This window comes from Apus apus, chromosome 12 (assembly GCF_020740795.1).
Source record: "Apus apus isolate bApuApu2 chromosome 12, bApuApu2.pri.cur, whole genome shotgun sequence".
Classification (NCBI taxonomy): Eukaryota; Metazoa; Chordata; class Aves; order Apodiformes; family Apodidae; genus Apus; species Apus apus.
In genome coordinates this window covers 18,462,190-18,602,276 of record NC_067293.1, presented here as the reverse complement: position 1 = coordinate 18,602,276, position 140,087 = coordinate 18,462,190, and the positions used below count along the sequence as shown (strand labels likewise).

General features: G+C 48.4%; 5 protein-coding genes and 1 long non-coding RNA gene across 6 annotated transcripts in view; 4 read left to right on the top strand and 2 right to left on the bottom strand.

Annotated features, from left to right (window-relative positions):
- Nucleotides 1-33,145, bottom strand: part of BRWD3 (bromodomain and WD repeat domain containing 3) — a 59,451-nt gene extending 26,306 nt beyond the window's left edge. Inside the window, exons 1-15 of the mRNA XM_051630666.1 lie at nucleotides 32,922-33,145; nucleotides 32,730-32,788; nucleotides 32,583-32,612; nucleotides 32,143-32,202; nucleotides 22,873-23,023; nucleotides 20,367-20,465; nucleotides 13,938-14,098; nucleotides 11,454-11,675; nucleotides 9,385-9,485; nucleotides 8,581-8,651; nucleotides 7,324-7,424; nucleotides 5,561-5,601; nucleotides 2,764-2,868; nucleotides 1,178-1,331; nucleotides 516-650 (exon numbers count right to left, since the gene is read on the bottom strand). Coding sequence (XP_051486626.1) covers nucleotides 516-650; nucleotides 1,178-1,331; nucleotides 2,764-2,868; nucleotides 5,561-5,601; nucleotides 7,324-7,424; nucleotides 8,581-8,651; nucleotides 9,385-9,485; nucleotides 11,454-11,675; nucleotides 13,938-14,098; nucleotides 20,367-20,465; nucleotides 22,873-23,023; nucleotides 32,143-32,202; nucleotides 32,583-32,612; nucleotides 32,730-32,788; nucleotides 32,922-32,961 — 1,530 coding nt within the window. The 5' untranslated portion in view covers nucleotides 32,962-33,145. The remainder of the gene's footprint in view (nucleotides 1-515; nucleotides 651-1,177; nucleotides 1,332-2,763; nucleotides 2,869-5,560; nucleotides 5,602-7,323; nucleotides 7,425-8,580; nucleotides 8,652-9,384; nucleotides 9,486-11,453; nucleotides 11,676-13,937; nucleotides 14,099-20,366; nucleotides 20,466-22,872; nucleotides 23,024-32,142; nucleotides 32,203-32,582; nucleotides 32,613-32,729; nucleotides 32,789-32,921) is intronic.
- LOC127389828 (uncharacterized) lies at nucleotides 32,387-40,017 on the top strand. Its single transcript, XR_007890710.1, has 2 exons — nucleotides 32,387-32,777; nucleotides 37,783-40,017. It is a non-coding gene; the product is annotated as an uncharacterized LOC127389828 (long non-coding RNA).
- Nucleotides 40,018-60,084: 20,067 nt separating this feature from the next.
- HMGN5 (high mobility group nucleosome binding domain 5) lies at nucleotides 60,085-69,372 on the bottom strand. Its single transcript, XM_051630701.1, has 6 exons — nucleotides 69,191-69,372; nucleotides 67,881-67,910; nucleotides 67,377-67,406; nucleotides 66,499-66,549; nucleotides 62,090-62,233; nucleotides 60,085-60,813 (listed from the first exon to the last, which is right to left on the bottom strand). The coding sequence occupies exons 1-6, from the start codon at nucleotides 69,203-69,205 to the stop codon at nucleotides 60,766-60,768; spliced, it is 318 nt and encodes a 105-aa protein (XP_051486661.1). The 5' UTR covers nucleotides 69,206-69,372; the 3' UTR covers nucleotides 60,085-60,765.
- Nucleotides 69,373-69,959: 587 nt separating this feature from the next.
- Nucleotides 69,960-79,918, top strand: LOC127389786 (proline-rich protein HaeIII subfamily 1-like). The gene is made up of 3 exons (XM_051630630.1): nucleotides 69,960-70,060; nucleotides 77,606-78,096; nucleotides 79,857-79,918. Exons 1-3 carry the CDS (start codon nucleotides 69,960-69,962, stop codon nucleotides 79,916-79,918), a joined length of 654 nt encoding a protein of 217 aa, XP_051486590.1.
- A 3,804-nt stretch (nucleotides 79,919-83,722) lies between these two features.
- On the top strand, nucleotides 83,723-121,828 carry SH3BGRL (SH3 domain binding glutamate rich protein like). Its single transcript, XM_051630700.1, has 4 exons — nucleotides 83,723-83,830; nucleotides 108,961-109,146; nucleotides 113,094-113,174; nucleotides 118,783-121,828. The coding sequence occupies exons 1-4, from the start codon at nucleotides 83,786-83,788 to the stop codon at nucleotides 118,813-118,815; spliced, it is 345 nt and encodes a 114-aa protein (XP_051486660.1). The 5' UTR covers nucleotides 83,723-83,785; the 3' UTR covers nucleotides 118,816-121,828.
- A 2,376-nt stretch (nucleotides 121,829-124,204) lies between these two features.
- Nucleotides 124,205-130,636, top strand: LOC127389822 (TLR adapter interacting with SLC15A4 on the lysosome-like). The gene is made up of 3 exons (XM_051630699.1): nucleotides 124,205-124,249; nucleotides 127,072-127,178; nucleotides 128,864-130,636. Exon 3 carries the CDS (start codon nucleotides 128,911-128,913, stop codon nucleotides 129,817-129,819), a length of 909 nt encoding a protein of 302 aa, XP_051486659.1. The 5' UTR covers nucleotides 124,205-124,249; nucleotides 127,072-127,178; nucleotides 128,864-128,910; the 3' UTR covers nucleotides 129,820-130,636.
- The last annotated feature ends 9,451 nt before the right edge of the window (nucleotides 130,637-140,087 follow it).

The following is a 140,087-nucleotide window of genomic DNA, read 5'->3' as shown; positions in this document are numbered from 1 at the left end:
GTGGTCAGGGGGGGGTTGGGCTCTTCTCACAGGTAACTAGTGACAGGACAAGAGGGCCTGGCCTGAAGCTGCCCCAGGGGAGGTTTAGGTTGGATATCAGGAAGCACTTCCTCATAGAAGGGGTGACCAGACATTGGAATGGACTGCCCAGGGAAGTGGTGGAGGCAGCATCCCTGGAGGTGTCCAAGGAAAGGCTGGATGTGGCACTTAGTGCCATTGTCTGGGGATGTGGTGGTGTTGGTCATAGGCTGGACTTGATGATCTCAGAGGTCTTTTCCAGCCTCAATAATCCTGTGATTCTGTGACTGGTTGCTGCCCTCACAAGACACAGAAACATACTGTGACGTTGCTTACTGAAGAGCACAGGAGCTCGTTTTTAACATGTAGAAGTTCTCCCCTAAACCTGCTGTAACACTGATCATAACAGGCACACAATGAAATCTGCTTTTGCTTCAAGACCAGTTATATACAAACGTGGAAAAAAACCCAACCCACCCTTCCCTGCTCATTCTTACCATGTTAAAGTAATTGCGAATCTTTGTTCCTTTGTCTATATCCCAAACAAAAATATTCCCATCGTGGCCTGCTGAAAGTACAATCCTTTGGTCAAATGGATGGGCCTCCAGAACAAAAACTTCATCATCGTGGCCCTGCAAAGAAAGCAGGGCAAAAAAGAATGTCATGTTTCTCCACCTGTGACCTCCAAACATCTGAGCGTTTGGTGTGAGGACATTTCAGCTCAGCTAGACACCCAGGGCAGCTCAACTGACTGCATCTGAGACTAGAACTAGGTCTGGGCTTGGCCAACACTTCTGACAGAGGCTTGGCATTGCCCACCTGGTCAGTGTCCCAGGCTGAGGCTCAGCACAGCTTAGCTGGAGAGGGATGGGGAGAAAGGGGACATCAGCAGCAAGGGCAGCTGCAGCCCTCTCATCTGGGCACAAGAGGTGGCCTGCAAAGGGCTCCCTTCTCAGCCAGCAAGCACCAGGCTCTAGCAGCACTCTGGTCATCAGCTCCTGTCCCCATGACATGTCCCCCTGCCAGGAAGGGTAAGATGGGTTCCCTGCTTCAGGGCAAAACCCTCCTCGTCAGGGGCAACGATGATGCAGTTTAGCCTCAGATCCATTTCAGAGCTGAACTACAACCACCTGGGATTACCCACTCGAGTACTACTCACAGACAAGCTATGAAGAAGCTGCCCTGTGGAGGAGTTCCACACTTTGAGAAGGAAATTGTTGACTGCAGTGATGACAGTGGCATCGTATCTGTCCCAAGCCACCATGGTCACCTTCAGCTTAGTCACCTTGTCCTCCCCGGATGCTACATTGTTTCTAAGGAAATTAATAATTGGCAGAAGAAACAAATCAGGAAGTACATACAGAAACATTTAACAGCAATAATTCAGTATGAAATTCAGCTGTCCCCTCTGTGACTACTTGCTAATGCAGGAGAACAAAGGCTGGCTTCTGCAGTGGTAAAAAACAGGCACAGAAAATACTCAGTAACATGAAGATTTACAGTTTTATTTCCTTAAAAAGGACAAATTTCCCTCCTGGTCTTCTTAAATGTTCATCCTCATGAAAAATCTTTCTTTCAAACTGTTCAGTTCTATCAAGTCTTTTCCTACAGGGCATTTTTCTTATCAGTCATCAACATGAGTAAACTCTGCAAAAGAGCAAAAACCTGCTAAATAAATCCAAATCATACTTGGACAGCTAACTTATTAAAAGTGTAACCATATGAAATACAAAGAATTCTGCAGAGCAAAATGCCTAATGGATTTCTCCATCCCTGCTTTTTCTTATGGTGCATATTCAATTACAAGGCCACTTAGAGAAGTCACTTGAGGATCTCAGAAAGAAAAACTCAAAACCCTAATGGAACCTGAGAACCAAATCAAAGTGTCTCATCTCTTACTTGAAAACCTTAAGGCAAAATACAATGTTAAGAATAATAAGAAACATTCTGGATATATATTACAAGAATCCTTCCAGGCAATATAGGCCTTGGAATGAAATGAGAAATCAAAACATGAATTTACAAACAAGTGTTGTCAGGACAAAGAACCCATGTCACAGGTGGGGAAAAATCAGCTGTAATGGGCAACACTTATTTTTTTTTAAAAACTAAGATTATTTACTACATTTCTTTAGTGGAGTAGCAGCAAACAACAGCAGGAGCTGTCAGTTACCTGACACAGTGGCTGTGTGATGCCAGGCACTGTTGAACATGCCCATATTTGCATTCATATCACACATTTTCCTCTATTTTGCCTATATTCATTAGAATTTTAACTGTACTCCATAGCACAAAAACCAAACTAGCAGAGCACATAACAACAAATCAAGACTACTGACCAGAGGAGGCTGGTTATGGCAGTTGCCACTATCACTTTGCTCCAAGATGACAGAACCAGCAGTTGTTTTGGACATTTTAAAAACAACCATAGGTCAGCATATGATCAAGGAGGTTCTACTAAAATCCCTGGGAGATGAAGTCTATTTGACATTCTTGCTTGATATGTAAAATACTAAATACAACCATTAGAGTAGGGAACCATCAATGTATTAATATATTTTTGGGGAGAGGCTATTAACTGTGTAACTCAGCAGACAGAGCCATGGCAGGTTTCATCCCCAAAAACCATGCACTGAAACTGACTCAGAATGAAAGTAAATAAATAAACAGCTTTCAACATGATGGAAGATTTAGTTTTGCAAGCAGTTGTTTCTAGGAAGTGTGTTGTGGTTTGGTTTGTTTTACCCTGTCATTTTAGTAGCCATATCCAGGACTACACTCTTCCAGTCTTGCTGCTGATAGTGCCATATTCTTGCTGTTCCATCTCTGCTTCCACTGACAAATCTTAAGCTATGGGGAGGGAAAAAAAAAAGAGGAAAAGCATAGCATGAAATTCTGAGTAAGGATAAGTTACTGCTGCTTTTGGTCTAATACCCACATGCCCATCACAGGACCTAATTATACCTCCACTTGGAGGTGTGTACTTTTGTGTATGGACTTATCTTACTCTATATGTGCCCACACAGAGGATATAACAGCTGGTAGAACTTCCATGAACTCCTGCCACAGGAAATAGGCAGCTCCAAAACCCTGGCAAGCCAGGAGCACACCCATCCACACCAGCACAGAAGCCAGAATGCATTTCATCTTCAACACTTATTCTTTATATATTGTTTGCTCATCTCTGATCAGGAGAAGGTGGTGAGAAGGCAGCAAGGGCCCTAATTTCATATCAGACATTTCAGGGTACAAAGGGGTCTCTATCCCACATAATTCCACTTGGTTACAGCTAGCAGATGGCCTTGGAATGACTTCAACCTCACACAAGCTGCACTTTCCCTTTGGAATGACATCAGCAAATCTCTTGAGCAGTTCCTAGTGGCAGCAAAGAAGAGGAAACTGCATGGCCAGGAGCCCAGCATAAATTATAATATATTAACTTAGGAAGGGGGTGAAGACAGAGAAGGGAAGCACTCAAGTCAATCACAAGCAGGGAAGTTGAACCCAAGTATTTTCATTCTTCTACTCCTTGTTTAAAAGACTCAAGCCTCCAGCAAATGCATTTATCTGATTGAAATGCATTTAAATGCTTTGGCCATCACCACAGGAATCATTTTGGTTGAGAATTTTTTTTAAAACTCCTCAAGTAAACACATGTTCACAGGCCAGCCAGCACCTTTATCTTCCATTTATACAGAGTGAGATGTAAGAAGGCAAGCTTATGCAGTTTTATTTTAATAAGTGATTGTTTTACCTTTTCAATTTCCCTGAGCTGATTTTTTTCATCACAATGCTTGTGACATTTTACTTTAATATAAAGAAATAAAAATAAAACAAAAGGAAGCCATCCCTTTCCCACTAAAGCACCCCTGTAGCATACAGTTTTCAGTGTCTGTGTGACCCTCAGCAAGACCTGTGCTCTCACAGTGCTTGGAAGGAACTGTTAGTACAGTTACACCAGTTCATTCCCACACCATTTTCCATGACAAACATCTCTAAGCACAGGTGCAGTTCCACTTGGCAAAGCTACAGTTTTGCTTGGAAGGCTCCTGCTTGCTCACATCCCTGAAACCTCCTGCCAAGCAAAATAAGGGATCTGAGCAAAAGCTGGCAAAAAAACATTTACATTAAGATGTTGATCACCAGTCAAAGCTTATCCCACCATGCTCCAGCCAGCTGTGCTCCAGAGCCTGGCACACAGACGTGCCTGCAGGCACCTTCATGCATTTGATCAGGAGCATTTTAAATGCTACATAAGAGACAGGATCCTGGCTGAGCACAGGCACTTCCATCTGGAGAATGTGTCCAGTTCTGGAGCCCTCAACATAAGAAGGACAAAGAAGCTGTTGGAGCCAGTCCAGAGGAGCCCACAAAGATGATCCAAGGGCTGGAGCAGCTCTGCTCTGGAGACAGGCTGGGAGAGTTGGGGTGTTCAGCCTGGAGAGGAGAAGGCTCCAGGGAGACCTGAGAGCACCTTCCAGTGCCTGAAGGGGCTCCAGGAAAGCTGGGGAGGGACTTGGGACAAGGGCAGGGAGGGAGAGGACAAGGGGGATGGATTAGAACTGGAAGAGGGAGATTGAGGTGAGACATGAGGAGGAAATTCTTTGCTGTGAGGGTGGTGAGAGCCTGGCCCAGGTTGCCCAGGGAAGCTGTGGCTGCCCCATCCCTGGCAGTGTTGAAGGGCAGGTTGGATGGGGCTTGGAGCAGCCTGGGCTGGTGGGAGGTGTCCCTGCCCATGCAGGGGGTTGGAACCTGATGTCCCTTAAGGTCCCTTCCAACCCAAATCATTCTATGATTCTATGATTAGAAGTTTTAAAATCTGAAAGCTCATGTTTATTATTCCAGAACCCCATGGAAATCGAGCTCTTATGAATTGTGAGTGTGCTTATGAAAACAAGCACTACCCATATTTTTCAGAACTCCCAGCACCAGAAGAGACAACTTGCTTATTCAATATGCCCTGAGAGGGTCTGGCAGACAAAATCATTCACCAAGGACTGAAATCAGACAGACAGTAAAGGGTGGATGGCCTTATGTTTCAGCAACATATCAGCAATGTCATATTCTTTGGCAATTGTTTTCAGATGATGCTCATCATTGCCTGCTTTCTGCTCTCCAGCTGGTATAAATGATTCAGAAAACATATGTAAGAGAAGTCAATTTTAGAACAAAAAACCCAACATATACATAATCTATCAACAATACTCAGCTTCAACATGATTCTCATATGGATCATAAATAAGGAGCACAGTGAAATAATGAAAAAAAATAAAGCCTCCAAGACACAAGGTAGTTCTACAGTTACTTGTCTTGCTTATGCATGATACTGGTAATTTAGGTGCCATTATTTCCTTTTCATTGCTATAGCAGGAGACAGCAAGTCCAAGCTCTTGGACAGGACACACCTGTTGCAATATATTTTCAATAATTTGTCTAAGATTAATCAGAGCCCATCTGGTCTTCGACCAAATTTTCTCTGCAGAGTAATTTGGAAAATTAAATATCATATTTCTCATGTCCAAACCCCAGGACAGCCACTCACCTGTCACCATTGTTACAGAACTGGACTGCAACCACTTTGTCCTAAGTAGAAAAAAAACACACAGTAATAAGTGCTCTGGAAGCTGAAACACTCATCCCCAAAGATCTTAATGATGACCTGCTATTTAGCAAATTGCATCATCCCACACATCTCCTTCAACATGCTGTCTTATACATTCAGGAACAGAAAAGTCACACCTGAAGGTAGAACTTCCCCAGACATATTGTTTTCTGACATAGAAACTTGAGGGAGATGATGATTTTGTGAGGATTTTGTGTTGCTCCTGAAGCAGCTCAGAGACAGACACAAGTTCTGACTCAGTCTCCCTGACACTGAGACCCTCAAGGAGGAAGCTCTGCCCTTGCCTGAGCACAGTCTCTCTGCCATGGGACTGTCCCCACTCTGGGGTAAACCCTGCCTGAGAAATCCTGCACCTTTCACACTCACAGAGTTTGCAGGAAGGAGCAACCCTGGGAGCTCAGAAGGCCTGGCTGGTGCAGCACCCATGGGATGGAGAAAGAACAATTGCACAAAAGATCACAGCTGGTTTGCAACTTTTAGACCAAACATTCATGAGCATCAAAATTATTTCACCAAAAAAAAAGCAAACCTCAGCTTTATTTCCAATTCTAAATCATTGAAAACCACATGGCATGTTTTAGACATGGTTTTGCCTTTTCCAGTTTTGCTAAATACTTGTGCTGGCTACAGGCACTTGCTGTCTTCACTTCCCCCTGGTGTCTCTGATAACCAAGTGTCCCAATTTTTTCCCCAGGAGTGAGCTGACAGCAGCCTGTTTAGTAGAAGAGTATCAAAAATTAAAGGAATTACAGCTTATTCCAAAGCTGAACTGCTAAATATCAACCTTTTTTTTTCCTTCTGTCACCAAAATACTTGCTAGTTTTGTTGGTTTGGAGCTCTGAGTGAGAGCCATGAGAAGCAATTGAGAAGCAATTGAGACCTTAACCCATCAAATATTGTTAGGTGGGCAGCTGGGCTCTCAAGGTTCAAAGATAAATGCTCCAAGCTCCTCACAAGTGGCAGCAGTGTTGCTATAAACTTCCCTTCCTGCTATGTTGTTTACCATGCACTAAATAAATAATACAACCATCACCTGCTCTCAGTAACTAAAACATTCAGAAACATTTGATACCATTTTAGTGACACTTCTTTATGGGGTTTCATTTCAACTGTGACATTTAATGGTTTTAATAAAAGCTCTCACAACTCAAACTTGGAAATTAACACTGAAACCATCGTGCAGATATTTGAAATGGTTTGAATTTTTTACAAGAACCCTCCTGCATTGCCTGAAAAATGATGCTTTAAGCTGGATTCATTTTCTAAACGAGCCCAAGTTTGACTGAAAAACACCTGAATTAACTTTTTCTTGTGATGTGGATTTGTGGTCACAACTGAAGTGAAATACTCAATGGTTAATTTAATAGGAAAAATGACACTGTGCATGAAAACTGTTTTCATTCCTCTTTCTGACACAGATTTTCTTCAAGAATATGGGAAAACCACCTCATTCCTCAGCTTCCTGGGGGAATTCAACACATCAGCCCTAGTTTGCACACATCTCCTGCCTCGGAGGAATTATAAACACAGGACAAGTTTCCAGGCATTTAACCACCACACCATTGAGAGCTCACTAAACTCTCAAGAAAGAAAACAATTTGAACAGGACATACAAAACCTAAGTTCCTGAAAGAAGGTAAAAACAGGGAACAAGAAGATGTGTTTTCTGAGTCATCTCTTACCGTATGAGATTCCAACTCAGCCATTTTCTCTGGTGCTTCTGAGCCCAGATAATAAATTCTGATCACATGGTCAGTGCTCCCTGTTGCAATGAACATGCCACCTAGGAAAGACAGTGATTGCTGTGAGAAGAGAAGCCAGCCCAGGAACAACTCATTTTAATTACTTCTTTATTTGTCAAAGCAGCAAACTACACTTCTAAACAGAACATTTCCATGAAACCACAACATAGATCCTTGCACCAAGAAGTTGACTCTGGCAACTTCTCCTTGGATCTGGGTTTTGCTCTGATCACATCAGCTTCAGCACAAGGAGCTCTACAGTATTTTCCACCTGCAAACCTTTTTGACCCAAGGAAGAGAATATTGGAAGCTACAACATTCCTCCAACAAGCTCTTCTGCTTTCCCTTAGAAATTAGCACAGCAATCTCCATCAGCCTACACAGGAAAATGAGGCAGGGAATAGTTTCATATCCTCACTGGTAAATATCAAATAAAATCTTGAAGAGCATCTTCAATATCTATTTGAAGCACAGGAGAGAAATTATTGCTGAACTGGGAGTCAGTGATTAAGCTACTGGCTTCTAATCTTTGTTCTATTTGCAACGTGGCACAAAAAAAGGGCACTATTGTGTAATTTACAGCATTGAAGTGGTTTTAGTAATTTCTGGATTTCTGGCTTTGAAAAAGGAATGAGGGGGCAAGGCTCACATGGCTCTAACAGCTCTCAATTTCTGACAGCAAAAGTTAATGAGAAATTACCTAATTTTGCTGGTAACGATCACTATTTTTTGAGAATTCAAAGCTGCACCAAAGGATGCCAGTTAAGCTGGTATTTTCAAACACATTGACTCAATCCTCCTAGAACTTGGCCAAATTTGGGAGGTCAGCACAAGTGTAACCTCCAAACAGTGGCCACCTGGCTGCCAGATTTCAAGAAATTTGCACTCAGAAACTGAACAACATGAAAGCTTAAAAGGATGTGGCAAAGGAAAAGCTCTGCTGTGCAAAACAACAGCCTGAAAGTGTAGTCTTCCTTGGAAGTGGTCAAGACATTTGAGCTTAAATTCTAGGAGAAAAGAGAAAAAGCAGCTTGAGGGAGGCAGCTGCTCAGCACAGAAAATCTCCAACAATCCCAATTTGACAGTGCCATAATTAAATGAAAAAGGGGTTTGTATTGAAAAAGAAGTAAAAGTCCTGTCACCAAAGGGATTACAGCTCAGAAAATGCTTTCAAGTTACCTTACAGTGCATACATACCAGAACTGAAAGATGAACAAGATATCTGGACACCAGGCCTGGACCTCTCTGCAAACTTGACAGGACGGTCCCTGTGTGCAGCAACACAACAGTTTCACTTTTCATTCATTCATTTATCCAACAAGCAAAGTGCACTGCAGCCCAGCAGATAAAAGTCAACATGCTCACCCTAAATCTCTTTATTTCACAATTCTCACCTGTCTTTGCTAGAATGTATTTTTCATTGTAGGAATTTTCTTCCTACAGTAAGAATTTTCTCCCTTTCAGGAAGAAACCCATCCATTTCTAAACTGAAAAGACTATTTAATTTATTGATCATGATATCCACCAATTCTGATCTATTCAAAACAGAACCTGGCAAACCACTCATCTAGTAGCATTTACTCCCTGTTCAGCACAGGTTTGATGCCATCTATATCTGTGTGTTCTTCTGATTAAAAGGAAGAAATTCCTCTGCCTGTACATCTCGGACAAGGATTTAGTCCTAAAGATAAAAGCTGCAAGTTTTTCCACAGTGCTGGCTTGCAAAGCACAAAACCCAGAACTAACAGCCCTGACCTGTGTCTCCCTGCTGAGCTGCAATGCCAGAGACCCCCCCAGCACACATAAGGAACTCCCCCTGCCCCACAAACTGGTACAGCACCCATGCACAGCGTGGCCAAGGGAGAACACACCCCAAGAAACTTGCTCCTTGAGAAAAGAACATGCCCTTATTTCATTATCTCAGCATTTCCTCTCCAGGCTGAACCTCAAAATCAATTTCTCCTTTATTAAAGATCACTGTAATTATCTAAACAGGCTTACTTAAATTTCATGGTGTTAGCATGCCACTGCCAGAAACAGATTGTTCCATCAGCACCAGTAGAAGTGAGGTATCGTGTTGTTCCTTTCCTTGCTGGAGAGAACTACAAAGGAAGTTGCAACAGTTAAACCAGCTAATTTTTTTTCTCCCTGGACATGCAGGAAACTTGCAAATGGACGTTGACAAGAATCTTCTTCATGAGTACATCAGCTTTCAGTAGAGACCAGTACCAGGGATGAGCACAAATCTCAACTTCCAGAAAAATAAAGGAGAGGAATGGAAAATAGCTGCATTTTGACTGGCAAGTCTTTGTTTCTCCCACACAAGAGACAACAACTGGAGAAATGAAACAAGCCTAGACCCTCTTAATGGGGCAACAATGTGAGGAAATGCTTATTTCTAGGACAGAACTGGATCAAACATGGTAACAAAGACAAGAAATGATTCCTGTACCCAAAGAACACAGTGTGGTAGGACACCCCCCTCCCTCCCCTCCTCTTCCTGAACCTCTCCTCTGCCTCTCTAAAGAGCAGGGAAGCTTTTCACCCAGAAATCTCTCACTGTGATTTCATAACTGCAGCAATACCTTTAATCCCCTGGCTACATGGTATCTGATAAAGGGATCAAGGCCTGTTTAATCAAAAAGCCATGATGGATTGTGATTATTTTCTAGCTTACCAGAGTTTTGCATAAAGCTTGTGAGGGATGCATATAAATATAAACAAATATTACACAAAAGACTAAATCAGGTTGTAACTAGGTCTCCAAAACAATAACCTTCAAGTAACTTGTGGCATAGTTAAAATCAGATGAAACTGGAAGTGTAAGCAGAAGGAAGAGAGATGAGACTTGCAGGGTCTGTGGGCATGTTGGGGAAGAGTGTGATGAATCAAAGGCAGGAAGGCTCCAGAAGAGAGGGATTCTGAGCCAAACATCCCCACTCATTCTCCCCTTTATGTGCATAACCTGTCAAATGGCAGGGATTGCCTTTTTTATCCTGGACTTTTGTTCTATTGGTTTCTGCCTGGCTGTTGTGTGGTGGGTATTTTTTAAAGTGAATAAACTGCAAATTACTACCCATTATTGGCTGTGCCACCACTAGAGAACTGAGTGCTGGCAGTTGAGTCAATCTTTTTCCTGCTCTGCTACTGCTCACTGGGCACCTGCCACACAACTGAAACTGCCTGGGCACAGGTTCTTTGTGAACCCTGAGCCAAGCTGATCCACAGCTGCTGCAGCATCCAGGTCTGCCAAAATATCCAGACAAGCCCCTTGTGGCACAGGTGAGATAAGGAGGAAAACAAGGAATGTGGAGTAAGGATTTTGAGCTGACAATATTCTGGTGAAAAATAAACATTCTCTATGAACAAATGACTGTCAGGTCAGTCAGGACCCCAGGGCTGGAGCAGCTCTGCTCTGGAGACAGGCTGGGAGAATTGGGGTGTTCAGCCTGGAGAAGAGAAGGCTCCAGGGAGACTTTAGAGCACCTTCCAGTGCCTGAAGGGGCTCCAGGAAAGCTGGGGAGGGACTTGGGACAAGGGCAGGGAGGGAGAGGACAAGGGGGGATGGATTAGAACTGGAAGAGGGGAGATTTAGGTGAGACTTGGAAGCGTTGAAGGGCAGGTTGGATGGGGCCTGGAGCAACCTGGTCTAGTGGGAGGTGTCCCTGTCCATGCAGGGGGCTCAGAACTAGATGATCTTTAAGGTCTCTTCCAGCACAAACCACTCCATGACTCTATGATGACTACCACCAAAGACACCAGTCATTTCTCCCTGGTTCAGGTAGTTGACTTGGAGCTCTTGGTGACTGCACATTTGCTAGATCTGAGGAAGAAGCAATGGGACCACAGAGCCAAAGGCAGCTGGAATAAGCAGGCTTATCCTCTCGGGCAGTATTGGCTATTGTGCAGGAGTGAGATTGCCAGGAAACAGCACCCTTGAGTTGGGGCAAATCTACACAGCCAAGCAGAGCCCAAAAGACAAGTTTTATCCCCAAATGCCAACCCACACCTCTTCTGACTGTTCCCATTCGGGGGGGGGGCTGGATTAGGAAAGAGAGGTGATGCCTTACCTGTATGGAAGTAATGGAAGCTGAGTGGCCCTGCAGCACTGCGACTGGGGCACAGGTCCTCAGACACCACACTCTGACCACCTTATCACAGCTGCCTGCTGCCAGCAGGGTGTTCTCATAGTTAACTGCCATGTCTGAGATCTCAGCCGAGTGGCCACGCAGCGTGGAGAGCAGGCGCCCATCGTCTGTCGCCCAGATTTTGACCAGGCAATCATCCGACCCCTAAAGCCACACAAGAGATGTCCAAAGGTTACCTGACAGAATGGGTCGAGTGTCCAGCACACACAGGTTTGCTGCAGATGAAGAAGTAGCTAAACCACCAGGGTGCCATCAACCTGCCAGAAGAGTGGCTTCAGCGGGATGCTGGAGGCACAGCTCTTCAAGGTTGGGATCATCTTGTGGGGACAGGGATTTAGATCTTTGTAAAACAGAAGCCACTGTCATAGGTTTCCTCTAAAATATGATGATTGCTGCTAATGCAACTCCTCTCAGTACAGCTCAGTAATAATCCAGGTAAATTTAAGAAGACGTTTCATTACACGCAACCCAAAGACATTTATCTGTGCGAGCTGGACCAAGCCAACAGTAAAATCCAAGTGAGCACAAGGCTTAGGGTCTCAGGAAAAAGAGAATGAGCACCTGAGGGATCTGAGAGCTTCTGCCATGCTGCTGGAGCTGTGGGCAGCTGCACCACGAGGCTCCATTGCTGGGAACAGAAGGCAGGTGGACAGCCAGGAAAGCCCTGCAGCACCCAGTGCAGCTGCAGTGCTGTGCCAGGGAGCTCTCAGCCCAGGGCAGCACACAGCTCAAAAGCACATCCAGCACAGACCACTGCAAAGGACTTCTACCTACTGCTGCAGCTACATCACTTCATAGTTTTAGGCAATTCCCAGACCTTTCCACTGCTCAGACACAACAAAAAGCACCAATGCCAGTGGCTGGGATTGCCAGGTCAGAGCCAGGAATGAAACACAATAAAGTTCACTGCAATATCAACATCTTTTGACTTCAAATTCCAATTTATTGACTGCAGCTCATTTCAAACACAAACCACTTTCAGTTCTTCATGTTAAAGCAGATGAGAAAGATCTCTTTAAGGTGTAAACAAAAATGGAGAGACCCTCACTATGACCCAGAGTAGTTATCACTCACATCATCGCTATTTGACCACTTTACAATGAGTGGAGAAGCTAAGACAACAATTACAACAAAGACAACAATTAATCTGCCAGGTAATCTGTTTCTAAACACCTATTGATAAGAGACAAGGGCAAAGAGAAAACAGGAATTATAACATGAACAAAGATGCACTATTAACTTGAAAAATCTGTTTATTTTTAAATTTGCAGTATGAAAAGCAGGGGCAGCATCATAAAAATGTATGTTAATATATTCTGGAAAAAAACTTACAAATAATATTCATAAATTCACTGACATACTACAAATTCTAGACAGAAAATGTAGTAGAGAAGTAAATGGCAGGTGAATTAATGTGGTCTTCTATTTATCATCAGGTTTTTAATGAAATGTAAGGAAAGGATTGCCAGCATTTCCAAGGTTATCAAAAGGTAAAATGTAGTTTTAAAGAAGAGTGTTAAGATTTAACCCAGCAAGGAGCATGCAAATCAACCCTAAATGCCAGAATGCTGCAGGTCCATTCAGCAAGAAAGATTATAAATAGAGAAAAATGAGCATGTTTCAAGTGAGAGTTGTAAGCTCTGGCCTGGAACAACTCTGCTGTAAGGTTCTACATGGGGAAGCAAAGAGCTGATGCAGTCTACCAGAGCTGGGAGGGATTTTAACACACCAGTTACAGCTCTGGAGCCCTCAGCACAGGAAAGACATGGAGAGGATTCAGAGAAGGGACACAAAGATGATCCCAGGGCTGGAGCAGCTCTGCTCTGGAGACAGGCTGGGAGAGTTGGGTGTTAAGCCTGGAGAAGAGAAGGCTCCAGGGAGACCTGAGAGCACCTTCCAGTGCCTGAAGGGGCTCCAGGAAAGCTGGGGAGGGACTTGGGACAAGGGCAGGGAGGGAGAGCACAAGGGGGAATGGATTAAAACTGGAAGAAGGGAGACTGAGGTGAGACATGAGGAGGAAATTCTTCCCTGTGAGGGTGGTGAGAGCCTGGCCCAGGTTGCCCAGGGAAGCTGTGGCTGCCCCATCCCTGGCAGTGTTGAAGGGCAGGTTGGATGGGGCTTGGAGCAACCTGGGCTGGTGGGAGGTGTCCCTGCCCATGCAGGGAGGTTGGAACCTGATGATCTTTAAGGTCCCTTCCAACCTTCACCATTCTACGATTCTATGAATTAAGTGAAAAGTGAAAACTAGCACAGAAAGAGATGGGTTTCCATACATTTCAAGATATTTTCTTCCTTGCTTTTTCTGCATCTCAATCAGTAGCTAAGAAGCTGTTGAGGGACCTGAGAAAGCAAGAAACCAAACCAAGCAAAGCAATCTTCCAAGAAAAGTACCATTTTTAAACTTACTGTAAAAATTCTTCTCCCGCTGCGATCAAAGGCTATACAATAAACAGATGAGAGATGCCCCAAAATCCTCTTGTGCATCTTCATGTGTTGGTAGGTGGATGTTGGGAACAAGTGGCTGAAACGCCCACATCCAGTTAATTGCCTGGCAGAAATTATATTTACTGGGAGAGAAAAAGAAAACAAAAAAGAAAATTAAGACGTGAATTTTGTCCAGAACTCAAAGGAAATAAAAACTAAATCAAACATCATGGTTGAAGAAGATATATGTGGAACTGCTGGAAAAAAACCCAGTCAAAAGAATGGAAGTCATGAGATAAAACTGCAATTACTTCATGTTGATACCTTGCAGACTTTAGAGGAACAGCTGGAAATTTGAATGTGCCAACACATCATGTAAAACAAGGACAAGAAAAGGACCAAACAGGCAGGTATGGGCCTTGGCTGGGACACCCACCAAACAAAGCTCATGATGGCTGCAGAACACAGACAGATCCTAATTCTAATCTTTGATATTACACATCATGGGAGATCCTTTGGGGTGTTAATTTTCCCTACCCTAACTTACACTACTGGAACTTGAGATTTTCAACTTTGGAGATGTTTTTTCAATGGCACTTAAAGACGTAACATTGCTGCTCTTCAACGTTCCTCAAGGAACCCCTCATCTTGTCTTGACATAGGCAGGGCTTCACAGGTGGGGGAGAAGCTCTTCAGTACCTTTCAAGCCTTTACTTTAGAAGTCTAGTGAACAACTTGACCCATTTTCTTAAATGGATCATCACATAATTGCCTATCGACACCGAAAAAGATTATGGAACGTGTTTTTAAAACTCTGCCAAGCCAAGAAGCATCATCCCAGAGGGTCACACACCCACCACACACTCCTGTGTGTTGATAAGATTGAAGTATTCATACCCAAGCAGGGAGATAAATAAGGAAAAGAAATTGTTTCCAGATTTACAGAAAGTGGTTTTGTTTCTCAGCTTTGTGCTCTGAAATCCAGACCATTTTTAACATGGTTTTCATTGAAACACTGCACACCAGCAACCAACAAGTTGTAGAAAAGGTGGAGATGCTTGCAAAAGGCATCAAGGCTCCCAGGCTGACCTCACCTTCAGCCAATATTTGTTTTTCATGTAGAAACACATCTTCAGCATTCTGGTGCTGAAGCAAAAACAAACACTAAAAAAAGCAAAACACACTAAACCAAACTCATTTCCTACCTACCTGCTATTCAGTCGATACCTGCTGTTATCCAGGAACTGTCAAATGAAACTGTCTCCTCTACCAAAGTAGAAATGAAATCTTTAACCCTTTTTTCCCCACCTCTTGCAGGAGGGAACAGAGATCCTGCAGTGGTAGATGTTGTACAGGGTACAGTCAGATTTGCCTACACATTGTTTTCTTTAAGTATGGCAGCTTAAAAGCTACATTATTCAAACTATTACACTTCCCTTCCCCCCCACCCTGTGGACATTTATGCCAAGCCAGAGATGCAGTCATGTAGCAAGAAGGTAATTCTGCTGTGCCTTTCCATGCTTAAACCATTTAAATACCTAACAACAGTGTATCTGCCTTGAAACAATTTCCAATATGTGATTTCAAAAAGAAATAAATGTTCAAAGCCAAAGAGCTGTGTGAATCCAAAAGGTACATTTCAAAATATTCCAAATAATCAGCATGCCTTCTGTGCACTACAGCATTCCCATGCAATCCTTCTGGAAATGTGCTTCTCCTGATTGTTGTAAATCACACAAAGGAAACACTTCAAGGTGTAAAGAGCAGTCAGGCACCTCCCTCACACTGCCTTATTTGACACTCTGCACCTCACCTTTCTGGTCAATTCCCAGCCTTGCAATCAGTTCAGCTTCAGAGGATGTGAAAGTAATTCCATGTATTATTTTTTCTCTCTGTTTATTTCCCTGTTTACACAGTGGGGACAAGACTCCTCAATCTCCTGCGGATAATTATAAAATATAAAGCACTGCTTGTGAAATGCTTCAATCCTGAGTTTCAGGCAACTACAGAACTGTTGTTGTGCCAGGAGGAGCACCCTCTTATCAATAAAAAGCAGCAAGTATTCAAAGTATCTGACCCTCACCACAAAAATGCTTAGGGTATATCAGAAATGTGTGCCACGCACAGGAAGCTGTGATGGAGATTTTTGCCTTCCCACCCTTCAGAAACTATCACTGCCTTCCAAGGAACTGCAAAGAAAATCAAACACTAAACAAAACAAACATCCCCAACGCCACTTTTCTATATTGGGGTAGAAGATGAATCCACAATATCTAAAGAGGGAATTGCCCACACGTGACAAAAAGCCCTGTGAAGTTGGCTTCCTTCAGCACAATGAAATGATTGTGCTCATAAAGCCTAAAAGCATTTTAAAAGCCTGACTCCCACACAGAGAATTAGCAACATAGTAACCCTCAAAACTTCTAGCAAGCTGTCTCATTAGCTGCTGTGCTTCATGCCATCCTGGGCTGCCAAGTCTACCCCCTCACCATTTCCTGCCAGGAAAAACCTTAAGTGAAACAGCTTCAGTGCAGTTGTGAACAAGTGGGCATATCCAGTCTTCTTGCTAAGGAAAAGTGAGTTAGTTTTGCCCACAAAGGGCAAGGCCACCTTCTCAGATGAAGTTCTTCACTTCCAGCTGCTGTAATAAGTGCTCCCTTGGGGCAGAGGGGAAACCTTCAGGAAAATTTCAGACCTTAGAGCAAGTTGCAGGGGGCAAAGTGGACTCACATACACTGTACAACAGCAATTCTTAAATTCACAATCCATCCCACTAGAGATAACAGCACAAACAGAAAGCCCTTGTAAGAAAGCTCACCTGGGAAGGATAAAACCAAAAACCCTGCAAGAATAACTCATCTCTCAGTGAAAAAAAACCACAACCAAAACCAACCAAAAACCAAACCCAACCAAAAACCCAAATGCAAGCATCAAACATCACAAATCTCCAAGTTCAGTCACCACTTCAGAAGGAATGAAAATATTTCAGCATGGACAAAGTCACCTAGCAGCAACAGTTTTTCAAACCTCTTGAATTCCTCCTCTCCCTAGAAACCCCTGCCTCATTCCATTCTTTGCAAGCAAAAATAGAAAAACAGAATACTGGTACAAATGTTTGTTTTAAAAATAGTTTTTCCTGTATTAAGGGTGATGACTTGACTTCACTTATTTTACCTGTTGAAATAAGCACTGTAACTTTGTCATGAGGACGTAGCAACAAGTGAGTAAGCTGTGACCTCATCCTAAGGCCTCCTCAGGCATGGAGATTAGTACCACTCACGGGGTGCAGGAGGAGTCTGGATTTCATAAGAATACCAGGAAATAAACACAGTTGGCTCACACATGCAAAATATCACCTCAGAGAGTGGATGTGTGGCCACAAAGTCAGCCTGATGCAGTACAAGCACCAACAGGACAAAGTGTTCCAGTTTTCATAGCTGCTGACCTCATGGAGCTCCTCTGCAGCAGAGGAACAGGTTTGATTTTTTGCCCTCATTGAAGCCCTGCTGTTTGGCAGGCCTCAGGTAGCTGGATCACCTGGACATTTCCATAGGGCTGAATTGTCTATTCTCTGAGACGATGCTGTGAACCTTCTGATTCCCAATTTTGTGTTACTTTCTAACTAACAGCAGTCACCCCAAGTTAAAAGAGCCCAAGTGATCAACTAGAGAGGGAAAACAATTTTCTTTCTAATCTGCTTCGTGTTGTCTGCAAAGAAACAGAAAAGTCTCTGACTAAACCCAAAGAGTGTTCAAAACCAGGTTTATTATATGAGAACAACTCCCATTGCTGAGGTTCTGGATGGCCCATCTTCCCATTTTCTAACTGGAAGAGCACAAAGGGAGTCCTAAACACAGCACTACTGTGAAGAAACTGCCTAAAAGACCATCCTCACCATGTTCTCCTGTCAGCAGCAGAAAGCTATGACAGCATTTCCCCTTCCTCTCCTCCCCCAGCACATCACCACAGACCTCCAAGACTCAACACACAAACAACTTGTTCCTGAGAACTTCCACAGGTCAGCACTTTCTTGGAGACTCCCCCCACCAGAAGATTCCCAGCTCCACACAAACTCGCTGGGAAAAGGCAACACTGATTTCTTGCTCCACTTCCACTGTGCATGACCTTTTATTTTGGAGTACAGATCAGAAGGTCCCATCCCAACCCCATCCAGACAGAAAGGCAAACCCCTGCAGCTCAGGACTCCTCCAGCTGGGAGGACAACCACAAGCAATCCCATTCTTGCAGCAGAAAACCACACTTACAGTGGCAAGCTTAACTATCACTGGAAGGGAAACCATAAAAGAGAACTTGTAGCTGCTCCTTCCATACCTTATTGACCTGTCTACACAGGCAATTGCACAATCACTTCATCTCACCCATGAACACACATTGTTATGGGTGCCTATGACTTCAGCCCAACTACTTCAGCAAGTCATTCCAGAAAACTCCATCTGACTAAGCCAGCACAGTTTGGGAAGTCACAATTACACTGAAATATTAAAGAGGTTGGGCATTCTGCTTCATCTTGCATTTTAATGCAACACACACACTCTGGTATCTGTGCTGCCACTGCTCACCAGAAAAAACCCCACCCATTTTGCACAAATGTCCAGAGCAGAACTTTGTGACTTCCACTTCAGGATTAACAATGGGGAAACCCCAAACTAAACTCCTGCCTCCTGTACAGCTTCCCTATAGTCAACTTCTTGTTTTAATCTTTAGACACATTTTCCTTTCTTACCAGTAGTTTATGTACCCACATCAAGGAGCACTGTACTCTTTCAGGAACCAATACTTATACCAATTAATTTCAGGCTATAAAAGACCTTTTTCCATACAATACCTTTGCATTTCTTGAATAAAAATTCATAGGAAAACACCAAAATCAACAAATCTTTTTGTTCCCAAAGTGATTAACTAGTCACCAAGCAAGCAGCACAGACTTTTGTTATGATGACATGACAAATGCTGGAGTCCAATCTGCTAGTATGGTTCATTAATAGCACCACAAATTCCAAAACCACATGGTCTGATTCCTCTTTTATGAAAGAATTGATCCAGGAGCCCTTATAGAAATATAACTACAGAAGCTGAGTGTGTGCAATAAACCTACAACCTATTAGCAATCCAGCAGCCCACTGCAAACAAAAAAGTAACTGCAGAACCAACCTAAAATAATAAATACACAGTTATGTCCAGAACTAACCATATTAATATATGGAAATCATTCTTTTTTTTAATGTCCACAGTATGGCTTCTAAATTATTTGATAAAACACAGGAAAATACTAATGCAATAGATCTCTGTGCACTGATTCCAGGCAAGTATCCATTTCTTTTTCCTATGGAGGCCCCACAATTAACTTTGCTAGTCCATCACACTGCTGTCACAACAGCCCAACCCTTGTGCAAAGGGCACTATGGAGTTCAACCACAAACAGCTCAGGTTTTGGCACCTTCGTGTCTTGACAAGGAGTAATGTTTGGTCATGAGAAAGAAAGTGCAGAAGCACAAAGAGAGGAGCAGACATGGTAAAAACAGAAGACTGCCATCATCATCCCTGCACCTCCAAAGCAATGGGAGAAACATATAGGAATGCATTCCCTAACACCCCAGGAAAAGTCTAAACTTTTGCACTAATGCACATCAATACAGAACAAAACATTCTAAGAAGAAAACAAATCGTGACCCACACAACTTATATTTACACCTGCAAGAATCAAATTTGTTTGCTATAAAAACAGATAATGAAAGTTCAGACCATACAAGAAAAATGCTATTCAGTTTAGGCAAAAGAGAGAAGCTCTTTGCTGGTATGTGAGCTGAATGCCTGCACATGGCAGAGCTTGCTACAAGTTCTTTCTCTGACTCTGTGGACAACTGAAACTGAAGTAACACAAACACTGGTTTCATGATGATTTCCCTTTTGGAGAGGCATATTGCAGGCAGTCTGTTTTCTGTCATAGTGAACTAAAATGAATTCTTGATTGCAAAAAGTTCTCTGGGAGCCTGGTGCTTTGCTCTGCCTCAGATTCCTGAATAGAAAGATTGCCTACATGCTGCTGTGCCTATTCCATCTTATAAGCATGCATACGTATTACGTATGGGTATCATAAAAAAATCACAACTCAAGCACCTTGGAAGGTAAGGTGCAAAGCTTTCCAGTGTGGCCACAATGTTTTTAACATGTACACACACATCATGGAAGAGCCAAGACTAAATAACACAAAGAGTTACTCTGTTGTCACCGAGAAATATTCGTTTAGACTAACTCATGGCGAAATGTCAAAAACAAAAGCCATTAAAGCAAACCCCTAGTCGTGTTTCAGCCAGTGACCTGTAGCTGGAACCACAGCTAACAACACAGAGAAGAAAAACACAAGCATTTTATGTATGCTTCAGAACTCACCCACGTTTGGTGGCTTCCCATAGTTGACGGGCAGTTCGGGGGGGCGGCCTCGATGCAGGGCTGCGAACGCGGAGCCTTTCCATAGCGTGTGCCTGAAGTCTGGGCAGGACCAACAGCAGGTTAGTGACACCAAACTGGGACCAACTGGCCATTTCTGCTTGGAATCCACGCCCTCAAGCAAGCCCACCCCGCACCCCAAAGGAAGATTTGCCTTTTTAAATAGTTTGTCAGAGACTTAAAGAAGGTTGCTACTCTGATTTCTAGTCCCTAAGCAGTACGACTGGTTTCAGCTCCTCTTTGTTTCATTGTGGTGAGCAGGGTGTCTAACCTGATGGAAAGAAACAGAGAAGGGAAATCTTGGGTGCACTTTGCATTGAGGCAGGACTGAATTTTGCCATGTTTTTAGTCCTGCTGCAATCCCAACACACACACAGGATCTCATGAACTGTACGTTTGAGAATGCACAGACACACACGTGCTCCCTGAGAGTGGGAGAAATGAGGTTTGTGTTTTTTTCTCCCAATAAATCTGGTTTCCTGCAATTTGTGGCAACATGCCCTCCTTTCAGATCCCCCCCCTGCACCCCACCCCCCAAAAAAACATTGTCTCTAAAATGAAGACTGTTTTCTCTAAAGACTCTCCAGCTCTCTGCTGCCAACTGGCCTCAGAGAGCCTTCTCTCTAGAACAATAGTGATTTTTCTGAGACTGTTCAGACAGCCTCAGAAATTAGACCTGGACTTCTTCCATTTCTGGCCATCTGGAAAGAGAGAAATGAGCTTCCATGGTGAATAAGGACTGAAGCAGAAGGATAGTGCCCCAGATTGGTGGATCTGTGTATCACCATTTAGATCCCTGAACATGAAGTGCACAAGCTGACATGACTCAAGCAGCCTCCTGAGAACACCCTCTGATTAAAAACCTGAGCTGCACCACAAAGTAATACAGTGGGACCCATGAAAACAGCACTCATACTTGCAAAACCAGATCAAAACAGCTACAAATACTAAAGGTAAACGGAAACTTCACACTGATACACACTGGCAGGGTGGAAATCCATGTATGTCAACTTTGAGCAAGGTATGCTGTGACTCTGGTTTGCACACCAAACAGGACAACATCAAAGCTCCTTTTTCTGAGGGGGAAAAACCCTCACCATACATCTAGCAGAATTCTCTTTTCAATGACTTTATGATGTGGTTTAGGATGCACTACATCTCTCAGTGATTCATCCAGCCTCTGTCCCCTAATTCACCTAAGAAACTTCTGTTTCCTTGCACCAAAAAAATGTTCATTTTCTTTTTACATCTTGTTGCTGTTCTCCTCTAAGATGGAAACCGAATGTGAAATGAAGAAATGCTGCTCTGCAGGCCTCCCTAATGAGAGCACAGCACCGGCAAAACAAGACTCAGCCCCAAGACTCTGCATAAAGAAACATGTTTGCAAACAGCACAACCCCCCCCCCCCAGGTAACAGCAGTGGATGGGCAGAATGCCACAGGCCTTGTTAGCACCAGAGTGTGACTTCACAGGATGCAGTAAATTAAGTGCTCAACTGCCACTGAAACAGGAAGGTCCTGCTCTCCCATCCCTCCTCCTCTCCCAGAACCATGCTCCTGCTGCCTGTGTCACTTCCAGCACTCCCATCCTTCCACCAGCTAATTTAATGCACTGAGGCAGCAGTAACAAAGTTTGCAACATTTTAGCTCTCTGAATCGGCTCATGACTGGATCAAATAAGTTCTGGTTCCTACAGAGAGGAAGTGGCAGGGGCATGGAGCGAGGAGGGAAGGGAGGAACCACTCTTCAATAGCAGATGGCTCTCAGATCTGTTTAGTTGTAACACAAAACTCTGCTCTCAGGATCATTATCTCAAGCAGAGCAGTTTTCAAAAGGCCTAGGACTGGTACCCTAGTCATGAAAAGAATGGGGGCTTTCGTTCAAATGAACTTGCAGCCAGGATGAGCAGGAATTATCCATGGAAAATCAGTCTCTCCTCCTTCCGCCCTCTAAATGCTGCCCCAAATGCCACCCTGCCCTTCAAGCTGACACATCTGCCTGCATGGCCAGGGAATCAAACAATGGAACAAACGGAACAAAACAGCCTGAAAAATAGCCCAGCAAAATATACAGACTGCTGGGTTATGTTAGACACAGGCATGTGTGAAGGAAAGAAAGGGCTGTAATTCAGATGGATCAAATCTCTATCTGCTTCATCACCTCGCTGACACAAACACCAGTCCAACCTGGAAAGAAGGGGAAGCAAGTAACAAGAGCAGGCAACTGTGGGCAAGAGCTGCTTCAGGTGGCATTTTCCACCAAAGATGTATGTCACACAGCCAGCAACAACTGTATTTTAGCAAGACTGCAACAAGAAAGCAGGAGCTGACAAGCATAGGGAAGAAACCAGGGTTGATACAAACACACACAGATACCACAACATGAACCGAGACAAAAGAGGTTTTGATCATGACAATCAAATTCAGTCACACATATATTGAGAATCTTACCTTTTGCTGCCCTTAACAGAGACTGGCGCCCAACACCCAGCAAAGTCTGCACACCTAGGACACTCTGTGGGATTTCCTTGTCTAAAAGGGGTCCAAGTCTCTCACAGATCCTAAGAAGATAATCTGGAGGGATGTGTGCATTGACAGCCACCTAAACATAAAAACAAAGCAGAGGTTTGAAAATAGTTTCATTCTTGCTTCTATGGGTGTTTGTTTCTTTCATAATTGAGTATTAAAGTTACATGAAGTTCTTGAAAGCAAGTCTAAAAGCCCTGAAAACCCCTCAAAATTAATTATTCCAAAGATGTCTTTCAAGTGACAGTGTTGAAAGCGTCAGACCAGAAATTCCAGGTGGCAGTAGCTACACTTGTAATTTAGCATATCCCTTAACAAACAAAAATACCTGAAACTCAAGAATTCCCAAGGCAGTGTTCTGATGAAATAAAGCATCGTCTGGGGACTTTTTTTAAGTCTTTTTTTACCATTCAGTTCATTCTTTTCACACTTCTTGTGAAGCACTCTTGCCAGACACTCACATCACTGTAAGAAGCACCTGTGCTAAAGCCTAAAAACCCTAACCATTATCCTAAGCAATACCCAGTCTCCAGTTTTTAGCTACTGGGAGTAGGTTATCTTTAAGACCCACGTGTGTAGGCTCCTGATTTGTCACGTCCAGAAAACATTCTTCTTTTTTTCCCTTCAGACAGAGACTGTTTTCTATGGAGAGACAATCGTTTTTCCAGCAGTCTGTTCAAACAGCAAATCAATTGTGCCTCACTATCCAGAACGTCCTGCACTTCCCTGACTTCTACTGTGTTTATTAGCTGGCAGCTAAAACTCAACACCAGAGCTTATTTAGCTCCTTCAACACAGGACATAAGGCCACATCCTCCTCCTTTTTAAAAATCAACAGCTAAGCAACAGTTCACCCAGCTCATAAGTACCTGTGATGGAGAGGGGAAAAGGCAGCTGTGTTACAACTGTGTACAACTTTTGTCTCTCTTGCAATATTATGAAGAAAGACATTGTCATAAAACAGTTTTTGTTTTATGAAGCCACAAACGAATGCCAAATAATACTAAAGCTGAGCTGAAAGGCCAGGACAGTGCTCACTGTAAAGTAGTAATAGCAGGCATGTGCCTGTGCACAGCCCTCTCTCCTATGTGACCACTTCAAAGGGGTCTAGTCCCAGGCCAGCGCTGGTGACAGGGCCCTGAGTGCTCACCACTGTGCAGTGTCCTCCTGGTGGGGCAGGACACTTTTTTGTGCAGGTGCAGTGAGGCAGAATGATTCCCCAGCCTGGCTAAAAACAGCTCCAAGCCCCCCTCTGCACCAGCTCTGGTGCTCACCTACTGCAGAGGGAGCTGCTGCAGCTCCCCTGGCTGGGAACAGTCACCTGAGAGGAGGAGGAGAAGGTCTTGTGCCAGGATTAGCAAAGCTGGCTGTGATTCAGCAAGGGAGCTGGTGGAAAGCAAGGACCAGGACCACTTCTTTAAGCAGCAGAGCCTCATCAGACTGGCCCTGATCCCCTGCTTACCCAAGTCCCCAGGGGTATGTCCAGCTCAGGCCCAGCACACCAGAGGGAGCAGCACACACAGGGAAGGAGGAAAAGGTAAGTGGTTGGCTCCAAACTGCTGCCAAAACATTGTTCACTGAACGATGTCATCAAACAGATGATTGCTTCAAGTCCATTGAGAAATCACTCCTTCCAATTGGGCAACAGCAGTGGTGCTACCAGGCTCAAGGCAGTGAGTCATGTGTGGTAGAATGTAACCACCTGCATCACAAGCAGGATCAACACCATCCCACCAACAAGATTTTCACCAAAAAAAAAAAACCCAAGGCTTCTCTAGGATCGTGTACAAATTCTCATTGAACTAAACCCAACCAGAACTCTCCCAATCTGAATGGAAACTCTCACAGAAGAGAGACAGGTTTCTCCACACATCCTTCCAGTGGCTGCATGATAAAGATATAGCTCTGGCCTTTTGATGGAAACAGAAGAATTGTGCCTCTGCAGGAATGACAAACCTGATGACACCATTAACATGGGCCCACTCTGTGACTTTTTATACCTTGAACATCAAGGAATGACCCCATGAATGCTCTCTTGCACTGACTGGTTACTCTAGCCATTCTTTTCTTTTCCCCCAGAATCACAGTTCCAAAACTCTGTTGGTACCACCCCAACTGTACAGCCAGTGAAATTCCATGTATAAGCATGACTTGTCTTTCATCATAAATTACATGATGTAACAGAAGTCAACAGGAGATAAAAGGATTATGTGAATTTTTGTATCTACCTATTGTTCTTAATCATTCCCGAGATACTATAAAAGTGTCAATGATACAAAATATTTTATTATCCTGTGCCTCCCTTCAGCATCTGAGGGACCTGAAAGGATCTGAAACAAAGGCAATTTGAAAGACAGAACCTGCAAGTTATTAAAATCTGAGTATGAAATTCTTTTTTACATCTCTAATAATGAGTAATACGCCTCTCAGCCAACAGCTGCCAATTCTAGCAATTTATCAAGCTTAAGATTAAAAGATTAAAAACAGAAAGCAATCTAGAAGCTGTGGAATTTTACACAGGGTAGGGAAAAAAAACCCAAGTTTTTCTGTCAAATGTTATATTTTCAGAGAGCCCAAACAATTCTCCTAATGTAATGCAGGAAAAGAGTTCCCTCTTCACTCAGGAGCACACTGGTTTGGAAGTATCACCACTATTCTATGTCAAGAGAGAGGAGCTGAATTCAGCCTGGCAGCAAATATCCTGCTGTGGAGAGAGCAGAAGCTGCTCAACAAGCAGTCCTGACCCACTCACTGCACCTCCTCAGAAATGGAAAGGGACTTTCTTGCTTGAAGAGCCCCAGATGAAGTCACAGCTCCATACAGAACAGCAAAAGGGGCAGCCAGCACTTGAAGATGCCAGATCCATGGGGCAGTTATCTGCCTGTGCCTGCTGGGAATTTGCCTGGGACATCCTGACGCTGAGCAGCAGCTCAGGATACCAGACATCTGCTTGATCCATGCTCAGACCAGGAAAGCTGACAAACCCATCACAGAGCCAGAGTTAAATCACACAATAAGCTGCCAAAGCATCTAGATTTTAGGGCAGCTTCATGAGACTGCAAAGTTTCCTAAGCGCCATTGAACCTGCAGCTTGTGGCACAGAGCAGCACATCTCACAGGGACCTCTTGCTCCCCTGACACATCCTGCTCACCCCACCTGCCACCAGAACCACCCCATGCCACAGGAGAAAGGCTGGACCACACTTCTGTGGCCAGTCCAGAGGAGGCCACAGAGTTGATCCAAGGGCTGGAGCAGCTCTGCTCTGGAGCCAGGCTGGGAGAGTTGGGGTGTTCAGCCTGGAGAAGAGAAGGCTCCAGGGAGACCTGAGAGCACCTTCCAGTGCCTGAAGGGGCTCCAGGAAAGCTGGGGAGGGACTTGGGACAAGGGCAGGGAGGGAGAGGACAAGGGGGGATGGATTAAAACTGGAAAAGGGGAGATTGAGGTGAGACATGAGAAGGAAATTCTTTGCTGTGAGGGTGGTGAGAGCCTGGCCCAGGTTGCCCAGGGAAGCTGTGGCTGCCCCATCCCTGGCAGTGTTGAAGGGCAGGTTGGATGGGGCTTGGAGCAGCCTGGGCTGGTGGGAGGTGTCCCTGCCCATGCAGGGGGGTTGGAACCAGATGATATCCTAGGTCCCTTCCAACCCAAACCATTCTATGATTCTTTCCCTGCACATGTTCATGTTTCTACAAGCCAGAACAGCCCAACCAAGTGGCCCTTACCCTGGATATTATCACTGTTAATACCAAGCAGCCACAGAGGCAAAGCAGTAATAGAAGCAAATTCTCCTGAAGATTTTTTTTTTTTTCCATAATAAGTTCCAGATAAAATGCTTAAACCACAGCCCAGAGCAAAACAAGTAATTCTGTTTTCAGGTTCCCAAAAGAACCTGAAACAAAAATCCTTCCTTTCACCTCTGTGTGAGACAGCTGTAAATGGATTTTAAGTATATTTCCAAAACATGAAGCTGCAAACACACAGCTGAGAAAAGCAAAGTCTCCCCAAATCAGATTTTCATTAAAAAGATGGAAAAAGGCAAAGCTTAGCATCAGTTATAGTCACACCTCTTAGTGTGTGCTAGTCCAAACCCCACGTGGCAAAACTAAACAATGGGAAGGATATTCTCTCCTCTTCAAAGACAGTATAATTTTTTTTTAGAATGATAGAAAGTATTTTAGAAAATCAGAAAAAATTAGAGACCAGTAAATTGAGGTCAGAAACATGCCTAAAAGAGCTTTTAAAAGAGCCTGTTAAAAGAATGCAGAAGAGCTGAAAACGTGCTCAGTGAGAGCAAGTTCTGTACTCTGGGATAAATTATAAAGAGGAAAATGGTTTGTTGCCTTAAGATGTGAAAGGCTCTATAAAAGTTAAACTGTGAGAGCACAAGAAAAGCTCTGTAAAGGTTAAACTGTGAGAGCACAAAGGAAAGCTCTGTAAAGGTTAAACTGTGAGAGCACAAGAATGCCACAGTGCCATGGACAAGTTCTGTCACAGCAACCACACAGGTGTTGTGGATCTAACAACTCTCCAGAATTGGGGGAAATAAATCCATTCCTTTTTAACAATCAGCATCAACAACCACGGGTGAATGTACCACAGCCATGACTGCTTGAACCAGTATGCAGATAAGTGGCTGTAGTGATAAGCAGCTGCAAGGGAAGAACTATTAATGAAGTCACGTCAGAGCTGGGAGAAAGTCAAACCCCTAAACCTGTTCCTGCTTCTGATGTTGGAAGAGTTACCACATAATCTCAAAGACTACTGAGCAAAGACTGTGCACTGGACAGCCAAGAAGACAGGCAAGAAGTTTGTTGAACAAACAAACAAAATCCCCTGGTATGACTGCTGACAATTTCTCCTCCCAGGAAGTTTTCAATAATCAGGAAACAAACAAACAAAGACTCCTGGTGATTACTACTTTATTATGTCTGTCTTCCCAGGGATCAGAACCAGATAGTTCTGAAACATCTCTTTTGGGAAGCCCAGCAAGACATTGCTTCAAAGCACAAACTGAATCTGACCAAAGAGCTGCATCATGGAGGAGGCACAGGCAGCAACACAGCCCTCTGAAGGCTGCTCTCTGCCCAGGCACTTGTCCCTCAGCAGCAGATTTCTAACCTCCGGGCAGTCATACCACACTTCCCTCACCTGCCAAAACACCCATCAATGAAGAATCAATTGACAACTGTACCAAAAAGCAGCAGAGACCAAGAGGACCAAGGCAGCTGAGCAAGCAGGAAATGAGTCAGGACCTCAAACACGGAATCTCAGCAAAAGGAAGCTCAGATCCTGGACTTGCACAAGATGCCAACAGTATGCAAATACAAGTGAGTTAAAAAAGCTACTATCACTGGTGTCCCCAGAGAGAACAGGTTGAAACTACCAAACGACCAGATGTCATTTTCTTGAGGTGCCAAAACAGTAACATCTCTGTGCTGCTTAATGCTGGGATTGGCCAGATCTATAAATACCAGCACAGACTCGTAGCTGTGCTTAAATCAATGCAGATGGGCAAGGCAGGAACTCTGAGCCAAATCCCATAAGCTGTTCCATACCAGCCCAGCCATTCCCAGATGTAAATTCTCCACTGTCCAGCACTAGCTGCTTTCCTGGTTTGCCTGCAAATGACACTATCTTCAGCACAAAGAGCAAGATGGGCTGAGCCAGAAGGGACAGCCCATCAGAAAGGTTTGAACACCAGACCAGAGCCCGTCATCTTTATCAGGAATAATGAGAATTTCAAGCAGCAGTTCACTGGTCTGATAATCTGAGTGGGTTCAGCCTGACTTGTCTCTGCAACAGCTGACTCCACGTTGAGCTGCTATGGTTAACTGAAAGTAGAAGGACTAACTGTGTGCAAGTTTGACAAACTTCAGGCCTGCAAAAGGAGAGTGAAGACCCTCCCCTTTACAAACACATTTCGTGTCTCAAGACCACCAGCAGTCAGTAACACAGTACAAACCACTTTGGAGTACACCTGGGTGATTACCTAAGACAGGCAGCCACATGTTGCACATAAAAAGCACTCCAAAGTGGAAATAAGCAGAAAAGACAAAGGAAAAACACATGCATGTGAGTTGCTGTGCTCTGTGTGGGTTTGGTTATTGGTGTGCCTTAAATTACTCTTCTGCCTTGTGGTACCTGACATTTAAAGTAAAAGACCAAGCTCAAATAACAAAGAAAAAGAAATCTCAACAGAGAATTTTCAGACCTTGACTAAAAGCTGGAGTTGAAGTGGGAGTCAACGTACCCTAGATAAAAGCCACCTCGTAGGCGATTTCAATTGTTACATCTTTCTTGTTTCCAAAGCCCTGGGAGCAATAACAACACACTCAGTGGCAAGAGCAGCAGCATGTTTTCTGAAAAATACCAATGCTAACCTAAACAGCCAAAGCGAGAACGAAAACAAAGTTGAAACCTCAGCAATTAGAACAAGAAACACTTTGTCAGATTTACCAAAGCAAAGCATGTAACAACAAACAACAACAACAAAAACCCAACCCAAACTTCTATGGGTTTGTAAACTCTGCTTGGGTGTGATTATCAGGCCTGCCTGACCAGGTGCAACACAAGGCAGGGATTGGAACTGAACTGGGTTTTCTGTCTGAAAGTGTTCAAAGGGGAGAAACGGGTAGAAAAACTCTACCCTCGATTGCTAAAACCATTTAGTTTTGGTTCATTATGTGACTGAGATAACTAAAATGAAGGTCAGAATTATCTGTGTTCTTCCCAACCCTGGCTGTGTGCTGAACATTACATTCAGACACCCAGCTAGCCCTGAAACTAAGTAGCTCAGGTTAATACACAATCATCTGCAACCCACAGTCCAAATTCCAAGTACATCAGGCCCCAAGAAATGAGAGGAAAAAATGCCATTCTTCAACTTTCTCAACAGTGAGAGCTTTAGTCTGAGGATTAATAGAGAGAAGCTCAGTTCATCCTACCTAGCATCAACCTGTCTCACTGTAATGATTCAATTATAGTCCAGGTCCTTATTGCAAACCATAACAAACAGTGAAATAGTACTAGATTAAAAGGCAATCTAAAAGGATGGATCACTGTTGGTTAGTTTAAGACAGAGGGGAAAAAAAAAATCTTATACTTAATGTTGATTATTCTGTACAGTGAGAAACAATATTCCATAAATTCCAAGCCTCACTTGATAACAGCTTGCCTCCTGTTTCTTAAAACTGAGGAAAATACATAGTTTCTACAATGCCATCTAATAAACACAAAAAAGGTTTTAAGGCTTTTCTACTTGAAAGGAAGAAGCATATAGCTAATGTAACTGCTGAAGAAAAACCAGAATGTCAGAAATCAGACTTCAGACTGCCCCTGTTAGCATTCCCCTCAGGTCCCAGGTCCAGTCATAAGCTCAACCTGAAACAGCCTGTAGTGAGATTCCAGGTTCTCTAGGAAGATCCTGCAGCATCAAAATGTATTGAATGCAGTACTTACTCTGTGTCTGCTCACTCAATACACAGGCCTGGAATTACCCACCAGAGGAATGATGAGGCATAATGTCCATCTTAAATTCCTAACACACTCTGGAAAGGGAAAGCCAGGAGGTACAAGTGTCTCAACACAAGGAGTTCTCTCATCTGCATCTGAGCTTCTACAATATTGCTAAAGTGGAAAACTCACTCTTGAGCAAGATAGAAAGCAGTTTGAGCCACAGTCCTGTCCAAATCCCACATCACTGGGCGGGATGGGGAAGGAAGGATGTGCTTTCAATTCCCTCCAGGTGAGGAGGCAGCGACGGTCACGCGCGTGTTATAAAAGCTATTAGTAAATTCACAGCATTCCAACAGCAAAGTGCTAGCTCAGCACCACACGTTACGGTCCAGAGCTCCTAGAAATCAGAACAAGGCCGTTTGCACCCATCAGACACAGGACTTTCCAAGGCTGGGAAGAAGGGGAGCACCCCAGAGCTGCCACAGCCCCCCTGCACCCTGGGCAGGGCAGAGGGGAGCTGACCTTTCTCCATGACAGACATTCACAGGGTTTGTATCTGCCCAAAGCACCCGCTCCTGGTGTTGTTGTTTTTTTTTTCCCTAGGCTTTTTAATACTTTCAACATCCCCTCGCAAAAAAAAAAAATAAGAAGAAGAATAATAAAAAATTAAATACAGATGCGTTTAAAAACAAAGAAAAAAAAGGAGAGCAGGCCCAGCCGGCCCTGCTGAGGAGCAGGGTCTGAGCTGCAGGCTGGGAAGCCCTGAGCCAGAGCAGCAGCTCAGCCCGGCGACGGGCCCGGCAGCACGTCGGCATCTTCACCCCCCCGGGGCCGGGCCTGCCTCCCCGGGGCCTGCTCCCCGGGCCGGGCTGGGCCTGCTCGGCCGGGCCGGGCCTACCCCCCGGGGCCGGGCCTACCCCCCGGGCCTACCCCGGGGCCTGCTCCCCCGGGCCGGGCCTACCCCCCGGGCCTACCCCCCGGGCCCGGCCCCCGCCACCACCCCGCTCCCGGAGGCCTCCTCCGCCCCACGGGTGCCCTGCACGGACCGCTGCGTTTTGCCACCAAAGGCGGTGATTTGGCGAGGAGCTGGGGAGGGGGCGGGTTTGGCGCTGCAGGCCTGTCAGCTCCGAGAGGCTGGTGGTGGTGGTTGTTGTTGTTGTTGGGGGGGGTGTCTGGTCAGAAAGGCCGCCCCGTCAGGCGGCGGGGGCCCCGGCAAGAAGCCGGGCGAAGCAATCGGTTGGGGGAGCCCCCGCAGCCCCCCGGTGAGGAGCGGGCAGGGGGGCAGCAGCGGGACGGGACGGGACGGGGGGTAAAGACGGAACCGGAGCCCCCCGCCCCATCCCGGCCGGTTCCTCCGGCGCGCCGCAGCCAATCAGCTGCCGCCTTTCATCGCCCGGCTCTGCTTGCCGGTTTGTAAGGCGCGGCGCCATTGGCCGGGCCGGGCCCTCGGGTAAGGTGCCCTCAGATAACCCCCTCCCGGCCCCACCGGAGGCCGCCGCGGTCCGTCCGCACCGAGCAGCCCCCGCCGCCCCAAAACCTCTGCGTGTGTGTGTGTCCGTGTGTCCCGGCCTCACCCAGCTCCCCCGCACTGCCCCCCGGCTCGGCCTCGGCAGGACGCAGCCCCCGCGAGGGAGAGCAGGAGGGGGAAAGGCTGGGGGGGAGGGGGGGGGGGGTGTGCACGGCGAAGGGGGGAAAACTTCCCTGGGAATTGGGGAGTTTGGGGAGTCCCAACTTTCTCTCACCAGGTCCTCGAAGCTCCGGCGGTGCTCCTTGCCCTGCCAATCCAGGCGGCGGGGGATCAGCTGCGGGAGGGAGACGGGGAGGAAGGGAAGGGGGGGGGGGGGTGGAGGAGGAGGAGGGGACGGGGGAGGCGGCCGTCAGACCCCCGCGGGCCGAGGGGAGCCCCCGCCGGTGCCCGCCCGCCCGCCCCGGGGAGGAGCAGCCCCTCCGCCCGCTGCCTCCCCTGCCCCCGCCGCCGGGACACCCGCGGCCTCCCGCAGCCTTTCCCGCAGCCCCCCGAAGAGACGGGCTGGGTAAGACGGGGCAGGACAGACTCCCCCCCCCCCCCCCCCCTCCCTTCCTCCTCCATCGACCATCCCCTCCTCCCCCCCCCTCTCCCGCCCCCCTAAAGATAACAAGGTCCTCTAGGCTTCCCCAGCCCTACCGGGGCCAGCGTCCTTACCTGGTGCTCCTCCAGCTCCTCCACCAGCACCTGGGGACACACAAAGGACGTGAGCCCGGCGCCCGCAGCGCTTCCCCCGCCCGCCGCCCTCCCGTCCCGTCCCGTCCCGTCCCGTCCCGTCCCGTCCCCGCCCGGCTCCCCGCTCACCTGGGCGGATTTCTTGCAGGGTCCGGACTGCAGGAACCGGGCTATCAGGTAGTAGAGCTCTGCCAAGGAGCGGGGGGGGGACGACGAGGGGAAGGGAGAAGGGGACACGGTTATGAAGGGGTAGGGGGTGTGTTTCGGGGGTGGGGGGGGGGGGTGCGGAGGGGCAGCCCCCGCCGCCAGCGCGATACCCACCGGCTTCCAGCTGGGTCGGGGCGGCCGCCGTCGCCGCCATCCTCCCTCGGGGAGGCCCGAAGCGGGGCGAAGGCGGCGGGTGGCGGCGCGGAGGAGACGCCGCTGCCCTCAGTGCGGCCGCAGCCCCGTGGAGCGGCCCCGCGGGCCGTGCGCGGCGCGGGCCCCGCAGCCGCTGCCGCCCGGGCTCATGGCAGCGCCGGCCGCCCCATGGCCAGCCCGGCCCGGCACGGCCTGCAGGGCGCGCCGCCCGCCGCGCGGGGGCGCTGCGGGGGAGGGGAGCGGCGGAGCCGGCCCGGAAGGGACGGGAGGTGACGCGGCGGGGCGGGACTTCCGGGCGGCGGCGGTGGGGCAGGGGGGGGAGGTCGTGGCGGCGGGAGGGGACGGGCAGGTCTGGGGGTCTGGGGGACCCGTAGGCCTGGGCTGGGCTCGGCCCGTTCCCGGCCCTTCCCGGCCCTTCCCGGCCCGTTCCCGGCCCTTCCGCGGCCCGTTCCCGGCCCTTCCCCGGCCCGTTCCCGGCCCTTCCCCGGCCCCTTCCCGGCCCTTCCCCGGCCCGTTCCCGGCCCTGCTGGGCCCTTCCCCGGCCCGTTCCCGGCCCTGCTGGGCCCTTCCCCGGCCCGTTCCCGGCCCTGCTGGGCCCTTCCCCGGCCCGTTCCCGGCCCTGCTGGGCCCTTCCCCGGCCCGTTCCCGGCCCTGCTGGGCCCTTCCCCGGCCCGTTCCCGGCCCTGCTGGGCCCTTCCCCGGCCCGTTCCCGGCCCTGCTGGGCCCTTCCCCGGCCCGTTCCCGGCCCTGCTGGGCCCTTCCCCGGCCCGTTCCCGGCCCTGCTGGGCCCTTCCCGGCCCCTTCCCGGCCCTGCTGGGCCCTTCCCGGCCCCTTCCCGGCCCTGCTGGGCCCTTCCCGGCCCTGCTGGGCCCTTCCCGGCCCCTTCCCGGCCCTGCTGGGCCCTTCCCGGCCCCTTCCCGGCCCGTTCCCGGCCCTGCTCGGCCCTTTTCGGCCCTTCCCCGGCCAGGCCTGAGCTTTTCCCGGCTCCCCGTTGGAGCTGTGGGGCCTGGAGGCGGCTTCCCTGCCTGGCTGGGTGGGGAAATGGGAGACCCGGAGAGGGTCGGAAGAGAATTTCAAGCGCAGGGGTTCGGGAACCAGGCGGGCTGTGGTGCCGGGGCCGGGCGTGCTGTGCGGAGGGGGGGGCTGGGGGCGGCCCTGGCTCCTGGAGAGAAGGGCTGGGCGGTGGGGAAAGGTGTGAGGAGGGGCTGGGTGCAGAGCAGCTGTGGGGATGGATGGGGTGTACAGAGCCATCCGTGTCCTTGGAGGGGTTCATGAAGCTGAAAGGAGGTGGGTTTAGGTGGGATACCAGAGAGAAAGTCTTGAGTATGAGAGGGTGGTGAGAGCCTGGCCCAGGTTGCCCAGGGAAGCTGTGGCTGCCCCATCCCTGGCAGTGTTGAAGGGCAGGTTGGATGGGGCTTGGAGCAGCCTGGGCTGGTGGGAGGTGTCCCTGCCCATGCAGGGGGGTGGAACTGGATGATCTTTCAGGTCCCTTCCATCCCAAACCATTCTGTGACCCTATGGAATTGTTTAATCCGCCATAAACAAGGTGTTGAGACAGGCTTGCCTGGTGTTGGGCAATTTGAGAAGTGTCCCCACCTTTAGAGGAGCTGTTCCCAGCCTGTCCTCAGTCCCTGCAGCCAGTGATAGGTCCTGGGGGGAACAGCCCTGACAAGGTTACAGAGGGTGCTGAGCAGCTTTAGGAGCCAAATTCAAACTGTTTGCTGCTAGTGTCCAGGAAATGAGAATAGCATTGATGTGGCTCCTGTTCTCCTCAGGGAAGAAGGGGTTCAGTGCCAGTCACTGTAGGTACTCCTGAGGGAAGCAAGTACTTCTTGCATGGGAAGCACCCTGTCGCAGCTCTGGGGATCTGTGTCACTTCAGCAAGAGGTTGCTGAAACACAGGAAGTGAATTGACAAGGTTCATTAGTGTGTAATTGTGTTTTGCCTCCGTGAATACCTGGAGTTTGGGATTAGAACTCCCTGAGCCCTGGCAAGGTGACAAGTGCTGTCGGAACTGGAAGGTAAAGAGACAACTCATCTTCATCCCAAGAGCTGAGTCATCAGCAGTCGATGAAGGATGAAGGATAAACTCATTTTTAGCCTGTATTTATAGCATCTGCTCATGACTCGGCTCTCTGTGCAGTTCTGGCTCAGAGCTCCTCCTGCCATTCCCATCAGGAATACCTGAGCAGGAGCTCTGGAGAAGGAGCTGGGTGCTTGGCCTTCAGCTGCCCTGTCCCATGGGCACTGCTGCTGCTGTGCCAGGAGCTGGGATCAGCTCCCTGCTGTGCAGAGCTCTGCTTTGCTTCCTCCTCTGCAGATCTCCAGCTGCTGGTGAGAACCTCAGTCTGATTAGGACATTGCTCACCCCAGCAGCTCTTGGGGCTGGTTCTCAGGTGTGTTCATGGATGAGCTCAGGGCTGGCAGAGACACGAGGTGCCCCCTGACCAAGCTGCCAACCTCCCTTCCAGTGGCTTTTCCCTGGTAAAGACTCTCCCACCTTCCCAGTGTTGCAGTCCCAGTGGCTGCTGCTGCTGACAGGCCATGGAATCACAGGCTGCTTTAGGTTGGAGGGACCTTCAAGACCATCTAGATCCAACCCCCTGCATGGGCAGGGACACCTCCCACCAGCCCAGGCTGTTCCAAGCCCCATCCAACCTGCCCTTCAACACTGCCAGGGATGGGGCAGCCACAGCTTCCCTGGGCAGCCTGGGCCAGGGTTTCACCCCTCTCACTAGCAAAGAATTCCCTCCTCATGTCCAACCCAATGCATTTCCTGATGAGCATGTCATGTTTCCTTGGCCCCTTTTAGTCGGTGCCTCACTTGAACCTCTTCTGATTTGCTTTGGTTTGAGCTTGGGGGTGGCAACACATGAAGCTGCACCCCCAGAACGGGCTGCACCCCCAGGCGGGAGGAGTTTTAGCCACAGAAACTGAACGCCTGGGACAGAAAGTGCTCCTGGAGGAAGTGCCTCTGAGCCCCTGGCCTTCCCTCAGCCCCCCAGCAGAGCTGCTCCGTGTTGCCCCCGGGGTGGGCATGGAGAGGCTCGGGATCCCCCCGGGCTGGGTGGGTGCTGCAGGGCAGAGGCAGGGGGTGGCCTCCTGACCCCGGGGGACACACAAGGGACATCACTCCAGCCCCCCTGTCACTTCCCTTGGGCAGCTTTGCTGCTCTGCACTGCATCCCAACCCTCTTACTGGGAACTGCCTGAAAGGGTCCAGGGCAGAGCCACAGAGATGCTGAAGGGAGTGGAACATCTCCCTGATGAGGAAAGGCTGAGGGAGCTGGGGCTCTTGAGCTTGGAGAAGAGGAGACTGAGGGGTGACCTCATCCATGGTTACAAATATGTTCAGGGCAGTGTCAGGAGGACAGAGCCAGGCTTTGTTCAGTGATGTCCAGTGACAGGACAAGGGGCAATGGGTGCAAACTGGAGCACAGGAGGTTCCATGTGAGTATCAGGAAGAACTTCTTTCCTGTGAGAGTGACAGAGCCCTGGGACAGGCTGCCCAGAGAGGCTGTGGAGTCTCCTTCTCTGGAGACATTCAAACCCACCTGGACACGTTCCTGTGTGATGTGCTCTGGGTGCCCCTGCTCTGGCAGGGGGGTTGGACTGGGTGATCTTTCCAGATCCCTTCCAACCCCTAAGGTTCTGTGATTCTTTCCGTGCTCCCAGCTCCTGCCACCCTCACATCCTGCCCTCCACACTTGCCCAGTCCCTGGATTATCCCCTGAGGCCCGTGGGTGATTCCTCTTCCCACTTGTGGCATTCAGGGTGTACAGTGCTTGTCTCGAACAATCCAAGAGGTGAGTGATGGACTGTGGCACCCAGGATACCTGTTTGTCCTGTGGCATCTGAGAGTTGAACGACATTTGCTGATGGACCAAAGAGATGTCTCAGCAACCCACCCAAGCGTTTTGCTTCCCCTCCTGAGAACTGGGGAGTTCAGTGTGGGACGTGCTGAGATCAGAGACAAAGGAGTCCTGCAGCTGGTGCTGGGAGCAGAATACCCAGGGATAACCTGGCCCTGATATGAAAACCACCGACTTAGCAGGACAAGACAAAGAGTGCCAGTCTCAAGCCACTTCCTAGGACCGAAACTCCACTGCGACAAACTCATCCTCTGGTGCCAGTTGTCTCCACCTCCTCTTTTGTAATGGCTGATCTCATCAATTAGCCAAACAAAGACTACATAGCCCCTGGCATCATGCCTGCCCCCTCCTGTCTCTGAGGAGCGGGGAGAAGATAGCAGGATTTTCTCCCTTATCCAGGGAGAAAAGTGGGGGTGCAGTGGGCAAGAGCTGTGTACAAATCTGGGACACTGTGGGTGCATGTGAAGCACTTCCCCACCGGGAATCGCTGGACCGTGGTGGTAACTGTGCTCTCACTTGCTGTCCTCTGTGTCTCTGCTTTCTCCTTGCTTCTCTGTCTCTGTTTTCCTCCCTGTCCTATCCGCTCTAGGGGCTTTGTTGTGTTCCTCTAATAAAAGTTTGTTGTGCACATGATATCTGACTTCGTTTGCCTCTTAATTTCACCGCTTGGGATCACCTTTAAACTTCTTCTCAGGTCCTGCTGGACAGCAAAGGGAGCAGCTGCCCCCAGGGGAGGGAAGGCAGAGTCCAGCCCCAGCCTCCCCCTGGTGAGGAGGGTTAGAAAACAAGGGGGTTCTGCCCCCTCTCCTGTAAGACCACACGCCAGCCCCAGCGCCTCCTTGTGCACCCGAGGTTGTGTTCTCTTTGTTTTGTCCTGGCAAGATGGTAAAAAATTGCCAGGTATCCCAATACCGGATGATGACACCTCTTCTCCTGGGTTTTCCCCTGCAGGACTCCTCTGGCTGCTGAGGAATCCTGAAGCTCAGCTTCCAGCCCCTGGGAGCTCCCTTCCCACGCTGGGATCCTGCAGCTTCCCTGACTCATCTCCTGCTGGATCCTCTGCAACCTCTGAAACGGTCCTCAATCTCCCAGCTGGCAGCCAGGTTTGATCCTTCTGCTTGTTCATCTTTCTCCAGAGCACAACTCCATGATGTCCATCCCCTGAGTAGTCCAGGAGAACGTTCTCCCTGTCCCTCTCTGAGCAACAAGAGGTTTTTCAGCAGCTGAGATGCTTCAAGGAAGAGCCACGTTGGAACAGTTTTCTTTGCTGCTTTTGAAAAAAGCTAAATAAGATTTAAAGCCTTTCAAGGATTTTAGGGATTGAAGCTGCTGTTACATCACTCCCACCTGTCTGGTGGTGTAGAAACCTCTCAGCACTTCCCAGTGAGACATTTTTTTCAGGAATGTGTACATCTGAGTCCTTTGGGATTTAAAGACTAGAGCAAATGAAGCATTTTCAGCTTGGTTGGGGTCTTTTTTTGAGTGTTTTCCATGTGCATCCTGCTCATCTTGGGCTGTTCACATGCAGCTAAATGCTGCACAGGGACTGAAGTTGCTGCAGAGGTTAAATCCAAAGTTTCCTTTAACTGCTCCAGGAATGAGAGGGAGGTAGAAGGAACTTGGGAATTGGTGCTTTTTCCTAAGCAGTTGTAAGCAAATATGGATATTGAAAAGTCAGGGTTTACTTGAGGGTGATCTCTAAATCAGCAACCCCCGAATTAATATTTTTTTTTTGGCATTTCTTCTGACCAACGAAATGAGGTGCAAAATAATTAGCAATAATTACAGGCAGGGCTTTTGCTGGAGTGTGTGCACAGGGGTGGCCTGTCTTGCAGGACAGATCTCCAGGTCTCCATCCAGGTTTCCTCCCTTGATATGAGCTGTTAAGGAACCATCGAGTAGCTGTTGGGAATTACACAAGATCTGTCCTAGGTTTTTTTTTTTGCTAGTTTTTAAATACTATTTCTTTTCCCTGCTGCGTCATTCCAATCTTTCCTCTAGATGGTGCCCGAGACCCGGGAGCTGGAGTCAAGGCTATCCCAAAGGAAAGGCTAGTGAGGAGTCAGGATGCTGCTCGCCTTTGTTCCTAAATTCTATCTCAAATTAGTCACCTAAGTTGGTGACTTAGGTCACCTGCGTGGTGTGAATACGGTGGATTTTCCTCCTGTGAGTCTTCAAATCCAGTCGTTGAAGCCTGGAAACGCCACCTGCCCGGAGCAGTGTCATCCCTTGCTCCATGGAATGATCCACATCTCCTGTTTCTCCAGGCAGCCATTACCTGGGGGGAGCTGTTGGGATGCACATCCCTGCTGCTGCTTTGCAGAGCCATTCCACCCCTCAGAATGCTGGCTCAACCCGGAGCTGTCCCTCTGGTTTCAGACAGAACAGGGAGATTCCCAGGAAGGGTGAAAGGCAGGTGGGATGGGCAGCAGTGACCTGTGTCCCCTCAGAGCTCAGCCAGCAGAAGGACCAGGGAGATCGTTCCAGGAGATGCAGGCACCAAATGTCAACGTGACCCCTGGAAGTGCTTGTCACCCTGCAGGCTTGACAAGCAGGAACGTTCCTGTTCCTTGTGAGCAGCAAGGGAGGTTTTGTGCTTGTTGCTGGTACCACTGCAGCCAGTGGCATCCTTGCCCAAGGGTCCCCAGGAGTCCCTGGGTGGGGTCGAGCCCCCTGTCCCCACCTTTTCCCACCCTGCTCCTGAGATGGGCACAGGGCTGGGGGTGCACAGAAGGGCTCTCACCCCAGAAGAACCACCTGGTGCTTCCCAGAGGGGCTAGTTCAGCAACTTCACATCGTGCTGCAGGTTTTTAAATCATCTTCTGGTGTTTGATTTGTGATTTTTGGGGGGGGGGGTTTAGGGCCCTTCATTTTTCCCTTCTCCTGGCCAGCTCAGTGTCTGACTGCAACTGGGAATTCATCACCTCTCTTCCCCCCCAGCTGGATGTGCAAACTTTCCTGGAGCTCCCTCATCTAAATATATAACTTAAATAAATTCAATCCCCATGTATCCCATATCATTTCTCTCTTAAATTGTCAGGGTGTTTGCATTTTCATTCTCTTTGTCAATTTTGCAAGAGCAATTAGCAATTTTTGTGAAGAAGCAGGCAGGGTTAACAAGAGTGTTTTGTTTTTTTTAAAAAGTGCTGCTTTATTGAAATAAAAAGAAGTTGAAATATGATTTGAGATTTGGTTTGTCTTTAACATTTCCACGATGCCCATAACGTGTATACATTGTAAACAGGCTCGTGACTGTGGCCTTATAAAAAATAGACATGAAATATAAATTGCTGGGTGAGGTGATGGATTCAAAACCTGCTTTTTGTAAGTTTTCCCAGGGAAGTGGGAGTTGTTAAAGGAATTTTCCAGGTCCCCAACAAAATGAATGCTCCAGCTGAGCCGTGAGGCGAAGGAAAAGGGCTCAGTGAGTCACACCTGCTCCCTCCCCTTCTTCTTCTCCCCCTTTCCTGGGTTTCCCTCCTGTGGGAAGAGATCTCCAACACGTGGGCAGGCCACGGGCTCAGGCAGTGCCAGATCAAGGCTTGTTTGGATTTGTTCTCCCTGTCCTCCCTGAGAATTCCTTATGGTCTGTTTGCCTTCCCAGCGCTGTGCGGAGCTCTGGGGAAACACCAGCCCTGCCAGGATCTCCTCAGTGAGGTCCTCTCCTCAGTAGGTCAGAGCCCTCTCCTGGGTCTTTCTGGTGGTTTGCATGATTCTGCATCCATCAAGCTTTGGGCTCATTTGTCCTTCTGGTCCTCCCATCATTCTAGTCCTTCAGTCTCAGGGCTGATGAAGACCAGAGGTGAGGAACCAGATCCTGCCAGGAGCACCTCTCTAGCTCTCAGAAAATGCTGTCCCACGCAGGAATTTTGGTGCTGCTAATTGTATTTATTCAGCCTGAAGCCTCTTCTACATCTGTTCTACAACTTCTCCATTTTATCCCTCAGAAAGAAAGGCTTTCATGTGGAAGCCTCCATAAATCCCTCTCTGGTAAGGAGTGACCCACAGATTTAATTTAGTTCTCACTCACCCAGCATCAAGTGGACAAATACATTCCCCTGCAGTCTTCCAGCTCCTTATTTCTGGGAAAAGTCTCTCCTCTAAAACCCTCAGGAGAGACTGATTTTTCAGAACCTCTCTTTTTAAAGCAAAACATTTGGCTTTAACTTATGAGGGCTTGAGATGCAGCCTTCTAGACTGTGTGTTCTCTCTGTCAGTTCCTTTTGGAGGTGACTCGAGTTTTTGGAAGGTCCCTTCAAGCTTTTCTTGATAGAAAACTAGTTTGATTTGAAGTGTTTTTCAACACCTGCAAGTACCTGCCCTTTTGGCTGTTCCCTTTGGTTTCTTGAACACCAAGAAGAGAGTTTTTCTTTGGAGTTCCACATGGCTCAGTCCCTGAGTTCCATGTGGCTGAGTGCTGGGCTGGTGTCTGATGGAAAATAACAGGCCAGGCCAGTAGACCTGAGATGAAGATCTAAAGGTGGCACAGAAGACAGAATTCCACCCCCAACCTTTATTTTCCTGAGGTGTTTCATTCTTATTGCTGGATTATAACCAGATAAGGCAGCTGCACAGACTGGAGAGGTGAAGAAAAGCAGCTCCTGTTTATTCTCCATGTTCTCTGTTCAGTCTAAAGGATCCTGCCATTTTTTTCTTGAGGATCCTCTTCTCCCCATGTGTTTTCTGGTGCCTGGACATCTCTCTCCTGTCCCTGTGGCAATCTAGTAAATCTCAGTTTCTTAGGTTGTTTTTTTTCCTTTCTTGGCTCCTCCCTCCTGTTTGGGTGACTTAGTTTGCCACAGGTAACATCTGACAGACCTTGACCATCTTCCAAACCCTTCTTCCCATCTTGATTTGTTGCTGCTGCCCATTGACTAGATGAGGCCCCCACACCCTCCTCTTTGTGCTTCTTGTCCTTGCCATGGCTCTTTCCAAGGGGCTTCTGGAATGGCTGAGGAACATTTTCTTGGGAGATACAGTGCACCCTGCATGGGTGCCATCGAGAGCCACGAAACCTCTTGGCACAGGTTTCATTCACTGCTGGCTGAGGGCATCAGGTTTGAGCAAACATCAGAACTGCTGGGAGCTGAGCCTGGGCAGAGGGATTTCATCATGGAATCATAGGATCATAGACTGGTTTGGGTTGGAAGGGACTCTTAAAGATCATCCAGATCCATCCCCCTGCACGGGCAGGGACACCTCCCAGCAGCCCAGGCTGCTCCAAGCCCCATCCAACCTGCCCTTCAACACTGCCAGGGATGGGGCAGCCACAGCTTCCCTGGGCAACCTGGGCCAGGCTCTCACCACCCTCACACCCAAGAATTTCCTCCTCATGTCTCACCTCAATCTCCCTCTTCCAGTTTTCATCCATCCCCCTTGTCCTCTCCCTCCCTGCCCTTGTCCCAAGTCCCTCCCCAGCTTTCCTGGAGCCCCTTCAGGCACTGGAAGGTGCTCTCAGGTCTCCCTGGAGCCTTCTCCTCTCCAGGCTGAACACCCCAACTCTCCCAGCCTGTCCCCAGAGCAGAGCTGCTCCAGCCCTGGGATCATCCCCGTGGTGTCCTCTGGACTCTCTCCAGCAGCTCCATGTCCTTCCTGTGTTGGGGGCTCCAGAACTGGACACAGTCTCCAGGTGGGGTCTCACCAGAGCAGAGCAGAGGGGACAATCCCCTCCCTGGCCCTGCTGCCCACGCTGCTGGTGACACAGCCCAGGACACGGGTGGTTTCTGGGCTCCAGCACCTGGTGTTGAGCTTCTCCTCCACCATCACCCCCAGGTCCTTCTCGGGGCTGTTTAAGGAGAACAGAGGCTCCTGAGATGCTTCAATACTTTAAGAGTCTCATCTTGCTTTTCTTACAAGCATGTGAACAGACAACCCCTGCTGGAGGACTCTTTTTTTTCTGTCAGGAGAAGCAAAGCAACAGGACAAAAACTCTTGCTGGAACTTTCCTCCTGCAGCACTTTCACCCCCTGCACCCCGAGGGCCAAGAGTGTGAGTTGTGCTGCTGTGTGGGGAGCCAGGAGGACCCATCCTGGATCATCAACACCCCTCCCAAGGGGGACACAGGCATCCCAGAGCTGGAGACTCTGCTTTGTTCCCTGCAGCCCCACCCTCCTCCTCAGCCAAAAAAAAATAATAAAAAGGAGATATTTTTTTTATCACTGTGAAAAAAACCTCCCTCTGGTGCTTTCCTGTTAGAATTTGGGTGCTTTGCAGCCAGACTCTCTTCTCCCTCACCCAGGACAAAAAAACAACAATCAGCAGAGCAGCCCTGAGGTCCAAGCCCTGTCTGGGCTGACAAGAAGTCTGGTTTCTTTTTTGGACAAGATGGGTTTCACGAGCAGGCTGCCCTGGTGCTGGGAACCATTTCCCTCCAAGAGCTGCAAAAAAAAAAACAACCCCAAAAAAGCAGCAATGATGGGACGTTTTCCAGGGCAGTGCTGCAAACCCACCCCAAAGAGCCCTATAAAATTCCCAGCTGCAAAGCAGGGTGAGTGCACGAAGCCAAGGCTTAGGGGGATTATGGAATTAAATGGGTTGCCCCTTCCCCCCCCCTCCCTCCCCCCAGCCAGAGACGTTAGAAATCTAAATCCAAACCAGGAGGTTCAAGCAAGACAATGAGCCCCGCTCGAACCTAGGGGAGCAAAGGGCCTCATTGTTAAGGCTGGGGCTTTATTCTGGGCTGCTATTGTGTTTGGGCACAGCCTCGTGTTGCCCAGGGTTTTCCAGCAGGGAGCTGGAGAGCGCTGGGTGATCTCCTGAGCCACAGAAACTGCTCCAGTGCTGCTGGCAGGGCCCTGCTTCAGCATTCCCGGGAAAGGAGAAAGGCCAGGAGAAGCTGCACAGCACAGGGGTCTTTGCTTCCACCTCCGAATCCTCCTGCCTGACTTGGGTACTGGGTACTTACTGCCCAGTATTCCCAGCTCCATCCTGCTCCCCGCCAGCGTCAGCAGCATCCTGCTCCCTTCAGGCAGAGTTTGTGAGGTGAGAGCTTGGCTTTAATCTCTGCTGGCTTTAGGCAGATGCACCCACCCCTGCAAGGCTTGCACGGCTCTCAGGGAGGCAACCATGTCCCCTGGGTCACTTCAGCTGGAAACGGTTTGTTCGGGATTCAAAAGGGGAAGGAAACAAACAAAATCAACCCCCCCCAAAAAAAAAAAACCACCCTTTCAAACTGCTCTGCTTGGGCTGCTCCTGACTCTGCAGGGGAGCAAGTGCCCTGGTTCTGCCCCATGCAAGGGCTGGCACCCGTGTCACGGGTTTTAGGCTCAGCTGTGACACTTTGTGCCTGCTTTAATTACATCCATTCCAGCCCCCCCTCAAAAAAAATAAGCACCTCCAATTGAACTTCAACATCTTCTTGCTATCATTTCTTTTAATATTGAATCTACAGGTCAAATTCAAGGTGACTTTCCTCCACAGCTACGGAGCCCATTTCACCCAGAAGTATTTCCTTAGCAGGGAAACCCTTTGCTTTGCATCTTTCTGGCTTTCCAGACTTTCAGATTTGAAGTCTTTTATTTGAGTAAAGATCTCCAGGGAACAAAACGACTCCATGGGGCTGCAGAAACAAGACACCTGTGTGGCAACAGAAAGGCTTTGCAGAGATTTTGAAGCTCTTTGGGGCAAATATGGGCTTGTTCTTGCCCGTGTCAGAGCACGATGGCACCCCAGCCAGATGAGTGTTGTTAATTAGTGCTAATTAGTAAGGACACTGGGTTCTCTTTGACCTTCTCAAGGGCTGGGGGAGAGGGTAAGGAGTGAGCAGGGGGATGTTTTCACCCTGGATGCAGCCAGCTCTGCCCCCCAGCTGCCTGGGGAGCCTTGTCCCCCGGTGTCCCCCAGGGCTTGTGACAAGTCCAGCCTGGAAGAAAACTCCAAAGGTGGCAGTTCAGAACCTGGACAATACTGCTGTGGCAAGAAAATAACTCCCCTGAAAATGAAGCCTGTGTTGGAAAGCAACCTTGTGTGTTCAGGGAACAGAAAAAGTAAGAAAGATTGTGATTTGTAAATTTTTTCCTTTAGCCTGATGAACTTTTGATCTATTCCCAGACATTGATATAAAAAAAAATGTATCAGTTTCTCTCAGCAATGAGAGTGGATCCAAGCACTCCCAGTGTGGTCTTCACATGGAGAAGAGCATAACACTTCCTTGCACACAGGGAAGGACAATCTCTGCTTCCATCTAGAGAGGATGGTCATGGATCTTTTGTTTTGACAGGCTGGGAGAGCTGGGGTGTTCAGCCTGGAGAGGAGAAGGCTCCAGGGAGACCTGAGAGCACCTTCCAGTGCCTGAAGGGGCTCCAGGAAAGCTGGGGAGGGACTTGGGACAAGGGCAGGGAGGGAGAGAACAAGGGGGAATGGATTAAAACTAGAAGAGGGAAGATTGAGGTGAGACATGAGGAGGAAATTCTTTGCTGTGAGGGTGGTGAGAGCCTGGCCCAGGTTGCCCAGGGAAGCTGTGGCTGCCCCATCCCTGGCAGTGTTGAAGGGCAGGTTGGATGGGGCTTGGAGCAGCCTGGGCTGGTGGGAGGTGTCCCTGCCCAAGCAGGGGGTTGGATCTAGATGATCTTTCAGGTCCCTTCCAACCTCCACCATTCCATGGCTCTAGGAAAGCTGAGGGGCAGCAGCAGCACGTTCAGCCAAATCTCGGTGTCCTTGTTAGGAATTTAGTGGGGATCTGCCTCAGATCTCCAAACCCAAAGAGGGGATGATGAAGCTAATTGCTCTCCTGGCTTTGCTGCTGCAGCTACAAGAAGACAGGAGAGCCAGGAACAAGTTGTGGGTCCTCCAACCCTGCTGCCCCCACTCCAGGTTCTTTTTTATTAAGATTCCTGTGGTGGATGCTGCTCTGCCTGGGAGACGAGGCTGCACCTGAGCTCTGCCTCAGCTTCCTGGGGCTTTTCCTGTTGGGATTTTTTAAAAAAATAACAAACCTGGCACAGGTCACAGTTACAGGGCAGGTTTTTCAACGGAAAGAGGAAAAAGACATCAGGGATTTAGACTTCCAGAGCATTTAAAGCCCATTTCTTTCTAGCATGCTGCTCGCACTGTTTTCGTGTTGAGCATTAGCCTGAAACTGCTCTTGAAATTTGAAGTGAAATCCCCTTTGTGCAGAAAATGGGCTCAGTGCAGGGGTGCCCATCAGCCTGCCAGCCCCCTCCTTTTTGGTTTTCTTTTTGGAGGGGGGAGCATTTTTCAGGAAAAAAAAGAAAGAGCCCCTTCATCTGACATAATTCACTAAGATTCCCTGCTCCAGGAACTGAAGTAAATCAGGCCATTAAAGCCATCATTAGGAGCAGATGTTGGCTGCTTTGGGGCTGGGCTGAGGAGCTGCTGCTGCCCCCCCACATTCTGCACCCCAGCAGCCCCAGAGCTGATCTCCCTGGATTCTCTTCTCATCCAAAAACCACCAACCCCACAGGAGGCAGAAGTTCCTACACGTTTGCCACCCAGCAGGACAACCCTGTAGTTGCTGGTAACTGCAAGTTGTTCTGGGAGGTGTGAGGTCCAGAGTATTAATGTGTGAAGATCAAGGCAAAGAGCAGGGAATAATTATTGATAATTGGATATCGTGGACAGAGTGTTGATCTCTTTCAAACAATCCCAAACATCATTTCCGTGTTTGTTCCCTCCAGCCAGGTTTGTTTTGCAATCATTTCGTAAAATCAGAGAATCACAGGCTGGTTTGGCTGGGAAGGGACCTTAAAGATCACCAGATTCCAACCCCCTGCATGGGCAGGGACACCTCCCACCAGCCCAGGCTGCTCCAAGCCCCATCCAACCTGCCCTTCAACACTGCCAGGGATGGGGCAGCCACAGCTTCCCTGGGCAACCTGGGCCAGGCTCTCACCACCCTCACACTCCAGAATTCCCTCCTCATGTCTCACCTCAATCTCCCTCTTCCAGTTTTAATCCATCCCCCTTGTCCTCTCCCTCCCTGCCCTTGTCCCAAGTCCCTCCCCAGCTTTCCTGGAGCCCCTTCAGGCACTGGAAGGTGCTCTCAGGTCTCCCTGGAGCCTTCTCCTCTCCAGGCTGAACACCCCAACTCTCTGTCTTCACAGGAGAAGTGCTCAAAACAAGAGGTTTCCATATGAAACAGGATCAAGAGGTGGCAACTTGATGGTCTATCAGACCCTGGCAGCAAACAGGAGTTGTCCTGTCAGGCTCCTCACCTGCTCGTCAGAGTTCAAAGAGCATTTGTGGGGTAAAACACAAGGCCAGGGGAAAGCAGAGCACCCCAGGGTCTGCAGCAAGCCGAGGCTAAGCCAGGGCAAACAAGCACTGAAGGTTGTCCCACATTTCTGCTGGGAAGCAGAGATCTGGTGAGAACTGAACCTGGGCTCACCCAGATGATGGGCTACGAGCTGCTCTGCTGAAAACCAAACATCCCCAGGGACCTGCCAACGATTCCAGTGGTGGGATGTACCTGGTGGAGCTCCAGCAGGTGAGGGGAGACCCAGGGCCAGAGCTACCTGAAGGCAGGTGGTGGGGACACAGAGTCCAGCCCCTCTGGGTCTGTTGGGTTCAGCTCATCCCACTGTCACCCCCTCAGGAGCTGCTGGAGGCTCCACAGGGCCACGGTTTTTCCCCATCCATTTGGGAAAGTTCAGCCTGTCTCTAACAGCCAAGGGAAGCCCAGCACAGCCAGGCAGGAGTTGCCAGCAGTGTCACCCAGTCTGGACTTCTAGGTTGTTTTATTTTTTTTTGTGGTGATGAGCTGCTGCAAAAATAAAGACATTTGAAGGGATAAAGCACTTCCCTGGTGCTCTGCTGCTTCCCTGGCTGCTCCAGGGGTCAACGAGGAGAATCCTCCTGTCCCTTCTCCCTCCAGCCATGGTTCTTCCCCACTTTCCTGCCCCCTTCCCAAGGGGCTCCTCTGCAGAGCGTGGTTCCCCAGCACCCACCCACCTTTGGAGCCAGAATTCCTGCAGAAAAGCCTTCCCCCCCCCCCTCCCTCCCCCCAGCCAGGGGATGCAGAACGAGGAGCTGCAGCTTCACCTTGGTGTGTGTCAGAGCTGCAGCAGGATCCCAGGGCTGTGTCCTGGCCCTGCCACTGAGCTTTGGGAATATTCCCAGGGTTTGGATAGCCCAGGCAGAGCCTCCTGCTCCACCTGGGGCTGCCATTCCCAAGGGTGGTGGCTCTGGAGGAAACTCTTCACTGGGGCTGGATGTCACCGTGTCGTGGGTCCTGCTGCCACAGGCTGCTGTTTCTCCAAGGGAATTCCAAAAGCAGGGGTGATATCCAGGGACACAGCTCGAGAGTCAGGGATTTTTCCCTGAGGGCTCTTCTGAAGAGAACATTTACATATCTTTTGTCTCCGTGCACTTCACCCTCTACATCTCCTTGGATGAGACTGGGAAGCCCGGGAGAGCCTTGCAGGACAAAAATGGTGTCCTTCCCACTGCTTCTTTCAGAGGAAACCAAGGAAAGTGGATTCAAAGAAATGAGGTGATCTAGCAGAGGAAAACATTCCAGAAGAACTGAGGAGGAGGAAACCAGGGCTGGTTCAGGTGGGTGCCCAGGACAGGGAGGTGCTGCAGGAATGGTGTGTCACGTTCTCCTGGCACCGGTGCAGATTCCAGAGGCTGCCTCTCTCCTTTCCCTCAGTGCTTCCTCGCAGCGCCACGTTTTATTTCATCTTCTGCAGCCTGTGGTCCTTCAGGGATGCACAAGAAGCTGCCGTGGTTTCCCTGCTCCCAGCAGCACAGGAGGGCTGAGCAAGATCAAAATGATTTCCCAGCGTTCACGCGGCTCCAGCTTCTTCCCCTCCTGCTCCCTCCAGCTCTGGGGCATCTCCACCCCCCACCCCTGCTCTCCCCAAGCACCCACTGAGGAAAGCAATCACTTGCCTTACCTCCAGGTTTAATTACTCTCTGCTCCAGAGCTAATTAGGAGCGTGGTCTGTGGGGAGGCTGGGCCAGAGCCCTCCCTGCAGCTCCTTCCATCTGCCATGGCCACGACCCTGGCTTTGCTTTCCATGCCTGGCTGGGGGTGCGGGGGGCACGGGGGAAATGGGGCTATTTCCCCCCCTTCTGGGTCTCTGGAAAGCAAAAAAAGAGGAGAGGAGAGGAGAGGAGAGGAGAGGAGAGGAGAGGAGAGGAGAGGAGAGGAGAGGAGAGGAGATGAAGGAAGGAAAGGAGAAAGGAAAGGAAAGGAAAGGAAAGGAAAGGAAAGGAAAGGAAAGGAAAGGAAAGGAAAGGAAAGGAAAGGAAAGGAAAGGAAAGGAAAGGAAAGGAAAGGAAAGGAAAGGAAAGGAAAGGAAAGGGGCAAGGCAAGGAGGAAGGAAGGAAGGAAGGAAGGAAGGAAGGAAGGAAGGAAGGAAGGAAGGAAGGAAGGAAGGAAGGAAGGAAGGAAGGAAGGAAGGAAGGAAGGAAGGAAGGAAGGAAGGAAGGAAGGAAGGAAGGAAGGAAGGAAGGAAGGGAGGGAGGGAGGGAGGGAGGGAGGGAGGAAGAAAGAAAGAAAGAAAGAAAGAAAGAAAGAAAGAAAGAAAGAAAGAAAGAAAGAAAGAAAGAAAGAAAGAAAGAAAGAAAGAAAGAAAGAAAGAAAGAAAGAAAGAAAGAAAGAAAGAAAGAGAAAGAAAGAAAGAAAGAAAGAAAGAAAGAAAGAAAGAAAGAAAGAAAGAAAGAAAGAAAGAAAGAAAGAAAGAAAGAAAGAAAGAAAGAAAGAAAGAAAGAAAGAAAGAAAGAAAGAAAGAAAAGGGAAGGAAGAATGGTTAAAACTGCTGCCCTTTGCCCTTTCCCTTCCCACTTTTCAAGCCTTTCAGCATCTTGTTTTCCAGCAACTGGGAGAAAAATTGCCCAGACAGAAAGGAACAAAAATCTGTCTTTTTTTTTTTTTTTTAACCAAACCCCCTCGCACCACAGAAGCAGCTGCAGAGAATTTCTCTTCCAAGGGGATGATGTCATGGGCTTTGTCAGCCAATGCTGTCGTGAATCAAAACCTAGACCCTAAAAATCATCCAGGCTGGCGTTGAAACTCGTAAGGTTCTTGGTGCAGGTGATCAGCAAAAGGAGCTTGAGCTCGTGGTTTTGTCGTGCAGACCTTGATTGAAGTGAGCTGGAGAGGCAAGAGCTTGGGCAATAACCAAACCCAGAATCTGGCCTCATTGAGGGAGAGGAGAACCAGGACTAAGGGGACACTGACACAGTGGTGGCTGCAGGGACACGTGGGGCACCCAGCCAGGGGTTCAGAGCCCCTGGGGCAGCTGGGTGCTGGCACATCAAACAGGGCTTCCAGCACCCACCGGGGAGTCCCTCTTGTTTTAAGAAACATGACCCACAGCCACGCTATACAGATATTTTAAAATACATTTTTATATCTTATTTATATGTGTTCTGGAGCCCCCAACATCAGAAGGACATGGAGAGTCCAGAGGAGGCCACAAGGATGATCCAAGGGCTGGAGACAGGCTGGGAGAGTTGGGGTGTTCAGCCTGGAGAGGAGAAGACACCAGAGCCCATGTCTCAGAACATGCAGCCAAGGGCCCCTGTGCTCCTGTGTCTCTCTGCTCTTCACTGGGGGTGTGAAAGTAGAGGCTCCTTCTCCAGAAGCTGGGACAAAGCTGGCTCCCAAGGTCAAAGACAGCCCCTTAAGTTGGCACCTGCAGTTTATTTATGACAAAGATAAGGATCTTGAAAAGAAATCTCTGGTGCAAGATGAGCTGTGTCCTCTCTGGATGCTGCCAACCCTGTTCCAGGTTGGACACATGAACTTCCCAAGACATGCAGGAGACCTTTTTCCACCACCTTTTTCCTTCTGTTTTTTGCTTTTAGCTCCTGGATGGCCTCTCTGTGTTATGAAAGAAGTTTATTTCATGCAAGTCCTAGGAGATAAATCTGAGGTAGATGAAGCAAAAATCCATCAGGGAGTGCTATAATTGCTGAGCTATAATGAACAAGCTCTGCAGCCCAAGTCCTGGAGTGGCCACAGATCTGGTGCTACCAGTTTAACCAGGACAGGACCAAGTTTTCTGCTTTGACACTGTTGGCTCCATCTGCCCATTGACTGAAAAGCCCCAGGAAGGAATGGAAAGAAAATGTCTGTTTATGAACCCTGGATGTATTAGATTTTTATGGAAAAAAGGCAGCTAAGCTGAACTGGGACATTTGAAGCAGAGCTGGTAGATCCAGGATGATCCCGTATGGTCCTACCCAGATCTCAATTTAGAGGAAGTTAGAGCTGCTGATTTCCAGCTGCTCCAGATGGAAAACCTCTGGAAGAGGAGCAGGCACCAGGAAGGCTTTGCTTTCCCTGAACTTCCATATCCTCATGGACAGCCCTGCCACCCCACTGGCCTGGTTTTCCAGAGCTCTGCTTCCAAACAAGAACCAGCACTAGTTCTCCAGCACATTCAATTTGTACCAAGATTTAAGGAATGAAACCTTCATTAAACCTGATGGAGAAGCTTTTGTTGCCTGCAACAGAGCAATGACCTCACCTTCATATCCACTTGGATTTCCACAGGCTGCTGTTTCTTTCCCTTCGAGCTCACACACTTTAGTTAAGCAGGACATGCAAAAGAAAAAAGCAACAAGATGATTTCCTTGCTTCTTGTCCACCTCAGGACTGGCACAAGCCACTGTCCCTGTCAGCAGGGCAGCAGGACACATGGGCATCCTGCTGGGAACCCACCAGCCAGCACCTGCAGGTTCTGCTGCATCCCAAGGGAAAGCAGGTTGGCTGCCCTGGTCCCTGCTGGTGGGGGGCAGAGGGTGGGGACAGGGAGACCCCAAGTTTCTGCCCCAAAGGGGGTGCAGGGCAGGGCAGGGAGGAGCAGCTGGGGCACCAGCTTCTGCTGGCAGTGCCACCAGCCCCCCAGCCAGCTGGTGAACCCCCAGCTCTCAGGGTGCTTCCTGGCTGCCAAGCTGCACTTGCAGTGCAGTTCCAGGAGAAGACTCAGACATCACCACCACCTAGAGGCTAGAGCTCTAAATGAAGCTGGAAAGGTTTATAGTCACAACAGGCCAAAAGAAAGGGGTTAGAAAGATTCATGAGCCCAAGAGCAGCGAAGGGAGCTGGTATCTGAGCCACCTTCCTCCAACCCAGAGGTGGCCATCACCCCAGCTCCTGCCTGTACAACATGAGCTAGTGGCAGCACCAAGGAAACCTGGGCTTGGGGCTGGAGTTTGGCAAAGAGCAGAACATCTGGGTGCCCTTCTCCCCCCTGTGCATCCTCCCCTGCGTGGGGGGGTGAGGGAGGAGCCTGTGATGCAGCTCCCATGGGGAAAGGTTCCTGGGCACCCGGGGGGAACACGCACGGTCCTGAGGTCCTGGGCCTCAGCTGCTGAGTCTCCAGGGTGCAGCAGCACTTGGGGACACGCACAGCAGTGTGTCCTCACCTCACCTCCTCACTGGGGTCACTGCTGTGCCACCGTCCCCACCAAGGCCCAGAGGTGTGCAGTCTGTCCACGGGCAAGATGCTCTCCTCCTGAGGAGCCAGGAGCGTGGCCACCAGGGCTCAGACCAAAGTGTGTGCCAGCCCCTGTGTCCCCCTTGCCACCAGCTCCAGCCACGGGTGACGGGGCAGAGCCAGGGATGGCCCCAGGTCCTCTCCCAAGCCTCCTGTGCTTTGCAGCCCTGCACTGGGGACACTTCTCTCTGGCCAACACCCCCACTGAGCTGCCTCCCAAGAATCTGTCTCATCTCCTGCTGAACCAGGAGGGTTCTGGGGGCCCGTTTGGGCCAGAAGTTGAGCAGCCAGATTGGACGTTGTGTGGAATAACTTCGTTTTGCATCTGCCCCTTGGTGCCTTCGTTTGGAGCCTCTTTCTTTGCTCTGTCTCCCCACACAGGAGCCACCGACCCCGATTCACTCTCTCCTGCCACTGCTTGATTCCATACATCTCCCTCCCCCTTCCCCCCCCCCTCCTGTCAATTCTTTGCAAGACAAAAAAGGGGTAATTTATTTAATTGCCGCCGATATAATGTGCTAAGACTCTCCTGTAGCCTCCAACAGTTAATTACACTCGCTAATGATTTTAATTACTCCCAGGGTAATGGGCCAAGTATGGAGAAGGACCCCACTGGGCTCCAGGGGCATAAACACAGAGCAGAAAAGTCAGTGTTCCCTCCAAGAGCTGCGTGGATCAAACCAGCCGGTAACAGCACGAGTGGTGGAAGCAGAGCAGGGAAAGCTTGGCCTGGATTTGCACATTTCTGTTGGCAGCATGGGAAGATTTACAGGAGGTGGCCTTAGGGGAAGGCAGATCCTGCAGGAGTTCCCTCAGACGGGGCTGTCAAGGCTTGGAGAGGTGACTCCAGCCTCTCCCTCCCTGGCAGAGACGATGCTTTCCATCCCAGGTGGAAGCACAACCCGGCCATGCGGTGGTGGCCAGCAGCTCTGTCAGGGTACATGGGGGTGTGTGGAGGAAGAGGCCAAATCCTGCAAATGTTGAGGCTGGCTGGAAAGCTGAGGCTCAGCCCTAGGCCTCCCTCCAGGGCGTGTGGCTGGGGGGACAGCAGCCCCCCTGGCACTGAAGCCAGAAGGGTCACTGCTGGTCTCACAGAGCCGTGCCCACCAGCAGCCTCGTAGCCAGGGTGAACCCCCAGTGCTGCCACAGCCTGAACCTTCCCTGCACTTGCTTTTATCTTCCTGGGGGGAAAACAAACCAGAGAACCAGAGAGCTTTGTGGCCAAGATGTCTGACATCTGGTTTTAGCTCCAAGAAATGTACTTCCAGCCCCCCCCCCCCCCTCCCTCCCTGAATTGTTCATGTTAAACAAACAAAAGCCCCGGTGAATTTTCTGGATTTCAGCTCTCAGATAACTTACAAGCAGCTTTGACTGGCAATTCCAGGCTCGGGCTGCCCTTCATCCCTGAGGACAGACACTCACCTTGCTGGGCCAGAGGGTGGAAGCCAGTGCTGCCCTGGGACAGCCCCTGGGCACTGGCACCCACCAGCAGTGCTGGGGACACTGGGCGCTGCCAGGGAGAAGCTGTTGGTGCCTCAGCACTGGGAGGCATTTCCTTTAGGAATTTCCCCCCAGGAGTGCTCTGCACCTCTCTGGGACATCCTCTGCATTGCCCTCTCCTCACTTTGGCTCCAGGAGGGACTTGAGCCTCAGGGCTGCTCTGGGGGAGCCCAACTGGAGCAGAACGAGCAGGACTCTCCTGGGGTGACATTAATTCCCTGCTGCCAGGGAGACAAACCTGGTTTAAATCTTGACCACTCTATTTTTAGGTTTCAATACAGCATTTTTGCCTGCCTTATTTATGCTCCCCCCCCCCCCTTTTCTTTTCAAGAACATCTGGAAATGTTTAAGATGTGTCCAATTGTATGAACATGCCTCTGAGAGCTTTATGGTGTCGATTTGATTTCCACTCTCCCAGAAGCAGAGCTTTCCCGTTTGCCACTTGATTCCTTTCCTCTCCCACAAGCACCTACTTCTTTTCGCTGCCTTCAGGTGTCCCATTCAGTCCGAAGTCCAGGCTAGAGGACCCCACTTCCATTTGACACCTCCTGGGCTGTTCCCTCGCTGGTGCCAGGGGAGGAGGGCGACGTTCCAGCCCTCCCAGCTCCTCTCCTGCCAGCCCCAAGCTGTTCTCTTCCAGCAGCCTTGGCAGAGGGAGCTGCAGATGAAGGCTGTGGGAGCAGCACAGGGTTCCTCTCCCCATCCACCAGTCACCCCAAGCCCAATCACCCCCCTTCAAAAGGGAGACACACGAGACCCCCGTGATGTCACCCACCTCCACGCTCACCAGTTCCCATCTTGGTGGGTGCTGGGACAGTCTCTGGCCAGCAGCCACATGGACATTGTTCTCTCCAAATGAGAGAGGCTCCTGGAAAGCCAGGCAGTGGTGGGGCCCGAGGGGGGTTCTCAGCTCTCTGGAGCCCATCCAGGGCATCAGGTTTCATGGCAGGGGCTCCCACGCCAGCTGCTTGGGGAAGGAACATCACCACTGGGACAGTCAGACAGAGGAGACATCCATTTCTGGGCAGGGGATTCCATTTTCTCTCTGCTTCATCAGATTAACACCAGTGTAACTCCATTAACCACCAGGGAAGTTGCTCTTGGTCTGAAAATCAGACCCATTGGATTGTCTGGCTCTTGTGTGCAGTCACCTCACCCACAGGAGAGAAGCTGATGTAGGATGGACCTACAGAAACCTTCCTTCTCTATGGCTTGGGGTGGTTGGGGGTTTTGTTTATTTCCCCCCATTTTAAGCACATATTTTAATTCTTCATTTTAATCCCAAGGACCTCATTGTGATGTTTGTTTCCTGCTTGCTGATGGCAGCCTTGCTCTTCCTCTCCTGTTCCTCCCCCTTGTGCTGCTGCTGCTGCTGGACACCAGGATGGAGTCTAGAGGTGTCTCCTCTCATTTCAAACCTGACTCTCCAGGACAGTGAGCAGTGTTTCTGAAAACCTTTCATTCTTCTGACAAAGCAATAAGCAAATACTTGCCCAAGTTGTGTTGAAGTTCCTGTAGGAAGAGGCATTCTTGCCAGGAATGGGAAGTCTTGATGCTTTCTTTTAAACTTTACAAGCACCCTGAAGGTACCTCAGCTGCACCAGAAGTTCTAGCATGAGTCACGTTCATGCACCAAGCCTGGCAAGAACAAGAATCCCAGTGAAGAGCCTTGCTCTGCTAAATAAGCTGGTTATGACAAACCTCCTGAGCAAGGAGAGGGCTCCAAAGCACTAACATGGTCCCTCCAGGGTGGCACTGAAGTTGGGCCACTGTTTTCTTGTCATCCCTCTGGACTAACTCCATGGTTCTGCCCTGCTGGTGTTTGTGGTTGGACAGGGCAATGTGGCCCCAGAGCTGATTGCCCCCCAAGCCACACTGCTGTCCCCTCCACACCACCACTGCTGCCCACCCCAATGCCCAACAGTGCTTAGCACAGGTTGGGGCACCCACCTGGGCACACAGGTTTTCTCTGCAGGTGAGACTAAACCTTTTGTGGGGTTCCTGCTTAGCAGGTACCAGCAGGGATAATGCTCACAGGTAACAGGGTGTAAAGGTTTGGCATCCAAAAGGCAGGACAAGCTCTTGTCACTTGTGCCCTGGGACAGGACGAGGGGCAATGGATTCAAACTGGAGCCCAGGAAGTTCCACCTCAAGATGAGGAAGAACTTCTTTGCTGTGAGGGTGACAGAGCCCTGGGCCAGGCTGCCCAGAGAGGCTGTGGAGTCTCCTTCTCTGGAGACTTTCCAGACCTGTCTGGATGCCTTTCTGAGTGACCTGCCCTGGTTTGGGTCCTGCTCTGGCAGGGGGTTGGACTGGATGATCTTGAAGGTCCCTTCTAACCTCTGACATTCTGTGATTCTGTGATACCTCAAGTGACAGTATCTAAACCATCCTGACCAGCAGTATCTCCTCCTTCCACCAGGCTTCACTGCACACTCCAGGTCAGCAGCTGCACATACCCCTTGTCCAGGCACTGCTGAACAGTCTGAGCTCTCACAACTGCAAGTTGCTCCAACCTCCCTTTACATCTCTGCCACAGGGACCGTGGTGATGATCCCAGGGCTGGAGCAGCTCTGCTCTGGAGCCAGGCTGGGAGAGTTGGGGTGTTCAGCCTGGAGAAGAGAAGGCTCCAGGGAGACCTTAGAGCACCTTCCAGTGCCTGAAGGGGCTCCAGGAAAGCTGGGGAGGGGCTTGGGACAAGGGCAGGGAGGGAGAGGACAAGGGGGATGGATGAAAACTGGAAGAGGGAGATGGAGGTGAGACATGAGGCGGAAATTCTGGAGTGTGAGGGTGGTGAGAGCCTGGCCCAGGTTGCCCAGGGAAGCTGTGGCTGCCCCATCCCTGGCAGTGTTGAAGGGCAGGTTGGATGGGGCTTGGAGCAGCCTGGGCTGGTGGGAGGTGTCCCTGCCCAAGCAGGGGATGGATCTAGATGATCTTTCAGGTCCCTTCCAACCCAAACCATTCCATGACTCCATGATTCCCCAAGCTAAAAGCAGGCAGTCAGGGATCTTGGTGTTTCTCCACATACTCCAACTCAACCTGAAAGCAGCTACACCCAACTGACAGGTCACTGAAGAAGTTCTCTCCCTTTGAGATCTCTGCTTTTTGGAGAGCCAAAAGCAAGACAAGCTTGTGAGCTGACGTGGAGCTCGCCTGCAACTCAGTGTCTAGACATCAGGACCAAGAGATGAGGGGGATTTGGCAGCAAACGGGCAGTCTATTCAGTTGTGCAACTCCCTCAATACCCCGTGGCTCAGAACAGTTCTGAATGTGAGCAAGGAGGCTTGTCTGAAAAGTTCTTAAGCAATTCTCTGTACTTATTTGAAACAGGAATCTGATTGTAACAATAGTTATAGAATTAAGACCAACTCTGGCCCTGGCGCTAGAAGAGGAAGAAATAAACAAAACCAAACCCTCAATTGTATGTTTCTGTGGAACAACCTCCAGCTTAAAATGGAGAAACATGGCTTGACATACCTCAGTTAGAATGACCTCAGTTAGAGTATGGTGGGCTGATTATGCCTTGGCATATGGATCAGCCCTTTGGTGAGAAGAAAATACCAAGTCTAGTGACTCTTCTGTACTTGAAGTATCAATGCTCAGAATGCTCAGTGACCAGAGGCTGCAGCCAAAGGGAATCACAGGATCATGGGGTGGTTTGGGTTGGAAGGGACCTTCAAGATCATCTGGTTCCAACCTCCTGCATGGGAAGGGACACCTCCCACCAGCCCAGGCTGCTCCAAGCCCCATCCAACCTGCCCTTCAGCACTGCCAGGGATGGGGTTCAATGGCAGAACGGGTTCAATGGCACCCAGATCAGAAGGAGCTCACCTTCCTTATGGGACTGGATTTGCTATTTTGAGCCCTTTCAGAGAAGCCACTGGGGGCAGGGGGGATAAAACCCACTTCATTCCAAGATGCATTTTCTCCCTGGAGCAGTACAGGCCCACTGGTGTTTCTCACCAACTTCAAGCAGCCCCTAGAAAGCCATGTGCCCAAAGGCCACTGCTGGGCTTCTGGGTGATCTTTTGTTATTCCAAAGCAGGCTAAATTCAGTCAAGGAATTGTAGGTGTCAGGGTAACACTTGGACTACTGTCTTCAAACCGGGACATTGAGACTATTCCCTGATTTTCCTACATTACCCTAAATTTGGCAGACACGGGTCTGTGCATCCCATAGAAAAAATGATCCCAGGAGGCAAAAATGTCAAGTGAAGATGTGCGAGGTGGCCCAGCTGCCCCGTGGCTGTCACCACACGCATGGCAAAAGCCCACAGGAAGAATGAGGTCCACAACATGCAGAGAAGATCCCAGCAGCACGTAGAACACCCCCAGCTCACCATCCTTCCAGCAGGCCTGAGACTTCTTTCCATGTTTTCACTGAAGAGACTGTGGAGCATGGCTGGAGGTCCCTGTGTCTGAGCTGGATTAAGGGAATATACTGCCAAGGAAAAGGTCCCTCAATACTCTCACCTTTCCTGCCCAGGAAGGTCCAGCTCAGTTAACCCTGACACATTTACAGAGCTGCTCTACAGACCAAGAGGTGGGATAAAACCCCCTGGTGCTGTGGGCCTTGACGATTAAATCCACATGAAACACCCTGGAGTGGCCAGTGCTCTGGGGTGCTGCTCCTGAGACACAGATTTAGCACAGACACTGGGCACTGAGATGCTGTTCAGGAGTTTGGATCTGAGGTCAAATATTCAAACCCTTGGAATTTCACATCTGTGAAACAAACTCATGCAAAAGATGAGGTTTTCTTCTTATTCAAGATGTGTATTTGGCCCCAGCGTGAAGAGACACCATCTAAAAGGAGGCTTTAAGAAGAAAATCTGAAGTGTCCTTGATAAAGTTGGATAGAAAAGCTGTAGCAACAGCCATGAGGTAAAACCAGTATGAACCCCTTGACTAACTGGTCTGTCATCTCCCAGAATAATGGAGCTGGCACCAACGGGATGCACTTCTGCACAAATACATGGAATCATGCAGGGAGAAGGGAGCTGATGGGAACATTTTAGGTACATGTTTCAAGAAGAAAACTATAAACAGCAGGTAGGGAAGGACACGCTTGAAGCAGGACTATGAGCACACCCACTGCGACAGAAAATGGTTTTATGGTTTATACTGGTTTGATGCACACGTGGTCATCTCTGAGCTTCTGCAGCATTTCTACAAGAGAAGGAAACTCCTTCTAAATCACCAGTTAACAGGCACACAAAACTGGCACCCATGGTGCTCAGGATGTGTTGGGCAACACCAAGTGTCCCACTTTTCCTGGAGGAAGCACAGAGGCTTCCCAGTCAGCTCTGGGCTGGAAACACTGGCTGAAGTTCCCAGCTGGTGTCGCCAGGACTGGAATAATCACAGAATCACAGAACCTTAGGGGTTGGAAGGGACCTGGAAAGATGACCCAGTCCAAACCCTCTGCCAGAGCAGGGGCACCCAGAGCACATCACACAGGAACGTGTCCAGGGGGGTTTGAATGTCTCCAGAGAAGGAGACTCCACAGCCTCTCTGGGCAGCCTGTCCCAGGGCTCTGTCACCCTCACAGTAAAAAAAAAATTTCTGATATTCACATGGAACCTCCTCTGCTCCAGTTTGCACCCATTGCCCCTTGTCCTGTCACTGGACACCACTGAACAAAGCCTGGCTCTGTCCTCCTGACACTGCCCTGAACATATTTGTAAACACTGATGAGGTCGCCCCTCAGTCTCCTCCAAGCCCAAGAGCCCCAGCTCCCTCAGCCTTTCCTCATCAGGGAGATGTTCCACTCCCTTAATCATCTTTGTGGCTCTGCCCTGGACTCTTTCCAGCAGTTCCCTGTCCTTCTGGAACTGAGGGGCCCAGAACTGGACACAATATTCCAGATGCAGCCTCACCAAGGCAGAACAGAGGGGGAGGAGAACCTCCCTTGACCTACTAACCACCCCCTTTCTAATGCACCCCAGGATCCACTGGCCTTCTTGGCCACAAGGGCACATTGCTGGCTCATGGTCATCCTCCTGTCTACCAGGACCCCCAGGTCCCTTCTCCTACCCTGCTCTCCAGCAGCTCAGCCCCCAACCTGTACTGGTACATGGGGTTGTTGTTCCCCAGCTGCAAGACTCTGCACTTGCCCTTGTTGAATTTCATGAATTCAATCACCAGTGGCTGCTGGGAGGCTGGCCCATAAACTGGTTTTTGTTGACACAACTGAAGAAGACAGGAACCCAAAGCCCCTGAAGGTGCTACAGCCCAAAGCCTTCCAGCTGCACAGGTTGTCCCCTGGGCTACTGCAACTCTTCTGGAATGTGGTGGCTTTCCAGCAGGACGTTTGCAGCAGAAGCAACAAACCACAATCAGCTTTTGAGGAGTCTTTTTTATTAAGATAAATCCAGCAAAATTCCTAACAGTGGGTACATACAACCGACCTGCCCTTCGAAAAGAAACGTTTGCATTTCATTTAAAAACATGATTACACTTTTTTTTATTTCTTTATTTTTTTTCAAAACTGACAAAATAAAATTACATTTGGGAAACAACAGATTTCCAGCTCTTAGGTTTTTTTTTTTATTATTATTTATTTATTCATGAAAATAGCTCACCTTCTTTATAAAAGCAAACCCACAGAACCACTGGAATGTTTTAACACGGTTATTTGTTTTGAGACCTCCCCACTTTAAGAAACCATACAACACATACAAGGGGAAAAATTAAAATCTGGAGTCTGTAAGCATGACTTACACAAAAAGGGACACACTGACAGAAGTCAAAAGCTACCACCACTTATTCTTTTCCATGTACCATACAAACTATTACAATCACAAAATTTAAAAACAATGATTTTTTGTTGTTGTCGTCGTCGTCGTCGTTTTGTTTGTCAGGGATTTCATTCCCAAGTAACCGAGATGAAGATGTTCCATAATTAAATTCATGCTAAAAAAACCTGCATTTATAAAATAGTTGATAAAAATATTCCTCTCTGTTAACAATACAGCATGGAGGTACGGATACCAAATGATGGAGATAAAGGGCAGGGTTAACGTTACTCGGACTTGGCTTCCTTATCATCAGATGCTTCAGCAGCTGGTGCCTATAAAAGTGTTTGGGAAAAATAGAAATATTATTTGTAATGCTAATTGGAATTCCACTCTAACAAGCAGCAAAGACAGACCAGTTTGTTAGCTGTTTGTTGACAGCATTTTGTGTAGACAGACAAGAAGGCACGGAAGATACCAACACAGCAACACGTTGGCTGGTGGTTCTACAAATTAAAAACAAGTATTAATTGATCAACAAGTTAATTTTGGGATGTGCCTCCAAAGAGGCAGAAGTTTAGAACTTCTTTTAGATTAGGATCGATCATGTGCTGGCAAAGTTCAAGTCCTCACCTTCAAAAGTCACAGGAAGGGTAAGAATTACACACAAAACCACAACACTTGTCAGTGTCCAGACTCTGGGGAACTGATTCTCACCTGCTTTCTAGGGACACATCTGCTATTAACTTTTTAAGTCCACACATGACAACTGCAAAGATCCTACCAAAGATCCTTTGAAGTACTTTAGCCCTGTATTAACCTTTAGCAAAGAAGCTCCTAAATTCCTTTTTAAAAATGCAAGAATGAAGGACCCATTAACTGGATAAAGATGCTCCACAGATGAAGAGAGATCACTGTAAAACAAAAGGGACAGAGGACACAACAGCCTGGTCTGTGCCTGCAGGGGCAAAGGGAGCCTGTAGCAAACGTGCTTCTCCTGTCAGCCAGAAATCTGCCAGGAAAAGGTCATCAGGAGCTGACTGCAGCTTGTGGCCACTCCTAGCAACTGGCAGCTCTCAGGTGAGCTGCTGATACAGGAAGAACCTGTGAGGAAGAGACTGCAGGATCAAGAGACAAGACCAAGTTTACTTTGCAGATCTCTTGTTGAATTGTTCTCAGGCGAAGAATTGTTTTAAAGAATTGGGTAAAACTTAAAACCAGATTTCTGGCCCAGCACCAACCCGTGCTGAGCAGAAGAGGCAATCCAGCAGTCCAGAGAGGATATGCAAAGTCAGCTCAGGGTTGGATAGCAATTTTACTGAGCTCCATTGTTCCCCAAACATTCCTCATTGCTCCTGTGCCAGCCCTGCCAGGGATGCTCAGATAGCACAGACCACCTGCAGGAGGGCCCAGGAGGAAGGAGCCTGAAGGAGAGAGTAATTCTTCTGCCAGGCTCTCCTGGAGCTGCCCCTTGCAGGGACTGCGGCTGGTCTGGCCTTACAGGATGGCAGTGCCAACACACCTTCTGACCAGGAGGCCCAGCCCTCAGCTCCTGCAGGTGTGTTCCCAACACCTCTGTGTCTGTTCCCATGTTCACTGAAGCTAAAGTACCTCGTTAGTTTTGGTATCTCCGTTTTCAGAGTGGTTTTCTTCTTTAGCATCCTCTTGTTTAGTTTCATCTTTGCCTTTGGCTCCTTTCTTCCCTTTTGTTGCTGCCTTTTTGTCCTCCTTCTTATCATTTGCTGCCTTTTCTTTCTGTTAAGAAAACAGACCATGATGTGGTAAATGCTCATTTCCACCTTGTCCCTCTGCACAACCACATGCTCAGCTCTACAACCTCCTCCTACACCCTGAGCTTCCAACCAACAACGAGGAGACCAAAGGGTCTAAGGAGAAGTGTTTTCCTTCTATTCTGTCCTGAATGTGCTACTGGGAAGTGGATAATATAAAAGCAGCCATGGCCAGGGTTAAAAGAATTCCTATTTTAAATAGGAATTCAATTAAATTAGCTAAAAAATGCTGGAGTTGAACTGGCCTGTATTTCTGCTGTGCTGCTGAAAGGCACGCACGGAACACAAAGGCCATGTACAACCAGTGGAAATACCAGAACACTTCAGATGTGCTATTAATGCCCATTTACAAAACTGCAACAAAGCAGTAGTCAAAGGGCTTTCCTCCTTCCCTGCCCAGAAATCTTCCTTACTATAATAAACCATTTGTGTGACAGACAAGTTGGGGGACTCAACAGCATCACTTCAGTAACGACCAGGACTTTGCGTAGAGCTCCTGGAGCAAGGCCAGAGGAGAGCACAGAGATGATGGGAGGGCTGGAGCAGCTCTGCTCTGGAGACAGGCTGAGACAGTTGAGGTGTTCAGCCTGGAGAAGAGAAGGCTCCAGGGAGACCTGAGAGCACCTTCCAGTGCCTGAAGGGGCTCCAGGAAAGCTGGGGAGGGACTTGGGACAAGGGCAGGGAGGGAGAGGACAAGGGGGGATGAATTAAAACTGGAAGAGGGAGATTGAGGTTGGACACGAGGAGGAAATTCTTTGTTGTGAGGGTGGTGAGAGCCTGGCCCAGGTTGCCCAGGGAAGCTGTGGCTGCCCCATCCCTGGCAGTGTTGAAGGGCAGGTTGGATGGGGCTTGGAGCAACCTGGGCTGGTGGGAGGTGTCCCTGCCCATGTAGTGGGTTGGATCTGGATGATCTTTAAGGTCCCTTCCAACACAAACCATCCTAGTATTCCATGATTCATGATTTAAGTGTGGTTTCTTAGGTGGATCAGGCTGAATTCAAACAAAACTTGATGCTACAACTTCTGCAGTGACCGTTTCCTCTGGGGCAAGGTCAGCTCCCCATGCCAGTGCAGTAACAAGCACAACTCTCATTAGTTTCACTTTGGAGGACCTGCCTCTTGCTGCCAGTAACAGAACCAGGGGAACTAGTTTACTTCCTCACTTGATTAACCTAGTTCCTACAAAGCAGCCATAAGTATCTGCAAAATCACTACTCACATGTAAGTGAAGATAAACAGATAATTACTGGCTGTTTATACCTATCTACTCAGAAGATGGAGCAGTCTCAGTGCCCAGAAGCCACAAAAAGGACACTTTGTTATTTCAACACCTCACTTATTAGTGAACAAAATTAATTCACATTAAAAATGAGACGCTTGCTAAGGGTGAACTCAGAGTATAAGGGGCAAAGCCAACTGATTCTTCAGTGATCCTGATGATTAAAAATCTACCAAAATTAACACTAAACCCTACAATAATGCAGAGCACAGTTTAAGACAGGAGGTTAGCACCCAAATGGGTGAGGGTCTCTTTCCTCTCTGACCTCCCACTCTGAGGGACTTCAGCCCACCTGGGAAATTCTACTGCAATATGGTGTGAGGAGTCTCCTCCTCCTGGGCTGTGCCCAGAGAGCTTCTCCTCCTCCCTAGGGAGTCACTTATCAGAGGTATGCAGTGGCTCCTTCTGGGAGAAGGAAGAGAGTCACCAGAGGAGGGAAGGGAAGACTAAGCCTCCACTCCCTCTTTCTTCTCCTCCATTGGCTGCACAGTCCTCCAACTTTCAAGAGAGGCAGAAGAGAGATAAATATCACAGCAACACCAGCAACCCAAGCATTCTGGTCCTGTCTGGCAGGAAGATTTAGAATTGCAATACTACTGTGGCACTGGTTTGCTCCCTATCCCCTGAACAGATCCAGGCAGTGCAGGGTGAAGGGCTCCTCCAGCAGCACCAGGATGCTCCACACACATGGTGGTCATTTGCTTCCCCAGTGTAAGCCATAAAGGATTTTTAAAGACCTAGGCTTGTTTGGAGAAGGGGATCTTTTCCCTTACCCCCTGAAAAAAAAAGGCAGCAAAGTATGAACAGAGCTAAAACTGTAATTCTCTGTAGCCCACACTTTGCTGGTAAAGCCCCTCTTAAGAAAGGATTTGAGGAGAATCCCCAGCAACTGGCTTCCATGGCTGGAATCTGACTGGAGAGGACACAGCTGAGTGAGGATCCTGGGATCTCTGCTCTGTTCTGCAAGATCCATGGCTTCTGGGACAAGCTACCAGCTATTCTGGAAGGGATCAAGCCCCCTTCCACCACTGAGTTCAGGAACAAAAATACCCATGGAGACACTGTTCTTTTCCAATTTCCAAGTCTCTCCCATTCTTTCAGCTAGTTCTGAGCTAATACCACTGTATTCATTCTCCTGAACAATTTGTCTATAGGTATTCAGCAATAATGCCATGCCTTTTATCAAGTGATAAAAACTCTCTTCCCAGCTCTGTGTTTTTCAAAACAGGTAAGTTTAAAAGATGAAATCTCTTCTGCCACACAGAAACCACCTGGAGAACCTGAGGGCTGCAAAGTGAAGCATTTGGGGGAAACAAGAATCAAATTACAACCCCCTTTGCACAGATATTGATCCAGCAATAGGAGCTCCAGAGAGCAAAAAAATGCAGCTCAAGTATCCTGGCTTCAAACCAGCACCTTAGAAGCAGGAGGATCAACCCTTTCCCAGTCCACCTAGGGGACAATGTGAGGAGCAATAACCAAGGCACCACTCCCCAGTGATCCCAGAGGGACACTACACCATCCAGCTTGTGCAGAAAGGGACCACACGAAGTTCTGACATCACTTCTAGTCCTTCACTTCCAATTGCTTATTTTCACAACTTTTTAAGATTCTGTCAACTCAGCTTTCACGTATAAACCCTGGGATGTTTCCATAAAAAGAAAAAAAAAAAGCAAACTGGAAAAAGGAAAACACCAACAGCGGGCACTGTGTGGTTCACGGGTCACCAGCAGGGGCTTGGAGCCAGGATTTTGGAGATGCCCAAGGCAGCTCTGGGCCCCTTGGACTGGAAGAGCAACCACCAGCAGTGAGTTCCCACTAGAGGGAGATGCAATCCCGGGTGTGCCAGCCGCTGGCTGCCACTGGAATGCCGAGCAGCAGGGCTCCAGCTTCCCCTGCCGCTCCGGAATGGGATCTAGGAATCCAGCTGCACGACCAGATGCAGATGGGCAAAAAATTTGCTCTGCACACCACGGAGATTACAGAGCTGAGATGCAGGGTGCCCAAACCAACAGGCAGGGCTGTCCTTCCTGTCCATTCCTCCAGACATCTCTGCTTCTCCATACTTGGAGGCAGAAGAGTTTTCAGCAGCTGGCTGCCTGCTGTGCCATGTGCAGACCTTTGGGATGTACAGGAGAAACCTCCCGGTTCTCAGCCCTTCATCCTCCTCTCTGCCTAAAGCATCCCTCACACCTGTGCTTTGCCTGTACAACCATTCCTAACCATGACAGAAAATACAGGTTAAAGAGAACAAGAAAGTTCTGTTGTTGTTGTTTTCCAGCTGCAAAATCCCAACACAATCTGAGTATGTACAGGCAGATCTAAAACCACACTGCAAACTGTGCCTGTTGTGTGAGAGGAATGGGGCCATAAAGAAACACCTTGTGGATTGCAAACTGCCCCCTTTGAAATTTCAAGCTATTGCTCAAAAGAACAAATTTAAATCATTTCTTCTTTAACTATACTGTCAGACGTGCCAACATTTTTAACATTTCCCAAAATATCCAGCTTAAGGAAACGGGTAGGTAGAACTTTATCTCCAGTGAAGGAAATTCAATAAACTGGTCCCTAACTGCAAAGGGTGCCTTTGAAGGAAAACATAGTAAGAAACTGTAATTAAAAGCATGATTTTCAATGCCTTCTCTAATTGAGTCTCTGATCTCTATTCAAAGCATCATTTTCCCAACAATGCATTATAAGAGACTTCAGAGCAGCAGCAAAGCCCCACCACAACTGATTGAAAATCTGTTCAGTTTACCACATTCCTTCACTAGGAACTGGACAAAATGATCTGTAGATCTTTCACCTCCTTTTAACTCACACAACTCAGCCTTCAGAGGAAATGATGAAAACCCAACATGGTTACTTGTGGATGTTTCCCCCCCACACCCCCTCTAAACACCTTGAGAAAGGAAAGTGTAACTTCAGTTCAAGAGAAGTTCAACCACTTACCTTAGGTGCTGCCTTTTTGGGCTTTGGCTCCGGTTTAGGTGGAGCAGGTTTCTGTAGGAAACAGACATGAGAAACAGTCAGGAATGCTCCAAATGTTTTAGGAAGCCTGTTGCTAAAACTATGGAAGAGTTGAGCTGTCTGCTTCATTCACAGAAAGGAGTAAATGTCAGAGACAGATCACTGTGTTTCACTACCCAAACCCACGTTTCCTGGCGTGTGCTGTGGTGGTTGTAGTACAGGTGCCTGCTGTTAAGGAAAACATGTCTCAAAATCAAAAGGTATTAACATTTGGACATATAACTTCACCAGAACTAAGTACTTTCTATTTTAAATAGCAACTGTCATCCACTTGGCGTGTCCAAGATGGCTTAAAAAAGGGTTGGGTGTCTATAGAACAGGATGCCAAGAGCCTGTTTAGGGCTGTACCTTCGGGCTGAACCCTACCCCATGGCACAGATTTACAGCCTCCAGATCTCCTTTTACCCAACAGCTGGGTCTTCAATATCAAGGGTCAAGCTACATGTAAAGGGAGAGAGCAGGTGAGCTATGAGCAGGCATCTGTATGGAGAATACCCAGAGAGAACAAATGCATCTTGAAACCAATATTCTTTTGAGTCTGGATACTCATGTGTCCAGACTGAATGTTTACTAACACAGATGTTGTATCTCCAGTGAAATGTCTAAAAGTAAAGCCTGTGAAGTGTTGATACTCAAGGACTGGAAACACAGAATAGGAATTTTAGGTTTAAATATTGCAGTGTTCAAACCAGCCTGTCCCAACACCCGTGGAAAAACCCCAAACAGTTCCTCTGTAACTGCAACTTAGAACTTAGCATCACCCAGGATGTAATATTAAAGGAGTCAATAAAGGTACTTACAGCAGATAGTCTAGCTGACCTTCTCTTTGGCTGCGTAAAGAAAGATGTGTCACCAAAATTCAGAGAGCATAGAAAGCAGTCCCTTCTCAGAACTGCACCCCAGAATAACATGGCACATACACTGCCTCATGAAGCCCCACGGGAGTCCTAGGATTTATGAAATTACGGGCATTATGGCAATGACGTCCCAGAAGCACAGCCTTCTTCTATAGTTCTTGCTCTCTGCTGCTGCCCTGTTACCCCACCGGGGTGGGATGAAGTTTCTTTACTTCCAGGGGGGCTGTTAAGGCTCTGTCACCCAGCTGCCACCTGCGAGGCCAACGGGAACGTGTTCCCACTGGAACTGGTGGCCTCAGCAGCCAGGACACCCCCTGCCCGCCTCAAGCAGGGCCGGACCTGGGGGCACCCCCAACCCCAGGCACAGCTCCCAAGCCTACACCCACCCCCGGGGGCCTCCTAACCGCCTGTGGAGCACCAGAGAACTTCTGGGAGCAAGCTCCTTACCTCCTCCTTTGCCTCTCCTTCCGCTGGAGCCTGCAAGGAAACCGAGACAGACTGAGATGAGGAAGCGACGCCGTCCCCCCCCGATCTCCCCCGTGACACCCACCGGAGGAGCCCTGAGGGGAGCCGATAAAACCCCCCCACCTCCTGCAGGGCAGGCAGAGGGATGGCGGACACCCTCCTCCTCACAGACTACAACTCCCACAATGCCCCGCGCCGGCCGAGCCGCCTTTCCCCGCGCCCTTTGAAAAAAAACTTCCCGCCACTTTTCCCGCAAGGTCGCGGCCGGGCGGGATCGTCGCCATCGCCAAGAAAAAACAACACAACACCCCCCCTAACATCCCTCCTCCCCCTTCTTCCCCGCGCAGGGGCTCCCACCCGCTCCCCGCCGGCTCGAAGCCGTTGCGGGGGGTCCCGGTGTGTGTGTGTGTGTGCGGGGGGCTCAAGTTTTGAGGGGTGCGAGGGGCTGGGAGCCCCCGCCGAGCTGCAGCTCCCGGTGTCGGCGCTGGGATCCCTTCCCCGCTCGCTCGTTCCCGAGGGCCGGTTTCAAATTCTGCGCCGCCTAACGGCACCGAGCTACCATGGCACAGCCATCTGGCGTGACGGGAAGCGGGAGAGGAGGAGGAGGGAGGAAAAAAAAAAAAGGAGAACAAAGGCAAACGCAGGAGAAAGAAGCAGCGTTTAAACCCGAATCCTGCCCAGGGACAGAGAGATCGAGCTTAAAACCCGCGGAGAGGCAGGCGGGAGGGGTGTGGGGGTGGGTTTGGGTTGGGTTGGGTTTTTCCCGGAGGGTCTCGGCGCTGCGCGGGGGGTTCGGGCTGAAGCCGCCGCGGCTCCTGCTGCCTGTTCTCTCCGCAGGGGCAGCAGCAGCACCATGGCTGTCCGCGATTCAGCATGGAGACCACGGCTCCCCCGGCCCTCCCGCCGGCAAAACAGCCCGAACTCAACTCCTCGCGGACACCCCCTTTTTTTTTTTTTTCCCCCCTTTTTCCTCCCCCCCCCCCCCCCCCTCCATCGACGAGCAAACCCCCCCCCAACACACACGCCCTAAACCCTTCTCCCTCCGGCCCACTTTCAGCGACACAAAACGCTAAAGATGCAAAAAAAAAAAACACCCCAGACCGAACCGAAACCCCCCCAAAAACTCCGCGCGCGCGCGCGAAAATTTACGGATAATTCTGCAAACATCGATCTCTTCCCCCCTTCTCCTCCCCCCCCCCCCCCCCCACATCTGCCTCAATTATTTTTGTTTAATTCTTAATTCACGTATTTTTTTTTTTTCCTCCTTTTTTTTTTTTGGGGGGGGTACTCACCTTTCTTTTGGGCATAGTCGCACCTTAATAGTTGATGGCAAAAGAGATGGGGAAAAAAAAATAAATGGAACCACCACCACCAAAAAAAAAAAAAAAAAAAAGCACAACACACACACGGAAAGAAAAAAAAAAAAACAACAAAAACACAACAAACTGTTTCGACCGTGCTGGAAAAAAAAAAAAAGACTTGAGCCCCCCCACCCCCCCTCAAAAAAAAAAAAAATTATAAGAAAATTAAAAAAAAAAAAGAAGGAAAAGAAAAAAAAAAGAAAGATGTTGAAGGGACCAAGAGTTAATTGCAGCAGAAACTGAACAAAAAAAAAAAAATCCCCCCCTCTTTATTGCAAACAGTAAAATACACCAACACGCAACCCAACGGCATGAATGGGGAGCGCGAGATGGGCCCCGCCGCTGACTGACAGCCGCGCCGGCCAATGGCAGCGCGGGGAGCGGCCCGGGGGGGCGGGGCGAGGGCGGGGCTCTAGGGGGGAGGGGCGGGGCCTGGCTGCGCCGCTTGCGTCGCGCCCGCCGGCCGCCCCGGGGCCAGCGCCTCAGCCCCGGCCCGCCCGCCCTGCCCTGCCTCCCCGCGCCGCCCCTCCCCGGCGTCCTGCCCCTGCTGGCTGCGGGGGCGCGTTCCCCCCTTTCCCCACCCTCCTGCCTTCCCTACCCACCCCCCCTCCACCCTTCACCAGAAGCCGGGAAAGAAACTTCCCCGAAAGTTACCACAGGCCGCAGGACGACAACATGGCGGCGGCGGCGGGGGCTCGGCATGGCGGGGCGGCCCGGGCCCGCGGGGACGGGCTGCCGCACCCCCCGGGGCCTATGGGGAATGGGCCTCCCACCCCCCCGGGCTGACCTGAGCGGCCTGTGGTCTGGCCCTCAGGACTGAACTGCCCCCGGGGGGGGGGGTGTGTGTGAAGGTTCGGCGTCCTTTTTTATTTTTTTTTTTGGCGCCAAGTCGGTTTTTTGGTCTCTTTCTGACATCTCGGCTGGAGCTGGGCCTGTGAGGCTGAGGTAGGCCGGGACGTGAAGGCTCAGGCTTGAGCAGGGAGCGAGGAAAACGGGCGCTCGTTGCCACCGAAGCTGCCGTTGCCGCCAGGAATTCTGCCATCCATTTTGTGCAGTTCTTCGGGGGAAGCAGGAGGGGTGTGTTAATAACCGCCTTCAGGACTGAAGGACTTTGCAACTAAGACCTGAAGCAGGCAGGCTTGCCTCTCTCAGAACCTGCCATACAGGAGGTTCTGCAGTATTCCCAGATAGCCTGTTTCAGCACTCAAAACTGTCCTTAAAACCAGCACCTAAACTGTACCTTGGTTGTGAATGTAAATTTCTTTCCCCAAGCCTAGCAGATAATTAAGCACAATTAGCATCAATTTACGCTAACCTGTTAGATAACTCGACAATTTCACGTAATACCAAATTCTTACATGTCATTTTTCTAGACTAAACAAATTCTCTTTAAGTCTCATGACATGATAGGCCATATTTCTGAAACCTTTTCTCACTCTTGGGCTGCTCTGGACTCCTGGCAGCTTTGCATTCTTCTTTACATCTCTATCCAATAATCAGGTTAATTAGGTAACCTATCTCGGCGTGGCATTTGCAATAGCCACGTTGGTTCAGATTCCTTTTCTGATCCTCTGTAATCCCCAGATCTCTTTCAGTGCTGCTCTCTGAACAGCTGTTCCCCTCCCTGTTCTTGACAAATTTGTGGTGACTTTTGGATTTGTCACTTTTTACGTTGCCTCATTCTCCAAGTCCTTATCTCTGGGTAGTTTATGATCTTCCTGGAGGCTGGAGCCAAGCTGAGCAGTTTTCCCTCCACGGGTCCAACTTTCTCCAGTCAATGTAGAACCATCAAATGCCATGATTTTTTGTAGTTATTAAAAAATATCCATGACTTGGGGGGGGTGCATTTTTCCAGGCACTGCCAACCTCAGTGTAACCACAGAACCAAACACAACGTAACCCGTCCTGCTCTGCCTCTTGCTGTCATCTTCCTTAAAGGGTTGAGTTTAGTAACTGGTGGCAGTTGATTTTATTTGAAGGCTGAAGCACAGAAGATGCAGGGGGGAGAGAGGGGTTTGTGCCTTCCTTTATTTGTTCTCCTTTTCTGTCACTGATAAGATTCTCTTCTGTTTTGCTCTTCCTGCCTTTGTGTATAAATAGAGCATGTTCCTGTATCAATGGGTTTCCTTCTCATTACCTGTTAATCACGGCACCTTCAACTTCTCCTGGATTAATCAAGATTTTAAATACTGTTTCCAACACTTTTCTCCATCTTCTGAACATTCTGGTGCCTGAAACACATTGAGTCTTCCTCCAGGAGGCCGTGTCTGATAGCAGAAGTTCTCCATTACCAACAAAGTTTGTGCTTCAGTTGCTTTTGTCAGTTGCCTTGAAGGGTTTTGCCTGTCTCCTTGCAGCTATTGTTTCATCCTGTCTTTTCTCTGAGAAGTCTTTATATGTTTGTGGAAAAGGAGCAGGAATTTGTTGAAGAGTCTGTCAGCACCTTCTCCTGAACAACTGGGTTGACAAGCAGTTGGGTTGAAAGCTTGGATCAAAATGTGCACTGCAAATTAAGCACAGATTTAAAATCCATTACTGATCTTTGCATTCCATTTGCTGCACCTTCTTTTTCACCTTTGTGTTTTTTCAAGCCTGTTGGTTTTTCTAAAAATACTAATTAAACCCCAAACTAAGCTGACTGATCATTAGTTAGCAGATCCCTTCCCTCTGGATAGATGGGATAAACTGCTGTGAGATGCTGGAGGTATAAATGGTTGTTCCTATGCAGACCTGTAGAAAATCACAGACCTGGTTGCAGCCTGTGGATTTTGAAGCACGGTTCCTTCAGGCCAAGTGGGAGGTGCAATTAACTGTAACTTTGTGCAGTAAGAACAGGAAAGCATAGGAAGTGCCAGAGGGACAGGATGCCATCCAGAGGGACCTGGACAAGCTGGAGAAGTGGGCCCAGGTGAGCCTCATGAGGTTCAGCAAGACCAAGTGCAGGGTCCTGCACCTGGGCCCAGGTGACCCCAGATATGAACACAGGCTGGGGGAGGTCAGGCTGGAGAGCAGCCCTGTGGGAAAGGACCTGGGGGTACCAGTGGATCAGAAGCTGGACATGAGCCCCCAGTGTGCAGTTGCAGCCCAGAAGGCCAACTCCATCCTGGGCTGGATCTAAAGAAGTGTGGCCAGGAGTTTGAGAGAGGTGATTCTGCCCCTCTGCTCTGCCCTGGTGGGACCTCACCTAGAGCACTGTGTCCAGCCCTGGTGCCCCCAGCACAAGAAAGATGTGGAGCTGTTGAAACGTGTCCAGAGAAGGGCCACGAGAATGACCCGAGGGCTGGAGCAGCTCTCTGATGAGGACAGGCTGAGGGAGCTGGGGTTTTTCAGTCTGAAGAAGAGAAGGCTCCAGGAGGACCTTATAGTGACCTATGGGGCATGGAAATACCAAAATGATCTGATAACACCTAGCCTGGCCCTCAGGTTGCAGTGAAATTAAACCTTTTTGATAAATTAGGCCTAGGAGAGTAAGATTATTCTGTATTATTATTATTTTGTACCATGTGACCTTTTTTGGGTTTTTTTTTGCCCAAACTGGCATTTTTTTATTCTGTACAAAAAGACCTAAACCTGAATTCATTATGTCGTATCACTGGACTCCGTCAAGAGTAAATCAAAGCAACAAACCAGAAGTTACTCCTTTTTTGTGCTGCTGTTTCCATGAGAAAGCTTCATGCCAAGATTTGAATTCTGCTTCTCTAAACATAGGTCTTTGAACCAGGTTACTGACTCCAGAGGTAGAAACCTCCAGCCTGCAAACAGAAACATAGGACCAGGTCACCACAAAACTAACCCACACAACCAGCTCTCCAGAGAGTCTGAGCAGACCCACGCTCAAGTGTTGAGAGATTTTTAGAAAACTGGGGAATGGTGGACAACCCAAATGAAGAAAGTACTCTCAGACTGATGCTATCCCAGCTGAGTTCAGGTTTTGCCCCCAAATCTTTGTGAAACAGGGCAAAACTCGACCAGCTCGGTTTTGGTATCCCAGTGTCTGACTCCTGTGTCTGTTGACCAGTCATCTCAGGGGTCTGCATCTCTCCAGCAGCCTCCAAGGTGCTGCTAACCACGTCTGGAATGTGGGATGGCCTTCAAGATGTTTACTGGTTCACAGTATCTCATGGAGATTGTCCTGCTGTTGCCCAAGGCAGGAATGTCCTGAGGAGGAGAGCCTGTTCCTAATGTCAGAGAAGATCTGTGCCACTTGACGAATGCTCTCCTAGATCACCTTGAACTGAAGCAGATCAAGATATTCCTGAACAAAGGCAACACACACCAAAGTCACTCTTGAGTGATTGACTTCAACACCATGATCTAGTGGATGAGATGTCTCCAGAGGTGCTGACAGCATGGCTGTGTGGAGATGCTGCCCCAACACCTTGCTGACATCTGCCTCGATGACTTCTGCTAAGCCAGCAGCAAGCATGAGATGGGCTCTGGGTACATTCAACATGGTTCATGTAGCTATGGGACCACCTCATGATCCTGAGTTCAGAAGGAAGGGAAAGTAGGATTCTCTATTTGCTCATATGTCCAGCTACTACAATTAATATGAATATATACATTGGTTGTGGCAAAATATGACAGAACACATTCCCATGTTCTGTGTGTGGCTTTTCAAGTCTGTTGTCCTTCTTCTACATAACTTTTGGGATGAGTGGATTATTGATCTACAGAAGGTGTTTGTGCTTGGTTAATTTTATAGTCTGTCCTGGGTAATTTGATGGTTTGGCCTGGCTGAAAATTGATTTAGGTGTCAAATTCAGTATTGATTGCAATGAAATATTGAGTGCTTATTAATTGAGGAACATGAGGGTTTAAGTCTGTTGGTTGGTCTAGAATTCTCATTGAGTCTGTTTGTTCATCTTCACTTCAGTAAAACCTTTTGGCTCAGCTGTGACCTTGTCCTCAGTAGCAGAGGGGACGACTGCAAGCACCAAATGAAGTGCAGACTTTTATTAAACACAAAATACAGATAAGAAGAACTTTCAATCCATTGCAGTCAGACAAGCAACCTGTCAGCAGCAAGTGTGCCTCTTAGTTACTCCTTCCAGTTTTGGAGCTTGAAAAGAAGATGTAATTTGGAAAAGCAGTCACAACTGAGACTGCTACTGAAATGGAGCCAGAAAAAGCACAAAAGAAAAGTGAGTAGTTTCATCAGCTGAGCAGTTGCCAACAGTGTCTTTTATTTGCCTTTTCCTGCACGGTTCTCACATGGCATGCCCTGCTGGGCAGGTCTCAAACTCATGATGTCTGACGTGACAGTCGTAATTCTCTCTCTTCAAAAAGATGAAGTTGTGGTAGCACGTGTGAGGAGGGGAAGGCAGGTCTGAAGAGCACAGAGCCCACCTGGATGGGCAAGAGTGTTTCCAGTTCCTGGCCTTGCACCGAGCCCTGCTTGGAGTCCTGTCCCCAAAGCTGGGATACACCTTTATTGCAAGGTGACACGGTGGCAAAAAATGCAAATGCCATACTGGGAGGCATAAAGAATATCATCTGCAAAACAAGAACAATTTCCAGGGAAATGCAGGCAGGTTTCATCTGTCCAAAAGCAGATGCTCACATTTGAGTTAGCTGTCTGGACTCCCTCTATAGCAGGCACCTCCAGGGTCTGGGGCAACTCCATCCTAGGACATACTCCATCTGATATTCTAAACCAGAAAATATATTTCCTCACCTCACCCAAGGGAGATTATTAACAGGTTTGGTGACTTCTCACCAGAGACCTGATGAAGGCGAGGGAGGCAGCAAGGGCGGAAAGCACAACCGCAGTGGGAAACATCCACTGTCCCAATTGCTGTTGCATCTGAGGGTGGGTGGTTAGGCAATATGGATGGCTTTTCACGGAGCAGCTGAAGCCACAAAAGGAGAAGCAATGCTTGACTTGGTTGAGGGCAGAGAACAGGACCTAACTAATCATTCTCTGAATCACAGAATCATAGAATACTCACTTACATGTGAGTAGTGATTTTGCAGATACTTACGGTTGCTTTGTAGGAACTAGGTTAATCAAGTGAGGAAGTAAACTAGTTCCCCTGGTTCTGTTACTGGCAACAAGAGGCAGATCCTCCAAAGTGAAACTAATGAGAGTTGTGCTTGTTACTGCACTGGCATGGGGAGCTGACCTTGCCCCAGAGGAAACGGTCACTGCAGAAGTTGTAGCATCAAGTTTTGTTTGAATTCAGCCTGATCCACCTAAGAAACCACACTTAAATCATGAATCATGGAATACTAGGATGGTTTGTGTTGGAAGGGACCTTAAAGATCATCTAGATCCATCCCCCTGCTTGGGCAGGGACACCTCCCACCAGCCCAGGCTGCTCCAAGCCCCATCCAACCTGCCCTTCAACACTGCCAGGGATGGGGCAGCCACAGCTTCCCTGGGCAACCTGGGCCAGGCTCTCACCAGCCTCACACTGAAGAAATGACCAATACATACATGAGAGTCACCACCCTGGTCCCAGAAACAAAAACCACAGAAATCCCCTGTTTTTTGTTTTGGAAAGGGGAACTCTGTAACAGTGAGAAAGCTGCTTGGGAAAAAAAAAAAAGCTGAAAGGGACAGCTAAAATATTAAGAAGGTTTTACACAGCACCGAGGCTGCTGAAAGATCACATGGGAAGCACTGACCAAGTGCATGTCACCTGTCAAAAAAGCACGTAGGAGGATCAAGCATGGCTAAGAAATCAAATGTGGCCAGAAGATGAGACATGGGAGGCTCTCAGAAACACGAGGTATCCTTCAGGAGGTTGGATTTGTGTTTTAGTAAGGAAAACAGAAAAGACTGTTAAAAAGACAAATGTAAAAATCATTGCTTAAAAATCAGAGTTGGATCCACAACTAGCAAAAAGACTTAAAAAGCATAGTCAGTAATTTTTCAGTCTTGTCAGAAGCAGGAGGCCTGAAACATATTTCCTAGAACGAATCAGCTCTTGAGATCTAAAAGGAATATGTAGAAAAGACAATATTGGAGCAGAAAACCCAAAGGAGTGGATTTTTTTTGCATCTGCGTTTATGGTGGAGGAGGCTGGGGAAGTTCCCAGACAGGAGCTCAGAGGTTTGCCTGAGGATGTGTCTCACACTGCAGCATCAGTGGGGTTAGAATCCATTGACAAAGTGAACAATAAGAAACTCACCATTGCCAGATGGTCCTCACGGCACCGCACGAGTGTGTACCTCTTCCTTCAGAGCTGCTCCCATACGCAGCCCTTAGGAAGGGGCTGATGCCACCAGGTTTTAAAATCCAATCCTGGAGAGACTCGGGGTTTGAGAGGGGTGTGACCCTGCAAAGTTTGACACAGTGGGAGCCAGGCACCAGGCAAGGCTGGTGGCAGACTTCTGGCTTGTACCTCCTGCCCTTCAGGGCAGTGGCCCTCTGAGAATGCCCAGTTGGACAAGGTGGCCTAAAATGGCATTAAGAAAGGCTATTCCTGCTATTCTGACCGAAATCCTGCAGTATTCCCTTCCAGGTACTTCCCTCAGATACTTCTGGGTAACAAAGTGGACTGCAGGAAGGAGTGCAGGGCTCGTCAGAAGCAGGGCTGGGTGGTAGCTTGGAGCTGGTGGGTTGGATGGCCAGGCTGGAGCAGAAGGAAAAGGAGAGATTAAACCCAAAGCAGGGAGTCGTGCATGGCCAGGGCTGGGCTCTGGCTGCTGAGAGGCAACACTGGCTGGGCAGGGGATCCTGGCCAGAGTGCAGCCTCTGCTGTGATCTTGCTGCTGCTGCAAACGGCATCGCAGCGTCACAGAATGGTTCTGGTTGTAAAAGACCTTTAGGATTATTGAGTGCAACCATAAATGTAACTCAGCCATATTCCTCAGCGCCACATCTAAACATTTCAAACACCTCCAGGGATGGTGATTCAACCCCCTCCTGGGGCAGCCAGTATTGCTGGAGCAGAAATCCAGAACCTCCAACGCAACCTTGGATGCGTTGGCACCTCTGGCTTCAGTTTAGGAGTTTTGTTCATTTGTTTGGGGTTTTTTTATGCATAAGATGCAGTTTGCTGAAAGTATTTCAAAAGAGCTGCCCAGTCTTGGCACACACACACAGACACACACACAGACACACAGACACACAGACAGTTGGCAGGGCTGCAGGGTGCTGGTATGGGGGTCCCTGCAGGCAGCCCCCCAGCCAGGTGTCACCTCACACACACACAGACAGTTGGCAGGGGGCTCTGGGGGTCCCTGCAGGCAGCTCAGTTGGGTGTCACCTCACACACACAGACAGTTGGCAGGGCTGTAGGGTGGTGGTCCGGGGGTCCCTGCAGGCAGCCCCCCAGCCGGGTGTCACCTCACACAGACACACAGACAGTTGGCAGGGGGCTCTGGGGGTCCCTGCAGGCAGCCCCCCAGCCGGGTGTGTCCCCCCGACGCCAGCAGCCGCAGCGCTGGCCGCTCTGCCGGTCCCGGCGCAGCTCAGAGCTACTTCAGGCAGCTGCGGCGCCAGAAACGCCGAACAAACCCAGGTTACGCAGAGCGCGGAAACCCCCCGCTCCGCCTCCGCTCGCAAGCCGAGCAGCCAGCCCAACGGCCCAGCCCTGCCACGGCCCGGCACCACCGGCGGTACCGGCCCCCGAACCCCCCGGCACCACCGGGCGGTACCGGCCCCCGAACCCCCGAACCCCCCGGCACCACCGGGCGGTACCGGCCCCCGAACCCCCGAACCCCCCGGCACCACCGGCGGTACCGGCCCCCGAACCCCCCGGCACCACTGGGCGGTACCGGCCCCCGAACCCCCGAACCCCCCGGCACCACCGGGCGGTACCGGCCCCCGAACCCCCGAACCCCGCCCGTGCTGCCGCCGGGCGCCGGCAGGGGGCGCGGGCTGCGCGGCACGGGGGGCGCAACATGGCGGGGCGGGCGGGGCCTGGGGACGGGAGGGGACAGAGCTGGATTGGGGAGAGGGAGGGGACAGAGCTGGATTGGGGAGAGGGAGGGGACAGAGCTGGATTGGGGGACAGAGCTTCATTGGGGAGAGGGAGGGGACAGAGCTGGATTGGGGACATGAGGGGACAGAGCTGGATTGGGGGACAGAGCTTCATTGGGGAGAGGGAGGGGACAGAGCTGGATTGGGGACATGAGGGGACAGAGCTGGATTGGGGGACAGAGCTTCATTGGGGAGAGGGAGGGGACAGAGCTGGATTGGGGACATGAGGGGACAGAGCTGGATTGGGGAGAGGGAGAGGACAGAGCTGGATTGGGGAGAGGGAGAGGACAGAGCTGCATTGGGGAGAGGGAGGGGACAGAGCTGGATTGGGGACATGAGGGGACAGAGCTGGATTGGGGAGAGAGAGGGGACAGAGCTGGATTGGGGAGAGAGAGGGGACAGAGCTGGATTGGGGACATGAGGGAACAGAGCTGGATTGGGGAGATGGGGAGAGGGAGGGGACAGAGCTGGATTGGGGAGAGGGAGGGGACAGAGCTGGATTGGGGACACGAGGGGACAGAGCTGGATTGGGGAGAGGGAGGGGACAGAGCTGGATTGGGGACATGAGGGGACAGAGCTGGATTGGGGAGAGGGAGGGGACAGAGCTGGATTGGGGGACTGGGAGGGGACAGAGCTGGATTGGGGACACGAGGGGACAGAGCTGGATTGGGGAGAGGGAGGGGACAGAGCTGGATTGGGGGACTGGGAGGGGACAGAGCTGGATTGGGGACACGAGGGGACAGAGCTGGATTGGGGGCACGAGGGGACAGAGCTGGATTGGGGAGAGGGAGGGGACAGAGCTGGATTGGGGACACGAGGGGACAGAGCTGGATTGGGGAGAGGGAGGGGACAGAGCTGGACTGGGGACATGAGGGGACAGAGCTGGATTGGGGAGAGGGAGGGGACAGAGCTGGATTGGGGACACGAGGGGACAGAGCTGGATTGGGGAGAGGGAGGGGACAGAGCTGGATTGGGGACATGAGGGGACAGAGCTGGATTGGGGAGAGGGAGGGGACAGAGCTGGATTGGGGGACTGGGAGGGGACAGAGCTGGATTGGGGACACGAGGGGACAGAGCTGGATTGGGGACACGAGGGGACAGAGCTGGATTGGGGAGAGGGAGGGGACAGAGCTGGATTGGGGACATGAGGGGACAGAGCTGGATTGGGGAGAGGGAGGGGACAGAGCTGGATTGGGGGACTGGGAGGGGACAGAGCTGGATTGGGGACACGAGGGGACAGAGCTGGATTGGGGAGAGGGAGGGGACAGAGCTGGATTGGGGACATGAGGGGACAGAGCTGGATTGGGGAGAGGGAGGGGACAGAGCTGGATTGGGGGACTGGGAGGGGACAGAGCTGCATTTGGGGAGAGGGAGGGGACAGAGCTGGATTGGGGAGAGGGAGGGGACAGAGCTGCATTTGGGGAGAGGGAGGGGACAGCTGGATTGGGGACACGAGGGGACAGAGCTGGATTGGGGAGAGGGAGGGGACAGAGCTGGATTGGGGACACGAGGGGACAGAGCTGGATTGGGGAGAGGGAGGGGACAGAGCTGGATTGGGGGACTGGGAGGGGACAGCTGGACTGGGGGAGAGGGAGGGGACAGAGCTGCACTGGGGAGAGGAAAGGGACCCCAGCCCGGCTTTGACCCTCTCCTGTCACATTCCAGTGACGATCCCAGTGCCGTGTGTGCCCGAAGGCCCCAGGAAGCAGCGCCAGGGCAGGCGTTAATCCGGGGGTGCAGGGCTGGGCTGTGGGTGAGGAGGGAATCCAGCAGAACCCCGGTAGTGCCATCTCCGAGGTAACCAAGAGCAGAAAAGCAGCCCCATGGAGCTCTTGTCCCCCTGTCTCTTGCTCAGTTACATTCCAGAGCCAAGAAACCTGGCCCTGGCCAGACGAGGAGGAGGAGGAGAAGCAGATCTGGGCTCCCCACTCCCTTCCAGGAGCATGTTGGAGCAGGGGAGCTGCCTTTCCACCCACCATCAGCTGGCACGGGCTGGAGCAGGACACGGCTCTTGCAGAGCATGGGTGAAGGCAGAAGACATGCTCTGAGTCATCCTTCAAGGATGGCCCAACTGGGATTAGAAACGAAGAGCAGATTTCTTACTTCCTACTGAGAGCTGACATCTCCTGCTGATCACACGTTGCTCCGTGTCGGGAGTTCAGACAGATCCAGGTCATCTTCTCTGTCACACTCAGAGAGGGAAACCTGGCACATCCTCATGTTCCTGGGCAAATATTTGCAACTGGATTCTGGATGTATTTCTCTCCATGGTTATAAAGAAGCTGTGGAGCCTGTGGAGTGCATGTGCTTCCTGACCTTTGGCACCAGAGGGATTTTGCAGTTGATTAGTGTAATATCTTTCATTGTGAGATGCTACTACATTTCTTTCTTTCTCTTTAAAAATAGCTTAAAATAGCCAGTACTCAGAATCCCCCATCCTTGTCTGTGGTTTAATAAAGAAAAAGCAAGTAGGTCTTTGCCATTCCTGGCAACATTTTTATCTGAAATCCCTGGGTGGTTCTGGGGTGGGCAAACCACTGGGCTCCCTCCCCATCAGGGAGCACTGACCCTCCTGCAGTCAGCGCTGCCACCTCGTCAGTATTGCTGCTTTGTCATATATAAAATAACACAAACCAAAAATTCAACTCTTTAGTTTTCCTTCCAGTGAAAGAGACAGTAATAAAAGATGCAGCCTGACGAGTTGGGCTTGTGCAAACACAGGCCACAGCACGTGCACAGAGGCATAGAGGAGATTCATCACTGAGTATTTTATATATATATTATTGTTGGCTGCACAAGAACTGGAGATTTTTTTTCCTCTTAGAGGCATCATAACAATTTGCTAATTTTTTCTGAGGCTTTGGTCTACCTTGAGAAGGGTAATTAAACACTTCCCAACTGTTTACTAGTGAAAACAAAAATAATAGCATGGATTTTATATGAGTAGCCTGGGAACAGAAAACATAGCACTTTTCTGCCAATAGAGTAGAAAATTTACTATTATGTGCCAAGGAAACCTGGTCGTTTCAATAATACCCAATTCATGTATTGCTCTTAACTTAATAAATCTTCTTTCATGAAGATAGAATGCCTTCTAAAGTGCACTTTTGAGAGTAATGATTACACCAGTTTTTTTAGCAGGCTGAAAGATGAGGTGCAGCTCACTCCAGCAGAATTCCACCTCCAAGGAGCTGAAGTGCATTAGGAGGAGGAGAGGAGAGCTGGCCTGGGAGCAGCCAGCAGAATGACAAGTGAGCCCAAAGTTCAAATAAACCTATCTAACCCTGCTCTCCACCTGCATTTTTTCACTCTTTCTGATAAGCTGTGGTTTCTACCTCCAGCTTTCCTTGCCATGAATCAGATGACAGACTGGCCCATGGTGTGGTGCTGCAGAGGAAATGGGAATTACCAGGGCATTTCTCAAGCAGCTGGGAAAGGGGCTATACAAACATGTCAAAGAAACATTCCTTCAAGAAATTTAATCTCCTGGCCTTCACTCGATTTGTTTTAAAGAGATTTAAAAGTACACTTTCTTTTTATTACATTTTGAATTTCCCTAAATCGAGGAGTTGTTAATTGTCTACCATCATCCTAAGTAATTGTTGGTTTATTGCTTTTTCAAAACATGCATAAATCTCATTACAGTCTCACAAAATCAGGTGAGTATCATAAGTAATATTAAAACTAGACATCATCCTCCAAAGAGGTGTCTTTCCTCTTACTATTGGCAAATCAATAAAACAAAGATAGGTGACTTAATTCCATATACTTCTTAATTTAACGGGCTTTTAAAACAATGGTTAGAAAAAAACCTGTTGATTTGAAACAGGAAGGCTTACTTTGGAAAAATAGTTGCAGAAATACCTTCCCCCTTTTTTGCCAAGAGCAGGACAAACATTTTGTTTCATCTTGGCTTGTAGGTGGTAAAACTTCAGCTTGCTGTGCTTATCACCTGAAGTATTTTCTGCTTTCTGTGACATTGCTATCAGAAAGTGTAATAAAATATATCTCAGGTAGTATTTGGAGTACCAGAGGCAAGTGGAAGGCAGGTGGTGAATATGAATTTCCTTAAATACTGTGTCACCATGACTGTAAAAGGTAAGAGCTCTTTGAGGTCTCATCTGGTGGTTCTAATTAATACAGATGATGAAGCAGCATGGAGTAGAATTGCAGGATGTGGTGGTTGGCAGGGTCTCCTTAGGGAATTCCAGGACATGGTGGTTGGCAGGGTCACTTTAGGGAATTGCAGGACATGGTGGCTGGCAGGGTCACTTTAGGGAATTCCAGGACATAGTGGTTGGCAGGGTCACTTTAGGGAATGGCAGGACATGGTGGCTGGCAGGGTCTCCTTGGGGAATTGCAGGATGTGGTGGCTGGCAGTGTCTCACCAAGCCAGGTAAGAAGTCTCCAGCCATGGCACAGACAAGAACAGGCAAGGGAAGGGAAGGGGCCAGCTTAGGAGCAGGCAGACCCGAGGTTGTGGTGCTGATTCCTTATCTGTGTGGAAAACACATCAATTTTGAGAAGGCGAAGAACTCGACTGGATGCCCAGTCTGCCTTTTGGCCAGGCTGACACGCTACTTGGACAGCAACTTTCATGCTGGAATAAATGTTAGAAGTAAATTCTCGCTTCTAAATACCATTGCACAGCAACACCTGCCCATCCCACGCGTGTGTCACCCCTGCCAGTGACAAGGCAAGGCAAGGTGAGCCCGCAGGTGGGAAGCTGCAGGCTGGCTCCAGCCTCACACCAGGGGCAGGGCCGGGAATGGGACAGCGGGGCAAGGAAGGGGACAGCAGCAGGAAGGGGACAGTGGGAGAAGGGGGCAGCAGAAGGAAGGGGACAGGGGGCAAGGAAGGGGACAGCAGGAGAAAGGGACAGTGGGGCAAGGAAGGGGACAGCAGGAGAAGGGGACAGTGGGGCAAGGAAGGGGACAGTGGGAGGAAGGAGAAGGAAGGGGACAGCGGGAAAAGGAAGGGGACAGTGGGGCAAGGAAGGGGACAGCATGAGAAGGAAGGGGACAGCAGAAGGAAGGGGACAGCAGAAGGAAGGAGAAGGAAAGGGACAGCAGGAGGAAGGGGACGGCCCCTCCACGCGTGAGGGAGATGGCGGGTGCCCAAGGCCGAGCGGGACCTGCTGGGCGCGGGGAGCGGTGCCGCCCAGGGACGGTTCGGCGGGGCCCCGTGAGGGGAGGGGAGCGGCCCCGGCGGCCCCGCAGCCCCGGGCCCCGCAGCCCCGGGCCCCGCAGCCCCGCAGCGCCGCGGGGCTCCCCGCCCGCCATGGCGCGGCCGCCGCCGCCTCCCCCGCACGTCTCGCGCGGTTCGTCGAGAACTCGCCTCGCCCCTTTTCTTTCTCTCTTTCTTTCTTACGATTTTTTTTTTTTTTTTTTTTTTTTTTAAACCATTTTCTCCCCCTTCCGGGCCGGCGGGCGGTGACTGCAGCGCCGGCAGAGCCCAGTGAGCGCGGCGAGGCGGGGCGAGGCCTCCTTCCCTCCCGCCCTCCCGCCTCAGCCCAGCCCGCGCCTCACACACACACAGACAGACACACAGACACACACTCCCGGCCCCGCATCCCGCCGCCTCGTCTCCCCAACATGGTCATCAAGGTCTACATCGCCTCCTCCTCCGGCTCCACGGCGGTAAGGGACGCTGCGGGAAAGTTGTGCGGGATTTTTTGGGGGCTTGGCTGAGGAGAGAGAGAGGCTGGGGCAGCCCGGGCTGAGGAGAGAGGCTGGGGCAGCCCGGCTTCTTCTCTCCCCTCCCTTCCCCTCCTCGGCGGGCCCAGAGAGGAGCACCCAGCGCTTTCTGGCTGCCCGTCCTGAATAAAATGTCCTGTCCCGGGTGGTGTGGGAGCTGTGGGAGCTGCTCCCCTCCCAGCCCTGAAGCCGGGCTGGCTCCTTTTGGCCCGGGTGGGCGGGCAGGCGTTTGGCAGCCCTCGCCCTGCCTGGGGAAGGCAAAGACAGCAGCCTTTGGGTGGTTTGTTTTATTTTATTTTATTTTATTTTATTTTTGGGCTTGTAGTTCATCTCTCAACGCCGTCACCCATCCTGTCAGTAGGGTGAGTTTATTCCTCCTCCTGTCCTCTGCTCAGATGGGGCGGCAGGCACGTGTGGCTGCTGCCCGAGGAGCTGCGGGTTGGGTTGGGTTGGGTTGGGTTTGGTTTTCCATGTGGGAATGCTGGGTTTTGCTTCTCGCGTGCTGTAGGCAGAGCTCGGTGAGAAAAAAAAAACCAAACGTCTTTTCCCAAAGCAAAATAATCAATCCAAGGAAAATATCGGGGGGTTTGTGCCTCGGTTCAGACGTAGCTCGGAGCGGTGGTGTCCTCAAGATTGTCCAGATTCTGTTGGGTCCATGTGAAAGATGCTCCGAGTCTAAAACTCCAGGGGTTTTGTTGCACTTCGTATGGGTGTGCTGGAGACCTGCAAAATGCCAGAGACTTAGAAAATGCCAGCTCTTGATCAGTGACTTTTACTGCAAGTGGGTAAAGAGACTGAGCTGTGGCTCGGTGAAGACCTTTCACGTCCCGGTTAGGCTGAGAACTTCAGGCGCAGGTTCCCAAACTTTCAGAGGACAGAAGATTAAAAACCCCTCACTGAAGTCTCCTTTTCTGAGTGCGGTCACTGATCTATGGTCTTCAGCAGATAAAATGCCAGGTTGGTAATAGTTGCTGTGATGCTGCAGCCCCTGTTTAGCTCCAGTGCCAGAGGCTGAGCCCTGTCGTGACCGCACGCAGATGGCACAGGGGTGTGTGCCCTGGGTGGTCCTGCTGTCACTCTCTTCCCCTGTCACTTTTGTTCATCTTGATGTCCATGCTGATCGTGGAGAGCAGATCTCATGATCTGATGCTGGTCTGGAGAGTGTCATGAAATCCTTTCATAAGGGGGAGGGGGGATCTAAAGGGATTTCTTCTGGGCTTATACAAAATGATCATCTGGAAGGAAAGAGGCAGTTATTAGCAAATTGAAAAAGTAGTTCTTTCTAACACAGCTGGTAATAGGTTTCAAGTTGACTGATTCAGTTGCTACAGATTTTTATCAATGACCTCTTCGTGGCAGGTATTGATTTCTGCCTGTGTGGTGATACTGAGCTCCAGGGGTGCAACCAATGATCTCAATCCTGACGATGTTTTCCTGTTTTTAAATTAGGCTTTTGCTTATTAGCGTAGTGGTTTCTGCAACGCTGTCTCATCCCCGTGTGGATCATACGTGTTACAAGGGTCGATTCTGACTTAGTGCTGCTGCCTTTTAGACTTCTTTGTGCATCTTTGACTGTGGAATATGAACATAATGTTGGCATAGCCTGTTTTTTTTGGAATTTGAGTGTAATGCGCACATAATTGCAGTTTTATGACACATATATATATACAGTCATGCCTGTGTCTAAAGCCAGTGCAGCTCAAGTAATGTTGTGGTAATGAGCAGGACTTGCACATTCTCACTTTACTGAGTACACTGAGGGTGTTTCTGTTGGCAGAGATCAGCCAAGTACCTCACCAGGGTGGCTGTTTCGTTCTAGTAGAAGAATTTTAATCAATGTTTTAACCTAAAGTAAGACAGAGAGGCACCTCTCTGGAGGGAAATGTGCTTGATGGGCATGAGCTGCTGGGTCTTAAGCCACTGGGGAGATGGGCTTTACTTGGAGGACCAGAGGAGTCTTTCTGGGTGCTGAATTTGAAATAACCCACTCAGGGAATGGAAAATCAACATCAGAGGAGGTTGCAACAGAGAGATGGAACAGAGTCAAAGCTGTTTGCAGCAAAGTAACTGAACTGGCTAACATCAGCCCTGTGAGGGCTCTCGCTCCTGCTAGGTCAGCTTTGTACTGTCAGTGATGCTTGGCACTGTGTCATTTTGGTTTCTTAAGCTAATTTGCTTGAGTAGAAGCAAAACAGAAATAAGTGTAAATTTCCTTCTTCTTAGAAAACGACTGCCCTGTTTCTTTAAGCTTTTGTGAGACTCTGGAAAGCATCATCTCCCAGTGAAGGGAAAAGGGGTTGAGATTGCTTCAAACCTCCCAGCCTGGGGCTGCAAGTCTTGGAGGGTGCCCAAATTTTGTGGTCGTTTGTTGGCAAAGTCATACTTTGTTATGCAGCATAGTTTGCCACATCACAGTATATAAAACGTTTCCCCAAGGCGCTGTTCTCCGTAAAGTTTATGTGTAGTAATATGTATCTGTGAGGAAAAAATACCTCACAAAGCTCATGGCTAAGCAGAAGCATTTTCCAGGTATGTTTCAAGGGGCTTCTGGTGAAGTTCACTTAATTCCTGTGTATGTGTCATTCCAACTGTAGGCATGGGCGTTACAGTGGAAAGTGTCACTGCTGAGCTGGCCCTTGGCAGGTTTTGCAGCACGAGGAGTTAGTGCTCAGTGCTGCCTTTGGTGTGTTTCACTGGTTGGAAACTCCTGTATTTGTACTTGGTCATGGGGTTTGCTTTATACTCTGTATGGTAAAGGTAAAGGTGACTTTGGTTTGAGGTGGTTCATGGGCATGGTTCTCATAAGCAAAGATAACTGAGTATACTGGAAGTTTATAGTTAAGGACTCGCCCAAAATATGATTGCAGCCTGGGTCTGGCCTGCTATTTTAATTTCACCCTGAAAATCATAATGTAGTAGTTAGAGCACTGGTGTCTGCTGTATTTGGAAGTCTTGTATGGGAAGTTGCCTTTTCTCTTTGATTTCTCTCAGTGTGGATGTTGTACTGGTGAGTCCTGGGCTGGGGCAAGGAAATACGGGGTATTGTGATTATGAAGATGAGCTACAGACACCGAACATGGGAACATGCACGTGTAGTTCTGTCCAGGAGCCTTTCTGCGTGACGTGCAGTTGAGTGAGCAGAGCTACTTACTGTGAGACAGTGTTGGAGGCTACAAACGTCAAGTGACAGGCACAAATGCCGCTTTCAGGGGCACCCAAGCGTTGAGTCGAGCGGGGGCTGTGCAGGCTGTGAGAGTGGTTTGACTGCAGACTGCTCTGGGAATCCTTCAGGAGGCGGAAGGAGGAGAGGCAACATAGTAGTTAGACTCTTGCTCCTGGAGGAAAAAGAATACAAGGAGGGAAGAAGCGGAATCGCACCAGTCCAGTCTGTGATTTTCTGTTACCATTTAGGTATTTTGGGTTTCCTTGGGGGTATGAGGTTGCCCTGGCTTTCCTGCAGCACCAGAAGCACTCGTGTGTGTCTTCCTGCAAGCAGTTGGATTGTCAGTTTTATTGATCTCACATGGAAAGGAGCCAGCTGTTTAAATTCTTCTCGGTCTTACTAATGTGCATTTGTTGCCAACAACTGCACCGGTCTTGACTATGGACTTTGTCCAAGAGAATTGTGTTTGTTCATGCCGTGTCCCCTTTCAAGCTCCAGGAAGATGGATGAAACCTGGAGGCTGTGGCTGTGAAGTGCCAGTGCTGGAGAGGATGGGCTGAGCTTTCCCATGTGCCTCTGCCAGTGCTGTGGGCTGTGCAAACTGCTGCACTGAACCTCTGGTGTCCAGACCTCCTCAGAGCCAGGCACTTTGTGTTTGTGGTGAGCAGCCCGTGCTTCCATCCCTCCAGGCTCTCCCCCCTCACTTGTTTTGATGGCTGTGTGGGTGGTTTTCCTTCCTCACCTCCTGCTGCGACTGCAGACACGGCAAAAATAAAGAGATGATCTCTAGAGTCCGTGTCAGGGAGCCATGCCTCACATCAGACTTGCTGCTGTTTCGGGATGGTTTTAGAGAGGAAAGGAAACTTCAGTTTATTTTCTCATTTCCAAAGCTAGGGATGGGGGGGGGCGGGATTAATGTTTTTCTTGTATTGTTTTCATACTTGGGAAAGGATCTGGGTCTTCTCCTCGCCACCCACCAGGAAATGAAAGTGGTCTGTGGTCAGGAGAGTGAACATTTGCTCCCAATTATTCTTCTTCCCTACATAGCCTAGGCACAGGAGCACTTTATAGTGCTGCTGGGGTTAGATGGCCAGTGGCAAGTGCTTTCTGGAGCCTTATGAGTTGCAACTGAGGGAGAACAGCTGTGGAGAAGAGTGACTGGAAATGAATAGAGTTGTATGTGGTCACCAGCTCTTGTCCCTGTTCCACAGCTCAGGGCTTTGGGAAGGCTGGCCAAGCCACTTCATCCTTCTGAAGAATACATGGAGAGATGGAGATTGTACCAAAAAAAATTAAAATAAAATATTGCCTTTTGCATTTAAATCCCTCTAGGGCCTTTCTCCTCTGCTTATCACAATGAAAGCAACTATTGCCACCCTAAGCCAGGATGAGTGAAGTCTGGGTGCTTCCTGTTCTTGTGCTTTGAGGTCTGGGAGCAGTGGGTGCTTGGTTGCAGGAGCCTGGTGGAGGGAAGCACAGCTCCAGCAGGGTGGGTCTTTGCATCCAGTGTTTTTATCAGCGTGTGTAGTGAGGGTGCTTTGTTCTGCAGCCGTGTCTGAGGCTGCAGATGAGTTGTCAAAGCCCGGATACACGTGTGGAAGCTCCGAGCGGTGGCAGGGACCTTCTGGAGCTGCTGAGGAGCTTCCTCTGGGCTGGTGGCCCTGCCCATCAGTGCACTCCAGACCAGATGAAAACACTGATAGGGATCTTTTATAAATAGGCTTGTAACATGCTGCAAGTTTAGGTAAAACCATATATGATGAAGAGAATAAGTTACATCTGTAGTTTTAAAAGCAACATCCAATGTATATATATTTTTTGTGGTACTTAGCTTATGCAGTTTATACACTGTGGGTGAGAGCTGGCTTGTTAGTAGGCTTGGTGTTGATTTTTAGACCTGTCTCTTGTGTAAACATAACACACATGAAATACTTTTTTGGATACCCAGTGTTAACCAAACTTCTTTCACTAAAATGGTATGAGTTGTTCTGAATTAGAGCTCTCAGAGTGGAAGACAAAATATGTAATGTGAATCTTGTGAGGCAGTTAGCTAGGATGTGTTTCATCTGCCTCATGGGTTGTTTTTTTTTTAGAGCCATTGTTCCAAACTTTACAGAAATCAAATATTTTTCTTAAAATACTACATTAATAGAGGCAGTTTGGCTGCAGTTGTTGCAATGGTTTTAATATATCAAAATAAAAAAACATTCCACTGTACTTAAATAAAAACAGTTTTCTGACAGCATGAGAGAGATGGTTTCCCAGCTAAGGCTGGGAAAGGCTTTTTGCTCAGAATATCTGTAGGTTGTATATGCAGGTATGACAGTGTTTGTCTTGAGATGCTGCATCAGGGTTATGTCTTTCTCGGGCTCTGCTTGGGCTGAAGGGGCTGATTTGGAGAAGAAGCTGAATGTTGTCAGCTTGCACTGGTTTTGCTTGAACCCTGAACCACAGCACTCCCCCAGATGTGATCCATACTGTGTCATGTCAGTGCTAAGCACTTGCACTTTTAAAATTAATATTTGTGGAGTTGAGCAAGTAACTTTTCTTGTCCTGAGACACTGAAGTTGCACTCAGAAAACTAGAGAAGTCGGTGAATCAGCGTGTGTGTAACAAGAAGGGGATGCCAAAACTGAGAGCCTCTGCAAGGTTATTCTTATTCCTCCCAGAAGAGGAGGAACTGAGGATAGAGCAGACAAATGGCAGTAAACAAACATTGATAGCTTTCATCTGTTCAAGCTCAAAACAGAACTAAGATATTCCCCTTTATGATAAAAAGAAGAGCTAAGGGTGTGTCATTGTTGTAGCCAGAGATGGATGAGCTCTGCCTTAGGTAGCTGTTCTTTGTGCTCCTCAACCCTTGAGCTGTTGCCTTGGAGCTGCTGATCTTAGTTCTTGGCACTAGTCAGGGATCTGGAAACACCAACCAATTCCACAAGGTATGTCAATATTACCCTATTCAATAAGGTTTCTACTCAAACATGAAAACACAGAGTTGAGGATGTTTGTTTAACCCAAATCATATTCAGGGGAGACCTTTGGTTCATGATTAAATGTAGAAGTACTTTTGTTGGTCAGATATTTGTTTAATCAAACCTGAAAGGGTTTTAATTGCAATACCTATTTACTGTTGTCCCAGAAAAAACCCCTCCATCCAGGAGCACCTCATTTCCAGGACAGTACCTCCAAAATTTGGAAGGTAGTAAAGGGAGAGCAAGGTTTCAGTCACCAGAAGAAAACGCAAAGGGTTAAACACCAAACTGCAGACTGACTAAGGTTAATGCTGCCTGGATACAGCTGAAGTCATCTTTGCATCCTGAGTTACAACTTCTTCCTGTTGGGCTTCGTTTCCCCTGTGAGAACTGGATGTGGTGATTGGATTTCTTTAATTAGCTCTCTGAAGTTTAGTTTTATTTGGGCTCCTTTTCCACCTGTGAACGCTGCCTCGCTTTAAAGGCTCTCAAGCGTAAAATGTTAACTATTACCTGTCGAGAGACCTATTGTTTGACTGGCTGGGGTGTCAGAGTGAAGAAGGGAGCTGAAGGCAGCAGTGGTTTAAAAAAGGAGCTCAGGGAAATCTGGAAGCTACAAGCTATCTTCCTGTGCTGGGCAAATCAAGGTTATTCTTTGTCAGACTTTCCCAGCTGACATGTGGACAAGGATAGAACCGGACAAGAATCCAAACACCATTGGAGAAGAACGTTGTGCCTCCCAGCTGAGCTGTCTGGAGCAGCCACTGAGCATAGGAATAAGGAGGATCCCTTAATACTGAATCCCTGCACTTCCAGAAAGTCTTGGACAAGCTTTGGCCAGGTTAAACATCTTTTTCCATAAGGAAGCCAAGCTGCTGTGGGATAAGAGGAAAGGACTTTTCTTTTTGGCTTGTATACTTGATTGCTCACCAGTTACATAAACCAGATAGCAATCAAGATTTTGGAATTGATAGGCAGCTTTTGCAATATGCAGAAGTGATGCGGAGATTCTACAGAGATGTGTGCTATGCCCTGAGCCATCTAGAGAAGGGGCAGTGTGACCAGGCTGAAGTGAGGTCGCACAGTTCCAGAGCTGACTGCTTTACCTGTCCCAGGTGGGAAAATGGGAAGAAACAATCATGATCCTGTGCAAGAGTGAGGTTTAAACTGGCCAACACTATTTAGCAGAGGGGTATTGGAGCCCTACTAGGTAATTCTACAAAAATATCCTACTAGTGGTCATAAAATGCAAACAAAATGTCAGGAATTTTTAGGACTGGAGAGGGCAAGCAGAAAGGAAACTATACCACTGTATAAATCTGTGGTGAATTTGTATCTTGGGTAGACTGGAATTGTCCTTAAATGATATTAAAAAGTGAGAAAAAGATATTGAATAGGGTGAGGTGAGGAAGAAAGATCTGAAAAAGTGTTAACAGTGATAAGATCATGTCAGGCATGGAAGAACAAATGGGAAGTGAACATTCATCACTTTTCTTGGTGCAGCAACAGGGGGAGAGCAAGTGAGACTAGCAAATGGCAGGTTCAGAATAAATGAAGTACTTTGACAATGTGGATTTTAATGGAGAAACTCTGCCAGAGAACGTTGTGTAGGGCAAAAAATGGCATGGGCTGAGGAAGCAGTGAGACAAATGAAGGAGGCAAGTCTATTAAGGGCTATTAAACATAATTATTACACCTCTGACTCAAAACTGTGGATTATTGAAGTCTGGGAAAGTATAATGTGGTGTAGCCCTCTGTGCTCAATCTGTTGGTGTGCTCTTCCCTGGGATTTGTGGCTGGTGGAGGCAGGATATTGAGGGAGACAAGTGTTGGATCTAACCCAATAAAGCTGTTCTTGGATGAAATTGGCTCTGCTCCCAAAATTTTGTGGACAGTTTGCATTTAAAAATGTAAGAACATGTCTAGAAAAAATGTATGATGGAAAAGAACAAAGAATGCATGTGTTTGGGATGTGTTGGTTTGTTTTTAATTTGGTAGTTGTTGCAAGTCTCTGCAGTTTTAAAAGTATTAGAAGGCTCTGGATGTTTAGGTGTAACTAGAAATTTCCTCTGAAATGTAAACAGATTCTGTATCTGTTTTATGTTCAGACATACCAATGTGACTGAAATCTTACCTCTCTCAGCTTTGCAAACTCAGAGATGCTGTGAGGGACTGTAGATAAGACAGGAACTTGTAACTGTATTTGTCTCCTGTACCTTAGAAACCAGAGGGGGGAAAAAAAAAGCAGAAGTTAATAATAATTCTTCCCCTGTTGGTTTCCTTTTGAATAACTGCAGTTCAGTTCAGGAGCTGAGGAGACTGTAAGATCCCCTGTGTGAAGCTCTTCTATGATGGGAGGCTCAGAGCTTTCTGTTGAGAGATAAACACAGAAGGTTTGGACATGGAGTAAGACTGCATAGAGAAGACTCACCATTAGATCTTTTATTTTACATCTGATGAAATGCCCTGTGGGATCCAAGTGGGATCAGGGTGTTAGTGCCTGGGGGAGCCTGAAGCCAGCTCTGCCAGGGGATAGGCAGCCTCCCTGTCCAAGGTCTGAGCTGGACGATGTGCTTGGCTGTGGCTAGGGAAGGGTCTCCGTTAATCAAAGCTGAAACCTCGCTCAGTTTTCCTGGGCAGACAGGGAGATGTGAATGAGAGGGCTGTTCTTCATGCCTCTCCTCGCTGCTCACAGTCCCAGAGGTTCTTACATCCAAACCATCAACATTTGGTGAGACGGACACCAGGCGACTCCAAAACCAACAAGGTTTCGCAGCACGAACAGCAGATGCTGGCATAACATCATGTTTAGACCTAGGGAATAAGGTAGGTATATCAGAAGCCCCTGTTGCCTTAGGCATAGGTTAAAAGAAGCTGGCAAAGCCCAATGTAAACAGAAAACAGGCAGCCTCTGGGGAAAATAATAATAGTTTTCACATAAAACGACATATTTATGGCCAGTGGTTTCCAGGCAGGTTTAAACAGCACATCTGTATTCACCTCATGGGATCAACCTTTGGCTGTGCTAATGTCACTGGGAGCTTTGCCATGGACTACAGCAGGACAAGATTGTACTCCTTCGGAAATACTTAATGCCACTTATCCAAGATCATTCCTGTGCACATGTTGCAAATGTAACCCGGCCAGAGCAGCAGCTGCAGAGCAACTGGCAGAACAGGAGAGCAGCAGAATAGCTCCGTGAAGGAATTAAAAATACATCCCAAAACTTTCTCAGTGGACACAAACAGAAATTAAGTTCAAGTGAAGCTGTTTTATGCATGATAGATGTAGGATTTTTTTTTTTTTTTTAAATTTATTTTTTTTTTGGTCCTGGGCAAGAAATACAATATATGTGAGTAGAAATCAAAAGAGGCAGGTTTGCAAACTTACTTGTTAGTGACCTGATAATCCTGATTAAGAACTGGAAATTCCTTTCTACCCTGTAATGCAGATAAGCACGTCTCATGGTTCTGGTGGCTAAGTCCAATAAACCTTTGTACTTGAGCAACCTTTCTCTAAATTGCTGTTTCCTTTCATCACACTAAAATGTCCCAGGACGTAGCTGTGAGTGCCTCTGTTTTCACCCACAGAGGGCTGAGGTCTGAGTTGTGCAAGCTGTGAGAAGATCAAAGTAGGTCCATAAAGCTAACTTGGGGAGTGTTCCTTCCAGGAATTTACACCTGTATAAACTGAGGAGCAGCTGGACAGACAGCTGTGTCTTCCATGTAATGATCTGGGACCAAAATTAGCAGCTTGGAAGGTGTTAGAAGAGCCATCAGCTCACGCTGCCAGCCTTTGAGCTTTAGGCTGAGACTGAAGAACATCAGGGGAATGAAGCGATGTTGGCTGCTCACCAGGAGAACAGGCCTGGAGAGCTCCATCCTACAGCAAACAACCAGCTGGGGGACCTAATATTTTAAAAAAATAAGATGCAGTGTGTTTGTCTTAGTTTCTGCTTGTGGTATGCAGATGCTATCTTGCATAGAGGCAGAAGGAAGTTTGTGGTTTAAGAAGAAAAAAAGAAGGTATCAACGGTGACAGAAATGATCCAAAAACTTAGAAAAGATGGGGGTGGGGGAGTGTGTTGCAAACTGGCTTCAAGGTCACAGCTCTGTCAGTGGCCGTGCTTGCCACCAAGGAGTGGGTGCCATCTGGTCTAGTGCTCTTGGTCTGGGGTGGAAGGTGGCACTTCCCTTTGAGCTGCATTGCAGCACTGGGCAAGAATAGCTTGCTGGGCTTTTCTGTGTTGGAAAATGCTCTTATTTTTTTAAGTTCCTGTAAAGAAGGACTTCAGGATGTCTCCTGAGAACCCCTCTCAAGAGCAAACCCCCAGGCACTGGCCTTCCTGGCTGTTGCAAGCAGAAGTTGGCCAACTCCTGTATTGCTTCAGCTACTGAAAGGATTAGAAACTGCTATGTGGCTGACTCCTGGGAGGTTTCTATTTGTCTCCCCATGTCCACCCCTTAAAGACACATTTTCTACAGTTGCAATCTTTTGTCCAGGTCTGCACTAAAATAAAAAGGGGATCTGGGCCCCCCAGGGTGATAAACACTTGAAATGTTACCCAGGCAAATTTACTGGTTAGAAAACTGGTGCCTGTTGTCTGCTGAATCCTTCCTCCCTGGGATGCTTTGGTGTGGTTGTACCAACCTGCTGTTCTGTCTCAATACAACCTGACTTCTTTTGGAAAGAGAAGGGAACCTTGCTTGTAATGCATAGCTTTTCTCTTAATCCCCTTTTCCTTTGTGTTATGATATTTAGGTATTTGAGTTCAGAAAAAAAAAAGAAAAGAAAAGAAAAAAAGCTTTCTTCTCTTGAAAAATTGGTTTGGTTTAGGTTTAGAATAGCAGTCATCAAAAAGACTCTTTTGTTAATCATGTCTGTGGTGTATGAGTTGTTTGAGGATAGAAACTAATACAGAACAGAAGCACCTGGATTTGTTGTAGGAACCCTGAGGTCATGTTGTATTTCTTCTTAAAATAGTTCTTTATTTAAAGCTAATAAATGCCTGGCAGTATAAAAGCCATGAAACAGCAATTAATGCTGTAAACTTTTACTCTTGCCAGTTAATTTAGTCTCTCTCTGTGCTAAACCATACAGGAAATAAACCTTCCTTTTATTGCAAACCACAGGAGCCTCGTGCAATACTTGTCTGTGCATTTAACTCCCTTCCTAACCAAAGTTCAGCTCTTAGCAGACAAACAAAATAAACCATGTTTTTTTCTTCTCTACTCTCTTTGCCATGCCGGGCTCCTCATAGCCAGCATGAATCCACAGATTCTGAAAAGTAATGACATTAGCAGCTGTTCCAGTAAAACACCCCAACTGCAAGCCTCAGCACACTCTCTAGGGTGCGTGTTGATCTCGGGCTGTCTCCTCAGGCTGCTTCCCCAGTAAACATCAGCCAAGTGCTGAGCAGACCATGGAGACAGGAGTTTCAGGGTGGAAAGAGGTGGGACCTGTGCTGGCTTAACTGACCCAACACGACAGCCTCCTCTTTTCATAGGGTGTACTTGCTGCCAACATTACAGGGACTGCTAAGACCTGTCCTGGAGCTCTCTATGAAAATGAAGATAAAGGAGGAATAATTCTGGCTTTCAGAGAGAGGCTAGCTGAAAAAAACAGGCTCAGAACCTCACAATGACAGTGAGATCCAGACTTTGAGGGCTGAAGCCCTTTTGAAAGTTTCTAGAGCAAGCAGTCAGGTTTTGCCTGCCACCCTCAAGTGCCTTTTCCCTCATTTTTCTCAGCCACCTGGAGAGTATCTAGAAATTGGTCATGTTCCAGAGAGTTTTCTGTGGCTCATGTGATACTGAGCCTGATTATCTTGTTGGAGATTAGTCTTCTCTGTGTTGAATTGCATTATGGTGAGTGCATAAAGCCTGTCTGTGGAGCTGGGCTGTAGTGTATTTGATCCTGTTTGTAGAAACAGCCAGAAATGATCCCTAACCCAAATAACAAAGTAAATAAGCAGTAAATTGAAAAACTAATTATTCCTGCCAACTAACTGCTTAGGAAAGGAAGCTCTGAGAGGTGAGGGGCACATGCAAAATTGTTCAAGGGATCTGTGACAGAAGTAGCTTAGACTTCAGAACATTTTTCTTCTTTCACATAGAATCATGGAATAGTTAAGGTTGGAAGGGACCTTAAAGATCACCAGGTCCCAACCTCCCTGCTATAAGCAGTGACACCTCACACTAGACCAGATTGCTCAGAGCCTCATCCAACCTGGCCTTGAACACCTCCAGGGAGGGGGCATCAACAACCTTCCTGGGCAACCTATTCCAGTGCCTAAATCTTCTCTTTTTGTGCCTCAGATAAGAGAGCACAGTGAGATGCTGTAGGGACACCAGCAATGCACTGAACAGTCGTACCCTGCAGGAGAAGAGGCTGTTGCTGGAGGCTGCCCTCTGCTCTGGTCCTCTCTGAGCTGCCTGTTGAGCATCTCAAGGCTGAAGGAGGCAGTGAGCACAAAACCCCACACCTTTTGCCATGGCTAACCCAGCTGGCCCTGCCTGGGGAAAGGGGACAGGAAACTGTGACAGCCCACGAGCTGGCTGATGGGTGGGAAGGCTGTGGGGCTGCTTCCAGGTCCAGCAGTGGCAGGAGGACCTGTGGGGATGGACCAGGGTCAGGCACTTATTACTGGCACTAACCCCCTGGCTTTATTGGTGCACAAGTGGGAAAGTTGCACAAGGTTTCTTGAAGCTTGCAGTTCTCTGCTCTTTTGCCAGACAAGGAACTGTGAATGCCAGTCATGATTAATGAGGGAAAATTCAGAAGCTGTGACAACAGGTTTGTTGTTAGATTCGTGCTTTTCTGCTAACCATAAACCTTGCTCGGGTGTGAGGAGTTGCTGGAAATGCTCTGGCCCAAACACCACAAATTCATTCCAGACCCTGGGGCAGATTTTGTTAAACAGGCATTGGGCTTTGTGCTTGTTTCTCCCAGGTAGTCTTGGAGGCCTGGTGATCACTGTGGGATAACACACTGTGCATTCCATTCCTTGCTCTGCTTTTCCTGCCACTCTCAGTTTGTGATGTTGAGGAGTTGTGTTAGTTTTATACTGGTTTTTAGGAGGAGTGCAGCTATTAGTTTTTATTTAACCCTGCACAGATGCTGTGACTAGGGGGATGTGATGTGTCCAGGGAAATGCAGCCTGCCAAGCTCCAAGTCTGCTGCAGAAAGCAACTGTGTGTGATAAATGAGGAGCTCATATTCTGCTGCTGCTTGTGCTTTGCTGACAGATCACCGAGATAATGGAGCCTGTATTCCCGCCGTAGGAAGCTGCCTCTCTGTTGGTTTTGGACCAGATGAGCAGTTCTCAGGCTAATGAAAGTCCAATGCCACAAAATTGACTTAGAAAATTGCCAAGGGTCAATTTATTTAGTATTGTAATGGTGGTGTTTTCCTTCTGGCTGTGATGGTTCTTGGGTGCTGCGATGGTCCCTGGATGGTGTCGGTGCACGTGGTTACAGCTGTGGCTTTGCAATACATCAGTATTTCTTTATGCAAGGTAAGAGAAGACTTAGGTCTGGAAGCTGGGTTTTGCAAGGTACATTTATTCTGGCTAACTTCAGTAGTCTAGTCATAAAAAGAAATATGGAAAAAAATCCTGATATGTGAGTATTTGCGCTTGAAAATCCTTCCTGTTGCTGAAAGGAGCAAAGGACTGAGACAGGAGCAGCCTGAGGCCACAATTGATACCTGAATCAGTCTGTATTGCTGCTGGGAGAGGCAGGCCTGCTCCCTGGGCTGGTGTCCCTCCTGCCCTGTGCCTTTCCTTGTAGTGGCACAAGTACCTGCTTGTCAGCAGGGTGAGCTGGCCTGAGGTCTTCCAAAACTCCTGCTGGAAGAGTTTCTCCAGTGCAGACCTCCATGTGCCCTCAGGCATATGCTGGTTCATGAAACACATGCTCAGAGAAAAGGCTTGGAGCTGAAGGTCTCTGTCTATAACCCTAATTTGTGCAGGTTGAATGTACACAGACCCAGCACTGAGCTGTGCTCCCCTGATGGTCCTTCCTGGATAACCATCTCCAAACCCAGCCCTGGAGGAGGTGAGGTTTGGGAGCAGCCTGGGCAGAGCCCCTGCACGTGGATGGGCAGGTTTTGGATACTTGAAGGATCTGGGTGTCTCAGTGTCCAGGTGCTGCCAGCCAGTTTCCAGAGACACCAGCTGCTTCAAGTGCAAAGTTCATGCTTAACCAAACAGAGCTCCTGGTGACGCTGTTTGCAGACATCATGTGAAGGGAGGGGAGAATCATGCCTCTGGTCACTCCTCCCTGGGCCACGGGGCCTGAAGCCCAGCCGTGAGCAGAGAGTTCTGCATTAGTCAGGCATTGCCTGTTTTAAATCAAGTACAGATCCTTGCTTTTGAGAGAGGACAAGTGTAAGTCTGGCACCTCTTGAGATCTGGAACACCTCGCCCAGTGCTCAGCAGTTGGCAGCTTCATTTGCATTCACTGTTGTTCTGTGCTCAGGCTGTTAGGTTGTCTACAAAAAGCTTGTAGCAAGGCTTGGTGCCTCTTCTAGTAACAGCTCTGGTGCTGCCAGCCCTTTCTTTTGACTTCTTGGGTTTTAACTCCTGCCTTGCCCAACTGCTGGGGATCTTGTGTTTCACGTGCATGGAAATAAAGAGTGTAAAAAGGCTTGCTGCCATCCCATGAGCAGACATCCTTGGCTTTTGGCTGATGATGGAAAGAGTTCTAAATGTTAGAATCTTCCATTAAAACCCCTGAAAACGGGAGTTTTGGCTGTGTGGAGACTGCTTGTTTTCAAAACCCAGACAAATAATCCTGTTGGGCATTGCTGTCACTTTCATATAACTTTAAAAAAGATGGGAAAAAAAAAACCCCAACTAATCTCTTGATGTATGGAAGGGATCTGTGTTTGGAGAAGTGACTGGTGGTTCCTACAAGCACTCTTCATCAGGCGTATTGGCATGCCAAGAGCATCAGTTAAAAAATCCAGATAAGATATGATAACTGTTCACATTACATATACATCTTTGTCTGAATCTCCTGGTGGCAGGTGGGAATTATTCAGACTTGTGTCACAGCCAAGGTTTTTAATTGTTGCACTTCATTATCAGTTGTTGGCCAGATGAGAGGCTTTCTGTAGGAATGCTGCTTGCTTACATGTATCTCCATCCTCCAGGATGAGCTGGGACAGTGTTTCCAGCTGAGGATCTCCAGGTAACTAGGGAAGACCTTTCCTTGGGAAAAGCAAAACACGTGAGAGAAATGCATGTTTATTGTAGCATGAGGAATTCATCCCTATTTGTGATAAAACCTTGAAATAATGTTTTGGTTTACTTCTCTGCTTCTGGTCTTTCAACAGGCCATAACTGCTACGGGGAAGAGCACTGGCACCCTGACTTCTGCATAACTCCCATTTGGCAATAGTGGGGGTTTTTAAGCACTTCAGAGAATGAATAGAAGTATCTAAAGCAAACAGTAGAGGGATGTTTAATTTAATTATTTTTTTTTTGGTGAGGACACAGATACCCTGACCAAAGGCATGTTGCATCTGATCTGCACAGCCATCCAGGACACTCTGGTGAGTTTTGTGCAGCTGGCTCTAGGCTTGTGGCTGAGTTGGGACTCTTGGGACAAGTAGGATGCTGGTGATATGGTACATGACCCTTATCAGGCCAGGAAATGCTAAAAGAGTGACTGAAAAAAAATGCTGGGGAGCTGCCAGTAAGGAGGAGAGTGAAAGGAACAGGCACAGCGTCACCATCCTTTTCCTTGCAGCCACAAGAGGGAAAGATTTGCCTCTGAATTTGGTGGCTTTAGTAAGAAAAGAGGTGGGTTTTCAGCTGACATAGAATCATTTTCATGTACTGGAATAAAGTCTGAAGTTTATTATATGGTACTTTTAGCATGTTGTCTTCAAGTGTTGCTGGTGAGAAGATGTTCTGTGTTAGAAACCAGGCAGCACCACAATAGTCCTTGACAAGCAGCTCTAAAAGGATGAAGGGACTCACCCCTGTCACTCCCCCAGTGCCTGGATATTACATGTTAAGAGCAGAATTTGACTTAAGCTGTGAGAATATGTTGATCCTTAAGGTGCCTTAATAGAAAGTAAACTTAAAATAATACAACAAAACATTAAAAAGTCATCAAGCCTTCGTTAGGCAGTTCTGCTACTGCTGGTTGCCAGAAGCTGAGAAGATATAAATAAGGAGATAATACTCGTCCTCATACTTGACTAGTGGGTGAAGGAATCTGCTTTTGGCCACTGCTGGAGGAAAGTAGCTAAACAGACATTCGATGTGATGCAGCAAGCCAGTTCTGACCTATTTATGGCCTTTCAGCATCTTTCTTATTAGAATGTTATAATAGAGTTCAGTAGACTTGGCTGTGTTGCTCATCTGGCACAAAACTAGCAGCATTCAGATACCCTGCTGCAGCATGCAGCTTGAGTCCTGTGCTCATTTAAATGGAAGAACTGGTACCATTTGAGTCCAGATATCTTTGAATATTCCTGTCGTGCAACACTAACAAAGGTGAACTTCTTACAGTTTTGGTTCAGTCAATTGCTCATGTGATTATGGCCACAATACAGTTAAGGGGTTGCTTAATGTACTCCAGCCTCGAGTTTGCTTATTTTTGTAGGTACCAAGTGACAAATAACCCCAAAGCACCATGTGGTGTACCTGTGCAGAGCCTTTGGCACCCTATTTCTGAGCAGTTGCTTTCCAGGGTCATTGCATTTGGGTTGCCCACTGTGTTCACACCCGGGCCAGAACTGGTGTGACACCAAGTACTCCCTGGGAACCCCCAGAGTGGGAAGCAACACTGTCCTGTGTGCATCCTGCCATGCTGGAACCCAGGCATTGGTGGTATTTACACTGCTAGCTTTCCTAGGTGTGTATTGTTCTTTACAAGGCCCAAAAGTCTCGAGCACAGGCTGTGTGCTCTCCCAGCCTGCAGGCAGACAGACGTGCATGATGCACGTCCACATGTACATCGTGCCAGGGCACCATCCAGCTGGGTGCTGAGCACCCTGAGCTGCGTGGGCTGCTGCAGCTCCCAGTGCTGATTCACAGCAGGAGGGACTGCATGAGGACCTGTATTTGGTGCTTTGTGCTTCTGAACAGAGGCTGAGATTAGATTTCTAAATTATTATCTTCCAAATAGTGATTGCATTATGTTATTCTTTCCTTTGGAGCAACAGAGAACAGATTTCTTATTTTCTTGCTAATTCCTTGAGCTCCAAAGCCAGCCAGTGACACAGCAATTAGGAACCTGCTCAGCCAGCTGCCTTCTGGGGCTGTACCAAGCAGGGGAGCCAGGCCTGTGTTTCTGGCTGAACTTCCCAAAGGAGGCTTAGGGGACTCAAAGCCAAACTCCCACTGGGGATTTATTCTCCTTGCAGCCAAAGACTAAATAAAAGTGAGAGGGAATTGGGTCCCTAAGTGCCTTGGGCTCCTTTGAGAGCTCTGATCCCCAGGTCTTTAGTACCTGGAGGTGACCTTAGCTTTTGTGGTTGGTAGAAAAAAACCTGTTGAATGCACTGGGTTCTTCTGGCTTGCGTTTTGGTGGTGTGGGGTTTAACATTTTTTGGCTTGGGGTGATTGAGTGGGTGTCCTTACAATGGCATTGTGATCCATAAGGGAAGCTTTTCTTTTTGTTCCGACGAATCAGCTTTTGCATTTACATAATTTCTACAGTGGCTGGAGCAAGTTGTGGTCTTGTTTTGGGAAGAACAGACATTGTCCTTTGTTCTAGCTATATTCTTGGCTTGTGCTGCAAAATGGGATCCATGGTGTGGTACCTTATGCCTGGATAATGCCCCATTGCAGGCAGACCACGTGCTTCCAGACATAGTGCAACCTCCAGGTTTGGTTGCAAGAAGCTTTCACCAACCTGGATTTTTCTTCCAAGCCTGCTCTGAGGGGCAGTTTTGCATCCTTTCCCCCCAGGATTTTTTCCTACCTTTTTAGTGTCTTCCAGAACCCCACGTGAGTAATGGGAATCGGGTTGCTGCTCTCATGGGGAGCTGGAGCCCATTCTCTCCTGCCCTGGGTCTCAGGCTGACATAGGGTGCTAATGCAGATGAGGTGGGCACCTGGTGGTGAGAACCACGTCCAAATAAATAATTTTTAAGCTGTTGAGGGCAAAGTACAGCAAGAGAGGGCTGCTGTAGCAGCTATGCAGGATATATGTTGATAAGCCTTTGGTTTTTCCAAAGAGCCCTGGGGGGAGAGAGTGAGTACATATGGAGCCCATCTGGAAGCTGCCTAGTTTCTGCAAAAAAAAAAAAAAAAGAAAGCAGAACAAGTACCACGTGAGCTTTTCCAGCCTTCTGTGTTTGATTTAGGTCACACAAGTTCACGGTGGTATTGCTGTATTTGTCCTCAATCTCATTCCTTACAGACCAGAAACCACTGGGAGAGAGAATGATGACATTACTACGTGTAATGCTCAGCTGAAAATAGCCAGAACAAAGAAGTAGTTTGAGTTCTGTAATGACAATTGCCCAGACCTAAAAATAGGTGGATGTTCTGCCTGGGAGAGAGAAGCAAGAGTGAGACATGAATCTCTGGGAGACACCCCGGACACAGCCTGCAAAGCTCTGCTCAAGCAGGTCATTGCTGTAGGTACCTACAAGTGTCCTACCCTTTGGCCACCATTTACAGCAGATAGTGGCCACCACCAGAACTGGCACCTCTAAATTTTAATCTAATATGGGGGGGAAACAAAGTCTGGCCTGGTTATACAAATAAAACCAACAAAACCACTTTGGACAAAAACCCGCCTCCTTGAATATTGCAATAAAAAGAGAGAAAACTCTGATGGAGGCCAGGACCAAGGTGCTTTGTCTCTGAAGAGGGCCTTGCTGTAGTCTCCTGGGGATGGAGAACAAGCTTAGGGGGGTGTCAGGAATCTGTGGCATTTAAACACACAGCTGAGCTGCTGTGCAGTTCAACTCCTACGAGTTACGTTGTGCTGGGAGGCGAAATGATCAACGCTTTGTCATCGATTTGCAAGCATTAGCTTCTGCTTCAGCAGCTCACGTGAGGAAGGCATCCTAGTTTTAGAAACTGGATGAGAAACTTAAAAAAACCCACCAAAACCCCAGCTTTTCTTTTAAATGCCAGAAGGTGGCTGTGGATTGCTGTGTGAGCCCAGCAGAGGTGGGCAAGCCCTGGTGTGCAGCTCAGCCCGCTGGACACCCTGTGGCAAGTTCGTTTGTCTTGGCAGCAGCACGGGGCATTCCTCACCCTGCCTTCTCATTCCTTACTCTGCCTTCTCCCTCCAAAAAACCCCACGTTCTGGGTGTTCCCACCTTGACTGCAGTGAGCCAAAGGACCTTGCTGCTGGCTGCCACCAGGGCTGCTGGAGGTTCCTCCTTCTGCGCTGTTCCCGTTGGCTGTTTGAGCTCAGCAATCTTCAAAAGGTACTGCAGCGTTTGAAGAACTGATGGTCACACATCTGGCTACAAACAGGAGCATCATCTCAGGGTTTGAGCTTTCTCACCTTTCTGCACAAAGCAGATACCCCCTGTGATGTAAATAATTGTACCCCTAACGATGAAACTGCGTTTGCAATCATCAGGGGCTTAAAATGCAACCACTCTAAAGATGTAGTTGCTTTTCCTTATCTAGAACCCGAATTGGAAATGGCAAAAAACCTTTTAAAGCTGGTTTTGTCTTTGAAGTAAGTTGAGAAATGTGCAAGAAGTAGATCAGCTGTAAGGTGTTGCTTGTGTGCTGTTCTGCTTCTGTGAGCTTGGGAGAGGCACCTCAGGCCACGGGGTCCAGCAGGAGCTGGACACTCAAAGTGATGATATAACCATGGCTGGGAACTGAAATCTATTTAAAGTTCCTCAAAATCCTCACAACAATGTAAGAGCCATTTAGTTGCATCTTTGGGGAGGGAAATAAACAAACTGTGTTTTTTCCCTGCATGGAGATGAGGACACAGGGCTCACAGGACTGGCAGAGAGAGCCCTGTGCCAGCAGGGCAGAGCTGCAGCCGTGCTACTGCTACGGGGAAGTTTGGTGTGTGATCCAAACAGCAGCCCTCAAACTGTAAACTTGCTTCTCCTTCCAGTTCTCCATAAATAGATCTCCAAAACATGTCTATTGTCCAACAAGGAATTTATTTATAAACTGAAAAAGTAACAAGACATAAATCCAAAACCCCCTCCTGGCCAGCAGTGTGAACTAGACTCTTCTTTTGTATGTGTATGCCTCTGTATACCAAAGAGGACAGACACTTCTTTGAAGTACATTTCAGTACAGCATTTAAAACAGCAGTTTCCTTGCAAGGAGGGTAGTGCTAAGAGAGGCTGGCTGTGGGACAACCAGTTCACAGTACTGGCTGGAACTGGGGGTGGAGTATTGCCTGCTTACTGGACCAAGGTCCTGCAGCATCTCCCCCTGTTTATTAATTGAAGAAGAAGAAGAAGAAAAAAAGAAAACAAAAAATATTTTGAGAAGAACAGATACTGAGTCTGAAATGATGCAGGATTTTCTGGGAAGTTTTCTGCCCACTTTGGGGTGAAAGCTCCATTTTTGGTGGCCTGTGATTTGTTTGAAAAACGCCATGCACCTTGTTGACATGGTCCTTCCTCCTTTCCTGGTATCATCCATGGATGTGAGTTAGATCTTAGTAAATGGAACATCTGGTCTGTATTCAATATTTTTAAATTTTTTTATTCAATATTTTCAATATTTTTATATTGTCAATAATTTTAATCGACTTGTTTTCACAATATTAATACGTGCACATGCCCTGTTGAAAGCTTAATGTTCCAGGATTGGCTTGTAACTGGAAAGGAAAAGAATCTTCAAACTCAAGGATATCTTTTTTTAAAAAAAAAACCCTGCTGGAAGAATCAGTCTCCAAGGTGTGTGTGTTTTTTGTATGCAGAAGATGACAGCTTTGTGGTGAGACTTGGTTTAATTGCCACTAACTTGCCATACAGCTATTTCCTTCTCTGGAGCAGACATTGAAAGCCAGAACTAAGGGAAAATAGACTGATTTGGTTAAGTGTTTCCTTTCCATGTTATCTTAGGAATGTCAGCAAAAAGTGTAATATTGCCACTCACCTGGCTGATTTTAGCTGGTTTTCCCACAAGAATGTCCTGGGAAGCACCAGTCAGTGCGTTCAGGCTGGGAAACCTGTGCTGAGCTCCAGCAAGAGGAGGCCCTTACTCTTGGCAGTACTGACTTCTGCTGCTCCCCACCCCTTCTCCTACCCCTCTGTCTCCATCCCTCTTCTACCCCTGGGATTTTTCCCTGTGTTCATCCATCTGTTTTGCTCATTCCCATCCTACCCACAGCCTCCTTCCTTCCTTGCAATTGTCCACCCAACCCTGTCCTTGATTTCTCTGCTGTTCCTGTGGTTTTATGTCTGTCCACAAGTCCTTCTGCTTCTCCAGTGCTGGTCCTCCAGCTGCAGCCACATAGCTCTTGGCTCCCCAGCTCCATCCTCACATTCCCAGCTCTTCTCCTCCTCTCTGCCTGACAGATTGTGTCAGGAGCACTCAGGATAAACAAGGATTTTTGTGTTTGCAGACTGTGGTGAGCTGCAGCTCCCTGGCCAAAATAGCTTTAGACGTGACGGTTGTTTGCACAGGACGAGGTGCAGTATCTGGAAAGGCACTTGGCCAGTGGCCGTGTGTGGTTAGACAACTGGGAGGGGGGTTTTTGGGAAACCAGTGCTGCGTGTTGATGGGCACACCCTGAAGAAAAGCTCCTTGCTCCTTCCCAAACATGGGCAGCAGGAACCATCTTCCAAGCTCTTGTCCTGAGGAGAGCATGTGCCCTTTTGAGTAAGACAAAATACCCTGAAGCAAGTGTCTCTGGCTCTATTTTAGGCACTTCCCTCCCAGTGGTGTTCCACTGCCTGAGATTAATAGAGCTTTTCTAAATAAAATCCCAGAAAATAACACTATCTGGCAGCTCAGTGGCTGTTCTGCCCAGGGGTTGGTGCCATGTTTATCTGGAGCATTTAAGGCTCTTGTGTAAGTCCTCGTCACTGCGGTTGAAAGACTTGTCTGAGGAGCTGCAGGGAAGACATCACCTCTTAATCTTCCAACTTGCTTGGCCAGAAGATGAGGGTTTCAAACTAATACTACTCATGCATCAAGACCAGCTCCTTGCTTTTCTTTCCAGTTCTTTAGAGAATCGTCTCCTTTGACCACAGATGGACTGAGAGCAGCACAGAGACCAACCTGCTGTGCTCGATTTCCACACGGTACCTTTTCTAGCAGGAAAAGTGCATACCCAGCTTTGCCAGCTCTTCATGAACAAGCAGACAGGGTTATCTGCTGCAATAGCCCTTCAGAGCCACAGTTATGAACTTGGGGTCCATTTGTGCTACCTGCACCTGAAAGAACAACCCAGAGATTGTCCTTGCTCCATGAAGCTGGAACAAGGATGGAAAATGGACCAAAAGTGGCCAAGTGGCAGCATACAGTGAGGTGTTTTGCATAATATGTCTGAGAGGAATAGCATATTTAAGGTCATCATATGAAATAATGGCAACATAGGGTAGTCAGGGTCATTTTCTTCATGCTGAAGAAGCATCTTAAGGGCTGAGATGGTCTAGCCCCATCACACTGGGTGCTGCAGGGAGGGATTGGATGTGTGGAGTCTGCCTGCACTGGGAGACCCAGCTGAGATACTGTGAGGGTGGGTGCATGGCTAGGAGGGAAGCTAAGAATAAAAATGATTTAAAAAAATAAAAAGAGCTCTCAGGAGATGAAAACATTGTTTACTGGTTAACTTAGAGCTCTTGCTTTGTGTGCCAGAGTGTATAGTTTATTAGTAGGTTGGGAAAAAAGCTTTGTTTTCTTCTTTTTCCTCAAGAATTCTGGGACATCTCAGTGTGTCTTGTCACTAGCAGCAGATTTTGGATCTGTGATTTACAGATGGTGGGAAATGGTTAATTAATGGTTAATTAAAATATAACTAATTTGTGGGGGAATAAAAAAAAAATATGTATTCCCAGGCCAGTATGTTGCCTTGGATACTGACCACAGGCAGAGGTGGTTACAAAGACCTTTCCCTTATTTTAGTCCTACAGAAGGGTCCATGAAGGAAGTGCTCACTTTTTTTGTTCCCTCTGAGCTCTGTGACATGAGGGAGAAAAACTCCCTGGCTGTTCCTTCCTGGTGGGACCCCTGTTGGTAGAGGCAGGCAAAGAAATCTCATACTGGTGGTTTAGAGTTTGCTGAGAAATGTGGCTGCAACAGGAATTATTTCCTCAGGGTGGTATTAACCTGTCGTTTTACATTTATTTTTAGCCATTATGAGGACTAGATAATGGCCAGGAATATTCTTCTGTTTAAGGGTACAAGATTACTCATTATTTGAGTTTCCTGGTTCCTCTGCTGACATGTTAGGAGGAATCACCCTGGCTGTTGCAGCTGTGGGCTGGCAGCTTCCCTGCTGGAGCTGGGAACGTGTTTTATATCCATTGGGAGAGCAGGGTTGGTCCTTTTGCAGGGGCAGGTCGATTTATCCAGTTTTTTTAAAAACCAGCCACCCCAGCCAAGGTCTAGTTTAGCCTGGATTGGTTCCCTGCGTGGTTTGTAGCACAGCCAAGCAGTGATGGCTCCACAGGAGCTGCTCAAGGATGAGTCCATGGATCCTTAAGGATTCTGAGCATCCTCTTCGGAGATGCCGGGCTCTGCTCTCCCAAACCTCTCCCTGCCAGGGCAGCACTTTCCTGCAGCCAAAGCTCACAGCCTCCCAGGGCTGGCAGTGCAGCTTCATGCCCAGGGGTGCAGACACCATATTTGGCTCTGGGCTGGCTGTGCCCTGACCTCAGAGCTGCCTGCCTTCCCCTGGCCGTATATGGAGAGGCTGCTCGGGGAAGCTGGTGGCTGACCCGAATTAGAAGCAGTGCAACATCTGTATGAAACACTGCTTGTGCTGCTCTGAGCTAATGAGGTTAAAGGCAGGCCTTGGATTGGTTTTGTGGTGAAGGGAATACTTTGAAAAGAACAAATTTCCCATTAAATCCCATTTGTTAATGGTTGGCTGGGATGTGCGCAGTTAGAATTTCCTTTACGGTGGTAAAGTCATGAAGAGGAAGAACAGAGCATAAGCAGGAGATCTCTGCATCAGGAAGTCAATACTTCATATATGGCAGTAATAAAAAATACCTTTCCTGTGAAAAGGCAGCACAGGCTTTGCTGCACAAGTCCTGCTTTTTGCTTGGGTGCTGTGTGAGGATGCAGAGGCTGCATCAGGTGCAGGATCTTGTCCAGCCTGTGCAGCCAGCCCCCCTGAGACCTCTCCTTGAGACCAGCAAGGATGGGGAATGCAGGATCACAGCTCTCCAGAGACTGTACCTGCTGGCGCAGAAACCTGGAGCAGAGCAGAAGAGGGGGTTGGTTTCTTTTATCCAAAGAAACACGGGGAAAAACTGCTTTGGAATCTCACTGTTAATGATGCCTTTATGAGATCTCTGCTGGGAAGTCTTTGCAGCGAGGTGCAAAACCTACGTGAGGAGGACAAAAACTTGGACTCTAGGAAGGGTGGGTTCAGCCTGTGCTTCCAGGGGCATGAAGGAAGCAGGTTGTACCTCAGATGTCCCTCCAGCAGACTTCACTGTCCCTGGAAAAAACAACAGTCCCTTGAATAGGTTGTCAGGCCTGGAGAACAGCCCCTGCAAGGGGACTGCTCACACCTTGGCGGTTGGTTGGAGACCTTTCATGTTCACAGCACTCACGTGTATAGTGGATGGCATCTTTAGGCCTCAGCCTGTTCAGTTATATAGGATGCAAGACAAGGGGACAGACTCTTTAGAAGATATTTTTTATTTGTGCTGCTTCCATTTCCAGCCTGTTCTGCACCCCCTGGTTTCTGTGGAGACCCCTGGAATCGTGTAACCAGCTGCAGAAAAAGTGGCTTGGCTGACTTTGCTCTGCTTTCTCTCCCCCCCACCCCCCTTTCCTCTCTTCGCACCAGATTAAAAAGCAGCAGCAGGATGTGTTAGGCTTCTTGGAAGCCAACAAAATTGAATTTGAGGAGAAGGACATCGCCGCCAACGAGGAGAACAGAAAGTGGATGCGTGAGAACGTCCCTGAGGACAGCCGGCCCGCCAGCGGGAACCCGCTGCCCCCCCGGCTCTTCAACGACAGCCGCTACCTCGGGGTAAGGCACAGCCCCAGGGCTCCTCAGCCCACCCCTCCTCCTCCCTGCCAGGGTCTCTGCTTGGCTGCTGGGGTCAGCAGGAAAGGACTTGGCCAGGCATTTATGCTCCTCGTGGGCTTTTCATAAGAACTGATTCTTGAATATTCCGGTCTCGTCGCAGAGATTGAAACTCAGAGCTCCTGATTCTTGTTCAGCCTGGACAGGAGAAGGCTCTGATTAGAGCTTAGAGTGGCCTTCCAGTACATGAAGAGCCTACAGGAGAGCTGGGGAGGGATGTTTCTAAGGCCCTGGAGTGACAGGATGAGGGGCAATGGTCTTAAACTAGAGTTGGGTAGATTTAGATTGGACATTAGGAAGAAGTTCTTGCAAAGAGGGTGGTGAAGCACTGGCCCAGGTTGCCCAGAGAGGTGCTGGAGGCCCCATCCCTGGAGACACTCAGGATCAGGCTTGACCAGGCTCTGAGCAACCTGGTCTAGTTAAAATGGTCCCTGTGCACTGCAGGGGGGCTGGACTGGGTGACCTTCAAAGGTCCCTTCCAGCCCCACACATTCTATGATTCTCACATTCTTCTGCTACTTATTGGAATGACCCTACCACCACCTTGCAGTATATATACATATTTTTCCCCTTAGGGCTCTGAAAGTTGACAGTTGGTTTTTTTTAATTCCCATGTTCACCATGATTGTGAACTGAGACTTCACAGAAATCTGACACTCTTGCATCAACCTCCTGTTCTGTAGCAAGTTCAGGGATCTGTTCTGTCAATGTTTGCCAACATGTGTGGATCCCAGATCGTTCTGTAGTCTGTTCAGCTTCCAAAATAAGTGCTCATATGCAGAGATGTCTGCCATGACCATAAATCAGTTTTCTCCTCCTGCTTGGGCTCATTTTTGGTGCACTGCTTGCAAAATGGAGTCTGCTGCGCTCCACTTACTCCAGTGCCTTGAACAGATTAGAACTCCTCTTGCAAATACTGTTCCTACTTGTAATTATTTTAATGCTTGATCAAAAGTAAGTTCCCCTGCAGCACTTCCACTTGGCAGACCATGCTTGAATGATTATTAGATTAACTGTTAATTTTATTTTTAAAACTTAATATCTTCTGAAAAGAGCTCCCAGTGTGCATTCCTCTGGTCCCCTGTCTTGGTTTCTAAGTCATTTTGCAGACTGGTCCTGACCTGCAAAGTCTGTAAGTCAGAACCTGCCAGTTCTGGACCTTTGTGAGGTGATTCTGTGGCTACTGAAAGAAATGATTCTCAATGTGCCAGGATATTTTTTTTTTTCTTGCTTGTAATAAAAGCAGAACTTGAAACAATATCCACGGTGAGTTAGTGGCTCTCAGAATTTTACTGAGTGTGGCTGTGACATGGAAAAAGGTTGGTTTGGAGTCACAAATGGAATGATCAATAGTTGTCTGGAGGCCAGTTACAAGGAGCTGGAAGTCTCTGTTCAGTTACCTCTTTTTAAAACCAACCAACCAAAAAAAAAAAAGACAAATATTTCTGTTCCAGTGGGAAGTCGAGTTGCAACAGTATCACCTTTCTCTGTTGACGTACCAGAGTTTTAGGGATCCAAGAGGCTGACTGTGCAGTTGTTCTTTATCAATGAAGTGTTGCCAAATTCTTGCTGCACTGCTGCAGCTGTGCAGCAGAACAGTGGGACAGGAAGAGGAGAAGCTGTAGGCACCAAGGTCTGATACTTGTTTACAGAGATGCTTCTCATGTGTCCCCAGCTGCAGCCCATGGCAGTTCTCCATACCTTAATCTTGAGGAGAGGGGTATGGGTGCTTCAGAGCAGTTCTTGCTAAGGGTTTATTTCATCCCCTCATTTTGGGTGGATGTCACTTTGAACTTTGAAGTTTGGCCAATTGGTATAACTGGAGAAAAGGAGCTGTTGGAGAAGGTCCAGAGAAGGGCCACGAAGATGATCCAAAGGGCTGGAGCAGCTCTGCTCTGGAGCCAGGCTGGGAGAGTTGGGGTGTTCAGCCTGGAGAAGAGAAGGCTCCAGGGAGACCTTAGAGCACCTTCCAGTGCCTGAAGGGGCTCCAGGAAAGCTGGGGAGAGACTTTTCATCAGAGAGGGCAGTGATAGGATGAGGGGTAATGGCTTTAAATTGAAAGAAGAGAGATTTAGGTTAGATATCAGGAAGAAATTCTTCACCATGAGAGTAGGAAGGCACTGGAACAGGTTGCCCAGGGAGGCTGTGGCTGCCCCCTCCCTGGAGGCGTTCAAGAGCAGGTTGGATGAGGCTTGTGCAGCCTGGTCTGGTGGGAGGTGTCCCTTCATAGCAGGGAGGTTGGAACCAGATGATCTTTAAGGTCCCTTCCAACCTTCACCATCCCATGACTCTATGATTCAAACTTCTAAAGGTCAGCTTTCGGGAAGGTAAAGGTTAATTCCATTCCCACACGCTTGAATCTCTTTTATGTCTTTATCTGATCCATCTCAAGCATGAACTTCCCTGTGTGTTTCACCTGCTGCAGCATTAACTGGCAGAGGAATAAGCCGAGTGACTTTTATTGGGCTGTGCACAGGAGAAGGGCTGGAACTGCAGCTGCTGAGAATCTGCCATGACCCCTGCTCCTTGGTCACAGGCATTCCTTTCCTGGTAGATGCTACAAAGCAGACTGCTGGACTATGCACTAGCAAGATAAACAACCCCTTTGTTATCAAGCAGCCCCAGTGCTGTCAACAGAAGGGCTTCAGGGAGGATTTAACATCATCACACACATTTTATCAAACTAGCACTCGAATGCTACGTGAACAATAATTTGACATCCTTGATCTCTAGGCTGTTCGAGTCCTCTGTTCCCTGTACTTCCTTCTGTTCCAGCTGCAACAGGCTCTCTGAGAGCTGCCCCTGCTCTGGACACGGGGTTATTTTCAAACAGCTTTTGCTGTTTCTTTGGCTTTTGCCAACCAAACCACCACGTGAAGCAGCCTGCCCTTAATGGCTGCTCTCTCCCTGCCTTCAGCTGAGACTCAGCCTGCTCTGAGCTCTGCTGCTTTGCCTGGCCTTCCTCAGCCAGGGCTTCTGCCTCAAAACATTCCCCAGTTCAAGCTGGGAGGAAGCTGCTGCTCTTGCTTCAGTTAAAAAGGGAGAGAGGGAAAGCCACACGACAGATATGTGCTGAGTTTGGAAATCAGAGTGAGGGAAAAATGTGGTAACTGGGACAACGGGGGGCTTGCACAAACCTGGGTTTGTTTGGCCACTACTGTGGGCTTTTGGCTTGCTCTTCCTGACTTAGCAGACAGCTAAGCTGTGTTGTTTGTGCTCTGGACAGCACTGCATTCTGCCTCAAATATAAAAAAGGGCAGAGAAGGAAGCATTGGTATTTCTTTTATTATTTTATTGGGTTTATCTTTATTTTTCCCAGGAAGTGGCTGTGTGTATATTCAGAGCAACCACAGTGCACTGTGAGTACAATGAACAGTCCCCCCTGATTTCCTTCATTTGTGTAGGCTGTTCATTAATGGGAAACATGATGGGAAAAGATGTACTCTCAGTTTGCATGTTTAAATTAATCTTTTGACACGTTTAAGAGTTTACGTCTGTGGTCGCACAGTCGCCGTTACGAATCAGTAATTAGCATCGGTGTTTCTGATGACAAGGTGCAGGCTCAGACTGCTCCTGCAGGGGGAACGTGCATGCCAGACAAGTGACAACTGCCTTGGTACGAGGGCTGTCCCTCTGAGAGAGGTGGAAGCACCTCACAGCAGCACCTTGTTGCCACAGAGACTGAAATTCCACTTCTCAGGCAGCGCAGTTGCCGTGGTGTTGGTGCCAGTGACAAACATCTGAAGCGATGCTCACCATCCCACACGTGGCCACGGGAAGCAGCTTCCTGGCTGCAGGCTGGGTGACACAACAGGCTGAGCTGCAATCATCTCTGACGTGTCATCCTTCTGTCTTTTGTTTCCTCCCCCTGCCTGGCCCCCCTGGTGCAGGACTACGAAGCTTTCTTCGAAGCCCGAGAGAACAACGCCGTGTACGCCTTCCTAGGCTTGACTGCCCCTCCTGGTTCCAAGGTGAGTGTGTGCATTTCTCCCAGGAAACCACAACCTGCATCTTACACCTTTGCTTTTCTCTGCTCACAGGAGGATGTTTTCCATGTTCTGTGCTTGCTCCAATCAATCTACCTTCTCTTGTTTGGTGCTGGCTTATTTGGAGGATGCTGTGTTCCCTGGAGGCATCTTCCTCCCCCTCCTTCTGCCAGAGAATCTCAGTGTTCAGTACAGATGCTCTTCTGGTATCCTCACTGCAGAGAACCCTACTCTTTTTTAAGATGGAAAAAGCTTTTGTTGCTTTGGAAGGAAGAGCTGGGTTAAATTCTTCACCAGTAATAATTATCTTTTGACACTGGAATATTTTTTTATTGCACACTGGGAACAAGTGAAAGAGTAGTTAATATTTGCATTGAAGAGTGCACAAGAAACTTAGATGGAAAAAACTGTCACAAAACCAAGTCATTCTTTCAGTTCAATGAAGAAACTTAATTTATCTGAAGATTTAATGAGATTTTTGTACTAGAACATAACCTTGAAACCAGAGTCACTGTTTTTAAAATAATGTGATCTTGCTTTGGAGTAATTTTTTTTCCCCCAGCTTGTTATCTGAAGCCTTGTTTTCCTTTGCCAGTTACAAACTGGGTTGCTGCTGTGTGGATGCATTAGGCTGGAATTCTGCTTTTGATTTTGATAGGGTAGAACAAGCCTGCTTTTTATGTTTCACTTGACAGCAGCAGGATCCTCCAGGTCACTTCCAGCTTTCTTGTTCCAATGGATAAACACACCATTTCCTTTCAGCTTTTTTCCTGTGAGAGTTGAAAGCCAGGCTGTGCACAGCACCAAGAGACCTGATTTTAAAGGTGGATGGTGATCCATCAGGCTGGGAGAGTTGGGGCTGTACAGCCTGGAGAAGAGAAGGCTGCAGGGAGATCTTAGAGCACCTTCCAGTGCCTGAAGGGGCTCCAGGAAAGCTGGCAAGGGACATGGGACAAGGGCAGGGAGGGAGAGGACAAGGGGGAAGGGATTAAAACTGGAAGAGGGGAAACTGAGGTTGGATATTAGGAGGAAATTCTTCCCCATGAGGATAGAAGGGTGCTGGAATAGGTTGCACAGGGAGGTTGTGGCTGCCCCTCCCTGGAGGTGTTGAAGGGCAGGTTGGATGGGGCTTGGAGCAACCTGGGCTGGTGGGAGGTGTCCCTGCCCATGCAGGGGGATTGGACCCTTGTGATCTTTAAGTTCCCTTCCAACCTTAACCATTCTGTGATTCTATTAAGCACTGCAAGTTGTGGGTCCGACCCAAGCAGTTTTGGGAGCCAAACTAATTTCTAGCAGTAGCTAGAAACACTTTCACTAGTGGGAATGGTGTAGTGAGGAAAACTGCCTAATCTGGAGACCTGCAGAGGCCCCAGTGTCAGGAGACCAGCTGCGTGTGCAAGCAGAACCTATTGAAGGTTCTTGGAACATCTGCATAGCACTGCACAGAAGTGTGCAGGATGGAACCAAGGAGTGAGAAGGCAGCCCTGAGACCACAGGATGCAGGAAAACCTCTGCATTTCCCCCCCCAGCCAAGGTCTGGGAAGTGCAGGGGAACTGGAGAGCAGTTGTTCTCTATCAAACCAGGTCATCTGTCTTTTTAACCTTCCTGAGCATCACTGCTTCTTGACCTGCCAGGCTGCAGAAGCAGTCTGCATGGCTGTTGGTTGCTCTGCTGCTGTCCTCACCTAAGGAAAAGGTGGGTTTGAAAAAGAAGCATAATGCAGTTGTGCTCTGCTGAATTTTCCTACTGCTTGCTGCAGCACGGAGAGGTGCTTTTGAGCCAAGGAAATGACCTTGTCCCCACTGCCTTCTGCTCTTGGTCTGCCTTTTGGTTTCCATCCCACAATTACATGATGTCAAATGAAGCTGATTGCCTGCGGCCAAGGGGGAGAAACTGATTTGTAGCTGCTGAAATTGGCATTTACAGCATAGCTGCATGCAGCTGGGGTATGATATTGTAGTTAATGACTCTGCAGATGTTGCTGCATAAACTGGAAGGAATCCGGGATCAACCTTTGTGCAATTGTAAGAGAGGACCTTGACAGCAAACCTCATTAGATGTCATCATGAGAGGTTTGGGAAGCTGTTTGCCTCTAAACACAAAGGTCCGGTGTTAATGCTAAACAAGACGAGCTCAGAAGTGAGGATGGGAAATGCAGGTAACTTCTTGACTGAGCCCTGGTGGGTTGGTTTGTGATTTGGGGCACTGAGAGTACAAATGGGCTGACAAGCCCTGGGAAAGGGTGGCCTTCAGATTTCTTAAATATGGGTGGATTATAAAGGGGGAGGATTTAGTGAGTTAAAGGCTGAGGTGACTCATTTAAGGGCTGAGGCCCAGATAGTGCCAAGTGTGAAAAGCTGAGCTAGGTAGCTTGCAGGACCATGTCCAAGGAAATGGAGTTTGACCTTCAAGACAAATGGGGTAGCATGTTCTTGGAGTTATTGTACCCCCTTTCCTGAAGAGCAGGGAAATACCTCTCCAGCTTGCCACTGTCTGTTTTGAACAGAAGTGCTTTGTCCTGCATTTTCTGGGAAAAAAAAGAAAAAGAAAAGCTAGATGCTACTTATGAAGTGCCTGTAACTGGTTAAGGGACTTTTTTGGACTTGGTAGTATGAGGTAAATGGTTGGTGGAGGTAGGTTATGGTTGGACTCAATGACCTTAAAGGTCTTTTCCAACCAGAATGATTCTGGGATTCTGTGAATGGAGTTGTTACAGAGCCAAGGCAACCATCTTGAGATGTCTTGAGAAGAGAAAACAAAGAGGGGACCTTACTAATGTCTATAAATATCTGAAGGGTGGATGTCAAGAATGGGCCAGTCTCTTTTCACTGGTGCCCAGTGATAGGGCAAGGGGAAACAGCACCAAGTGACAACATAGGAAATTCCACCTCGACATGAGGAAAAACTTCTTTCCTGTGAGGGTGACAGAGCCCTGGGACAGGCTGCCCAGAGAGGCTGTGGAGTCTCTATCTCTGGAGACTTTCCAGACCTGCCTGCATGCCTTTGAGTGATCTGCCCCAGGTGTTCCTGCTGCACCAGGGGGGTTGGACTCCGTGATCTTCAGAGGTCCCTTCCAACCCCTGTGATTTTATGAGCACCCCCTGGTCACCATTCAAAAAACCACTTGCCTTTTAGAGAGTATCAAACAGCCTTCCCCCCTGCCTGGGTTTTATAGTCCTTTGTAATCTTTCCTTCCTTCTTTACCTGCCTTTTCTGCCCTGAGGTGACAGGATGCCCTGGCACGAGCAGCCAGGGTGCTGTGCCACCCCAGCTCTGCTCTTGGCGTGCAGCCGGAGGAGCAGGCACAGCCCAGCAGACCTGTCACAGGATCACAGAATGTCAGGGGCTGGAAGGGACCTCTGAAGATCATTGAATCCAACCCCCCTGCCAGAGCAGGACCCAAACTAGGGCAGGTCACTCAGAAAGGCATCCAGACAGGTCTGGAAAGTCTCCAGAGAAAGAGACTCCACAGCCTCTCTGGGCAGCCTGTCCCAGGGCTCTGTCACCCTCACAGGACAGAAGTTCTTCCTCGTGTTGAGGTGGAACTTCCTGGGCTCCAGTTTGAATCCATTGCCCCTTGTCCTGTCCCAGGGCACAAGTGACAAGAGCTTGTCCCTGCTTTCTTGATGTCCAGGCCAGCAAGGCTGTTCCCACGCCCTGGAGCTCAAAGGCAGCACCATGTGAGGCTCTTGGGCAGGTAGCCAGGAAAAGCTGAGGGATCCTCCACATCCCTGAGATATGTGTGGTACTTCCTGCCCTGTGGGCTGGGGTCACCCACTGTGTCCCCACTCTTAAAACTCTGACAAGCTGCTTGGAAGTTCCCCACTTAGTCCTTCTTCCTCTTGTTTGGTTTAGCATTACCGGCTCATGCTAACAATGATACTGTTGAGTCTGTTATCTTCACTATTTCTATGCAGTCACCAAGGCAAACAACTCCATTTCATAAAAGTTGAGTTTAGCTAATGTCAAACTTTCTCCTTTCAAACTAAACCACCCTGTCCCCCTGCAGTGCTGCACTGGGAGCACTGGGACTGGTTTTTGTGGGCCATGTGGCTACTGACAGGTAATTAATCTTCAATCAAAAGTACACTTGCAGGAACCATATTCTGGGTAAAATTACTTCTGCATTTCTTTTGTTGTCATTCTGTTCCCATTTACCTTACGAAGGCTGAAAAAAAGACTGAAAAATGCAGGCTATTGTTTTTTGATGTTCCTTCTGAAACATACTGGGAGTTGTTGGAGGTTTGCTGGTATGTCTGCTCAGCCTCTTTGGCAGCTCCTTCAGATCAGAGTCATATCATAGAATCATAGAATCATGAAATCATGAATGGTTTGGGTTGGAAGGGACGTTCAAGATCATCCAGATCCAACCCCCCTGCATGGGCAGGGACACCTCCCACCAGCCCAGGCTGCTCCAAGCCCCATCCAACCTGCCCTTCAACACTGCCAGGGATGGGGCAGCCACAGCTTCCCTGGGCAACCTGGGCCAGGCTCTCACCACCCTCACAGGGAAGAATTTCCTCCTCATGTCTCACCTCAATCTCCCTCTTCCAGTTTTAATCCATTCCCCCTCATCCCATCCCTCCCTGCCCTTGTCCCAAGTCCCTCCCCAGCTTTCCTGGAGCCCCTTCAGGCACTGGAAGGTGCTCTAAGGTCTCCCTGGAGCCTTCTCTTCTCCAGGCTGAACACCCCAACTGTCTCAGCCTGTCTCCAGAGCAGAGCTGCTCCAGCTCTCTCAGCATCTTTGTGGCCTCCTCTGGACTTCTAGGAATGCTTTCATGTAGCCAAAGGACACTGGATCTGTCCCAGTCCCCTCTCAGAGGTGTGGTTTGGGAGCCCTGGGCGTGGGGAGCAGGTGGCAGGCAGGAGCAGCTGGGTCCCTCTGGCTGGCTTCCCCTGCAGCAGGGAGCTGGGATTACTCAGCAGTGCTGGTGCCAGCACAGACCTGCTGCCAGCCCTGCTGCCAGCCCCAGCCCCAGCTCACGTCAGGTCTTCTCCTGGAGCAGCTCCAACCTGTGGCTGGCTGAGGACTCCCAGGCTGCTCCCATCACCCTTCTGGAAGGCAGAAGCTGAACTCTGGCTTTTGGTCGTTTGGTAGGGTTTAGTTCAGAAAGGAAATTGCATCTCTGCTGAGACCTCTCTTTATTTTTCCCCTCCTTTTTTTGTTGTTTGTTTTTTTTTGAATGTAGAGACTTTTACTAAGAATTCCTTTTCCATTTAAGCATTAGCTCTTCCAATAATCTTTGAGCTCAAAATAGTTCTCGTTTCCTACCATGAAGTGAGGGATAACTCCTTATATCTGATCTTTTGTTTTAAGCTTTTATGGTCAAAACTGACCATGGGCACAGGTTGGAATATTCCTGCATGTTCTTCTTGAGCTAGATCAGAGTTGGAATTCAAGCCAGCACTGGGTGGGACTTGGTTTATAGTGTCATTGGAGGCAGTGGGGACTCTTTCTTGAGCTGGGTTCAGAGCTGCTTAATTCTGGACTCTATATTGCTGCAATTTTTGTTGTCTTGGTGCTTGAGACAGGGATGTGTAAGTTGTCTCCCTTCATCAAGTACTAACAGGTGTCATTCTCTTCTGTTTCAGGAAGCTGAAGCACTGGCCAAGCAGCAAGCATGAACTTCAACTGCCTTAAATGTTCTGTAAAGGGAATTTCCACAGCTTTTTATAAACCAGTACAGTTGTCTCTGCTTCAAGAAATGTAGATGTGATTTCTGACAGTCGATTGGTGCTTGCAGCATTCACCCTACGTAATGCAAATCTGAACACAAGATGAAAATGTGAACACAGAGAGCACAGAGGGGTTTTATTTCCAAGTTGGAAGCATAGGAAACTGAGGCAGACAGGAATGAGTTTCAACTATCTTGGCAATTCATCCATTTTGGGTAAAGTTAAGAAACTATTTTAGTACTAATAATACAGATGGGGTTATACCTACAGATCCAACTATTTAAAACATGGGAAACAAACAACAGCATCTAAAAACCTTGTCAGATACTCACTCTAGTGCCTGAGTTGCCTCCAAAATGTTACTGAGTTACACAGTCATTTTTCAGTGTCTTTTCTGGTTTCAGATGAACTTGTAGGTGGGATCGTGTAGTACAGCCATTGTAGTCACTTCTGAAAGTTAACCTTTGTTCTTTTGTAGAATAGATATTTAAGATTTGTATTGTAACACACTGTACAGATGGTAACAAAAAAACAAGAAGGAAAAAAAAAAAAAGCCATGTATTTTTCATTTAAGTGATCCATGTGGGCTCTTTTGACAGAGGAAAAGGGATTGGGGGAGTGACCAACCTTTCCACTGGCAGGTCCATCACAGAGCTGCCTGAGTGCAGAGCTCAGGGCACCTCCCTGGAGTCTGCCCCAACCCCCTGGGAGTGTTGCAAAGAAGCCAAAACAGCCAGAAATGGCATTTTCCTTACCTGTGTAAGGGTGAAAGCCTTTAATGTATTTCTCTACAAAAATACCACTTCACACTGCTTAGAGCATTAGGCAGCTTCTTGCATGTCCAAGTAGCCATTAGATTCATACAGTATTTTTTCAAAGGAGGAAAAAAATGTTTGAATAGCAAGAACTGTTGTAATTAAGGAAGACTTTTTTTTTTTTTTCAGTTTCAGACCCTTTTTTTCTATTGTTATTGCCATACCATCAAGCTAGTCCAGGAACTGCAACTCTGTTCAAGTGTCTCGTGTTGGTGAATTCACCACGTGCAATATTAGCCTGTCTGTTCTCCCAGTGCTCATGAGAGACTCTGTATTTCTGGGCCATATTGTGCAAAAATACAAATCATTCCAAGTGCTCTGAAGCATAAGAAACAGGTTTAAAAAGCGTGGGGGTAATTCTTCACCACTTAATGTAGGTATTCCCCAAAAGCATCCAAAGGCAGTAAGATCATTAGTCCTTGCAGTAGTTACAGGTTCATTCTGTAAGAGCTCTGCACACATTTTGAGTCTCTCTGCTTTATGGAGACAGAGGGACAGGTCAGCACAGGGTTGTGGTTGTTACCCTGGTGCTCTAAAACATGTGCAGAGCTTTTTAAATACCTCCTGAAGTGGTTTACAGTTCCTGGTTTGGAAGTCTGGAATTAGGAACAGGATAAAAGTTACAAAGATGTTCCAAAGCATGGTCATTCAATACTTTTCCCTCACCATTGTTTCACAGAATTGTCATGGTTGGAAAGGACCTCTGAGATCACAGGGTCCAAACAAAAGCACAAAACAAACAAACAAAAAACCCCAAACAAACAGAAACAACCACACACACCCCCCACCAAAAACCACCCATCAAACCCCCCCCAACCTCAGCCACCAGAGCGTGTCCTGAAGTGCCACATCTACACATTTCTTGAACACCTCCAGGGATGGTGACTCCACCACTTCCCTGGGCAGCCTGTTCCAGTCCCTGACCACTCTTTCAGTATAGAAATTCTTCCCAATATCCAATTCTTCCTAATATCCACTCTTTTCTTAGGGGCTTTTGCTCCAAAGGTGACTGCGACCCATGATTTTGTCAACATCTGCTAAAAGAGGAGCTCAGCTACCTGCTTCTGGAGAGCTCGTGGGGAAGCTTCCCCAGAGATCTGAGTGAGCAGCATCTAGCACGGGGCCAAGTTAGTTCAAATGACCTTTCCTCCATGGTTTAGCTTTCCTGATTTGGGAGCCTGGGAGTGAGTTTGGAGCTCATCCTTCCAAAAGCAAGAAGGTGTAGGGGTAGGTGAATGTTGCCTTATCTTCAACATTAACACACTTGTGCTTTTTCATTAACAAGCTTTATCAGTAATCACTGAACTTTGGTGAAGTTTGTGACCTTCTGGGGGTGGAAGCCAGGTTACATTTCAAAGCCAGTGTCTGATTTTTGTTGTTCACTACGATTTCCTCTTTCTGAACCGAGGTGATTTTTCTTTCTTAACGTTGGCATCATCTTTCTGTCTAAACTGTGTGAGAAAGTATTTAAGGATACTCGGTGAAGTCTTGTGAAGGAAGTGGGATTGGACACACAAGTTACTATACTTACCCCAATTTGCTGTGTTACCTCTGCAGGGAAAGGCTGGGGTAAGTTTTCTGAATCACAGCCATTATTTTGGAGAGGCTGGAATTGAAAGTCGCTGCCAAATCCTGTCAGTTCAGCCACCCAAAACATTCTGAAACCAGGTCAGTCCCTGGTTTGGGCAGTCACAAAAAATAGCCATGTTTAAGAAAGCAAAATTACTCCCCTTGTCTGCTCCCCCAGCCTTGCCATATGGTAGTGTTCAAACTGTGTCAGCATTCCTAAGAGAGCTCTGTTGAGACACATTGAATTATTTCTTTGTCTGGGGAACAAGGCACCAACACAGACTGAAAATATCTCCTGGTTGTGGGACTGGGTGGAAAACTTGCATTCCTTGTGATGCAGATAATCTTGCATGAATTTAGGGGTGCTAGGGATGTGTTGCCTGTGTGCTATTTTTCTATTTCTGATCTTTTCTATTTCTGATACCTGTGGTTGGGTTTAATGTCGGGCACAAGAACCACGTTTGTTCATTTCTTCCTGGTTTTTCTCCCTATGTAGAAAGCAGGCATTGAGGATTTAACCTGTATATTAACCATTCCTGTATCATTCCAATAAAGTTGTTTTAGAATGCTTTCTCACACGACTGACTTGTCTGCACGATTTGTTCAGAGGTTGAAGTGGTCCCAGCAGTGGAAAGAAGTGGAGTTTCCACATGAAAATACTGCTTTATTTTGAAAGTACAGACTGCAGCAATGAGTGTAACACATCCAGTGCTGCTGCATGTCAGTTTGCTGGGTTGGCTCTCTCACCTGTTGCAGCTAGTGGGTTTTAATTACTTAGGATACACCTACACAAGACTTTTTGGGGGCTTTAGGGGAGCACTGAGTACCCTTGCTAATGAACCTGCTGTCCCACTCTTGCCCCAAGGCAAGGGGACAGGGCAGCTCAGCCTCAACCCCTGCCTGCAGAGCTTGCCTGACACTCTCAGTTGCCTTTTTTTTTTTTGCCATGTGTCATTAATTAGCTTTATGCTGCTCACAGCAAGGGAGCTATGTCATTTAATATTCGTGTTGCCAGAGGGCGGTGTAGGATCAATGTTGAAACTCTTCCTTTTTACCATCTCCATTTGCCTGATAGATCTAGCAGGTACATCCTTTCAAGCTTCACCTGCTGATGTTTTGCACCACCTGGATCTTCTGTAGAGCTGCAGAAGACACATTCCCACCCCTGAGCTGCACTAGGATTTGCCCCAACCCCAGACCTCAATTCACATCCTCTCTTTGCAGTGTGGCTGGTGAGAAGGCTGCTTGCTCACCCCTTGCAGCAGCAGCTGCTTCTGTCTGAACAAATAAAGCACAACCCAGAGCTCTCAGTTCCACTGCTGCCTTTCAGTGGTGTTTGTTGCTTGTCTCACACACTTTACTTGCCCTTTAGCATCTTCAAAATGGCCCATCATGTAAGATAAAAGGGTTTCTAATTGGAATGAATCCCATATATATACACTTCACTTGTATAACCCAGAGAAATCTCTGGTTTTCCTGTTTATTTATAAAATGTCTTAAAATACCAAATTGTTACTCACTAATGTAAAGCTCAATACAAATAGTTTTCAAAAATGTTCAAATACCAAACTGCATGTTTACATATCATGTTTACTTCACTTGCTGTTTCAGGTTACAGTGGTGTGCCCTGCATTAATAAACTTTTCTACCAGTTCATGTAGGATTTTATTCATTTCTCATTTCATATTCTTCACTTGTACATCCTGGAAGATTCTGTGAAGTCTGATGATTCCACTCAGCTCGTGGTGCAAGTACTTCAAACACCAGAAATGTCTTGCAATACAAACTTGAGATGTGAGGGGTGGAAGGAGGTGCCTGGTCCCCCTGCATGGGCAGGGACACCTCCCACCAGCCCAGGCTGCTCCAAGCCCCATCCAACCTGCCCTTCAACACTGCCAGGGATGGGGCAGCCACAGCTTCCCTGGGCAACCTGGGCCAGGCTCTCACCACCCTCACACCAAAGAATTTCCTCCTCATGTCTCCCCTAAATCTCCCTCTTCCAGTTTTCATCCACTCCCCTTGTCCTCTCCCTCCCTGCCCTTGTCCCAAGCCCCTCCCCAGCTTTCCCGCAGCCCCTCCAGGCACGGCAGTCCCAGGCCACACACGCCCCGCGGCTCCCAGCACGGCCCAGCCCCGTCGCCCTCCGCTGAATCCCGGCGTTAAGGACGAGAGGTCGGGACGGGCCCGCACCCACCGCCGCGGGGGCCCTGACTGCCCGGTCCCGCAGCACCCCGCGGCTCCCCTCCGTGCGGGAGGCAGCCGGGGGCCCGAGCCGGGGGGCAGGACCGGGGGGCAGGACCGGGGGCCTCATCCCGCCAGGCCCCGCCAGGCCCCGCCAGGCCCCGTTGCTGCGGCAACCGCCGCACACGCCGCCAGGGGCGGGGCCGCCGCTCCTATTGGTCGCGCCGCCTGTCAGTCAGCGCGAAGCCCCGCCCCCCGAGCCTTTAGCCCCGCGGCTTGAGGGGAGAGTGGGGGGGTCTTTGAGCCCTTGCCTTGCCTTGCCTTGCCTTGCCTTGCCTTGCCTTGCCTTGCCTTGCCTTGCCTTGCCTTGCCTTGCCTTGCCTTGCCTTGCCTTGCCTTGCCTTGCCTTGCCTTGCCTTGCCTTGCCTTGCCTTGCCTTGCCTTGCCTTGCCTTGCCTTGCCTTGCCTTGCCTTGCCTTGCCTTGCCTTGCCTTGCCTTGCCTTGCCTTGCCTTGCCTTGCCTTGCCTTGCCTTGCCTTGCCTTGCCTTGCCTTGCCTTGCCTTGCCTTGCCTTGCCTTGCCTTGCCTTGCCTTGCCTTGCCTTGCCTTGCCTTGCCTTGCCTTGCCTTGCCTTGCCTCTCACCCACAATCTCAAGTGAGATCTCGAGGTGCTGGAGCGAGGACAGAGGAGGCAACAAAGCTGGTGAAGGGCCCAGAGAATCAATCTGATGAAGAAGGCTTGAAGGAGCTGGGAATGTTTAGTCTGAGGAAGAGGAGGCTGAGGGGAGACCTCATCAGTCTCTACAACCACCTGAAAGGTCATTGTGGAGAGGCTGGTGCTGGTCTCTTCTCACAGGTCATTAGTGACAACAAGAGGAAATGGCTTCAAGCTGCAGCAGGGCAGGGTCAGACTGGACATTAGGAAGGATTTATTCACAGCAAGAGTGGTCAGACCCTGGAACAGGCTGCCCAGGGAGGTGGTGGAGTCACCATCCCTGGATGTGTTGAAGGGTGGTTTGGATGTGGTGTTGGGGGATGTGGTTTAGGTGAGACCTTTGTAGAGCAGGGATGATGGTTGGACTGGGTGATCCCAAGGGGCTTCTCCAACCTGAGCGGTTCTCTGGGGCCCTTTGGTACCAAACCAGCAACAAGAGGCATCACCGGAGGAGCCGGGCAGGGAGCTCAGGAGCTGGGGAGCTGTGAGGAGGTGCTTGAGAACTGCAAGAGGTGGTTGAAATGGTGAAAGCTTGTGGTTTCCATGGAAAATGGAGCCTTGCAGCTGCCTAGGCTGGAAACCCACAACCACCAGTTAATGCAGTCAACCTCTATTTCATTTTTATATGCACATAAAAGATGCAGTTTGGGCTGAAACCAGGGACTTCGTTTGCATGCTGCTGCAGTTACTGTAATATGGTAATTATGGATGGTAATATGATAATTATGGATGGTAATACTCTACACTGTGTTATTTACTTTTTCCGTATATTCATTATCTAGTAAATGATTTTTTTCCCCTTCCTTTATATGTTCTGCTGTACATTTAGCCCCTGGATTCAACACACTTATCTTGCTGTTTTCTTCTAACTGCAGTTTGTTTTCAGTTTCTGAAATAACTTTGCTTTTGTCTGGTTTTGATTTTGTTTTTGCAAATATAAGGGTGGGTTTGGTTTAGTTCTCTTTGGTTTGGGTTTGTTGGGTTTTTTTTGAGTGTATTGCTAGAAAGTTACTATTTTCTGTGAATATTTATGCGTTTGTCACCAGCTGAAACAATTGTTGATTAGTTTTGAGGAATTAGAAACAAAGTATCCAGCTTGACTTCTTCCTCTCTCTCTTCCTTTTGTGTTTGGTTGGAAACAGCCACACAAAACCCAGGGCTGCAGCTGGAACTGGTTCTAAGCTCAGGGAAGGTTGAAATGACATGGAATTTGAACCACTTTGCTTCCTGTGAGGCTTGGTCCCCTCCAAGCCTGGGGACAGGAATACTCTGTTGAAGTCACAGCCACATCTTCTGTGTGAAATGAATCCTGTAAGATGCTTAAACTTTGAAACAACCTTTAAGTGTGAGTTGGACTCAGTATAAATGCAGTGGGAGTAAAAGCAGCTTTCATCCTGCCTCTGTAAAAGCTGAAGTCTGTTGTGAAATACAGGAGGGGAGAGGAATTAAAGAGTCTCTGTTGGCTGTGTATGGTCATAGCTACTTCAAGCCCTACATTCATCTGTTTCTGAGGCACATCATTATTTTACTGCTGGAACATGTTGAGTGATGGGTGCAATCAACCTGTTGCTGAAATGTTATCTGTGCACTCTGGTTTTCTTTTCCATTTGGGTCTTGCTCCCATCATGATGCTGAGCAGGGTCTAAGAGCTTTTGTCTAGTACTTGGAGGAGATTCAGCTTCTGAATTATTTTTTTTCATCTTCTGGAAAAAAGGGAACTTAGAAAAGGAATGGACAGAAGATTCTTTAGTCTGTGAACTGTATCTAGTGCTGGGGGGGGAGCTGTGGCTCAGTGTGTGGGCTTGGATTCAGCCTCTGAGGGAAGGACAGAGGGAAAACCACTGTGGGGGCACCTCTGGAGCAGAGGGAATTCCTGAATCCAGAGAAAATGTCTTTGATCCATGAGGAACGAGACTCTCCACAGCTGTCTGCAGCTTCCAGAGAGGCACCTTCTCCTATTTGTGCTTTATAGAGAAATGAGATTTCATCAAAAAATCTTGATGAAATGAAGTTGTCAGCTTTTTTTTTTTTTCCCCTCATTGGAAGGTCACGAGACTGTAAATTTAGCCTAGGGTTTCCAAAGGGGAAATGGTGGCAATAACCTCATCCCTGGAAGTCAGGTGGATGACAAGTACCAAACTGAACTGGTGGAAACATTTGGTGGAATTCAGTTCAATTCAGTTTCAATCCTGAGCAGCCTGCAGAAGCTCAGGCACACATTGGTGACCTTGGTTGTTTTTACAAATGAGATATCCTGGCAGTAAGCAAGTTGGTCCTGGTGAGACCTCACTTGGAGTGTTGTGTCCAGTTCTGGGCTCCCCAGTTCCAGAGGGACAGGGATTTACTGGAGAGGGTCAAAAGGAGGCTGTGAGGATGATGAAGGGACTGGAACTTTACAAGGAAAGGCTGAGAGACCTGGGGCTGTTCAGTCTAGAGAGGAGAAGGCTGAGGGGGCATCTAATGAATGTCTATCAATGCATGAGGGCAGCAAGAAGGCAGGACAAGCTCTTGTCACTTGTGCCCTGGGACAGGACGAGGGGCAATGGATTCAAACTGGAGCCCAGGAAGTTCCACCTCAAGATGAGGAAGAACTTCTTTGCTGTGAGGGTGACAGAGCCCTGGGACAGGCTGCCCAGAAAGGCTGTGGAATCTCCTTCTCTGGAGACTTTCCAGACCTGTCTGGATGCCTGAGTGATCCCTGGATCCCTTCCAGCCCCTGACATTCTGTGATTCTGTCAGCACCACAGTCAGCAACATCTCCATTCACTCTTAAACATCCTCTTTTAGACCTGCTGTCACGTTGTATTCAGAAACCACCCCCTTTTCCAGTGGGTTCACTTCTGCTTTAAGGGGAAAAAATGAATAATTCAATCATGTGTTTGTCAGGTTTGGTTTTTTGTTTGTTGTTTGTTTTTTTTTCCACAGACACAGCAGTGAAGAAAGACTATGTAAGAAACCACCCTCTTACAGCAGCTGTAGTAGGGGAGTTCTGGGCTGTGTGATTATCCACCTCTCTTACCCTGCTGGGATTGGTAAGTCTGGGCTGGTTTTGTGTTTTTTTGGTGTTTTTTTTCCCCCCTGTATCCAGTTTTTCAGAAGCAGATGAGGCATGAAGCATTCCAAATTCCATTGCTTCTTCAGCAACGTTTAGACTGCCAAGTGCTCTTGTCTCTTTCAGAAAGTGACACTTGGTTTTCCAAGTCCCTGAAGTGCTTAAGGAAATATCCTGCTTTTTTTTTTTGCATATGTAAATGATTAACAGATAAACAGTTGCACTCATTTAAGCAGAATGTACAGCCTTTCTCAGCTGCCTTGGTCTCACTTGCAGGGGTATCACAGCTCCAGTGGTACCTTCAGGGAGGAAACAGTGCAGTGTAAGCTAAAAAAGAACCCCAAAAAGAAAAAAATAAAACAACTGTTATGCTGTGATGATATGTTAATTTAGGAGGAAAGCAGAAAATATTTCCATCTCTCAAGTAACTGGAGTTTTTGAGTAGCTTTCTGGAAGGGAAAAATAGTGAGTCAGTGTATGGAGTTTCAGTGCAGACCTAGTAAGCCAGAGTGTTGCTGAGAGGTAGAATCAAATGAGGAGGATCTCTCCAGTTATATATCAAATATCAGATTAAATTTGCAGAGGTTTCGTTTGTGTGGTGAGCTATCTAGTGACTTGCCTGGCATTGTTACTGAGGGAGACTGTGAAAAGTGGTGAGTCTTTATTGTCCATGAGATTAGTAAAGTTTTTTTGGGTCTTTCAAACATCAGGCCATCGTGCCATGTTCTCTGGGGGGTTTATTGTCTGTTCCTCAGTAAATCTGCCCCATTTCTTGCTTCTCTTCCCTATCTCAAACCATGAGCATGCTGGAGGTGTGTGAAGGTACCTGAAGTATTCAGAGATTCAACAGACATTTGAAGCACAGAGGGATGTTTTGCTGTTCATTTTTCCCATTTCTCCATAGGAGGCTGTTGATGGTCTTTTCCTCTGGGAGTTTAAGTCAGACTTGGCTCTAAATGGAAAGATTCCCTTTGATTTTAATGTTGAATTGAAAAGGAAGGACTAGGAATGACTACATGTAGATTATTTTGAGACATACTGGCTAGTTTTTAATTACCCATGTGCATTTAGTAAAACTGTAGAGCCTATAGATAAACAAACCTGCTGCTTGTTGCTTCACTGTTGGGGAAGACAAATTAACTCTTTTAAAATCATAATTAAGAGTGACTCTAAAAACACTGGTATATGCAAACTGTATTTTGGATGCAGTTTTATTATACTTGAAAAACTACCAGCATCTTTGGAAGCTCCCTGGCACTTCAGAATCAACCTCTAAGTCTGAATTGGATCTTTATTTCCTTTCTGTGTCACCTCTTTAGCTGTCAGAAATTGTTGTTTCTCAATGGAAAAAGTTGAGGAACTGGTGACACAGACAAGCACAATAGTGTTGCTGGTCTTTAGAGCATGGCTGCTCTGTCTCAACTGGCCACAATGCAGAAGAGATACCTAGGGACAGAAGTGGTATTGCAGATGAAGAACCCAGAATTGGTTGAGTTCTTGACATGGTACAGAGGCTAAACTTGTAGATAAGCAGGTAGTAAGGAAGTATTCTAGAGCAAAAGAAAAACCAGTCTCTATGTCAAGTGCATTGTTAATTTTTAATCATTATTCCTCTTTGTCCGAAGAGGTTTGAGGAGCTGTGCCTGATTTTTCTCTCACTCCCAGGACTCCATGGAACTCTGGTGATTAGACTGTTCCTCACACTTGTCATCATGTTGGCAGAAGGCATCTTAACTAGACTCATCTATAAAGAAAGCTGTCAGCAAGATAAGCCTCGCAGATCTCCTGCATCCAAGAAGGACAAAGAGAGAATCTGGAGAGAGAAACTTGTAGACAGCCCCAAAATTAAAGGCTTTGCTGGTGGCCTGGAGGAGCAGGATGAGATCTCTGCTAGAAACAGCAAAATGGAACGTGGGAGTGGTTCTCAGGGGAGATCTGGGAAAGAGGTACCTGCCAAAGAGCTTGTGAAAGGAGCCACATCAACAGCTTTGCCTATCCCCTGGAGAGAGCAAAGCCTTGAGCAGCTGGATCTCTATAGATCCTGCTCCTGTTCCTGCATTTACCAGAACTATCCTGACCTGCACATCGGGGGACACCACGTGGGGGACCACGCGTGTGACTCGGGGTGTGTTTTGGACCAAGCGTGTGATGAACTTCCTGATGGGCCCGTTTTACTGTCCATAGATATTCCTCTAGGTGAATCCCCCCTATGTGAGCATCCCCAAAAGGCACATGCAAGGTCCCTGGCTGGAGATGAAGCTGGAGAAAAGAGCATCGTGCTCTGTGAGGAGCCTCTTTCAAACTCTGTGCTCAACAAGTACATGGAAAGAAAAGTGGCAGAGCTCTACAAACAGGTTTTTGAAGAACACTTGGCCAGGTGTGGTTCTGTAACAAACCTCCTCATGTGCAGCTTGATAAGGAATAACCTCAATCAGATAAGCTTTCAGATATCCCAGGAGATAGAAACCTCCAAAGCCAGAGAGGTGCTCTTGCACTCCTTGGCTTTGTTTAGTTTCCACAACACTGCCAGTAGAAGCAGCTCTGAGCTCAGTACTCCCAACTTACAGATCTCCAACCCAGCAGCTGTGAGGAAGAGCTGCAGGGTGCAGGTCACCTCCTGACTGACCTGCTGAGGAAGACAACTTGGATACAAATATTTCACTCTGAGGGTTAGGTTGGGAAATGAAAACCATTTGCACACTACAGACCTTTCCAAATGACTGTTTTAAGGCTCAAACCCTACTTTGTTAGCAGAGGAAGTAAAAGGTCACTGGGACTGGAACAGGCTGCCCAGAGATGTTGTGGGGGCTCCATCCCTGGCAGTGTTGAAGGGCAGGTTGGATGGGGCTTGGAGCAGCCTGGGCTGGTGGGAGGTGTCCCTGCCCATGCAGGGGAGTTGGAACCAGATGATCTTGAAGGTCCCTTCCAACTCAAAAAGTGTTGTGATTCTGTTTTCTTCTAATAGAGAATTTGAATGGATTTCTCTCTAAAATGCTACTCAACTCTGTTTTCATAATGTGTATGTGCTCCTCCTAAGACTTGGGCTGTATGACTATCTGTACTCAGGTGCCATTGGATTTACTCCAGCAAGGAAAATCAGCCAAGGTGTGTGCTGGTAAAACTGTGCTCCAAGAGACTGCTCCACCCAGCCTGGAAGTAGAAGAGCCAAATTGTCTTTGTGGGACTTTGCATTGGGCTGTATGGTTGAAGCCAAAGTTCTGGATGTTCACATTCACCTTTTGCTCCTGCAAAGCTGGATCCCAGTGGCTGAGGGAATATTTCTTAGGTTGGAAAGTCCCATCAGCAGATGGAGATCTTCAGGACTCTGCAGTGTTTTGCATACATTGTCATACACAGGAAACAAGACACGTGCATGAGGACACTGATACTTGCACCTTCTTGCTGCATGGGTGCAGGACATGGCAGTCTAGGTGAAATAGATTGTACAAGTATTTCATTTTCTGTACAAAAATGCTTTCCTTTTAAATAAACCCTTACCTCTTTGAAATCCACCCAGCTCTCTGTCAGTGTGGTGGGGTTTTGTGTCCCATTTGTGGTTTTGATAGATGGATTTTGCCTTTATTTCCTTGGAAATGAAGCAGCCTCAGCAAGCTCAGGAGACTGCAACCATCCTGAAAAGGTAGTGCAAGTTTTCCTCAGCTTCATTTGGAAACTGCAATGCAGATTTAGATACAGAAATGTCCTTGTTTAGCTTTCAAACCCCCCCCTCCCTTTTTTTTTTTTCCTTTTCTGTTACTCCTCTGTTAAGTATTTCAACTGGAAATGGCTCAGTGTCACCACTGATAAATGAGAAGTGAATCAGCCTGTTGCCTGCTCTGCAGGAGTTTCCTCCTAGCAAGGACAGCTCTTGCCTTGCACTGTGAGTGCTCCAGTTCTGGCTTTGGATCATGAAATCCCAAATCCCTCAACAAACTGGCTGTAGCTTTGCAGTGCACCCTTAATGTGCTAATTAAAATAATTGTATCTGGTTCCTGGTGCCACTCCATGCAGTGGGTGGGAGGAGTTATAAAGCAGAGCTTCTCAGTGAAGCTTGCTATGAAACAAGTGAAGGAAACCAAAAGCTTCTTTGTCTTTGAGGCACATCCCTTAAACTCTGACCTAGAATGTGTATTTTAACAATCTCTGTCAGTGCTCTAAGAGAATATGAAGGATCTTGTGATCTCTGAGCAATCATACATCAAATATTTGTGGCTGTAAATCAAGGCCCCTGACATCTGGTCAGTCCTTGGAAGAGATCCAAGTTGGTTGGGTTTTGCTGGGTTTTTTTTTTTTCTTTTACTTTTTAAAATCCAGCACCTTTTAGTTGTTGGGCTTTGAAAAAAAAAAATCATCTCTGAGCTGGAATTTATAATGGAAATATCAGTAGTCTTGCAAGAATGCCTCAGAGCATGGAGGAGAGAGTAATTCACATTGAAGCTCTTAATTCAAGTCATCTAGTTTATGAATTAGTTGCATTTACTGTGGTAGAAACTGCATGGTTGGGCTTGGAGTGAAAACTGTGCCAGTTTTGGCCTGTGCAAAGCAGGAAGTTAGCAGGGAAAAGTGCACTAGAGCCTAAACGAGCTGTGCTTGTGGAAAGACCAAACCTCCCTGGCATGGGGCTGCTTGTGGAGAAGGAGGATGTGCCCATGTGTGAGTCAGTGTGTGGTGTCAATCTAAATATAGCTGCTTGTGGAGAGGGAACTGGAAAACTTGTGTGTACGTGAAGATTTGTAACCTTTTCTGATGGCTTGTGATGTCTTTTAGAATTGGTGGAGCTTCAGGGCCTGGATCAGTGAATGTCCAACCTTAGCACCTGGGTTTCAGGTGGGGTGTATGTGGAAATGGAAGATCACACCTCAAAGCTCTAAAATAACAGGTAGTTGGCTGATGAGGCTGCTCAGTCTGGTGGGTTGGCTGAAGGAGCAGAGGGAATACCCCTGGTTTTGAGCTGGTTCCCAGCTTTTTACACTCTTTGATCTTAGAGCTGGAGGAAGATAATTGAAGATAATTGACTGGCTTGGGTTGGAAGGAACCTTAAAGATCACCTAGTTCCAACCCCTCTCCATAAGCAGGGACACGTCCCACAGGATGGACACTCTGCTTCCCTGGATTATTCCTTAGAAGCAGGACACTCCTTTCCCTCAGCTGCCTTTGAAAAACCCTGCTCCTGCTCTTTGTTGCTCATCCTGAATGCCCAAGTCTCTGTGTTATTTTTGCAGGCAGTTTTCAGCCCAAGGCAGACTTTGCCATGATGGTGTTGGGCTGGGATGAGGATTTTCACACGGATGAAAGACAAGAGGGGTTGCTGCAGTTTGGTGACTGGGAGGACTGAGCAGGACCTGCTCCTGAGGGAACAGTGATTTGGGTGGCCAAAGAAAGGACCCCTCTCCCTTGATAAATCAGGCAAAGACAATTCCTGCCAATTACGTAGCAAATCATTAAATGAAATCAGATCTTTGAGGTCCCTTCCAACTTTAACCAGTCTATGCCCAACTTCCCTACCTGATCAAAAATTCCCATTGACCTTAGAGGTGCCAGGAGTGTCAATCCCACTGAAACTGCTCTGTTTTCTAAGAGGATTTCTAAGCTGTTTTGCTTTTACTCCTTCCCTAATTCCCCATGTGTCTCACGAATCCCCTTCTCAGCATTCCAAGTTGAGAGTCCCTTGAAAGAGGGGGTCCAGATCCAGAATATCTGAAACTGAAGGAGAAATCCTGAGAAAATAGAGAAATCTCCCCAATTAACTGAGACCTGCAGTGAGGGATGTGATTCCCCAGCCTGTTTGCTATCTGCTGTGGGTGATGACCTCCTATAGAGGTCACCTATAGAAGGTGACTTAATCCACCTGGGTGTTTAAAGGAGATTTTTTACATGCCAGATCAGTGTGAACAGTTGTTTCCTGCTATCTCTCAGGTAGTCAAATGATAATATTTAGTGGTGATTTCCTTTAGTCCATGTAGGTCAGGACTTCCAGAGGTTGCCAAGCATTTTGCACATAAATCTCAAAGTCCACCTCTCTTTGGCAGGAGGATCCTTTCCCACAAGGAGGAGGCCCAGGTGAGCAGAATAACAGCTGATGTTCTTGTATTCTGCATGTTAAACTCTAGAAAGATGGTGATGCAGCTTCTTCCCCATGAGTTCATACAGGACATGGTGATAATGATATTTTTCCTGGTTTGCTTCTTGGTGTTGTTTGTTTTTTTGCATAGAGATTTAAAAAATCTAGCTCTTTGATTTTCATTAAGCTCAGTTCCTTTCCCAGAAGAACCTCAACCACTTCAGTCCTGCCTGCATCTCCTTGGAGCTCATTTATTTGTGACAACCCCATCCATCTGTTTGGAGTATAAATCATCCATGTGGGTCAATGAGTGCCCAGCTGCTAACAAACTCTGCCACCAGCCCATCCTGTGGGCTTCTAAGTGGCAATCAAAGTGGTTAGTGTTGACCTCTGAATCCCAGGAGGCCAAAGCCCTTCCTTCTTCCATCCTGACCCCATGGGGATTGCAGATATTCCCCCTTCACTTGGGTGCTGTGCTTTGGGGGAGGCAAAAAGGCTGGATTTGCCTCAGTGGAGCAAGTCAGGGGGAAAATTGTGCATCACTCAGCAGCAGGACTGTCCAGAGCTGAGATAATGTCACTTGCACAAAATGTGCTGGGTCTTTTTTTGTGGACTGTGTCTATCAGGACTGTGTCTATCAGGACTGTGTCTATCAGGACTGTGTTTTGCTTGGGATGTTTGTTTGGGGAGGGGAAAAAAAAAGATCCAGCACTGCTGGAACAGTCTTGTTCAATGGCCATTACTTGGAAACAATCTGGCATCCTGCTGCTTTTCTTGGGGCTTTATTTACAGATGTCAAAGTGCTGAAAAAGAGGGGAGCAAAGAGCTGAGCAACCTCACCTGTGACTGAGGAGCCCAGGAGAGCTGTGTCTAAAACCAGCTCCAGAAGCAGAAGGACTGGCAGGGTGTTTCTATGTCTCATTAAGCTGCTTCTCTTTGAAGGTGAGTGGAAACAGCATCTTTCCTAGACATAGCTCCAGCTGAAAGATGCAGCTCTGGACTCTGTGGAGCTCTGCTCCATCCAGCAGCAGAGCTGACCAGGTCACCAGTGCTGGCTTAGTGGTTGTTTTGGTGGTGTCACTGCAGCTAAATTAACCCCAAAGAGAGCTGGTAGCTTTAACTTCCCTCTGCTCTTTACATGGGACTGGAAGCACCAGCTCTGCTGTGAAGGTGGAGTTCACAGACTCCCAGAGTGGGGGGGTTATAAGGGACCTCTGGAGATCATCTAGTCCTACCCCCCTGCTGGAGAAGGATCCCCTAGAGCAGATCCCACAGGAACACATCCAGGAGGGTTTGGAATGTCTCCAGGGATGGAGACTCCACCACCTCCCTGGGCAGCCTGTCCCAGGGCTCTGGGACCCTCAGAGTCAAGAAGTATTTTCTCATCTCCAGGTTCAACCTCCTGTGCTCCAGCTTGTGCCCATTGCCCCTGGTCCTGTCCCTGGACACCCCTGAGCAGAGTCTGGCCCATCCTCCTGCCACCCCCTGCAGATATTGCCCAGCACTGAGCAGATCCCCCCTCAGCCTCCTCCTCTCCAGCTGAGCAGCCCCAGCTCTGCTCTCTGGAGCTGAAGCTCTTCCAGTAAGACACATGCTCTGGCTCCAACTCGCTGCTCCTGCTTTTGTCCTGGGCTCTTCTGCAGACCCAGGTCCTGCTCCCCCCTGCTGTGGGAAGCTCCCTGGAGGTTTCCAAAATTCTAAGGCACAGCATATACTTGGAGCTATTGCTGATGTGTAACCTCTGATTTGCTATGTGGGAGTCCTTGGTGCTTCTCAAAAAACTTCTTGATTTGTGCAACAGTAAATTCCATCACATGCTGTGGTGCTGTTTGTTCTCCCCTGCCATTTGTGGTGACTGACACTTCTGCTTTCCAGTGCCAGGTTTGTAACTGACCATTTCTTCACTGGCCCCTCAGTTCCAGAAGGACAGGCAACTGCTGGAAAGAGTCCAGCGCAGAGCTACTAAGATGATGAAGGGAGTGGAACATCTCCCTAATGAGGAAAGGTTGAGGGAGCTGGGTCTCTTTAGCTTGGAGAAGAGGAGGCTGAGGGGTGACCTCATCCATGGTTACAAATACGTAAGGGGTGAGTGTCAGGGAGATGGAGTTAGGCTTTTCTCAGTGATGACCAGTGATAGGACAAGGGGTAATGGGTGTAAATTGGAGCACAGGAGGTTCAAGGTGAATATCCGAAAAAAATTTTTTACTGTAAGAGTGCCAGAGCCCTGGGCCAGGCTGCCCAGAGAGGTTGTGGAGTCTCCTTCTCTGGAGACATTCAAAACCCACCTGGACACGTTCCTGTGTGATGTGCTCTGGGTGCCCCTGCTCTGGCAGGGGGGTTGAACTAGATGATCTTTCGAGGTCCCTTCCAACCCCTAAGATTCTATGATTTTGTCCAGTGCTCAATCCTATAAAGTTGGTGATTTGATAATGAATTCATTAGTACTCTGAGATGTAATTAAATTAACAGTGAAGAATGAGAAAAAAGCCAGACTCAGGCCAGCTCTCCCTCTTCTTGTGTACAGAAACTGTATCATAGACTCACAGACTGGTTTGGGTTGGAAGGGACCTTAAAGATCATCTAGATCCAACCCCCTGCATGGGCAGGGACACCTCCCACCAGCCCAGGCTGCTCCAAGCCCCATCCAACCTGCCCTTCAACACTGCCAGGGATGGGGCAGCCACAGCTTCCCTGGGCAACCTGGGCCAGGCTCTCACCACCCTCACAGCAAAGAATTTCCTCCTCATGTCTCACCTCAATCTCCTCCCTTCCAGTTTCAATCCCTCACCCCAAGTGAATGACATTTCTGAACTTAATGGAACAAGGAACAAAACTGCAAACTAATTTTTTAAAAAACTTGTGGCTTGAGGTTGTAAATGAACAGGTTCTTATTCCTCTTTTCTAGGTGTTGAATTACAAGAAACCTTCTTGGAACAGAAAATGAAAACTTTAACGTTGCAGATGCAAAAACATAGTGCAAGTTAGACTGTGCCATGTTGTGCCTGGGTGTTTGCAGGGTGTTTGAATGTTCAGAAACTGGCCCAACTCTGCTTCCCTTTGCTGACCACTCACCACTCAGGCCCAGGTTTTCAGCTGAGCCTTCAGGTCACTGCCCACAGACCCTGCTGGGGCATTCAGGTGGCTCGGGGCAGGTTTGTTGCAGACCTTGCTTTTAAAAAAAATGCATCTTACATGTGTTTATTTCCCAGAAAGAAACCAGAGGCTGAGAGCAGCAGCTAAGAGGAAGCAGACATCTCCTGGAGGTGCTTCTCCTGCCCACCCTGGGGCACGTTGTGGGGTGTGGGACCCATGTGTGGGTGTCCAGCCAGTAAATGGGGACAGATTTCCATGCTGAGTTGAAGCCCCTGAATTTAAAATACCCGTATCACTAATCAATGTGCTGTCTTCAGGGGGCAGAATATGTTCTCACCTCTCTCTGAGGTGAAGAAATCCTGTGCTCCTGTGTGTTGGGTCTGCTACAGCTTGATCACAAGATGTTTCCAGTCGTGGGTTCCATGCAGGTGGCCCTGCATTTTGCTGTCACCTTTTATGCTGATCCCCAGGGTTTGATTTCCTCTTTGCCTCTTGCTTGATTTTTGGGCTTGCAGAACTGTCACGACCATGACATTCAGTGTTTGGTTTGGCCAGGCTTGTGGGTTTTCCCAGTGGGAGGTTAGTCAGTTTGGTCAGGGAACAGGAAGAGTTGAGTGAACTGGCAGAAAGTGGGGAATGAGAAGAATTTCTTGCTCCTCCCCAAGGAGGGTGGCCCAGGAGCAGCTGAGGTCTCTCACCCTTCCCAGCAGCCAGGCCACAGCTGAAGAAAGGATGGAGGTTGGTAAAAACATCAGTTGTGACCCATGAGCACAACTCAGGGCAGGTTCCTCCACGAGTTTGTTCCTCACGCCATGAAATACCTTCCAGGCTTCTTCTGTGTAATACTCAAGGCCAAGAGCAGGAAAAATCTTCAGGTGTGCTCCCAGGGGGAAGGCTTGAAGGACCCTTGGAAGGAATAGAATCATAGAAAGGTCTCTTTGGTTTGGGCTCCTAATCAATGAGGAAAAAAAATTGCATGGCATGGCTGACTCCTCTGGTTGGCATCAGCCTCTAGGTCTCTGAGTGTGACACACTGGGCAGCACCAGAGACTTTTTGGCACAGATTTAAGGGCTTTAATTTGATCATCTAAAAAATTCAGGAGTATTAAAAGCTGATTGACAGGAAGAAATCTCACAGCCCCACTGGAATCTGAGTCTGATTTGCAATTGTGTGAGTTCTGGATGTCACAGAGTGGTTGGGGTTGGAAGGGACCCCTGTCAGAGCAGGGTCACCCCCAGTAGGTCCCCCAGGAGCACATCCAGGTGGGGCTGGAAAGTCTCCAGAGAAGAAGACTCCACAACCCCCTTGAGCAGCCTGTCCCAGGGCTCTGTCACCCTCACAGAAATCCCTGTGTTTCTCTGGGAATCAAACGTGTAAAGTTTCAATCAGAAAAGCAGTTTTTTTAGATCATCAGAAAGGACAAGAATGAGTTGTTTTATGGAGGCCACAGCTACAGGCTTCTCTGGTTACCATGGTGAAGAAAAAATATTGACAGGCCAGTTAGTTGACAAGTGGTTTAAGGAAGTGCTGAAGCTGCTGTTGAAGCAGAATCCAAAGGGAAGTCAGTGCCAAAAGAACTGAAGTGGTGCTGAGCCTGGAAATGCCCTACAGGAATAACTGAAGAGCCAGTTGGGCTTTTCCTGAGGGTGAAGCTGCAGTGCAGTCAGGTTGCAAACCTGCTGCCAGGTTGCTGTGTTTGCAGTGAGGACAGGATGGAAACTGCAAGGAAGCTGGAGGGGAAACGAGGAGAAGGACAAGATGGATCTTTTGGATGTTCCTCATGTTGAAATGGGAGGAAATCTGTGCCAGATTGTCTCCCTTTGGGCAAGGTATGAGTGAGAAATCAGTGATTTCTCAAGTTGGGCAAATGTTAAGCAACGAACCCTCACATTTGCATCTCGTGGTGTAAACATTGTCTTGTGGCTTCCTGATGATGAGAGCTTGGGTCAAGAGACCCTCTGCTTCTTTTTGATTTGTTCTCCTCTGCTCATTTCTTTATTAATACTGAATTTACTCGACCTCGTTTCGTGCCAGTTCTCAGATTTGTCAATGAAGTCCCTGATGTTAAATTAAAACTGCATCCTTGCCTGAGCTCTGGGGGGGTGCAGCACATCACACCCCCCAGCTCACTGCAACACAAAGTTAGTTACTTAATATATTCATGATACACTGAGAGAAAAAACCCCACACCCTGGCTTTTAATGTTAAGGGGTTTTCCACTCCTGCTGTCCAGAAGAGTTGTGAGTCTGGTTCTTCCCAACAAGGGAAGTGTGATGAGGGGCTTGGTTTTGATTTCAGTTCTGATTCCATCTATTTGATAAGCTGCTTCTTTGCTTTATGTGGGGTTTTTTTATGTGTTTGCTCACAGGCTGGTAGGGGGGGGGAGGAATTTGGACTCCTCTGGCTTGGCTGCTTTAGGAAAAAGCTCAGAGTTTTCCCTGCAGTCTTCAGTGGGGTGTTGAAATGTCATGGCAGATTTCTGGCAGTGAGGGAAAGCTGAAAAGAAGGTAAAAATATGAGCAATGTCCACTTTGATGGGGGAGTAAAAAGGGATTTTGCACGTTCATGAAGGAGAGTGGCTTTCACCTTCAAGTCTTAGGGAATGCACACAGGGAAATGGCTGTGCTGGTGTCAGTGGGAAGGTCACATCTGCAGGGCAGGTGTAGGTATCTGTACCACTTGTGTGGTACAGCTCACAATGAGCTGATTGGAGGGAGTGTGCAGGTAACTTTTCAGGAGCTTTTCTGTGTGTCCCTCAGCTTTTCTTGGGGACCTTGTGTCTGTTACCATGCAGAAGCAGCTCAAATGAGGCTGTGTATTCTATGATTGTACAGGTTCTGAGACACTATATAGGATCATGGAATGGTTTGGGTTGGAAGGGACCTTGAACATCATCTAGATCCAACCCCCTGCATGGGCAGGGACACCTCCCACCAGCCCAGGCTGCTCCAAGCCCCATCCAACCTGCCCTTCAACACTGCCAGGGATGGGGCAGCCACAGCTTCCCTGGGCAACCTAGGCCAGGCTCTCACCACCCTCACACCCAAGAATTTCCTCCTCTTGTCCAGCCTCAATCTCCCTCTTCCAATTTTAATCCATTCTCCCTGAGGAGATCATCTGGATTTATGCTTGGAGTGAGGGGTGGAGAGGGAGCCAGCCTGTCACCCTGGCAAAGCTTTTCTGGAGAGGCTCCTGGATATTAATCTGGTGGCTGCTTTCTGCAAAAAATGAAGGTTCTTTAGGATAAGGGGAAAATAAATGTACCTGGAAAAAGGAGGGGAAGGTGATAACCCTAAGACATCACCTGGATGATCCCAGGCATCATCTGTGTGATCTCTAAATGAAATCCCTAGAGACCAGCACGGCACACTGAAGGGTTTCCCTAGAGGAAGCCAAGAGCTCCTGTAGGGATAATCCACCTTATTGCTTTCCTTGAAGAAAGACCAAAAAACCATACAGAGAATGGACACAAGGTCTCTGCATTTAATTTCAGGAAAGATTCAACTTTCATAGTGTAGGAATAGAAAAAGAAGCCTTAAGCTTTTCTGAGGTCAGTAAACAAGTATTGATTGGAAAAGTCTCTTTATTCCTGCCACAGGTCTGGATGCCACAGGCTGGTCCTGGGCTTTGTGCTTTCCTGAGATCCCCCAGATCTGGCATTTTAACCCCTGAAAGAAGCAATATTTTCTTCTAGGTTCTAAGGAATAATTCTACTAGCATGACCTGAATGGCAC

Coding starts and splice junctions, on each gene's coding strand:
- LOC127389786 (XM_051630630.1), top strand. CDS start 69,960: ATGGCGGGGCGGCCCGGGCCCGCGGGGACGGGCTGCCGCACCCCCCGG. Junction 70,061..77,605: donor GCTGACCTGAGCGGCCTGTG/GTCTGGCCCTCA, acceptor GGGTCCCTGCAG/GCAGCCCCCCAGCCGGGTGT. Junction 78,097..79,856: donor CAGGGGGCGCGGGCTGCGCG/GCACGGGGGGCG, acceptor GTCACATTCCAG/TGACGATCCCAGTGCCGTGT.
- SH3BGRL (XM_051630700.1), top strand. CDS start 83,786: ATGGTCATCAAGGTCTACATCGCCTCCTCCTCCGGCTCCACGGCG. Junction 83,831..108,960: donor CCTCCTCCGGCTCCACGGCG/GTAAGGGACGCT, acceptor TCTTCGCACCAG/ATTAAAAAGCAGCAGCAGGA. Junction 109,147..113,093: donor ACGACAGCCGCTACCTCGGG/GTAAGGCACAGC, acceptor CCCCTGGTGCAG/GACTACGAAGCTTTCTTCGA.
- LOC127389822 (XM_051630699.1), top strand. CDS start 128,911: ATGTTGGCAGAAGGCATCTTAACTAGACTCATCTATAAAGAAAGCTGT.
- HMGN5 (XM_051630701.1), bottom strand. Junction 67,407..67,880: donor AAGGAGAGGCAAAGGAGGAG/GTAAGGAGCTTG, acceptor TTCTTTACGCAG/CCAAAGAGAAGGTCAGCTAG. Junction 60,814..62,089: donor GAGATACCAAAACTAACGAG/GTACTTTAGCTT, acceptor ACACTTTTATAG/GCACCAGCTGCTGAAGCATC.